The sequence below is a fragment of the Cyprinus carpio genome, chromosome A2, assembly GCF_018340385.1.
Source record: "Cyprinus carpio isolate SPL01 chromosome A2, ASM1834038v1, whole genome shotgun sequence".
Taxonomy (NCBI): Eukaryota; Metazoa; Chordata; class Actinopteri; order Cypriniformes; family Cyprinidae; genus Cyprinus; species Cyprinus carpio.
Genome location: NC_056573.1, coordinates 3,264,738 through 3,389,954, shown reverse-complemented (window position 1 = coordinate 3,389,954; position 125,217 = coordinate 3,264,738). Strand labels below are relative to the sequence as shown.

At 35.9% G+C, this 125,217-nt stretch overlaps 6 protein-coding genes across 9 annotated transcripts in view; 2 read left to right on the top strand and 4 right to left on the bottom strand.

The window, feature by feature from the left end:
- The first annotated feature begins 4,201 nt into the window (after positions 1–4,201).
- Positions 4,202–10,443, top strand: LOC109104109 (tubulin beta chain-like). Its single transcript, XM_042769457.1, has 4 exons — positions 4,202–4,367; positions 4,630–4,738; positions 5,404–5,514; positions 9,144–10,443. Exons 1-4 carry the CDS (start codon positions 4,311–4,313, stop codon positions 10,214–10,216), a joined length of 1,350 nt encoding a protein of 449 aa, XP_042625391.1. The 5' UTR covers positions 4,202–4,310; the 3' UTR covers positions 10,217–10,443.
- Positions 10,444–11,261: 818 nt separating this feature from the next.
- LOC109100001 (afadin- and alpha-actinin-binding protein-like) lies at positions 11,262–32,197 on the bottom strand. 3 transcript variants are annotated; one of them, XM_042769427.1, is made up of 14 exons: positions 32,046–32,197; positions 29,865–30,002; positions 28,501–28,667; positions 21,655–21,855; positions 21,081–21,191; positions 19,159–19,294; positions 18,971–19,046; positions 18,714–18,894; positions 17,176–17,323; positions 16,146–16,270; positions 15,029–15,202; positions 14,637–14,754; positions 14,383–14,533; positions 11,262–12,087 (listed from the first exon to the last, which is right to left on the bottom strand). In XM_042769427.1, the coding sequence occupies exons 2-14, from the start codon at positions 29,908–29,910 to the stop codon at positions 11,976–11,978; spliced, it is 1,746 nt and encodes a 581-aa protein (XP_042625361.1). In that variant the 5' UTR covers positions 29,911–30,002; positions 32,046–32,197; the 3' UTR covers positions 11,262–11,975. The 3 variants fall into 3 exon arrangements, with proteins under 3 accessions (XP_042625361.1, XP_042625380.1, XP_042625372.1); XM_042769446.1 differs by having other exon boundaries at positions 15,029–15,199; XM_042769438.1 differs by lacking the exon at positions 32,046–32,197 and having other exon boundaries at positions 29,865–30,372.
- A 6,863-nt stretch (positions 32,198–39,060) lies between these two features.
- LOC109075133 (B-cell lymphoma/leukemia 10-like) lies at positions 39,061–44,652 on the bottom strand. Of its 2 annotated transcripts, none has more exons than XM_019091100.2 (3): positions 44,371–44,652; positions 41,373–41,658; positions 39,061–40,652 (listed from the first exon to the last, which is right to left on the bottom strand). In XM_019091100.2, exons 1-3 carry the CDS (start codon positions 44,419–44,421, stop codon positions 40,252–40,254), a joined length of 738 nt encoding a protein of 245 aa, XP_018946645.2. In that variant the 5' UTR covers positions 44,422–44,652; the 3' UTR covers positions 39,061–40,251. The 2 variants fall into 2 exon arrangements, with proteins under 2 accessions (XP_018946645.2, XP_018946642.2); XM_019091097.2 differs by having other exon boundaries at positions 39,061–40,655; positions 44,371–44,650.
- Positions 44,653–49,739: 5,087 nt separating this feature from the next.
- LOC122135323 (exosome complex component RRP41-like) lies at positions 49,740–51,322 on the bottom strand. Its single transcript, XM_042714113.1, has 2 exons — positions 51,239–51,322; positions 49,740–50,322 (listed from the first exon to the last, which is right to left on the bottom strand). The coding sequence occupies exons 1-2, from the start codon at positions 51,320–51,322 to the stop codon at positions 49,969–49,971; spliced, it is 438 nt and encodes a 145-aa protein (XP_042570047.1). The 3' UTR covers positions 49,740–49,968.
- Positions 51,323–52,695: 1,373 nt separating this feature from the next.
- LOC109079875 (exosome complex component RRP41-like) lies at positions 52,696–53,164 on the bottom strand. The gene has a single exon (XM_042769398.1). It carries the CDS (start codon positions 53,054–53,056, stop codon positions 52,832–52,834), a length of 225 nt encoding a protein of 74 aa, XP_042625332.1. The 5' UTR covers positions 53,057–53,164; the 3' UTR covers positions 52,696–52,831.
- A 46,968-nt stretch (positions 53,165–100,132) lies between these two features.
- LOC109100010 (adhesion G protein-coupled receptor L2-like) overlaps positions 100,133–125,217 on the top strand; it is a 70,706-nt gene continuing 45,621 nt past the window's right edge. The window contains exons 1-3 of the mRNA XM_042714101.1: positions 100,133–100,305; positions 103,593–103,702; positions 109,992–110,792. Of these exons, the coding sequence (XP_042570035.1) occupies positions 100,190–100,305; positions 103,593–103,702; positions 109,992–110,792 (1,027 nt within the window). The 5' untranslated portion in view covers positions 100,133–100,189. The remainder of the gene's footprint in view (positions 100,306–103,592; positions 103,703–109,991; positions 110,793–125,217) is intronic.

Here is a 125,217-nt window from a genome sequence, read left to right as displayed (position 1 = left end):
GCTCCAGAGTAAATTTTGGCTGATAGCAAAGGCTCATAACTATTTTTATTTAACTTTAATGCAGTATATCAGAGCGCTGCCTTTGTACTTTTGACTGAATTGCCTAGCAACTTTTATGATGGATGTTGTTGTTGTTATTAAATATTATTCAATAAATAATATTTAATATAAATAATAGTAGTATTTAATTATAGTATTTAGTGTGTGTGCACATTATGGTGATTTTAATTACATTGTTCTGCAATTAGATGGTGATGAGAGACTGGTTTAACGAGCGAGTCCGCAGTAAAGACTTTTATACGGACATTCAAACTCATGTTTTATTGTGAATATGAGACTGAGCTGAAGAATGAATGCTGTATCAGATGCAGGTAATCACTCTCGCTCAGTCCATCTCTCTCATAATACTCAACTCAGTATAGTGAGCTTTTAATACAGTGATACAATAAGCTTACTAGCTCTAAAGTGACGTTTTCAAATTAGTAACGTAGGCTTGAGCTCAGCAGTTAAACTGAGATTTGAATCTGTGGCGGAAGGAAGTAGTTCTGCTCAAAAAAGGGTTTTTGAAGACACTCCGTTGTTGTCTCTTTATTTAACACTCATGCCTTATAAACTTGTTGCCGTGCAAAATGGCTGAATATCAGCAGGCTGTCATTACCTGCACTCAGCTGAGTGCAACTTATAACATCCAAGTGAAAGATATAACAGCAACATGTCAGGAAAAAAAAACAATTACTGATTTGTTCATCCACATTAAATTCAATCTGGCATCTAATCTGAATAAGCTCTATTCACACAATGTGATATAACTGTGAAGAAAAAAAAAACTGCACTGCACTGCACAATACACTCGCCTAAAGGATTATTAGGAACACCTGTTCAATTTCTCATTAATGCAATTATCTAATCAACCAATCACATGGCAGTTGCTTCAATGCATTTAGGGGTGTGGTCCTGGTCAAGACAATCTCCTGAACTCCAAACTGAATGTCAGAATGGGAAAGAAAGGTGATTTAAGCAATTTTGAGCGTGGCATGGTTGCTGGTGCCAGACGGGCCGGTCTGAGTATTTCCCAATCTGCTCAGTTACTGGGATTTTCACACACAACCATTTCTAGGGTTTACAAAGAATGGTGTGAAAGGGGAAAAACATCCACAACTCTGAATTAAATAACCACAAAATACCTTGTTGATGCTAGAGGTCAGAGGAGAATGGGCCGACTGATTCAAGCTGATAGAAGAGCAACTTTAAATAAAATCACTGGAACCACTCGTTACAACCGAGGTATGCAGCAAAGCATTTGTGAAGCCACAACATACAGGTACCACTCATCTCCACTACAAATAGGAAAAAGAGGCTACAATTTGCAAGCTTGTTTATATGTTTAAGTCACTGGCATTTCACACTGATCCTAGCTCACCAAAATTGGACAGTTTGAAGACTGGAAAAATGTTGCCTGGTCTGATGAGTCTCGATTTCTGTTGAGACATTCAGATGGTAGAGTCAGAATTTGACAGATTAAACAGAATGAGAACATGGATCCATCATGCCTTGTTACCACTGTGCAGGCTGCTGGTGGTCATTGTGTAATGGTGTGGGAGATGTTTTCTTGGCACACTTTAGGCCCCTTAGTGCCAATTGGGCATCGTTTAAATGCCACGGCCTACCTGAGCATTGTTTCTGACCATGTCCATCCCTTTATGACCACCATGAATGCACCATCTGATGGCTACTTCCAGCAGGATAATGCACCATGTCACAAAGCTCGAATCATTTCAAAATAAAAACCACAAAAGCACAATGAGTTCACTGTACTAAAATGGCCCCCACAGTCACCAGATCTCAACCCAATAGAGCATCTTTGGGATGTGGTTGAACGGGAGCTTCGTGCCCTGGATGTGCATCCCACAAATCTCCATCAACTGCAAGATGCTATCCTATCAATATGCGCCAACATTTCTAAAGAATGCTTTCAGCACCTTGTTGAATCAATGCCACGTAGAATTAAGGCAGTTCTGAAGCCGAAAGGGGGTCAAACACAGTATTAGTATTGTGTTCCTAATAATACTTTAGGTGAGTGTATATTTTTTTCTTACCTGCATGATATATTCTGAAATACCCGATAATAAAATAAAATAAATAAAAATAATTATAAATGATCAAACTGATCCCACAGAAAGGAAACTGTCTGGATCTGTGTGTCAGTAGTTAGTTACTGGTCAAATAATGATCTGAAAAGTTAACATCTGCCAGTCCATCTGTCCAGGTAATGCTGTTACAGATTATTTTAGATATAGTGAGGTGTAATTTTAATCTGGTCTGATTTAATTCATATCTATATATCTAGACTCCCGTTCAGCAATGCACATGGGGTTGGATGCAGGGTTTCTTCACTGCTTTTTAGTCTTTCAAAGCTTCTCTCCTCCTGACCCCCGGCTAACACTTGTTCCACAACATCGGCCCATGAGACAGAGGACTGCAAAGCACTGTTCACTACTGGCTTCACAGCCTCAGACATATTTCACAAAGAAATATGATTGATCTGACCAGAAACGTGATTGCACTCAGCTAATAGCATTGTGTGGAACGCAACCTAATCATCATCATCATAACAATAAACTATACAATAACAAAATTAAATCATTCAACGTCTTAAAATACAAGATATAATTTTGTCAAAATATGCAAAATATTTCATAATAAATGTAAATATTATTCACAAAATATTTCATAATAAATGTAAATATTATTCACATTAAATGCTAGATATGAAATTTGCCATAACAACACAAAGGACCTTTCTTTTAGATAGTTACATTTTATTTCCATGTTTAATTAAATCATTCATTCTGTTTTTGTCATTTCAAAACCTCTAAAATATGTTAGACTGAAAGAAAGACTTTTTTGTTTTAGCGTCTGTAACTCAGAGGTTGTTTGTGATAGATCTCTCAAACTTTGATAAATGGTAGCCACATTTGTCCAATACAAATAAAACTCACTTGGATGTGTACTAGACAAATAGTGAGTTAATGTCAAATACAAAGAGTTCTGCTGTTACAGTCTGCCCCACTACTGCGGTGAGTTGTGACAGGCTGGGGGCAGATGCAACAATGAGATGGAATTTTATCAAATAAGATCCTCACTATCCAATTTATGCAAGAGCTTTAATGAAAAACAAAGAATACTCAATTCTGTGAACAATATAAAGAACAATAATAATAAAAAAATAACATTGTATTTCTTTTAGGACATTAAATTTAGCATAAAAACAATTGCTGTGTGTTTGTTTGAGTGTTCGTGTGTGCTCACTGCTATGTTGCCATCCACCTATTTTTAAGCAAGTTTTGGGATATCACATAAAAAAAAAAAAAAATGCTGGACGGAGATGCCAAGATGCACATAAATTCTATAAAATAAATAAATAAATAAATAAATAAATAAATAAATAAATGAATAAATAAACTGAGGCAAATATTGTTTTTATCCAGATAAACTACAATGGACACATTTATCACATAAAATCCCTTGATTTGCAACTAAAAACTCACATGACCAAAAAAAAAACACTACAATATAACTAGACTAACTGGAATCATAAGAAAATAAGTTCTTTAAAGACATTCAGTGTTAACAGAAATATATTTATATTAGTCAACATAAAACATTTTTTGGTAATAAAATCTGCAGTGTTACTCACAGTAAGCTCAAAAATGTGATGGGAATGTATGATATTGATGACATCACAGCTCTTTTGTTGCAGCAAACTGTTAAACAATGCACACAATCTTAAATGTGAAGTTTTGGGCAGTGTAGAGTAACATAACATGACTAATCTACAGTAATCGGTTTAAGACCCTTACCAGAATACTGAGTGGCCTACTAAATTATATAAGGTAAACTGAAAGGCTACACCACTGCATGGCTAACCATGTAAATAAAAGACATGATTAATTAAATATGACGGAGATGTTTTCATGTTTATTAAATAAATAAATATTCGTTTTGAATGTGAAATAGAAACAAAACTAGGATTACAACTAACTTGTGAATCAAATTCTGCAACATTTTGTAACAGGTGTGTGTGTGTGTGTGTGTGTGTGTGTGTTTGGGAGTCAGCATTTTCAGCGCGTCACCGCGTCGGTGTGACGGAAGGACACGCGATGCTGCGGCACGTCCACTGCATCAAAACCGCGGGTCGTGATTGGCTGCCGGCGAGAGCGCACTCCGGTCAGCGACAGAAAGGCAGAGTCGCATCAGCTGCAGTGACACACGCAGTATCGTTTACTCGCAGCAGCAGCAGCAGCAGCACGATGAGGGAGATTGTTCATATTCAAGCCGGACAGTGCGGAAACCAGATTGGTGCCAAGGTGAGATTATATAGATACCACGCAGTATTTTCCACCTTTACTGTAAAAGAAAGAATGCAAAGAAATGTGTTGTTACGAATAACTTTATTTTTATTATTATTATTATTATTTTGTTCATTATGAATTGCAAGAAAATCCTTTTTAAGTGCGTGTTTTCTGAGCGGGTGTGGGAGAGGTCAGCAGTGGCTCTGGACAGGGCTGGGGACTGCTGTGTCATTGCATAACGGCCATGATGTATCCAGCATTTACTTGTGCGTTTCAGTTTTGGGAGGTGATCAGTGATGAACACGGGATCGACCCCACTGGCAGTTACCAAGGTGACAGTAAACTGCAGCTGGAGAGGATAAATGTTTATTACAATGAGGCATCTGGTAAGCAATGTGTGAATATGTATTTGCATGGAGCATTTTGATGTTTGATTAGATGTTTAGTGGGTCAAGGGGTGCAGATAATGGGTTTTGTAGACAGCAGCTGACTGTTATTGACGATTACAAAGGCGTGGTCCATCTGACCTCCTTCTTATAGTCTACATTACAGATTTTTAATTTCAGATTTGTTTACGTTTCACCCGACTTCTGCTCTTTGTTCACAGTTTTGCTTAAAATATGATAATTTGGTTTTGCATTTCTGTGGTTTTAAACTAAACGTCAATCACTTTCACTTTCACTTTTGATGCGACTGCGTTGAATACTCGCTGTGGGGTACTAGCACAATCATTCAGAATGACCAGATGTGTGTTTATGGTTGTAGAGAAACCCGTTTCTCTGTCCTTGTTGTTGTTGCTGCTGTTGTTCTCAAAATGGTGGAGCAGGGCAGGGAAGATGGATGATGACGCACTTATATAAAGAGGATCAGCAGTTGCAATACAGACATGAGAACAAAGTAGTGGGGGGATTAAATGATGCATTCATTTATAATCCATGCATAGTCATATATTACATTGTGCATTCAAATTAATTTATAGGAATTTCTCAAATTCATGAATGTGATACTGGATGGACTTGGATGTTTACACCACACCTGTTTTATTTCACAGGAAACAAATATGTCCCTCGTGCCATCCTGGTGGACCTTGAGCCTGGCACCATGGACTCGGTCCGCTCCGGCCCATTTGGACAAATCTTCAGGCCAGATAACTTTGTGTTTGGTATGTTTCTCGATCCCACATACGACAGACCGTAGACTTTAAACTATGCATCGCTTCCGTCGTCGATTATAAAACAAACATAAATAAGGTCTGAAGATGCTGAGCTCTAAGAATGATGAAAAAGCACCATGAAAGCAGCCAATACAATTTGTGTGCAGTATTCCACATGATCTAAAGCTTCATGAGAAATTTGCTTATTCATTGAAAAGTTCCTCTCTGCCATAGTCTCAATCCTAAATCATGCTCACGTTCAATGCAGATATTGCACATGCATAAGCAAAAACACCCAAAACGTCTCGTTTTGCATGTAGCACGACTATGCAGACTTGTACGCAGACAACAGCATGTGCTAGTGATTGAATGCTCAAATAGAAAGGTCCACTAGGTAGTGTGCATGCATTGAATCCATCCATCAATGCACACTATAAATGAAACATACTTTCAAAGGTTTAAGGCCAAGATAAAATACTTGAATTGAAATCTAAGAACGAATGGGTGTAACAATTTTGAATTTAATCCGGCCTAACGATGTTCATTTGGAGTTCGTTTTGTTGGTTCAAACAGTTTGTCAGTGCAAACTCCCATCAAGGTCAGAAGTAAAAACATGAGCACACCGAAGAGCTGCTCCATAGTTGATGGTGCAATTTTAATTGAATTTCTTATTCCTGAAACTGAAGAACTATTTGACAGTTTTATGCAATACTTTAGCTGCTTTGAAGCAATAAAGCACTAGAAGAATAAACATGACTTCACTTGAATCGACTGCCAAATTGGAAAACTGATGCAAACATATCCAAAGCCCTATGATCAGATGCTTTCTGGACTACACCCCTCTCATCATTCTCATTAAGTGTTTGTTGTGTATTTAAGAAAATAGCACATATTTACATATTCATAGCATAGGTGGCATCATAATGTTTGTAATCAGTATACCGCTGCATTTTGCATTTCTTTTTTTAGCCCCTGAACAAAGAATGAAACAGAACTTTCCTGTAGGTATATTGCTGTCTTTACTGGAAATAGAGCAGACTGTAAAAACAACATAGTACACCAATCCTTTAAACTTATATACTGACTAAATCCAATTCGGGTGTAATATCCAACTTGGTGCAACTTGACATTCCAAATTTGAATGGGATTGGAGAACGGGCTGGAAGAGAAAACTGTGATCTACAGGGACATCTCAAAAAATTTGAATTTCATGGAAAAGTTCTTTATTTTTGTAATTTAATTCAAAAAAGCAAACTTTCTTATATTCTAGATTCATTGCACACAAACTGAAATATTGCAGGAGTTTTTTGTTTTAATTCTGATGGTTATGACTTGCAGCTTAGGAAATTTAAAATTCAGTATCTCAAACAATTAGAATATTTTCTCAAAGATCAATCAAAAAAAGATTTACAAAACAGAAATGTTCATGATCTCCAAAGAAGGTTTAATTATGGACTCAATACTTGTTTGGGGCTCCTTTTGCAGGAATTACTGCTTCAGTGTGGCGTGGCATGGAGGTGATCAGCCTGTGGCACTGCTGAGGTGTTATTGAAGGAGTTATTATCTTCCTCTTCACAGTACCCCATAGATTCTCTGTGAGGTTCAGGTCAGGTGAGTTGGCTGGCCAGTCAAGCACAGTAATATCATGGTCAGCAAACCACTTGGAAGTGGTTGTGGCACTGTGGGCAGGTGCTAAAGTCCTGCTGCAAAATGAAATCAGCATCTCCATAAAGCTTGTCAGCAGATGGAAGCATAAAGTGCTCCAAAATCACCTGCAAGATGGCTGCACTGACTTTGGACTTGATAAAACACAAAGAACCAACACCAGCAGACGTCACGGCACCCGAATCATCTCTGACTTCAGAAACTTCACACTGGACTTTGGATTCTGTGCCTCTCCAGTCTTCCTCCAGACCTTGATTTCCAAATGAAATGCAAAATTTAATTTGCATCTGAAAAGAAGACTGTGGAGCACTGAGCAACATCCAGTTATTTTTCTCCTTACCCCAGGTGAGTTGCTTCTGACATTTTTTCTGGTTCAGGAGTGGCTTGGTTCTTGGAATGTGAAACCTGTAGCTCTTTTCCTGAAGACGTCCGAGCGTGTGACTCTTGATGCGCTGACTCTGGCTTCAGTCCACTCCTTGTGAAGCTCTCCCAAGCTCTTGAATCAGCTTTTCCTGACAATCTTTCCAAGGCTGTGGTCATCCCTGTTTCTTCTGCACCTTTTCCTACCACACTTTTTCCTTCCAGTCAACTTTCTATGACTACATTTCGATACAGCACTCTGTGAACAGTCATAACCATCAGAATTAAAACAAAACACACTTGAAATATTTCAGTTTGTGTGCAATGAATCTAGAATAAAATAAAGCCATTAATTACTCACTTAAAGGGTTAGTTCACCCAAATATTAAAATTATGCCATTAATGACTCACCCTCATGTCGTTCCAAACCCGTAAGACCTCCGTTCATCTTCAGAACACAGTTTAAGATATTTTAGATTTAGACCGAGAGCTTTCTGTCCCTCCATTGAGAATGTATGTACGGTATACTGTCCACGTCCAGAAAGGTAATAAAAACATCATCAAAGTAGTCCATGTAACATCAGAGGGTCCGTCGTACGTCAGCGGCGTCACTGAACGCGCTCACAACAGACCCGGAAGAGAAGACAATGCTGAATAAAGTCGTCATTTTTTTTTTTTTTTTTGGACCAAAATGTATTTTCGATGCTTCAATAAATTCTAACTGAACTGATGTCACATGGACTACTTTGATGATGTTTTTATTACCTTTCTGGACGTGGACAGTATACCGTACATACATTCTCAATGGAGGGACAGAAAGCTCTCGGACTAAATGTAAAATATCTTAAACTGTGTTCCGAAGATGAACAGAGGTCTTACGGGTTTGGAACGGCATGAGGGTGAGTCATTAATGACATAATTACATGTAAATAGTGACCTACATTTCCATCTATTCCTCACACAACTAGATCACATTGTCCAGGCGACTTTTATGGTGCTGTTTTTATCGTAGCTCTCATCATACATCATACTCTGTAGACCAGGGATCTCAACCCCAGCTCCTGGAGAGCTACATGCCTTGTCCAAATAACATCACTTGCGGTCTTGGCCACTTGAGAGTGCGTGCGCACGACAGGAAGTAAGTGCGCAAGACTGTCCAGATCTTAAAAACTCCAAAGCGCAGTGCCCTTAAATGCACACGATCTCAAATACCGCTCCAAACCTTTCCAATTAAAGTGTGTCCTATCAGGTAATGAAAAGTTGCACACACACACACACACTTGTGGTCTTGATCCGCCCTTGAACACTTGGGCCAAATACAGAAAATACGTCATATAAGTAGTCAAGCGATCAAGTGCAAAGACCGCAAGTGTGGGTATTTGGAAAAGGCAACAGTCCTGCAAACTTCAGTTCCATCCCTGCTCTAACACACCTGCCTGTGATTGTCAAGTAACCCTGAACACCTTGATTAGCTGGTACAGGTGTGTTTGGTTGTGGTTGGAACTGAAATCTGCAGGACAGTAATTCCAGGAGCAGGGTTGGAGCCCTGAATGAAACCAACCCAATTTAATCAAACTCTGTGTTTAAACTGGGACACATGGGCTTTCTTTCAGGTCAAAGCGGAGCTGGGAACAATTGGGCCAAAGGCCACTACACAGAGGGAGCAGAGCTAGTGGACTCAGTTATGGATGTGGTACGCAAGGAGTCCGAGAACTGTGACTGCCTGCAGGGCTTCCAGCTCACACACTCCCTGGGCGGAGGCACCGGTTCTGGTATGGGCACCCTCCTCATCAGCAAGATCCGTGAGGAGTACCCCGACCGCATCATGAACACTTTCAGCGTCATGCCTTCACCCAAAGTGTCAGACACAGTGGTGGAGCCCTACAATGCTACGCTCTCTGTGCACCAACTGGTGGAGAACACTGATGAGACCTTCTGCATCGACAACGAAGCACTCTACGACATTTGCTTCCGCACACTTAAACTCACCACACCTACTTACGGCGACCTGAACCACCTTGTTTCAGCAACCATGAGCGGAGTCACCACCTGCCTGCGCTTCCCAGGTCAACTTAATGCCGACCTCCGCAAGCTGGCAGTTAACATGGTGCCCTTCCCTCGCCTCCACTTCTTCATGCCGGGATTTGCGCCCCTGACAAGTCGTGGTAGCCAGCAGTACCGTGCTCTTTCAGTTCCAGAGCTAACGCAGCAGATGTTTGATGCCAAGAACATGATGGCAGCCTGCGACCCTCGCCACGGCCGCTACCTCACCGTGGCAGCCATCTTCCGTGGCCGTATGTCCATGAGGGAGGTGGACGAGCAGATGCTGAATATCCAGAACAAGAACAGCAGCTATTTTGTGGAATGGATCCCAAACAACGTCAAGACGGCAGTCTGCGACATCCCGCCACGTGGGCTCAAAATGTCCGCCACGTTCATCGGCAACAGCACAGCCATTCAAGAGCTGTTCCGCAGGATTTCAGAGCAGTTCACCGCCATGTTCAGACGCAAGGCTTTCCTGCACTGGTACACTGGTGAGGGAATGGACGAGATGGAGTTCACAGAGGCAGAAAGCAACATGAATGACCTGGTCTCTGAGTACCAGCAGTACCAAGACGCCACTGCTGACGAAATAGGCGAGTATGAAGAGGACGATATCGAAGACGAGGAGGACGCTCGCCATTAAGAGAGCTAATAGGCATGTCGTTTACATTGTAGTTTTCAAAATCATTGCTTTTAGCTGATCTGAGAATTCCCATAGCAATGCAAACAGTCCGCTACACCATAATTGTGAACCGTCATTCAATGAACAACGATCAGTGAATCTTGTGGAAGTTACAAGTCATGTGTTTTGTAACATTTGCTTCAAATTGCAGATGCCAAGTACAATAAAGTGGTCACTAATATAAATTAGTCTCCTGTCAAAATGGTTCAATTTATTTTTACACACACACACACACACACACACACACACACACACACACACACACACACTCATTCATTAAGCTCGAGCAGAAAAAAACTATAAGAAAAAAATATAAGAAATGCATTCATTGGTTGATTACACACTTTGATTACACTGATTGGACACTCCTGCTTTACAAATGTAGTACGCAGCTTCGTCCCCACCTTTTAAGGTGAAATATAACCAAAGTTCTGACTGACTTTTACCATATTATGAAATTTCCTAGTCAAACAACTTAAGCTTGGAATACACCACACAATGTTTGCACATATTTTTGCCCCGATTTAGAGTCTGGAGGAGTCGATGGTAGAGCCAATATGGAGATTTTGGTAAGTCGGAGTCGACAGATTTAACAGAAAATCAGTGTAAAATTGTCACTTTTTTTTTTTTAGCTTCAAACTATGATTCCATCTAGTCATATTTGATATTCTGAGACAATTTTAGAATGCATATTGTTTTCATTTGTAATTGCATCGTTTAGCAATGAGGCACGTGTTTGTGTTTGCAACAACTTCTGCAAAGTCTGGTAGTGTGCAATCCTAAGTCAGTACCATTTACAAAGTCAGCAAGGGACTTTTTGTTGGTATTTGTCCATCAATTGTTGATTGGATTTTAAAAAGTAAGCGTTATACATCTGATTGCGATTGCCTCAACTGCTAAGTGGCCTTACATATGTCAGCAAAGAGAAGTGAGTTTTATCATAGGAAGACAAGTAACATGCATCATGGAATAAAACAGCCAATTTTGATTTCATGATTTTGAAAACTTTAGAAATACAAATAGATCTTTATTTTCAAAACTTTATTGCATTGACTTTAAAGAAATCGCTCTTCAAATGTAAAAACATGGGTTCATTCTTGAATGTCACAAGACATCCTTGGTTTTTCAATATAAATATTCAACATTCAAGTGAAAAAAAAACAAGAAAAACGTCTTCCATGTCTTGCATTAAAAAAAAGTGATCAATACATAGTACTAAGCATCACTAAATTATAATAAAAGTACAAAACTAAATGTGAGACCTAGCCCACGATAAGTCTGTATTTGCAACAATATAATAACGGCAAATCAAAATATTAAATTATTTTAGTATTTAAAAGCTACATTAAACATCTCTCCCCTTAAAAAGTGCTTTATGAATTAATGTAACATTTACAGCTCACACAAACGTCACACAATCTGACTTGCCATATATTTTTAAACTAACGCAATGCACAATGGCCACTTTACATATTTATGAGATTCAGAAGTGGCAAATGCAAATGATTGTCTCCGAGATCAATTTGATCCAGCTAAACATGCTATCTATTTTCTTCAACCCTAAATCCGTAAAGGGACAACATAGCGAATCTAGATAAGAGGTACAGGAGCATGCTGTGATGGGATGCCCGGAAGACTCCTGCAAAGCTTACACTTACGATCGCTTGAACAATGGAGTGTCTCTTCTGTAGTGTTTGATCAGTGTAATACTGTTGTGTCATCAGACGGGGCTGCTCTCGTCTCGGACCAATGAGATGACACTGCAGTCTGTAGAACAATTACGCAACCGTGACTTTGTCAACATCTTACCACTCGCACATTTCCCGTGGCCTCTGGAGAGACAGAAAACACATGTCAGCTTCACGAACACAGAAGAGAATATGTGGGTTATGATATTTATTTGCTCAGACAACATATTTCTCGGACTATCTCCTCATCAGTGACTCTGGTGTAGCTAGATCTGCTCTAATAGCATGATTAAAGGCAACCGTGGGTTAACCTCAAAGCACATCTGAAATCACTTTCCTCAACTAACTTGTCATTTTATGTTGCAACCACAGATGTCAATAAAGAGCACAGAATTCCACAGTGGAATTAAAGGAACACTGCACTTTTTTTGAAAATAGGCTCATTTTCCACCTCACCTAGAGTTGAGTTTTACCGTTTTCGCATCCATTCAGCCCATCTCCGGGTCTGGCATGTACTAAGTGTACTAAGACCGACGGAAAATGAAAAGTTGAGATTTTCTAGGCCGATATGGCTAGGAACTATACTCTCATTCCGGCGTAATAATCAGGGAACTTTGCTGCCGTATCATGGGTGAAGCAAGCGCAGTGATATCACGCAGTGCCTGAAAATAGTAGAAAATCACAACTTTTCGTTTTCCGTCGGTCTTAGTACACGATGTAACTACAGAAGAGTCAAGTTTTAAAAAGGAAAAATATAGAAACTCTTTGGTCATTTTTGAGCGAGATGCTAATGGTCCAATCAGATTCAATAATCTATACTAAGCTAAGCTAAGCTAAAAGAGCTACCGGCAGACCCAGAGACAGTGTTGGGTGTAACGCGTTACTGTAATTAAATTACTTATCCACTGAAAAAGTAAAGTAAGGGATTACTGCTCATTTTTAGGTAATTTAATCACAGTTACTTATAAAGTATTTGCGTTATATACAGTAAATAATTTCAACAGTTCTTAAATCAATATTGAATTTGAAATCTAAATTTACCATCTAAAGATAAAACTGAATGCAGCGTCTTTAACCCTCTGCGTGCCAGCGCGTTCACTTTCAGTTTTTCCTGATTCACAGAGAAACCTTAAATACTCAGATACAGATAAGACTAAAATCAATACGCCTGCTTTTATTTGTGTACACTGACAATAACAACAAAACATTGTGCTTTTGCAAAAAAAAAAAAAAAAAAAAAACGGTGCAATTTCTGCCGTCTGTGTCTCCATGAGCAACTTTCTACACGTCACAAACTCAGCGAATATTTGGCACAGAGACATGAGAAATATGCATAGAAAGCTTGTGTCTACTTTTAAATGAACGAATTCAAATCGAAAACAAATATTCTCTGATTAATTATGTAATCCATATGAAACTAAAGCGATGTGCAGTCTTTTCCCGCATCTGAGCTCATTATATGCAGTCTTCTGCGCGCAAACACCCTCATCTAGATACAAAAAAAAATAGATTAAAAAAAAAATCTAAATCAAGATTCATCTAATTTTCATCGTTTCTGAAAAAGTCCTGCTTCAGTTTCCTGAACACCTTGCCAAACTGAAATGTATTGTTTAACTTTTCTTAAGCTTTTTTGTTATTCAGATGTGTTATTATTCAGAGTATTTCTATTTGTTAACCAAAGAAGGTTACATTTTTTTTTTTTATATATATAAAATATTACAGTTGAATATATTATATTTAAAAATGTTAAAAGTATAAGTTGTTTTAAAGCTAAAAGGCTAAACTATCTTGACTCAAATTGAAAGAATAAAAAGTTTAATTTCTATTAAGGTTTATAGGGATTTTAAGATGTAGTCTAATTAGCGATTTGATTAAGTTACTTGTTGAGTAAAAAAACTAAATTTCAGACAGAGTAATTAGTAAGGTAATATTAAATACAATATTGATGATGTAATTAGTAATAGTAATTAATTAATTTTTAAAAAGCAACTTACCCAACACTGCCCGGAGATAGGCTGAATGGATTCGAAAACACTAAATCTCAACTCTAGGGGAGTTGGAAAATGAGCCTATTTAAAAATAGTGGAGTGTTCCTTTAATTATTTAATTTACTTAAGTAAAGATCAAAGAGAAATAACTTTTGATTAGTACAATGCATCGCTAAGAATTTCATTCGGACAACTTTAAAGGCGATTTTCTCAATATTTTTTTTGCACCTTCAGATTCCAGATTTTTTATGTATTCAGCTTTCAGGTGATGTATAAATCTCAACATCTTTATGACTGGTTTTGTTGTCCAGGGTCACATATTCATGGAGCTTTTAGTGTGTTTGTCCTCATTTTTGGAGCTTGATGACTGTATGAAGGTTTGGAATGATTTAAGGGTAAATACATGGCCAAATTTCTAGTGTTGAGAATGATTTGTGGCAGGTGAGAGTACCTGCTCTCTGGGATGAGGTGTAGTGTGCGGTAGAGGTCAGCAGTGGAGGGCATCTTCACCGGCGCAGCTTTAGGAGTGGAGAACACAGAGTAGGACTGGGACTTGGTCACCAGCGGAGGAGTGGACTGCAGTTTGGCCTCGGGTTCTGTACCTAGAGATATGCAAATGTCAACTACAAAACAGAAATGCAGTGCATCTGAAACAGTAGATCTCCCTCACTGGTCACCAGTGAAGAGGTGTGAGACGTGACTCACTGACTGCTAATGCACCGTGAGGTTCAGACAACGCAGGTCTTTTACGGTCTACAAATGGAGTCATGTTCAAAAACTGGGTCTTCAGCCATACAGCTCGATCTTCTTCAAATGCTTTTCTCTAAAGAGGCAAGAAACAAACAGAGGTTTAAAAAAACAGCTAGATGGAGTGTAATGATGCACCAAAATCTTAAAGTACTGACACCAAATTCATTGACCCTGATTTATTTAGGGGTGTTTTTTTTCTTCTTTTTTTCTCAGATGGTGCGTTTTGATTGTGTCAGTGAATGCAACTTATTTCCATGCCACATAAAAGTTTCTCGAAACCTTTTTCTCGATTCGTGCCACCCTTTAATGTTTTAATTGTAATAAAGGTATCTGCATGTATTCAGTACCTCGTGTCCCAGACGAATAGCAGCTTCAGTGAAGTTCTTCCTCTCTCGCTCAAAGTTCCTCTTCTGTTCACTGAAGAGCCTCCACTCCTCTTTGAGCCGCTCTTTCTCCTCCAGCGTGTAGCAGTCGTTCAGCAGAGCCGCCGTCTCCTCATCGCACGGTGAGCTCAGCTGCTGCTGGAAACACACACCACAAACACTTTCAGACCAGATAAAGAAAGTTCAAGGAATAAATTAAAGGGAACAATGCATCAGTATGTCCTCTAAATGTAGATGTCTTCAGGAGAACTCAATGAATTGTATTAGCAGCACTTCAAAATTTGAAAAAAATATTTCAAACCAATCTTCATTACTTTTTTAAATCATTTTCTATAAAAATAGTCGAACTGGAATGTGGAAAAAGTGCAAAAAGTGTTGTTTTCCAGTGCAAATGTCTAAAGATTCTAAAAACAACATCCAAAATGACAAAATTGATAAAAAAAAATTATATATATATATATTTTTAAGCTAAACATCAAAATGGAGTGAGTTTATGACAAAACAACTTGGATATTTGACATTTTTTGTTCAATTTCTCAATAAACATGATTTCTCCTCTTCATTTTGCACCAGATTCATCTAAATTGAAGCATGTTTTGATATTTGTATTGAAAAACAAGACAAAAATACAGACAAAGAATTTTTTTTTTTTGCAGTGCATGCAACATTAATGCCATGACTATGAATTTAAGACTTTAAAAAAAAAAGATGTATATATATATATATATAAAAATATATATATATATATATATATATAAATAATATATATATAATATATATAAACCAAAGTAAAAAAGTCTGCTCCAGTTTAAGACCTTTTTAGGCTTTAAATACATTTAAAAAGACACACAGAAACCTGATTTTATGCAAACACACTTTATGATCTACGTTTTAGCACAGTTTATGCTTTGGACCAGAGACACCGAATTAAGATATATTCATAGATATATATTTAATAACATGAGACAACACACTGGGTCCTCTGACAAAATCTGACATTGGAGGTTCTGTCCCTGTAAGACGGAGTGGAATGCAGACGAGTTAATAATACTTTGTTCTCTGCTGTGCTCCAGACGTTCACCTGCAGAAGCTGCTGCTGCATGTGGATGAACTCTTTACACTGCTGTAACTCCAGTCTCATCCGCTGCATCTCGTCCTCGTGCTCCTTCCTGGACATCACCTCGTCTCCCTCGCGCTCCAGCGACACTGCAACACAACCACTGACATTCATTACAGAAGAACTTTTTCCACAACTAAAAAAAAAATAAAACAGAAGTCCGTTTCCGCCACGAAACAAAAAATAAAACAAGGTAATAGTGACTTTTTATCTCACAATTCGGACTTTTTTCTCAGAATTGCGAGTTATAAAGTCAGAATTGCGTGATATAAACTCGCAATTCTGAGAAAAAAGACAAAATTTTGTGAAATAAAAAGTCACTATAATCGGGCTTCCGTCACTATTGTTTGCAAGAACGAGCAACAATTAACCGAAAAGCAAAGAACAGCAAAGCGTAACTGTATATTTACTAGGGCCCTATATAAACAGTTTTATTTTTTTTTAAGGACTTCATTTTAATGATTTAATTAAATTGTAATAATCGATCAAATAAAGTCGTTTTGCTTTTGCTTTCAGCATTCGGTGTTGTGTAATCAAATGATGGCATAAAACATTAACATTAAGTGAATTAATCTTCTAATCAAATGAAAATGTAAAGTTATATAATGTCAATATCAAACTATTAAAAAAGCATGGCTGAAGTTTGTTTTTAACAAAGTACCTGAGCAACTGAATGAGAATGTTTATGTCATTTCACAATGGATTCTTTTCTCAACTCTCCTCATAATGCTGCTGGTTTTTCCTCACTATTTTGTATTGAAAACAGCAGTGCCAACAAATATTTTGTCTATAGGGGCAGTCGGTTCATTTTAATCTGACCCGGGCTCAAACATATACATATAAAAAGAGGTAATACCCTTGAAATGATATGTTTGTGACAGACACGTTTTTTGATCCTCACTCCATAAGCTCACTGCCAGAAACTAAATCTGAACGATCTGAAAATGCATTTCGTGACCCCTTTAAGAGTCAAAGCAACAGTCAGATGCTGAACCTTGGCTGTCGAGTCTCTCCATGTGGCTCTTGAGCTTCCTCCACTGCAGGCGGATGCTGTTGGTGAGCTGCTCGCGGGCCTGTTCACACGACTGCTCCAGACTCTCTCTGCTGCGGTCACCAGCCTCCTCCTCACCCTCCGAGACCGCCTGATGATAAAGGGAGAGTTCACACCGTCAGTCACTCGCCCTCGTGTCATCACAAACCCATAAGACTTTTTGATGCATCTTTAAAACAAATGAAGACACTTCTAATGCAACCCGAGAGATTTCTGGACCTCCACTGAATGTGCATTCCACCACAAACAAAACACTGCTGAAGCAATCCAAATAAATCCACATTTACTTTATTTGATGAACAGATTTAAATTTTTTATAGAAATATGAACATTGATCAATATAAGAGCACAGATATGATAAACAGAAGTTTAACAGTACGTTTGAAATCTGAGCTTTTTTTATGTGAATGAAAGCCTTAAGTAAATCTGAGTGAGTTTCTTTAGAAGACTGCTTGATTCTTTTGGATTACTTCTACAATCTCTTTTTGAACGTTTTGCTTCGGTGGAATGGATTTTCAGTGGAGAGACAGAAAATATCTTAATTTGCTTAAAATGTTGTATGGGTTTGGAACAACGTGATGTTGAGAACACTATTTCCCACCAATAGATACATAAAAAAATAAATACTCTACTGGCAAAATTTTAGAAAGACATTTTCTGCATTGTCTAATACACAAAAGTAGTCTAAAAAAAAATTCTAATTAGCCATTGGTTAGCCAAGAAGGAAAATTATTTCAGAGGTGGAGAAAGACAAAAGTTTGGAAACATTATGATTTTGAAGTCTCTTCTGCTCACAAGGGCTGCATTTGTTTGATCAGGAATACAGTAAAAAGAGTAATACTGTGTAATATTATAACAATTCGACATAAAGCCTTTCAATAAAAAAACTCAAAAGATCAAAAACTAAATAAAAACCAACAATAACATAACAATTCTATTTGGAATATAATCTCTCTTAACATCAAAAAAATTTTTTACTGTCTCTTTTGATCAATTTAATGCATAATTGCTGAATAAAAGCATTCATTTCTATTAAAAACACTCACATTTACAAACATTTGAATGGTACTTTATCATGGTTTCTGCATAAATATTAAAAGTATTTATGAAACATTCCTGCTCAGAAATGTTTCTTGAGCAGCAAATCAATGATTTCTGAAGATCATGTGACACTGAAGACTGGAGTAATGATGCTGAAAATACAGCTGCGCATCACATAGAAAACAGTTATTTTAAATTGTAATATTGTTTCACAATATTAGTGCATGTACTGTGTTTTTGAGCACATAAATGCAGCCTTGGTGAGCAAAAGAGACTTCATTAAAAACATTTAGAAATCGCAACGCTGCCAAACATTTGACAAGTACTGTACATTGACGAACTGTGAACAATTAAAAAATAAAACAGGGTGCCTTTTGGCTTCATGTTGATTTACAGCATTTTTTAATGATTCAAAAAGAGCATGCGAGCAGACTTCAGACCTGCTCGAGGCTATCGTCCGCTGGCTCTGGTTGGACGCAGACGTTCTTTGGGCTCAGAATGGCGATCATGTCCTTCTTCATGTGCTGCAGCACTTTTTTAAGCTCCGAGTTCTCCAGCACCAGAGATCTCTGCCGCGTCTCGTAATCGCTCAGCAGAGCCCTGTACATCTCGCCCTCATGTCTGACAACACAAGAGCAGCCGTGTCACTGGGAGAAATAAGAATCATGTCAAAGCACACACGAGTGCTGGAGGTTACCTGGCCTCCATCTTGCTCGTCTTCCAAAGGCCTCTCTTGCCATCTGACCTTCCCACATAGTTTGACATTTCAATAGCTGAACACATGAAAACAGAGAAGACAGGAATACTGTAACCTTGGACACACTGTTCAAATCTTTCTGGAAAACGTGAATTGGTTTACTTGGATTTTTTTGCATCAGCGCTCACAGAGTTTCTTGTCTCTCTTGTCCATGAGCAGCTGGTTGAGACGCTCCTTCAGTTTGGTGCACTCTCTCTCTTTGCGCTTGCTGTCGTGGTTGTACTGCGTGGCACGACTAGAGATGATGCTCTGCAGTTTCTGTACCTGCATCAGGTTAAATACACATAGTAGTGAGGGTGCTGTATGATTATCATGCAGGGTATACACACAGTACACTGAACTCTTAAAAACATACTTAACATTGAGGGGGAAAAAAGGTCGGATTCAAGCATCTCAAGCATCGCATGTCTTTTGATCACTTGTGATCATTTCTTTATAACACGTCCAATAATGATTACCTTTTAAAGGGATAGTTGACCCATAAAAAAAACAGAAATGTAGCTGTTAATTTACTCCCTCTCAGACCATCCAAAATGTAGATGACTTTTTTTCTTCATTAGAACAGTAAGAAAACGTAAAGCTGAAACCATGCTCGGTGATTCAGAAAAGTCAATGGCTGCCGTCACTTTGAGTGTCAAAAAAGCCTATTATACATAAAATTTAAGACTCCCTATTAAGTGAGTGGTGATTAGTGGGTGCTGTATGGTGCAATGAAGTAGTTGTTATCAATAAACACTTATTAATTCATAGCCTAATGCAACAATTACATATGTAAATTGTCAAAACTTTATAATTATGACATTATATATTTACATTTTCATGTAAAATTTAATCACAAAATTATTCATATCTGCATCCGGATAAAACCAGGTGGAACGTCGACTCTTTTTTTTCATATACAGTTATGACTATCTTTTTTTCATAGTTATCACTGAATAAGTATGCCCTGTTAAAACTAAAATAATTATTAATTTCTAAAAATATTTATCATGCAAGTGGAAATATGTCATGACAAACGTTTTGTGATCATTTGAACTCAAATGAATCCATTCAATGCGCACATTTTCATTACGCAGAACTCTTTAAGTGAGTCTTTTTTTTTAACTTCACTAAACAAATGTGCATGTGCCACGCAAACCAGCAAAAGATAAAGATGCAAACATGTATTCCAAATAGAAAAAGAATCTCAACGTTGATTATAATCCTACTCTTGAGAGAGAACTGGTTTGGTTTTTGAGAGACTGAGATGCGCAACGTGGCCAGCTGTTTGATTGATGAGCGTGCTGTCCTTATTACATTTATTCGTTTCATATATCATAGCCTAAGGTTTAAATCATTGCCTTTTAAATATATACAAATAATAGAATGTGTATGATGTATTATTATAGGTGATATTACTCTTGCCAAGCTCTGATTTCTGAGAGATGCACAGAGAGGCAACAGCAATGAGGTGTTTGATTTGCGCTCTTTTCACTCATAAAGTGTATTCATTCATTCTTGCGTGACTTTAGAGTTCTGTGTATAATATTGTGCTGATCCCCTGATCAACTGTTATCTAGCAAACACTGGACTGTGCCTCCTCAGCCGAATATTCAGGCAGAATTATTCCTCGTCCGTTATTCGTTTTTAATCCATTATCCGTGCAACAGCTACACAAAATAGGCTTTGGGCACACCCCTAATTATTACAACACCAATTATAATAATATAATAAGAAAAAATAGATAAAGTTATAAAAAGTAACAGCTACACAAAATATTGTAATCCTAAAATTCACGTTGTACTTGTACGTTGAACCCTGTGCATGCATTATGGTTAATGCACGCTCGAGTAGTCGATTGTTTCCGACAGCGAAGACTAGTGTTTGAAGTAGTCGATCACTCGAGTCTATGCAAGCCCTAAAACTTAGTGTGTCTTGAGGGAAAAAAAAAAAAAAATTGTAGTTTAGCTGAAAGAAGAAGCTGGAACAAGAGTACACTAGCAAAAATACTGCAACATGATGGAGTGCAGCGGTCATGTCTGTCGGACCATATGAACAGAGTTTCTCTTACTTCCTCTTTCTCAGACTTGAGGCAGTTCTGTAAGGTTTTGATCTTCAGCTGTAGCTGTCGCTCTCCCTCATGCAGACCTGAGTTCTCCCTCCTGGTGTGCTCCAGCTGATCCTGAGACAATTACACAATAGCAGAAGAAATTACGAGTGTCCTAGCTGCTCGCGTTTAAGGATTGTGCAGGATTTTACAAGACTAGCAACAGTTTCCACTTATTTCACTTTTTTATGGATAAATAAACTCGGTGCCACAAAATAGTTAAACGTGTTCCTTGTCAAGAAAAAAAGTAAAAAATAAAATGTATATTTTTGTAAAATTTTCTACCATTTAAAATTAAGTCACCATAAACAAAACATCAAAACTATGTTTGTGAACTCTGGTTAAAAGGCAAAAAAAATAAATTAATTAAAATAAATAAAAAAAATAAAATTTAAAATTTAATAAATCATCTCAAAGATAATATTTGAATATTTGAATTTGAATATTTGAATAATTTCCATCACTTTCCTAGTCCTGGAAATGACAAATCCCTGTTTTTTTTTGGCTTTTGTCTGAAGAAATGTAGAAAGCGGAGTACTTTGAGTCTACAGTTGCTGTGCTGCAGGTGCTCGAGGTCACTGCTGTTCTTCAGCTGCTGCGTCTCCAGCTCATGTAGGGCTCGCTGAGCTCTCCTCTGCAGCTGCAGCACTTCATACAGCAGGTTCAAAACCGGCACAGCGCTCAGACCGCCATACACAGACTCTAAACTCACTCCAGTCAAGCCCAGCGAACACACCTCCTGAGGAGAACCAAGAGAAACATCTCATTACAAACAACTTAGGCATTATGTTTTGTGTTAGATATTTATTTTTTAATAGTAAGGTAACAATATGCATGATTTAACAGTGTTTTCATCCAAGAGTTAACAGTATGTCTCGGGAGCAGTCAAGACAACAACTTTCATTTTTGTTAAAATAACATTAAATGCAAACTGGCATGCTATTAAACAGTGCTGGGTTAATGCATTAAACGTACTGAGAGTTACTTTAGATTACTTAGTAACTAATAAAGTAATGCATTACTAATATTTAGTTTTAGACTAAATGTAAGTAACTTTTCCAAATAAGCAATACCAGTTACTTTTGATTTCCCTTTTTCCCCCCATGATGAGAGAAATACTAAATGTAAAAATGCATTTACTCGCACAAAAACAGATTCAATATTTAGTTTTAGACTAAATGTAAAAATGCATTTACTCGCACAAAAACAGATTCAGTATTCCTCGAAATGAATAAAAACTGTGACATGCAACTCAGAATATGATGCAGACCTGCATTTCACTTTTGGTGTGAAAGGGCTTTCACATTTGCCAAAAATACAACTTTTTTATATTAAAAACAAGCAAGCCCAGCCCAAAAGTAACAGATAAGTAACGTAACATTACTTTCCATATAAAGTAACTAACGCAATTAGTTACTTTCTAAGTAGTAACACAATATTGTTATGCATTATTTTTAAAAGTAACTTTCCCCAACACTGCTAGTAAAAAGCCAGAGAACTTGCATTGTCCAGACTGGACCCCTATAAAGGTCATATTTTGAGTTAGATAAAGTACTTGTGTCGGCAGTGTGAAGTAGACACACCCATCTTAGCCATTTTTATATCACTCGTCTTGAGCAAAATGAATGTAAACCCCACAGATAATGTCCAAATGAACCATTAATTTACAAACATACATTTTAAAAACTAAATCTCCGTTACTGATATGCAGCAAACCACGTCATTTTAGGTCAAAGTACTGGCTGCGAGTCGATGATCTCTGATGTTTGGGAATCACAATATGGCCGGTCAAAAACCTCCAGTGGTTTTACCTCCTGCTGGCAGTTTATAATTCTATGAGCAATCCATTATGAAAAAAGATCACTGGTTTATTTTCTTTGTACTTTTTAGTAGTGCATTAATATCCATCTAAACAGGAACAAACAAGGTGGAAACATCTTGGTTATGCAGCGCTGAATTTTCAGCATCATTACTCCAGTCTTCAGTGTCACATCCTTCAGAAATCATTCTAATATGATGATTTTCTGATCAAGAAACCTTTTTTAATTATTATTATTATTATCAATATTTAAAACAGTTGAGTACATTTTTTTCAGGATTCTTTGATGAATAAAAAGATCCAAAGATCAGCATTTATGTGAAATAAAAAGCTTTTGAGGCATAATACACTATAAATTCAAAAGCTTAGAGTCAGTATATTTTTATTTTTCGGAAAATAAATTATAGAAAATAATACTTTTATTTAGAAAGGATGCTTTAAATTGATCAGAAGTGATGATAAAGACATTTATAATTTTACAAAATATTTCTATTTCAGATAAATGCTGTTCTTCTGAACGTTCTATTCATCAAAGAAATGTGAAAAAATTCTACTCAGATGTTTTCAACATCATCATTATAATAAATGTTTTTTGAGCAGCAGATAAGAACATCAATATGTTTTCACTGAAGAATGATGCTAAAAATGTGTGAATCACAAATTTGGAGTAATGATGCTAAAAATGTAGCTTTGAAATCACAATACTGTTTTGCGTGTACTTTGGATTTATAACTGCTGCAGGCTTGGTGAACAGAAGAGATTTCATAAAAAAAACTATTTCTAAAACAATTTTACTGTTCAAAAACTTTTGATTAGGCAATTTTATTTTTTCTCTAATTTCTAGCTTTTCATTGATTTAGAAATCAGATAACTGCTGGACAATAATCAATAATAATGATTTATTAATGTTTATATACTACAAAAACTTTAATCACATAATAAAAGGCAAAATAGTTTCTGTACTGTAATAAATGCTACGTCAATTAGCACTGCATTGTTGTTTATTACCTATACACCAAATTAAAAACAAAAATAAAACATAAATCTAAACATCCGAATGTTTACTGTTTCCAAACGTTTCTGTTTGTCTGATATTGCTGTTTTCATATAGCTGGATGCTTTTGTCCATTTTCCTGGTTCAGCTTTCTGCACGAGAGCGCCCTCCGGCTTCGAGTATGAATGAAACGCACCAGCTCTTGAAAACCTCTATGCCAACACTCTTGACCAAAAAAGTGAGGGGGACAAATTTACATGACATTAAAAGTGGGGGGGAGACACGTCCCCAGCTTCCCCTCCATAATCTACGCCCCTGCATTAGAGTGTCCGGCAGTTTATGAACCTGTGAAAACGTATGCACATACTGACAGAAAAATATGACACCTGTTCAAACAGATAAAACCTGAGTGAAGTCAACATCCAGATTATAAGATCCGATAAAAGTCTGCAAAGAGGCCGAACCTGCCACCACAAATATATAAAGTCGAGCCCTTCAATAAAGCCTGAGAAGCAGCAACACCTCTATTAGAGTGAGCCTGAATGCCGAGAGGTAAAGATAACCCATGCACAACATAAGCAAGTCTCATCTTTCACCCAATGCACATCCGTTGTTTCATAGTGGCAACACCCTTGTTGCATCCCCTAAAACACACAAACAACTGATCAAATTTACACCACTGGCTCATGCAGTCAACGTTAATCACCCTCACAGGACAAAACATATGCTGTCGCGCATTCTTCTGTGACTCAAAGAAAAGAGGAGAAAATGGAAAAGAAAGAAAAATCCTCCAGAAGCAATGACAGCACTGAACCAACAGGTCAGGGAGCCGGACTGTGATTGCGCTCTCTGCACATTACGCAAAAAGCCACCACTGTGTCCTAGATTGTATCTCCATAATCTCTGGGTCAAAAGATACAATTCATTACAGAGCTCCAGTCAAAGGGGGCTCTGTAAACTAAACCAGTTTCCATATTTCCTGCCAGGGATCCCACATGCTGCCCCAAGCCTGAAAGTGTAAACCCGCTCTGATTGGTATTTTCCAAGGAAGCTTCTCCAGGAGAGACACCAAATCTGAGAACATTATGGTGAAATGGCCAAAATGGTGACAGCAGCACTCTGTCCACCTGGACCCTCGTGAGAACTGCTTTCCAGTTCCTCAAACCTCTGGCAAAGCAGACCAATGCTCTAAAGATGCAAAACCCAACCCCCAGCGACAGAAGTTTTTGTCTTCACCCAAAGGTCCAAAGAGGAATGGGGTATAAATGCATTTCCCCTAGTGATTTTATGTAACAGACCACTGATGCTGTCCATCCTGATGACCACATGACATTCATCTGGACGGGAAATGTCTAAAAAACTAAAAAAAAAAAATAAATAATAAAAAATAAAAAACACCATCACCTCCAGGTAGTTTATGTGCCACATGAGATGATCACCATCCAAACTCAACAGAATCGTTGCACAAGACCCTTATCATAACTCGCCTTGCAGTGACAGACTTTGCCCAAAGGCACAAACCGCCATCCTTTTCAAGCACTAACAAATACTGGATGTAGAAACCAGATTCCCCCTTGGGAGGAAGCATTTTATCTACAGCTCCTTTCCTCTATCAGGGAGTCGGTTTTCTGCCATAAAATCTGAGCTTTCTGAGCTTTTGTGGGGAGAAATGAGGTAATGGGGTAGTGCACCTCTTTTATATGGTTAGCAGAACCCAACAAGAGACATTCAGCAGATGTTGTCATTCTGCCAAATGAACAGAGGCATCAGACATTTTATGGTTGAAACCTGAGAAAGAGGGTCACTAAGACTCATGTGAGGGCAATGCAATGGTCAGATCGAAGAAAGCCTTCTACGTCTTCAATCAGTGCATGAGATACGAGTGTACCAAAACGCTCTGTGCCTCTATCTGTAGCAAGCCTTCCCTAATGGGACCCTTAAGTGGCTGAGCAGCAGGTAAAACCCATCCCAGAATGGAAGAGCGTATGGCCTGACTCAATATAATGGGTTCATCATGCACCATAGGGGCGAAGCTTCTTAAAAGCACAACATCGTAAACTTCTGTGCTCCGTAGGCATTGACATATGGAACACAAAAACAAAAAGATTGACCTTGTTTGAGATGTGAAAAATGGCAAAACTAACAAAACAGAATCTCAAGGGACTGCGAGAAGAATGGCCATTCTCTAAAGCAGGGCTTGCCCTCTGTTGTGATCCCCGTCATTCAGCAACCCGTTTTGTATATTTTGTGTATATGAAAAGCCAAAGACTAATTTCCACATTAATGGACAATATAAAATTAATTGCATCGCCAAAAAGCCCAGACTGAGCAACAAGAGCATCCAGGACTTCTTTCTCACACATATCTGTGAGATTCAACCATAAGGAACTTTCGAACCGCCGGAACCTTTTCATAGTACCAGAACTAATTGTAGAAATACCCACTTTTGGGCGTTTTCGCACCACTGGAACTAGGTGCAATTTTAGTACCGGACTGCCTTTTTCAATAACCAAATTAGCTCCTACTCTGGAGCAGGGTCTAACCAGCACAACTGGTACTACTCGTGACGTAAGTAGACATTGATTGTCCAGACGCGTTTGAAAACGCCCTCACCCGCTATGATTTAAAATGCCGTTTAAACATACTGTAAACATTGTGTCAACTTATTTCACAAGTATGACGAACAGCGATAAATATACGGACGCTGAAGTGCAGGCACTTGAAGCAAATGTAGCACTTTCAATCGCTTTACGTATACATCGACATTCCATGCGTTCATTCAATCACTTTACGTATACATCGACATTCCATGTCCATTAATGTGAAACCCACGAGACACAACAAAAACACAGCTGCGATCACAGCATTCCTTCATCCTCCTGTTGTTAATGTTGTTCTTTTTTAATGTTGATGAACGCCACACACAAATGACATCGCTGTCGACCGGCTTACGTCACTCCCTAGTACACACTGTCGGTGCGAACACAACCCTTTAAATTGTACTGGGAAATAGTTTGCGCAAACTCGTCCCAGTACTGTACATTTAGGCCTTTTAGATGTCTCTGGGTCCCAGCAACCCTGCCACAGAAGATGTCTCTGGGTCCCAGCAACCCTGCCACAGAATGACCAATCGTGCAAGCCGTATGCCAAGTCAGTCACTCTTCTGAGCTCTTTGACTGCCTCTACGGCTCAACAAATTTTTTGACATCACATGATACTTAATCTTCTCATCGAATCTCTGACCAATCAAATGCTCTCTAGAATCCGAAGCGCCCACCTGCTGCACTATAAATATAGATGCTGAAGCTGCGGCTGAGATCGGTCATTTGTTCACCATGTAGTATTCCCTTTACAGTGAATGCCTCGTAGTGCACAGTGTAGGTGATAGGGATCGATTCAGACAGTGTAAATATGCTTTCGATTGGTGTAAATGAGGTCTGGTTTCACGATTTTTCACACGAACCGTGGCAGCTCACATCCAGACTTTGTCTCCGGTCCAGAGATGCGATGGTACGGAGCGGATCAGTCGGCAACTACACAGCCTCAGCATGATATGACCATTATTTTGTTTTACTAAGAGTTTCATATTGAATCTATGATGTAATCTATTAGACGTAAAATGTGGATTTACTGAGCTCAATGTCTCTGGCCCGAACAGACATAATTAAAACGCTATTGGCTACTTTAAAAAGGGGGCGGGGCTGCTTAATATGTCCCGCCCTCTCCTCCAGTTTCAGTTGAAATTACATCACCACACAGAATAACGCTGCTTGTTTCAAGGCATTTCAGGGGACCTTTAAGTGTGGCTTGAGAATGAAGAGAGAAAAAAAAAACTCTTAACACACTTCTCCTGTGTGTCCTTACTCATGATGAAACAAGGACAAGGAGATATACAAAGACACAGCAATCAGCCAATGAATCCACACCATTCTATACAGGCATCAGACAATCGTCACACCTGGAGGGTGCTCCCATAGGTTCACTTGAAGACAGGAACATTACTCTAAATCAGGGGTGCCCAAACTCGATCCTGAAGGGCCGGTGTCCTCCAGAGTTTAGCTGCAACTTGCTTTAACACAACCCTGCTGGGAAGTTTCTAGTATGCCTAGTAAGAGCTTGATTAGTTGGTTCAGGTGTGTCGAATTGGGGTTGGAGCTAAACTCTGCAGGACACAGGCCCTCGAGGACCAAGTTTGCGCACCCCTGCTCTAAATAATCTTAAGAGCTAAAATTACAGTGTCTTAAAGGCACAAGTACATCTGCCCTGTCCCTCAAATTAGTCCAACAGGGTTGAAGCACCACATTTGAAGTTACATGTGCATGACCACAAGAAATGGAGCCTTGCGGGGACAAAGTAAATGCTGTAATAACAGCACTCTTTGCTTTGCAGTTAATGCAAGTAGTTAAACATAAACCAAAGTCCATTTAATTCCTTACACTATCCATGTTGTTGCTTTATTTTTCTATCACCAATCCCAATCATCAGATGAAAGATAATCGGAATAAGTTTAACCATTAACATCATCATACCTAACACATGAGCAATACTTTCAAACTGCTCTTGTAATGTACCTGATTGATATATGCGATGCACTGCGATATGTTCTCCTCGGTGCAGAACGCACTTATCACGCTGTAGGAGGTTTTGGGCAGAACCATGGTGGAATGCAGCGAATGGTGAGAGTTTTGCCTGGAGGGAGACATGCTGATCCCAGAAATACTGGAAAGCTCTTTGTTGTCTGTACAGAAGACAAAAGAAAAGGCAGAGCCTGTTAATAAAGCCTGTCGAAACCAGACATGTCTAACATGATGCCGTGTAGCAGCAAAAGAGCTAACCTGGCAGAGTTTCAGTTGAGGAAAAGCATTGAAATAATAATAATAATAATAATAATAATAATAATAATAATAATAATTAAAAAACACTATGCAGTGCATTTATATATTTGACAATGAGTCAGAATGGTCAGAATTTATTAAGAGCATTTCAGGATGGTCTGATGATGGTCAGTGTGAAAATATGTGGGAAATATGAGACAATGGTCTAGAAGTTTGAAAAACAAGGTTTTAGACAAGATCGTTCAAATTGGCAGAAAATCTAGAAATTGTGAAGAAATATCAATCCTGTTTTGACTCAATGCACTCAAATTTGCATGAGTTCAGGAAAAGAAAGAAAGAAAATAATTTTGTTTCTAGGCCTCAAAAGTTACTAGCCTCGACGTGAGTGCAAATGTGACCTGTTGGTGGTGCTAGAGGGATTGAGATATCAGATTTGCTATGGTAATAGTTCAGATTGTCCTCTATCTGTGTACCACATTTCATAACTTGCTGTGATAGAGTCAAAAGTGGAGGAGGACAAGGACAAGATAGAGTCTGTACTTCGGTGAATTCGCCCCTAATTTAAATAATAGTTCACTAAAACAAAAACTGTGTCATTATTTGCTCAACCTCATGTTATTCCCCAGTACGTGTTTTATTATGTCTCCTAATTTTTTTTTCCCATTTTTGAACGATCTTTACAAAGCTTTTTTCCCCTATACAACAACAAATAATACACATATCTGTTAAGTTTTGCAGATATGGTCACTATAAACTGTCTGTTTTATGGGAAACAGCTACATGAAGATTCTTCAAAAAGGATTAATTTGTGTCCCATGGGAAAAGAGTAACAGAATACAGGGTTGGAAAGACATGGGGATGAAAAAAAGACACTTTTCTTTTTTGGGGTAAACTATTCCTTCCAATACATTACAGAACGAAAGAGAGAACATGGAGAAACATTATTTAACACTGTAAAATATTAAATCAAATCAAACACTAGCTTCAATGTAATGCAACATTTCACAGATTAAATTACAAACCATGCTTAAATTAGCTCAGTCTCTTAACAAGATCAAGCCAAGAGTCCCAGACACAATGTTCCCATGTTTGCTACTCACCGAGAGATGGATCTGGCATCATTGCAGGAGTCCACCAATCTCCCATGAAACCTTAAGCTCGGATGGGATTCTCCAGCGTCCTGTTCATCCAAATGAACGAGCCAGAGAGAGAGAGGGGCTAGCACTCGGCCATCACGCCTGAAACAGAATAGACGGCACGCTGGATTACCCAGCAGAAGGCCTGTGAAGCCGGATTACACAGCCATGGAATACGGCTGCAGGATTACCAGAACCAGCACGTCACGGAGGGGCTGGAGAGATCGTGCAAACCAGTGCAAATCCCGCCCACAACAGATTTCATTGGTTAAATCATTCACACTAGTCAAGAAAAAGTAAGACTTCAAAGATTCAGTTCAGAGTTCAGAAAAAAACATGGATGCATCAAACCACGACAAACAGTAAATGCAGGATATCATGGTTGTTTACATAACAATAATTACAATAACACATGCAATAATAATTTTAAAAAATAAAATCAGGCTTGCATTGCAAATTTACATTTTTGTCTCGTTTTCCAGTATATCTTAATATTTTCAAATCAAAATACACTTAGCTGAGAATCAAAATGGCTTAAGACATCATTCTCGTTTTCTGACGAATTTATAAAAATTAAATGAATTTATGCTTAAAACAACTAAAAAATATCTGCCAATGGAATCCGATTTAAAAAAAAAAAACTAAATTAAAAACGAAAACAAGATAATATTTCTTACCCCATTGGGAAATATTTTCATGAGAATGCTTTATATAAGCCTGTGTTTTATATTAAGCAGAGGAGTTATGACTAAGGCCCAAAACATTGTCCCTTGGAAAATTAATCTGCATGCATTAATTTTGCATACGCTTTTAATCCACACCTTCAAAGCAATTTATATGTGCATAGTACAATCTGTACATTTTTTTTTTTTTTTTTGGTTTATATAAAATACATTCAATGGACATTTTCAACTGTTGTGACACTTTTCCATTATGCATATTCAGCTAAATATATTTTATAAACAGTGTAAATATATACAAATTGTAAAATACATGTGATATATAAAAGGTAAAATTATGCATTTTTTCTCATTCGTCATAGGAAGTCATTTCAGAGGAGCGTAGTGTGTCCCAATTCACACCATTATGTGTGCCATTTTTTAGTATAAATTGAGTAGTGTGTTGACAATTAAAACTGACTCCGATGTTGGATGACAAGTGTTAAAATTCACATCCCAGACGTTAAGTGTATCAGACATCAAAACTGCCCTTCAGCGTCATCCCAGACGGTAAAATGTAGACAGACAACAAACAAAACTGCCCTTCAGTTTGTATAATTTTGTGATTTTAAACTTCTACTTTAAAACTGTGGACAAACAGCAGTTTTTGTTTTATCATGTAACTTCCATATTTTACATTTTTTTTTCACAAATGTATACATGTACTATATTGTTTCAGTTTGGTGAGAAAAACTGGGCACGATGTGGAAATGTTCCAACGACAAAATATTGCACTAAATTAAAAGTTCAAATGTTACAAATAAATTACAATATTGATATTGCAATACTGGTAGCACTAATATAACAGTTTTGGGATATATTTTTTATAAAACAATTTTGTGTTACAATAAAGTAATTTGTACACTTCTAAAACACTATTACTATGAGTGTTGTAAGGGTTTTTAAGCATAATTTTTTTAATCAGTATTACTATGAGTGTTGTAAGGGTTTTTAAGCATAATAATAACCCTAGAATGTGATCAAAACGGTTTAAAATATCCGGGCTGACTGCAGACCGACCACAAAACACAATGTTTTCAGACTTTTCCAAAAAATGTTCCAAAAAATAATACATTTTTTTCAAAGGGTTACTAATAACACAACTTTTGGATATTTTCATGTCTGGGAAAAATGTGTGATTTAACAGGTTAATAAGTCGATGCTCATTCTTCTGATTTCACGAGAGCTCTCGTTTAGGGAACATTAAGCTGTATAACATTATTCATACAGCACAGTTACACCAGTTACATCAGTACTTCACAGGTGAGACGCCACTGTAGCGCAATAGCGATGCACTGCAACCGCGACACTAAAAAAATTCAAACAAACACCTCTATGCAGCAAGCAACATAAATTAATAGAGACACAACCAGAGTCTGAACTTTAGCACAGCGGCTAATAAACACAGTTACACCGGTGAACTTACAGCAGACGGACCCGACCGCAGACAGACCAGCATATGCTCGCGGATTAGACTGATCCGTGTTTAGAGAGAGAGAGAGAGAGAGAGAGAGAGAGAGAGAGAGAGAGAGAGAGAGAGAGAGAGAGAGAGAGAGAGAGAGAGAGAGGAGATGATCAGATGATTTGAAATGCACCTCTGTTCTTCAAAATAAACAAACACGACTCTCATTGGCCAGCCTGTTGTCAAGCAACCAGCAACTCGCCGTTTGATTGGCTGGATCGTCTGTAACAACACGCAACAGGTGTTCAGCGTCTTCTTGCATAATATAAATATAGACATTTGACTGATTTCTCGATTTACTTGAATTTTGTGGCATTTGTTTATTATATTATAGATTTTTAACCGATATTCACTCACCTTTTATTAGGCTTATAAATGTTTTTGTTCGTTTCTTCTTTAAGGTCAAAACATATATATAGGGCAAATACATATATATATCTATAGTATATATATATATATATATATATATATAGATATTAGTAGTTTGCGTTATATATAATATAGATATATAGCCCTGATATCTATATATATATATATATATATATATCTATATAGTAATAAAAAAAGCAACTAACTAACTGAATAAATAAACACAAACATAATAATAAGTCAAAATAACCTCTCTTTCTCAAATCTGTATGCACACTTTTTTTTTTTTTTTTTTTTTTTTTTTTGAATCACTTTAAGTATTTAATGTTGTGTCCTTTATGTACTGTGTAACCATGGCCTATACGTTCAAATATGTTTTACAGCAAGTGACTGCTTATCTCTTGCTGACGTCATATTTTCATACGTGCACACGTTTGATAGATAATCAGGAACTCAAGACCAAAGTCTAGAGCTGACAGGGAAACTTGATAATGTTTGTTCTGTCAATATATTGACAAAATTGAAATGCTTAGTTAGCAGATTTTGTGTTTAGCAGATGAGATGTAATGAACAGAACACAATGCATTCAGTCGCAGACCTCCTTATTCTCATTCTCACTAGACTGCTGGATTGCTTTGCATGATTGTTTATATTTATTTTTGGATAGTATAATTACACCGTGTTATTCATATGTATCTTGATTTATTATACATTATCATTATTAAAATAATCAATTTATTATTGTGAATTTATTATCATTATCAATTGCTATATCACATTATATGTTTGATCTTGCCTAGGGAACCATATATACTAAATTATAGTATAATAATACATATGTAAGTTGGATGCTGCATCCAGCTTTATGGGAATTGCATGTGGCTCCTCCCAGAATCATTCTTACTTTTCAATCCATTAGTTACATGCACTGTGTGCAGGCAGCATGCTAACAAAATATGGCAAGATTTGTCTCCTCCCATTCAAAATATGCATGTTTTATTATTGTTTTTTTTTTTCATGCTGTCTACGATTCTGTAAGAAAAGACATTTTGGTCACAACCCACCAGTTAAGAGCCACTGGTTTGGAGCAATGCATGAGACCCTGAGCAATGCACAGTTTCCTCATCATGCAGCTTCAGGTGCAATTCACACAAGAAGCACAAAGGCAGCAGAAGGTGGAGGAATTTTCCTCCATCATGTACTTCCGCGAGTTTGGTGTGTCCTTGCATTCAGCTATGAAAGCCTGCAGCTCTGATAACGGCGCACCGTGATCCTGTAAATGCTGCAGTTAAAGAGAGAGCAGGGTCAAGTGTGATCATTCATGGTGCTTTCTAAGACTATTCACATCGCAATTAGCATTTGGGATTGACAGCTGTATTCTGCTGCTGTGTGAACAAGGCATATCACTATTACTCACAGTTAGGGATCTGAACTAAGTATTAAACTTCGAATCAGCACATAACTTAGCACATAGTAGATCACACCCTAGTAATAACTTAAAAACAGCTCACCACAAAACCAATGCATTTGCTGGCATTGTGCTAAGAACCACTTAGTTATCACAAACCCAAATCATTGTGAGGGTACGCTTGCACATGAAACCTAAACACAGTTTTGGTTGCTGTTGTTGAGCACTGTGTGCTATATGAGCAGCAGGCTTTAATAGACTCACCTTGATGGTTCCATAAGTGTCTGTGATGAGGGCATGTATGTGAAGAGTGGGGTACATTCTGCTGAACATCCACACCAGATCATTCGTGTCGCGGAGCTTAAGCTTGAGTAGATTTCATCCCTTTAATCATGGAGAAAAGGCAGCCAGCTACCATATTAAATATCTAAAGCTGTGGAGAAATAAGAACTTTTCTTCATGAAGAAGTGATGTGATTATTTTATTTTATTTAAACGGCTTAAACACATTTAATAAATGGGTGGGTAGCTGACATGAAATACTTTTACACCATCTAAACTATTTTAAACAGCATTTTTTTAGATATGGTTTTTATGCATGCAGCTTTCATTCAGAAACTACACTGAATATTTAATGTACTTCTAAAATTGAATTTGTAACACTGCATAGCCATTTAAAATAAGGGATTTGCATATTGTTTCAGGTCAACTGTACAGTATTTCTTTTACTGTTCAAGGTAGGAATTAATTCTGGATATGTTGTGATGGCTTTTCCTACACTGTAAGATAAATCCGTAAAAATAGAGCACACTGTATATGAAGTCATTTTCCGTATTGATGTCTTACAGGTGTTTTACCTGTATTTTCATTGTGTTTCATTTTAGGGTTAATGTAAATGTATGTATATATGTATATATAATGTCCCGCTGGACAATTAACATTACATCTTTGTTTGTTTGTTTGTTTGTTTGTTTGTTTGTTTGTTTTGTTTTGATCTTCGTTTGTTTTAAAGTGCATATGCATTTCCTCATTGGGAATTTTCATGAATAGGGATTCATTGTTTTTTTTGTTTTTTTATAAAGATGTGACTAATTTGACTTATGATATATACAAGGCTGGGATGCAGTTATATGGATTAAATATATAATAAGGATAAATTTAAGTCCCACCTTACATTTTATTTTTTCTTTTGCTCGATAGCTCGAAAGTCTTTTCTGTAACAAGCTGACTTTAATGTCTTAAGTTTATGACTGTATTCCTGTAAAATTACAACTTTGTTCTCAAACATTTCTATTTTAACCTCATGCACATAAACATGAATAGAATAGAATAGAATAGAATAGAATAGAATAGAATAGAATAGAAAAAGAGCAATGCATTTATGGACTTGCTGAGTAATTGTAGAGATACACTTGAAAATGAAATTTTACTGTTAATTTTAATATAAATAATGTTCAGTTTCTTGCACAGGTCGATCGTTTTGCTTCATAAGACCTCAATATATCATCAGGAGCCATGGGTATTAATAAAAAAAAAAAAAATAATGAAACAAAAAGTTAAATTAATTTTCATTAATTTAATTTAATTAATCACCAAGGAGCACGGTTTCAGCTAAAAATCTTCTTCAATGTTCTACTGAAGAAAAAAAGGTCTACATCTTGGATGGCCTGAGAGCTATTTTTGGGTGAACTGTCCCTTTAATGGGACGGCCATATCCAGGAGACTTACAAACTTCAAGAGAATGCCATTGTAGACTGAGCGTGTGCAGACAGGAGCAGATAACCACACCATCAAACAGAAGGATGAGCTGATAGTGAAGGTCTGCTGGAACAAACAGAGACATTTTCTCACATACCAGTAGTTAGCTGACTTTGGAGCCACTGTGTATGCGCTAATGTACTTATTGTTTTGTTATTGAAGACTACGATTTTTGTGTTCTTTGTGTGTGTGTGTGTGTGTGTGTTATTTCCCCACAACTGGTATTCACACCATTAAAATTCCCCAAAAGTAAAATAAAAACCATTAAAAGTGTCCACTTTCAACTTTTTGGTCCTGTACTACAGTGAGCCAGAAACATTCCAGTCCTTGCAGACTTTTATCTGAACATCACTGCTCAGAGATACCTTGATTTGTCCACTGTGTGCTTGCATGGTTGTCAAACTTGATCTGTAATCGAACACAGCAGATTACCCACTTTATCGAGTTAACTTCAACCTGTCCAAAGGGAAGTCTAGCTCTGAGTCTGTCTTTCTCTGGCTCACACTGAGAAATAAAGCGCTTGAGAGTTTGTGACAAAATGGCATGAAATCAAGGAACAAAACACATTTGAGATTCGAAAGAAGATAAAATAAAAATGAAAGAGAAGAGGGAAATGTCTAGTGTCCATGTGACAAACCACTATTAGCCAATCCTGGAAACTGTGTGGTTATGGCTACTAAACTGACTTTTGGAAATGTTCTTTCTGAAACCGAAAGCAGAAGCTGCTGTATTTAGATGTAAAACAAATAAAGAAATTAGATTCAGTGTTTCAAGACAGCTACACTTTCCTTTGATAGTCCACTTTAGACCTTCTACTAATCTGCACCTACATGTCAACTTACTCTAATTAGAGTATTAATAGTGTGTGTTAGCAGAATAATTTGACATGTACTTGCAATGTGACTAGAATGTGTGGAGGAGCATCAAAATAATGTGTTAGCAGATGTTAAGCAGACAGTCACTAATACTCTAAAGACTGCTAGCATGTAGATGCAAAGTTACTTTGATACTAAAGATGTGACATAGTATGATGAGTATATAAATATATATTGCAAAATTCTCAAGGCATGGAAAGTGTTTACTAGTAATTAAATGCATCGTCTACAATTTTAAATACGCTTCTATTTTGCATGTTTTCTTTTTTCAAATCACATATGATATTATCAGGCTATCAACGTAACGATTTAAGAGATCATGGAAGAAATTGCATCCATTTTGTGCAAATCCTAACTTGGAGATCCATGCATGATTTCAGAATATTCCCACGTCATGTTTGCAGTCGTTGAAGTTCAGAAAATCCTACACCGATTGCAGAAATGACCGTGAATTGGTTGGTTTATTTATGATTAGGTTTTGTGATTTATGGTTAGATAATCAAATAAGATAATAATAGTTTATTTATGATTAGGTTTTGTGATTTATGGTTAGAGAAGTACATAAGTTAAGTTTATCTTAAGTAAAAATCCTACTTCCTTGTTATAACAAATTTAGCTTTTATTTATAGTGAAATTAAGTTGTAAAAATGCAAATAAATAAATAAAGAAATAATTTTTAATATATATATATAGATATGTATATATATATGTATATATATATATATATATAATATATATATATAGATATATTATATGTATATATATATATATGTATATATGTAGTGTATATATATATATATATATATATATATATATATATATATATATATATATTGACCTACATTAAATAACATTTTTGCTTGTATCTAAAGAAAATAAATGAAGTATATAGTCTTTATAATAAATAATCTTCTTACTTTGTAATAATAATGTCAATTAAATTTTTAAAATTTTTTTTTTTTTTTTTGGAAAGAATTGTCTGTAAGGTTTTTTTTTTTTTTTTCAAAGTATGATTTCACTCAGTGAGTAATCCAAAAAATGTACCCTTCTGATTACGTAAAGGATGTGATCATGAACCTCGTGTACAAGGCATAATCCTCATTTAATTTGACCATCATCTCATTACTCATCAAGAACTGCTTGTCTTCACTGACAAACTGACAGTGAATCGAGTGTGAAATTGAGCTTATTTATCCAAAGTGAATCGAGTGTGAAATTGAGCTTATTTAAAATGCTTTGAAAACAAAAACAAAAACATCAAGAACTGCTTGTCTTGATTGACAGCGAATCAAATGTGAAATTGAGCTTATTTAAAATGCTTTGAAAACAAAAGGAAAAAGCTGTACTAACAATTTAAACAAAAATTCTTCTAACGTGGCAGACAACACTATTTTAAATAGAAAATACAAAAAACATAATCTACATATCAAAACACAACACAAAACTCACCTAAAATAATAACAATGACCATTCAAAATGCTGCAGCTTTGGAGTAAACCACATCACATACCTGACTGTTAATAATGACAATCTTGAGTACCTGCAGCATCATTGTTCATGGCTTACGACCTCTGGCTCTGTATTTCTGGCATGGACTCATGAAGAAATATTTCAGTTTTCTCCTGAAGTTTTCCACAAACCGAGGGTCCATGTGTGGTCTAGCTGTCCTGTGGCATGCCAAGTGATTATTTGGACCACTACACGAAAAAAGCTTCCATCAGTAATTTTTGTCAGCTCACTCTGACTCAGCACTTATCACAGAAAGGGATTTTTTATGTTTGAGGAACTGAAGCTGTTGCCTTGCAGTTTCAAAACTGGTAGAACCAGAGCTCATCTTCACATTGAATTATGATGCTGAAAGTTCTATCAGATAATTATTATTATTTTGTTTTTGTTTGTTTGTTTGTTTTTTTTGTGCCATATACAGTATATGCAAACATTTCTGAGCAGGTTATGCAGCAGCATTCATTTGTCTGTCACTCTTTATGGGTGTGGATGTAAAGTATAAATAACTAAGAAAATGCTGCAATAACTACATGATGTCTCATCTTTAAATAAGAGATAAATATTAGTGTTATTTGTAAACATTTTGTAATAGTGAGTGGAGTCAACAAAGCTGAGAATAGGGCTTTTCACACTTGAATTATTACATTTGAAAGATTGTTTCATAACCACAGCTAAAGGAGGAGTAAAGCCACTCTTATTAATATACAGTACCTTTCATATTTGAAATCTCCATGTTGATTTTGTGTGGAATCAAATTATCACATGAAGTGTTTACACTTATTAGGTGGAGTACTTAACATGTGAATTACTGTACTTGCATTTAACCCTAACCCTGCCAAACTCCTAAACCTAACCATACTTCAAACTCATTAGCAGTAAATATGGGAATTTTCCAGAAGAGCATGCATTTAGACAATAAATCCACAGTCGTGTATGTATTTCATGTTAGTACATAGTAGTTAAAGCCACTTAATAAAGTATGACCAATTACACTTTCATACTACAAGCCGACGAACTGTAACTAGGCCTACATATGAATATAAAAAACACCATGTATGCACATGCATCGTTATCATATGACATCATTTAATACCATTTACTCTTAACACCAATACTCCATTTCCTCTTTGTAAAAGGAATAAAAAATAAAACTACAATTATTACTTAACCTCATGATATTCTCATTTCTTTATAAAAGAAAATAAAGTATAGCGTAATATCCAGAAAGTGAAACTGATCTCTAGAATGAAACTGATTTGCACTCAGTGTGTTTTAACCCCATGTAAAATCCACCCAAAGCTATACCTAAATTTGTCAGCTATAACATAGTAAATAAGGTGAAGTCTACCTAACATTTCTCAATACGTTACACAACTATTAACTTATAAAAGTGAGTAATATGAACCCTTGATTTTTACTGAACGCTTAAAATATTTCCTGTAGTCAGCATAGCAAATGTGTGCGATGAACAGGTGAGAAGCCACCCAGCTCTGCACTGATGTCATTGAGTGGAAGGAACAACATATTATAAACTTAACCACAAGAGCTCTGCTCTCCGGCACAATGGTAACCACAAAAACACAATTTAGAAACTCTTTAAATGTCAAACACATACAGCATTAAACACCAACAGGTTTTTCCCTTCACTCAGAATAACACATTTCACTCTTCCAGCCCTTTATGCAAAACATGCAGGGAACTAAAAATCCACTGCCCAGTTTCAGTTAATGCTACAAAAATTGCTAAAACTTTACTTAAAGTATTATAAATGTATATAAATGCATTATGCACCATATAATGCATTGTATGATCTCATGAAAACTGTAACCAGTACGTATCTATGTGTTGTTACACCTTTAGAAAATCGAATGCATTACAACACATGACAAACAAACCTTCAAATATTAGAATGCAATTTTTAACTTTGATCACAATTATTTATGAAGAGATATAATGCATTACAATTGTAGATTATAAATAGCTTGATAATGCATTATACATAGACCTTCATAATGCTTCAAGTAAAGTGTTACCAACTTGTATATATTTAAGTAGACTCAAAGTAAACAAAATGTCCAGCAAGTGCTTTGACTCAATTTAATTACACAAATTTAACAAGCAGAAAAAAAAAAATTCATTTTTTTTTTTTTTTTTTTTTTTACAGTGTGACAATGCTTGTGAGAGACAATTGTTTTGGAAAATGTTCTGAATCTCTCACACTGATGCAATCTGGGCGATTGTGTTGAAGGTTTGCGCTACGATATGTGCGGAGACAAAGAACGTGAGCGCAGCGGCTGGAAGTTAGCATCCCCGCTACTTCCTGTACTTCCACAAACAGCAGCATCTAGATCCTGGACGTCTATATCCGGCTCCTCGGGAAGCGCAGGAGCTCCAGGGTCTCCAGGTTTAGGCAGGCTTGATGAGATGTTGGAGGGCACGTTCATGCTGCCAGTCCCTTCGCAGACCGACAGAGCCTCGTTCACGCGACCCGAGCCGTAACGCAGGTTAAAGGATCCCGTAGCCACAGAGGACGACTGACTTCCTTCCCCTTCGGGATGATAACATATAGTGGAGTACTTGTCGTAGTCAGAGTCCATTTTGGAGAAGTCATTGGTCGCTCCTTTTGTGATTGAATAACCTGAATTAGCTGAGGACCCTGCTGCAATACATGGAAATGTTATTAGAAACAAAAAACACTGATTACCACTTCTTCTTCACTATATGGCTAGAAAATCAAGCCATTGTTTACCAGCATCAGCTTTTAAAGGTCATTTCTAAATGCCGCAAAGCTCACACTCTCAGTGTGAATGCTGTATTAGGAATATTTGGCCTTGTTTACATCCGGATGTTAAAATATGATTTGGTTGATCCGATCTCAAATGTTAAATACAGCTGTAAATGGGCTCCAAAACGTTTTGAGATTTTCGCAAGATTATGTCTTTTGAAGAACAAGTGGATGGTTTCATTTTAACAATAATGTTAGCCATTTGTCAGCGGATGTTTACTCTCAAGTCTTAAAGGGAATTAAATAAATAAATAATCAAGTAAAATTTGAAATCAGAATCAGTTTTCATGATACGACCCCTTTAAATAATATATCACATACACATGATTTAAATCACAAATAATATATCACAGTAGTAGTCTTTTGCCCAAAAAACTCCTGATTTGCTGCTTATTAATAGTTAGTAAGGTAGTTGTTAAGTTTAGGTATGGGGTTAGTGATCTAGAATATGGTCATGCAGAATTAGACATTAATATGTGCTTTATAAGTACTAGTAAACAGCCAAAATACTAGTAACATGCATGCTAATAAACAACTTGTTAATAGCCAGAATTGTCCCCTAAACTAAAGTGTGTTACCATTCCTTTTTACCTTTTAAAGCTTCCAGTCGCTCATTTTTCACGCGCTGCACCTCATCAGTGATCTTCGCGATGATGAAGTTGAGCGTTCGGCCCCATTTGATGGACTCGATGAGCATGGAACCCCGAGGGTTTTCTGCCAGGATATCCAGCAGCTTGCTGGTGCGTCTCCCTCTCGTGGTTCTGCAGCTGATCTCTTCTGTATCCTCTCTGGTCAGGATTTTCTTCGAGCGCAAGTAATCAAAGTGCCGCTCGGCGATGATCTTATCCACCAGGTACGGCCGTAACCTGTCTATGGCCTACAGTGAAAAAGAAACACAGAAGGGAAATATTTAGATGATGATATTCATGAAGTACAATTTCTGAGGTAAACATAATTGCAAAAATAGATTGGTGCTGCCTGAGGCTTACATATTGCAGAAGTGTTGTGGTTGACAAGCGTGCAATGCATTAGTCAAAGCAAAGAGTTTCAAGTGCAAATTCTTTGCTATGCTGGTGAGCAGTGTAATACAGAATACACCTAACAATAAAAGTATAAAACTCTAAATTAAAATAGTCAGAATTTTCAGGGCTTTAACTCACAATTGCAATTGCAAACTGTCCAAAGACTACTTCGGTCCGATTGCAACCAGAGGTCACCCCGTAATAAACTGGCAATTCTGAGAAGTTGTGAGATATAAACTCACAATGGCAAGAAAAAAAGTGAGAAATGTGGGATAAAAAGTCACAGTTAGCCTCCCTTTTCTAATTCTTAATTTCGTTGCAGAAACAAAAACACAGAATTCAGAAGAGAGTCAGAATTGTGAATTATAAACTCAAAAAGGTGAGATGCAAGCTCTGAATTGCGCAGAAACAAAGTACTGACTCTCACACTACACAAACTGTTGCATGTCATCCCGGACTACATATCCCAGCATCACCAGAGGTCACCCTTCCGTTACACTGACTCTCACACTACACAAACTGTTGCATGTCATCCCGGACTACATATCCCAGCATCCATTGCACTGATTACACACACAGCTGCTGCCAATCACACATCCTACGCAAGCCATGGACTTCCCCTCTCTCACTGCCGAGTATTGTTTAGTGTGTTAGCGACAGCTACATCACGGAGCCAGTTCCCAGTTCTAGTTCTCAGTCTAGTCTTGTTATAACCTGATAGCCTGTTACCTGATCTTTTGTCTGTCGTGGATTTTCCCCTTTGTCTTGCCGTTTCGGACTATGTTTGCACCTTGCCTGGACTATTGTTTGCTTGTGGATTACCCATTTGCCTCGCCCTCTGGATTACGTTCGCCGTCGTTTGACCCACGCCTGTCTCTGGATTACTCTCTCATCTTGCCTCTGCTATATCTGCTTTCCTTGTCGACCCTTGCCTGTTTTTGACCACGTCTGTTAAATAAAGTCTTGCATATGGATCCGCACGCTTCCTCTGTTCTTTCCGTAACAACAGTATTGTGAAAAACAAAGTCTGGATTTTGAGATATAAACTCAGTATTGCGAAAAACAAAATCAGAATTGAGAAATATACATTTAGAATTGTGAAATAAACTGAGAATTGCATGAAACAATGTCAAAATTTTGAGATATAAACTCAAACTCAAACATAGTCAGATTTGTGATTCACAATTACCTTTTTTATTTTTTTATCCTGTGGTGGAAACAAGTTTCCATAGTTTTTAACACATACAGGCAAGTGACATTTCAATTTACCCCTGTTTTCCATTGTCTGAAAAATACAGATTCACAGTTTTTGCTTTACAGTGTTGTCATAAACAGTGGGGTCCAGCTTGGACAGATGAGGAGGTAACATGCTAGATCTACTGTATGCTGTATTGCACAACAGCAGAGCTTTTTTCTGGGCATGTATGAAAATTGTACTGTTTGTTTGTTTTTTCTAATTGATCCAAGATAGCATGAGATTTAAAGTCACCATGAATCAAAACTAAATATTGCAGCAGTGTTTATTATAAATGATTTACTGTAGCCATGCAAATCATTATTGTTGTTTATTTATTTATTAATTTATTATCAAGAGAATAGATAACTAAAGCACAGTTGCCAAGTCCGCTTATAATATGCGCGTCGTTGTGCTTCTTCTTTTTTTTTGTTAAGTTGCGTGAAAAAAATCCAGCTGCATTTGTTTTGTTTTTTTTCTTTAAAAAAAAAAAAAATATCTTTTCATAAAAAAAAAAAACCGACAACTAAACCAACCCAAAACAAAAAAACAAAATTTTAATTTCTAATCTAAACTAATTATAAAAGTAATCCGAAAAAAAAAACAATACTATATACAAACACACTATTTTTTTCAAATCAAACAAAATTTAGTAGGTTATGCTTTTCAAATAAAATAAGTAGAATGGTAAATTTAATACTTTTAATAAACATTTGCTGGTAATAAATATTTGATAAAAAATCAAACAAATAAAAAATAATCAATCAAATAAAACTGCGCTTGCTTATTAATCTCCCGATACTTAACAAAAGATCGCAACACAACTTGAACAAAAGATGATCACAACTTCTGTTTCATGCGGACTTTAATAAAACGAATCTAGTACACAGCGTTTATTTTAACAGACTGTAGGTTTTGTTTATTTATCAGCATATTACATAACATATCATATAAAAGTTCAGATGACATAAAGCCTTTCTAACATCTTAAAAGACCTTTCTGACAATATTATTTCTTTTTGAAGAGAAGAGGATAAATACTCTTAGAAATAACTTAACCATTAAGTTCAATTATGATGTCAATAATCTATCTAATCTCTAGGGTATATGATTTGTCGCGTAGCCCTATTTAATACACAAGTTTTTATAGATGATCCACTTTCCAGAAGCAACTCCGCTAAAAGTAGAGACACCCGAGACCCAAAAATCATATCTGCTTCCACTAGTCTTTCACCGATGGCTCACTAGAATTAATCTGGTAAAGACACCACCATGCTCACAGACTCGTGGCATCTCGGATCTGTTTAACCCACCTTCACACACGAGATACTTACTTCCTTCTTTATATCGGCCATTTCGTCCTCCGTCAGGTGAGTAACATCCATCCTGCGGTCTGTTTTTCACCTTTTTGGGTTTTCTACTAGTTCCGGTCAGAAAGAAATGACTGCCAGCTCAACATTAAAGACGGGGAACGCATGAAAAGACTAGACTTTGATGAACATGCGATGGCGAAGCCCGAACTGGTTTTTGAGCGAACTGTCTAATAGTTCTCTTAAAGTTAAGGGGAACTACCGGATCTCCAACTTCCTTGTTTAATGCAGACTGACGTCACAATGCAGCGCATCACTCATCATCATCAGTACAGTAAAGTACAGTACTTTATGGAGGGGTCAGCAGAATATCTGCGTTTCTTTGCGTTTTTTGCACATAGAGAATCACTGGAGCATTTCTTTGACACTTATGAACGGGTTGGCACACTTCTCTTTATTCCTTTTTATTTACATACTCTCTATAGCACATATATTACAACACATTATAAGAAGGTCCCCTTTACACAGTATATAAAAATACACAAAAACACAGAAAAATAAAATAAACAACCCAAAAGTATACTTACTTACTATATTTTTAGGGTTAGGTTCAGGGTTACTTGTATGTAACTATGAATAATTAATTGTTATTATAATAGTAAGTGCATGTAACGTGTAACAAGACATCTTAAAATAAAGTGTTACCTTTTATTTTAAGGCGTCTTTCTTACAGTGTAATTATTCAATTAGGTACTGAGTAATATTAACAACTTGTACTTACTATAGGGTTTGCTTTAGGGTAAGTTGTTTGTAATTATGCATATTGCATTGTTATTAGCCTACTATAGTAAGTTAATGTAACACTAAGTTGTTCGTCTTTGTTACACATGTACTACTAAGTAAAAGTAGCAGACCAAAACTTACTAAAGATTCAGTCTAATGTCTTTAATGTAATAATGTCTAAATCATGTACACACACTGTTCATTGTCTCTTTCAATATGTTCAATTCATTATTTTTACTTTGAGAAATGACAAAAATTATACATTGCTGCATTTATTTTTAACAGGATAGCATACATGTTATGGTGCTTTATTTTAATTATAATTGCACTGTATAAACTATGTTTAGAATACAGAAAAAAAAAGAAAAATTAATATTGTGATATATTATTACAATTTAAAATAACTGTTTTAAATTTATTATACTTTAAATTATTATTTATTTCTGTGATGCAAAGCTGAATTTTTAGGATCATTATCACATGATCCTTTAGAAATCATTCTAATATGATGATTCATTATCAAAGTTGGAAACAGTTCTGCTGCTTAATATTTTTTCAGAACATGTGATACTTTTTTTTAGGATACTTTGATGAAAAAAAAATAAAAAAAGAAGCTATGTTTTTAAGATATAAATATTTTGTAATAACAATATACACTACTGGTCAGTAATTTGGGGTCAGTATTCCTCATGTATTGAATTTATTTGACCATTTTGGATCTCTCTCTGGGTTTAAAATTAATTGGAGTAAGTCATGTCTACTTCCCCTCAATTCTAAATTTGATCCCACTTCCCTTTCGGTATCTATTCCATTGGTTCAAAACTTTAAGTACTTGGGGATAGATGTTTTTCCTTCCCTACAAGAAATTCTCTCAAAAAACTATAATAGTATTCTAGCCAAAATATCCTCAGATTTGGAAAATTGGTCTCATCTTCCTACTTCTCTTCAGGCTCGTATATCGGTAATTAAAATGAATGTTCTCCCACGTATCAATTTCTTTTCTTCCATGATTCCTCTCGCTCCACCAGTTGGCTACTGGAATAAACTTGATGCATGTGTTTCACGATATATATGGGATGGGAAACGTCCTCGTATTAAACTGACTACCTTACATGAAGTAGATTACATGGAGGTCTTTCTTTCCCTAATTTTAGACTGTATGCTCAAGCTTTTTCCCTCCGCCGCTTTATCAGTTTGGTTTGACCCTGATGCTTCTGTATCTTGGAGAGCAATTGAGGAATCTATTGTTTATCCATATAATTTGAAGCATCTTGTTTTTTTCTGGGGTTCCGCTTAGGCAGTGTAATCTAGGTTTGGTCCATTGTACCAATCTCCTATCCACATGGAGGGTGGAAAGACCGTTTTACAAACTAGTTACAATATGGCAGTAAGCATGCACCAATTTTCCACAACAATAATTCTTTTATCGGCCAATACTCCATGTCCATTGTACCACAATGGGATCATCATAAAGTAAACGCTCTGGGACCCCCCCCCCCCCGATACACTATGACGATAATGAGTTTACAATACCCTGTCCCCCCCCCCCCACAATCTTTTACCAACCCCCACTCCTCAATATAAATCTGCCACCCCCCCCGGCCCTTTCCTTTTTCCATCCGCCCCCTACTGATTGCTCATTTCGATCAGCACTAACGGTGCAATATGGGCGTGCCCCCCCCCCTGAAACTATCAAATCAAATGCCTATTCAACATTGGCGCAAACTAAAATTCCCTTTCATGGGGGGAATCTCCTCTTCTGCTTCAAGTAAGCTAGCTTCTTTCTCTTGAGCATTCATACAAACCTTATATATATCAAGAACTGGCACCCCCACTTGCCACGGCTAAGGATACCCTTACATGAGGACTATGTACCATGTTTTTATTTTCGTATCAGATATGGGGAATGTTTAAACTGTTATAAAAACCCTAACCACAATGATGTCATTGGAAATTGCGATGGGTTATGTTTACTTGACTCAAATTGAAACGTTGTAATGGAATCTTGTCTTCTTTCTCTCCCAGTGCGACTTACAGAAACGTACTTAACACACGGAAGAAATATCTTCGCAACAATTTTTTTTTTTTTTTTTTTTTTTTGCAATTTTTTTTGGGCACGAGTGCCCCTCTCTATCTCCTTTTGGACTTTTCTCACAGGACCGTGATTATTGGTTGTGGTACTGCGATTTGGTTGTCGCCAGCCATTTTTTCATGAATGACTGTTGGGGACCTACCTGTCCGTCAACAAGGGATGTGTACTGTAGCTGCTCTCCACTGCCAGCAAAAAAAAATTGCTAGTCAACGTTGGGAATCTCCTCACACAATGGACAGACGAACCTGGGCGGTATATCTGTTGGACATTATCTCGATGGAACTCTCAACTTCTACAGTATACATGGGTCTAATGTGAAAACTGTTAATTTATGGCATTCATCTTTTAATGTTGTGTCATCTTTTCTAAAATCTTTGTAAATATTATTTTATTGTATTTTATGTATTAATATTACTTAATTTATTTTTATTATTATTTATTTATTATTTTTCTTCTTTATCCTGAGTTTACCAGGGGTGGGATGGGTTGGGATGGGTTCTAAATTTGCACAATTGCTTTTTGCTTGATACTACTGTTCACAGAAGAAAATTCAATAAACAGTTGTTAACAAAAAAAGTAATTTGGGGTCAGTAATTTTTTCTTTCTTTCTTTTTTTAAAATAAAATCAATACTTTTATTCAGCAAGGATGTGTTAAATTGATAAAAAGTGATAGTAAAGAAAATATATTATTAGAATATATATTATTATAATTTTTTTTATTATTTTGAATAAATGCAGTTCTTTTTAACCTTTTATTCATAAGATATATTAGACAGCAGAACTGTTTCCAACACTCATAATAAATCAGAATATTAGAATGATTTCTAAATGATCATGTGATAGACTGGATGTTACATGTGACACTGAAGGCTGGAGTAATGATGCTGAAAATTCAGCTTTGCATCACAGGAATAATTTTTTTTTTTTTAAAGTATATTCAAATAGAAAACTATTATTTTAAGTTGTAATAATATTTCACAATATTACCGTTTTTTCTGTATTTTTGATCAAATAAATGCAGGCTTGATGAGCAGAAGAGACTTCTTTCAAAAACATTAAAAATAGTAATGTTTCCAAACTTTTGGTCAGTACTGTATATCTGCAGATGTTCAAGGACTTGTATCTAAGTGAGGTTTAATAGGGCAATTACAGATTAGCACCTTACTGTCATATGCATGAACTTATTGATCAGATCAAATTAAATGGGCACTGGGACGTTTTTAACTTTATGGTTAATATCATATGCTTTTCATTGATGCACTAAACAAATCGGAAAAATTAACACAGTCAAACCTAAATTACTTACTGGAAGTAAAAATCACTTATAACAACTTATTACAGACATTTCCTTACATTCAAACCCAAACAAACCAAAATAACTAATCATATCACTTAGGCCAGGGATTTGCAGAACATTTTTTGTCAGGGTCAAACCTCTTTGGCCTAAATCTACGGTTACTGGAATTAACCCCTGAGATTTTAAGTAAAATATTTCAATTTAATTTAAAGGGATCTAACTCCACCTCAAAAGTAAAATTGAGGTCATTGATATTCACTTACCCCCATTGTCGTTCCAAACCCGTAAATTGTTATTCGTCTTCGGAGTACAGTTTAATATACTCAGACACCCCACAAAATCGCCAAAAATTGCGATACAGTGATGTGGAGAGACACAGAGGAGAGGAATTGTTGATAAAGTCGTAATTTTTATATTCTTATCGTGTACAAAAACTATTTTTGGTCGCTTCATAATGTGACGGTTGAATCAACTGATGGCAGATGGGAGTATTCTGACGATGACTTTCATACTTTCCTGGGACCTTGACACACTGTTATTATTTGGCAACAGTCTATGGGACAGTCACAAAAGCCTCCACAATATTCTTAAATTGTGTTTCTGAAAATGAATGAGAGCTTTAGCAGCGTTTGGAAGGCATGGGGTAAAAGTGATTAATGACTAAAATTTTCATTTTTGGGTGGAGTATCCCTTTAATGGCTTTGCAATGTTTACCCGTACAAAAACTTTTTTTTTTTAAAAAAAAAACAGTTTTAACGTTTTTTTTTTTTTTTTTAATCATAATTATATAAAATGGCAATGAAGATTTCATATACACAATAGTCTGAACAAAAACAGATCAAAAAAAACAACAATTAATTAATTGAAGAGATCTGACTTTTGGTCGTGTTTTGTCATTGGTCTGAACAAAAACAGCAGTGATGCCGCAAAGTAAACAGACAAAAACAGGTGGCGCTGACGTAACATCAGAAAAAAAACCATCTCCAAATTCAACTCTATTAAACAAAGAAGCCCCAACATAAATGCTACTTTATTACACATTCCAACCTTTAGATTTTTAAAAAATATTTATTTAAATTGTATTATTTATAATTCAGTTAATTATTAGTTTTTCATAAACTCACAAACCCCCTAAAACTTCCTCACAAACCTTAGGATATGTTTATTCACACTGATTTTGATTTTTACTTGCACGTCAACTATTGGCAGTACAAAACAGATGAGGAATAAATGTTTATATTTTATTAGTGAGGAAACAATAATGATAGCGTACAGAGGTACACAAAAGGAAAAACTGTTGTCAACTGTTTAGAAACACACCAAAACCTGTTTTAAAAAATTGAGATCTTTATTATTACAAAACACTTTCAGCTAAATGCAGGCTTCAGTTCTACAATACGAGCGCAGTCTGTTTCAGTCAGTTAATTTTCCCATCAAAGCGCTCTCTTCTCAATCTCTGGTCAGAACGGAAACCTCTTCTAGATGCTGACGCACAACGCCGTCCAGGACTTTACTGAGACCTTTACACGCCGTCATGGCTGCCTCTATTAAAGCGTCCAAGTGGTCCTGGTGGAGCCGGGCGTCCATCTGCAGCAGGGCGATGTTTCCGCTGCGGGGCAGCAGGGCTAGCGCCAGAGCCGTTCCTCCTCCGCTCTCCTCAGCGTGGCACAGATCGGCCAGCGGCGTGTCCTCCACAAAGCCAGCAGTGCAGGCGCACACATAGTCCCGCATGGGAATACCAGCGTCCACCAGAGCCAGAGTCGCAGCATTGACACAACGCGCTGTAGTTTTCCCACCGTCTTCCTACATAATCTACACAACATATACCAGACAAAATCATCAATAGAGCAAAGTTCTGATAAGAGATTTCTTTGTAATCTTTTACAAGTTCTATTTGATTTGTCAGAAGAACAAATCTATAAAACAAACTCTGATTTGTCAGTGGCATACATCTATTAAACAAATGTATCAAAAGAACAAATCTGGAAGATAAACTCTGGGATATACATAAACCAATTTGCATTTTTGTGGGCAGTGCTACTGTAGGTGAAGTAAGGTATTATAAATCAATAAAGACTCTCTGGATAAATCGTGGAGACCACAGTGAGCCAGTTCTTGTAGGAAAAAACTTTTCTGTATTAAGCTTTGTGTGTCCTTAGGAATAATCTTGTCTTCTTATTTTTGATTCTTTTGGCTCTGTTAATAGCATAAATTTTGTCAAATGTATATTTTTTTCTCTCTAATATTTCACCCTCATTTTCTGCAAAGATCTATTTTACACTAAAAGTAAAAAAAATAGTTACCCTCAGGACATTAAGGAAAAAATGCACAAGAAATGCATCAAACTTAATGTTGTTGCTAATCACTGACATATCCAAGACTGTAATAAATCCCTAAAATTCTGCTTAGCATTAAAAAAATTATTGATGTATTGTGTTTTTCATAAAAAACAAAACAAAAGTGGCATTATGTAAACAAACTGGCATTTAAAGGGTTAAACTTCTGAAAATGAATGAATTTTCGGTAGTTATGATTAAGACTGATATTGGCAAACAATCTGTCAGTGATAGTGGAAAAAATATTAATATATAATATCCAGTTACTAAAGGTTAGTAAAGTTCACACACACAGTTAGCACTTCTAGATGGATGGATGGATGGATGGATGGATAGATAGATAGATGGAGAGATAGATAGATGTTTTCTTTGAGTGCACACACCTTAACGTAGATGTCGATTTGTGATCGTGGGTAGAGCTCAGTGAGGACGGCAGCTTCAAAGGTCTGTTTGAGGTGAAGGCTCATCTCGCTGGACTTGCGGTCCCCGTGTGGACGTCTCTTCCTCTCCGCCGTGCTGAAGCGTGGCCATGCTGAAACTGACAGTTAATGCCCGCGCGCGATCATGCAGAGATTTAACTGCGAGACCTCGAACACACATTATGATAAAAAAAACACAAAGATACAAAAAAAAAAAAAGAAAAAAAACAGAAGATTTCTTAAAGGTCTGGAGCAGAATTTTTTTTTGAGTAACTGTTGACACACAATAGAAGCAATCAAAAAGTTTTTTTTATAAATAAAAAGTAAATGGGTAGTCTAGATAGAATAGAAATAAAATAGAGAGTGCTGGTGTTAGAGGGTCATGTTTTTTTATAAATAAAAGAAAACAAGTAGAATAGAAATATAATAGAATGCTGGTTTTAGAGGGTCAACTCTTTAAATAAATAAAAAGAAAACAAGTAGATAGAATAGAAATATAATAGGTAAATATAAACTGTTAGAGGGTCAATTTTCTAATAAATGAAAAGAAAATGGATAGGTAGAATAGAAACAGAATAGAAAGTGCTGGTGTTAGAGGGTCAAGTTTTTATATAAATAAAAAGAATACAAGCAGATAGAATAGAAATATAATAGAGAGTCTTGCTGTTAGAGGGTCAATTTTCTAAGAAATAAAAAAGAAAATAGGTAGTTTAGATAGAATAGAAATATAATTGAGGGTGCTGGTGTTAGAGTTTTTTTTAATAAATAAATAAAAATAAAAAAGTAGAATAGAAATAGAATAGAGAGTTCTGGTGCTAGATGGTCAAGTTTTTATATAAATAAAAAGAAAACATGTAGAATAGAAATACAATAGAGAGTGCTGGTTTTAGAGGGTCAATTCTTTTGATAAATAAAAAGAAAACAAGAAAACAAAAAAATAAAATATAAAAAATATAAACATACTGTCAAAACAAGTAAAATATAAAATAAAAAGAAAATGGGTAGTCTAGATAGAATAGAAATAAAATAGAGAGTGCTGGTGTTAGAGGGTCTTGTTTTTTATAAATAAATAAAAATAAAACAACTAGAATAGAAATAGAATAGATAGTGCTGGTGTTAGAGGGTGTGGTGAAGTGTAGATGGAAGAGATTTGAATATAATTCACCAAAAATCACACAATGGAAAATAGTAAATAGCAACCACTACAAATACCATATTATAATATGACAAAATTATGAGTTTTCAAAACACATTAAAACAAAACAAAGATGGGAACATATGATTAATAAAAATAAAAAAAAAACTGTATTTAAAAATATAATATTGTATGCAATAATAGAACTCGGTTTATTTTGAGAACAGAATATTGTAGGCCTACGTGCTTTCTGCAAATGTAATTGTTGAACATGCCATTTTTTTTCATATCTGGTGTGTCGTCACCCGCGCGTGCTAAGATACGTGTTTGTTAATTACTGCGTTATAACGGGGAAACTCGCGGGAACGTCTACAACTGAGTTGAAAATAAATGCTGTTCTATAGTAGGCTACGCACGAAGCCCTATAAATGAACTTCACCCGATGTGAGATGGGTGTCGCTCTGTGATGCGCTCACCTCGTGCGGTCCGTACACCACGGCCAGCGCTTTAGTGTTGCCCTGCTCCAGATACGCGGATCCGTCCGCCTGCGCGAACACGCTCATGCGCGCCTGCACTTTCCGCAGCTCGGACGCTTTCCGGCCGTCGAGTCGGTATCCCTGGTCTGACAGCAGCTCGAGCCCCGCCATTGATCGCTACTCCTCGTTCTACGCTAGAAACACGTGTGCACTTCTTCTCAGATCTCCTTGCGTTGTTGATTTTCGTCTCTGAATGTAAACAGCTCCGCCTGCTGGACTCTATACAAGAGCACATGGCGAGAGATCAGGGCCAAAAGCCACGTGCTCAGAACAAAACATATTTGTATATATTAGTTTTTATTTAAATTAAACCCATGGCATTAAATAACGTGTTCTCAACACCTTTATTATTCATTGTGGTGGTGTTCTACAGTATACCTAAATCATTCTAACTGATGAGGTGTTGATAATGCACCTTTCATTAAAAGTAAATTGTAGTCCATTTCAGTTCTGTTAGATAATGTGCTCTGCCTAAGGACGGTTTGCTCTCACGATCGCTTGATCTTCATGAAGGAATCAGAATCAGAAATCAGAAAGAGTGTTATTGCCGGGAATGTTTACACATACGAGGAATTTGTTTTGGTGACAGAAGCTTCCAAAGCACTGACAACACACTGATAATACAAACAGGAAAAAAAAATACAAAAATATTACAAAAACAATACACAAAATAGATGGTATTTGTGTGTACAGGTGTGTTCTGTACAAATGCAAGGAAATGTTAAAAAAAAAAAAATATATATATATATATATAGCATCAGTATGAATATATATATATATATATAGTGTTGTGTATTACACGTTTATTGCCATGTTATCTGTTCATGAGATGGATTGTGATTGCAGTGATTGTTTGCATCAGTATGAGACAATATGTGCAATATAACTATATGAAACTCTCAGAACTGCGATCCAAGGAAAGGCAAGACTTCACAAAGAGTGAGTGAACAGGAGAGTCTGTGTGTAATGAATGAACACGTTTCAAATCTATATTACAAAAACAACAACAACTCCACCACTGGACTAATATAAATGCCTGGAACTGATAAAAAACAAATAAAAAAAAAAAAAAAACAAAAAAAAAATAAATAAAATACAACAACAAAAAAAAACAAAAAAAAAAATACCAATATATAACTAGAGAAACAAAAAAAAGAGAAACAGAAACTGACCAAACAATTATCAGTGAAAGTGAGAGTAAAAGAGAGACTGAAACTGAACAACATTCTCACACACACACACACACACACACACACACACACACACACACACACACACGCGCACACCCACACACACACACACACACACATTCACAAACACACACACACACACACACACACACACACACACACACATACACACACACATTAATACACATACACGCGCACGCACACACACACACACACACACACACACACACGACACATGCACACACATTCACAAACACACACACACACCCACACACACACACCACACACACACACACACACACAGACACGCGCGCACACACACCCACACACACCACACACACACACACACACACACACACACACACACACACACACACACATACACATCACCCGCACACAAACACACACACACACACACACACACACACACATGCACACACATCACAATAATGGGCTTATCAAAAGCTATTCAACTCAATGCCCAGTTCAAAAGATTCAGAATGTCATAAACATAAAACAAAATACAAAAAAGCTCAAAAAAACATAAAAACACAAATTTGCATAAAAATATATACATATAAAACAGAATAACTAATAATTTGAAATAATATTACACACACACACACAGACACATGCACACACACCACATGCCACACACACACACACACACACACACAACACACACAGACACATGCACACCCCACACACACACACACACACACACACATACACATACACGCGCACACACTGACATCACACACACACACACACCACACACACACACACAGACAGACACACACACACACACACACACACGTTTACACACACACACACACACACACAGACACACACACACACACACACACACAAAACACATGCACAAACACACAGACACACACACACACACACACACACACACACATTGTAAACGCTCGCTCTCTCACACACACACACACACAGACAGACAGACACACACACACACACACACACACACACACACACATGATCAGAGCTGCTGCTGATGATGGAATGACAACATGATCATTTAATATTGTGCATGATTATTAATATGATTAGAAATGATGCTAACTTTTGAGTGAAATATTGAATTCTAAATCAGAAGACACAATTACCATGCTTTGCTAAGGATTAGTCAAATAAACAATCTTTGCTAAGGATTAGTCAAATAAATGATGTAAGTTATTATAATACAAAATATATATATATATTTCTAAATCAGAAGACACAATTACCATGCTTTGCTAAGGATTAGTCAAATAAATGATGTAAGTTATTATAATACATAATATGCACTCTCTGATGTTGACAGCTGATTTTAAGTCAATAAATGATGCTTTAAAAGTAAAATAAGTTCTTTCTTGCTTTTTTTGAAGAAATAATCCTCAGTTACCTAAACATACTTTTTTCAATGTTTCTTCTTTTTTTGTAATTTTTTCAGTTATTATTTTTTGTGTGTTTTGTCTTTGTGCAAACTGCCTTCTGCTAATTACTTTACCCACACATTTTCTCTGCTGTTTGTCCCGATGCCTGTTTCTTCTGCATGTTTATATGTATATCATAAGAACATGTTTGGTTGGAAGAAGTCTGTCTGTTGCTCGCACAAGATTGTTTCTGTCAGTGTAATGATTTGTCCAGCAGTGACTTATAGAATATGCACCATTGTTATCTCTCGAACGAGCTTGACAGAAGATTTGACAGTAATCTGGGTAAATGGGAGGAAGTATTTGTGACATCCTTGCTTTGGTTTAGCATCTTGCTTACATTACACAGTTTATTTTGTTTTTGTATTGTGTTTTGTGTACTGCCCGCTACAATCACGCTATTGACAGCTGTATTTACATGAAACCTGAATGTTTTGTAGATGGAGCTCGTAAGCAATGCCGGGTTGAAATGCAGCGCAGAGATTGAGGAGTGGCTGCTGACAAATAGATTATGTCACGCGGATACTGGTGTGGCATGAGGCTGCCTGAAAATTATTCAGCACGCAGACGTGTAACGATACAGAAGGACAGGAGCAAGCTGCAGGGACGCCTCACATTCCGGGACAGTCCCCATGCAGGACGGGATCAGTGTCAAGAAGAATCTGACTCACAATTATTGTGTTTTGGTCACCATCTCCATGGCCTGCAGCTGTGCTCCACATCCCGTCACAATGAGCCATTTTATTGTGTTTATGCAAATGTTTTGAGGGACAGTTTTCAAAACTGACACTTCAGCTTTTAAAAGTGTCATTTTAGTTTGCTAATGTCCCGTTAGCGTAGAGAAACCCATCCGATCAAGTATAAGAATTCAGTTTCAGATTGTCTTGCTTCCTGAGAACTCTGGCTTAAGAATAAACATTTACATTTAACATTAAAAACAACCACATTTCTATAACTACCGTTTCGCACTGCCTTAATGATGTGAAATGAAAAAATCTCATATGCACCATAACACAACAGCAGCAGCAGGAAAAAAATAAATACAAAAAGAACAAATTTTAATATTACAATATCAAATGCACATTGGCAAGTGTAAGCACCATTAAGAATTCTTTTTATATGAATATGACAAAGGAATATCAACACAAAAATTAAATACAATTTACAATGAAATCGTTGATATTACATCTGCACACATTTTAACCTCCTTCTCTTTTATTTAAATAAAAAAAATTAAATACAATTTATAATGAAAGCAGCATAATTTGAGTAGTGATTCTCAGTATATTATAACTTAAAATCACATGTTTATATGACAAATTAAATGTTTTTAAAATACTGTCAACAATAAATGCAGGACCAAAACAAATGGAAAAAACTATTTCAGTGGAACTTTCAAAACCCTTTATTTCAATGTCAATGTCCTTGTTACAGTGTAATTATGCATCTAAGTACTGAGCAATATTAACTACATATACTTAATATATGATTAGGGTTAAGATTAGTGTTACTTGCATGTAACTATGCATTATTAATTGTTATTATAATAGTAAGTACATGTAAAGTGTAACAAGGATACCTTAAAATAAAGTGTTTCTAAAGATTATTATGCTATCCAAACCATATTTATTTGAAAAGTGTTATTTATTGTTTCATTATAAGTTTGCTCCATGTAAATCTGCAGTGTTTAGGGTGCTATAAAGTAGTCTAGCAGGATTCTGCACATAAAGCTGTGTAGTGATTACAGCTAACTATAGATTTCTGTCCCTGGAGCACATTCATTTACAATCAGGGGCTTGGGATCACGCTTGGATAAATCTAACGAAAATGTGCTTTTAAAGGGGTCATGAATTGTGAAATCTAATTTTCCCTTATCTTTTGACATATAACAGGTCATTTATGATGATTTTGATGCATTTATGGCTGCAGGTCCTGGGCTGATTTTTAGTCCCCAGTTCATCCCTGGCTAGGACTGTCAGGTCTGGCAATATGGAGATAGAATTGTTGCATAATTCCACATAAATAGATTATGATCCACAAATAAATGTAAAGAGATTCACATAAAATAGAATAGCCATCCTTACGCAACATGGTGTCAGGAGTTTGCACGAGAAGAGTGTAGAAGGACATAGAAAGCCCTTTTCGTCATGAGTGGCGCATACAATTCACACTATTTAATGTAAAACTTTGGAGAAACAGACCACAAACCCTCTGTACCTCTCCTGGGTTCTAAAAACCTAGACGAATTACCACCACGTACCCAAAGACTGCACAAGAGACTCGTGAAATTCACTTACACACGAGTGCTGAAGTGCGATGCTGATTGTCCCTCCCAGACACCTGGAGAAGAAGAAGGAGACAAAGACAGTTCAGCAAAATGAAGAAGAATTGAACTGTGAAACAAACAAGCTCGCTGCTGCTGAAAGAGACTTCAGCAAATTCAGCAACATCCGGAAAGCTGATCCAGTTTACAAAACTGGTGAAGAAATACTCTACACAGGGGCTGGTGATTTCTTGGAAAAAAAGCTGCACAGTCAAACCAGGTATAGTTTGCAGAATGGTAAACAAGCGCTAAAGAGTGGGGTTTCTCTCACACAACATCCAGTCCCAGATATCCACAAGCCAATGGGGAAGCTGAAAGGGCAGTGAGGACTGTGAAGGATTTTCACAGTTAAGAGAAGAAAAAAAAGAAAGAAAAACTGTTCTGTTCGTGTGGATGTAATGTGTATAAAGGTACAGGTAGTGGTTATGGGGGTAATATATATATGTATAAAGGTACAGGTAGTGATTATGGGGGTAATATAAAGGAGATAACAGATTTGTGGTATTGTAGAAAATCCCCCATCACTCTGGAACGAGATCGCAAACGGATCGAGGCGGGTCTCGCTCCCTACCTCAGATCGGGCCCCGAGTCAGCTTGGGATTTCGACCATATGGCCCATCTAAGTCCTTCATCCCACTATCCACAGGCACGTCGTGCAGGCTACACTTCTTGTATTTGGTTTTGGCACAACACAAGGTGTCACTGTGTCCTCAAAGCTCACAGCTGGCCTACTCTTGCTCCATTACTATTCCTGAGGTAAAACAGCCCTCCTCATTACCCTGCGGACAAAGAAATGTATAAAAAATACATTTGAAAATAAATAAATATAGAAATAAATACGTAAATAAACAGATAAATGTGGAAATAAATAAAAGTGGAAATACATTTTTTTATAAATAAATAAAAGAAAAAATAAATAAATAAAAGTAGAAAAAAATATGCATGCATGAAAGGATTATTATTATTATTATTTAAGCAATTTTTTTTTTTTCTTTATATATATATTATTTTTATATTTATTTATTTCGTTTTGGCATTTTAACATTTATTTATACATTTATTTATTTCTAGTTTTGTCCGTTTTGGCATTCCATATACACCAGCCACGACTCAGTTCCAGTCCTAGGTCTAAATATTACTTTGATTATGAGTACATTTATTTCACACATTTATTTTTATTAAAGATACGCTCTTTTTACTTTACAGTAAGTTAAACAAGTCTGGGAAACTTGTGTCAATGTTTTGCTATAATAATTCAATATGTTTATAATGGATTTTCATATTTTAAGAGTGAATTTCAGTGACAAAGGTAAAATAATAAAATCTGCATAAAAGTGGAATGTATATACTGTACATGGAAATTCAAATCACAACAGAATTGTATTTCTGTTCTAATTTTGATTTATTTGATTTTAAATGTGAATTCTAGGTTAAATTATGTAGAGTGAACGGGAACCAATGAAGGCTACTCAAAAATTATAATTGAAATTGAAATTAAGGTATTGTGTGTGTGTGTGTGTGTGTGTGTGTGTGTGTGTGTGTGCGCGCGTGTGTGTGTGTTTGAGCAAGTGAGAAAAGGGAGAGACATGATTATGTTTTCATTAAATTTTATTTAAATTTATTATTTGTCAACTCTTATTGTTATTATCAACTCTTATTATTATTACTTATTATTATCATTCTGATATGATGTAATGTGACAAAAAGTATATATAAAATTGAATTAACCAGACCTGTCTGGGAACCATCACTTTGTGACAAATTATGAAACAAATTATGTTTGTGTTACTTAACTGATTTATGTGGAAATTATTTACAGGATTAATTCATGTAAATCCAACACACCTTTTACACAAATTCGTGTCTCCAGTTCATCTGTCCTGCTTGTCTTTGGATTGTAAAATGGGAGCACCGGGATGAAATTAAAACTTAAGACTAAAACTCATCTTTGCTGCACACAACTTCATTTGCCCCCAAACCAAAACACAGTTGCTTTGGGCATTTTGTATTTAGCAAATCATGTTGGTCACATTCTAAATAAGAACAAAGAGAAACCTTTAAAGCAAGGTTTGGCTGCGGAACAATCCAGCTTTTGTTGCAGCAGTCAGGAGAGCGAGAGGTTTAAGATTCCAGCGTCCCGAGCGTTTTCAGTGGTGTACATGCTCTCCAGTCCTCGGCCTGCGTCTGGCATTTTACCCACAGCACATCCTGTAGGAGAAGAAGCCTGGTTTGAAGCAGAGGCTCCGCGGTCACATCAAACAATGGCTTTCTGTTGTAAACAAAGACAGGGCGGGCTGCCTGGGGCCCCGTCTCCCTCTCACGCTTTCTGTGTTTCTCTTTTACCCCACACACCAGTCATTCCCCCCGTGCTCTGTTTCTCTGCTTCTAGCCCTCTGGATGGCGTCCAGCCTGCTTCCCCATATGCCACAAGTCCCAACTGTCTGTCAGACAGATTCACACTGGCTTTCCCTTTTATTATTTGTATATGCATAAGCCCACAAACTTATCCAACCAAGAGAAGTGTGCAGGACTGGTGTGGGAAATCAATAAAGAACTAAAAAAATGCAAAAAACAACCAAAACTTATTTCAAAACATTCCTATCCTAATTTTACAGCATTGCTATTCTATTTAGCTGGTTTGTGCATGTGTACATCAGTAACAAAACAGGTTTGTTTGAATCAGAGACTGAGACCATTTGTCGTATTTTTTCATATTTATTAACCCTTATTGCATTTTTTTTAGCTCTTAATGCATTCATATATAATTTTGACATTCTGGGTCAATTTTATTTTATAAAACAGTGATAACTTAATATGCTTTGAAATCCATATTGTATCTTCTCATTAAGGTTTTCACTGTTACTATAGTTAAACCACGGCTTTGCTACACTAACTGTAGTTTAACCATGATATTAGTAAAAGTGTTTCTTCAAGTAGTAAAAAAATGGTTACTACAATTTTAATATAATAAAACCATGGTTAATTTTTGTAAGGTAAATGTTTCAAGGGGGACCCCAACAAACTTACAAAAATTACACTTATGAGTGTAGTTCTCATATTGATTACCAATTGTATAACCACAGTTGTACAAATACCATGGTTAAATGCTTACTGTAGCTTACTGTATAATTAATTTGTAATTACCATAAAAAATAAAATATAAAACATGGTTAATTTTCGTAAGGGAAGTTGTAAAAGTACAGAATTAACCTGGGTATTGTATAAGCATTTATTTCATGTGGAAGAGAAGCTCTCGGGAGCGTGCATAAATGCCACATCCTTTTGATTTTCCTGGCAAAAACATCCTTCACAGTCTTCACAGTCTTTACAGACTTTCACTGACAACTTAAGAAGACGGGAAAGGTCTTGTTTTTTTTTAAAGAAGTTTCATTACGAGCTGTTCACACATTGGCAATAAAAAAAGCAATTAATGCATGAAAATACTTACATATAGCCCCTTTAAGGAAAATCAATACATTTTGAAACAAATTGAAACATGGGGCAAACAAAATATTTGTGTGAGATTATAATATGCTTTCCCTTAGTGGATAAAATATAATATTATAATCATATCCTAAATTGCAGAATGACTCATATTCAGCAGGCTTACATAAATGATTTTTTAAAATGCAGTGCCTGTGCACTTTCAGCGGATCCTCATTTTCTCATTAGAGATGTAATCTGTTTAAGTCTTGACGTATGGAATACTCTCTTCAGGTCCTTTTCTCTGTTTCAAGTGAAAATTCAAGTCTCTGGGCGCACACTAGTAACGATTCAGAAATGATGAATCACTGTCTGGTTTCATTAGTGTTGCACGCAGCATCACTGCTGATGACCTGTGAGCAGCGGGTGAAGGACACAGACGACTTCAGCAGCAAAGAATGTGATTTCAGAAGTGGGTTTGAAAGCGAGTTTGTGGGTGGAGTGAATGCCATGTGCTTTGTCTCCCACTAAAAGGCACCGAAATGTGTTTCATTAAAAAAAAAGTCTTGATGGAGAGTCATCTGCACAACAGTGCATCTTTTTTACCCCATCTAACGAGTGACTCATTTACCACAGATATATTTTGCTGTAGTATTTCTCCAGTGCTCTCTTATTAGCGGTGTGACACTTTCTGAAAAGTTCTCAGTTCTTTTTGAGGTTTTCCCAGCATAGAGAACAATATGTCTGAAAGGGAAACACATGTACGAATGGAGAGAGTACAAAGAAGAGGCTGATGAGAACATTGAAGCCTGGGCATGTGAATGGAAAACAGATATTTCCCTGCTGCTGGAATTCTTCTTTATGCAAAAATACAACCAGTATCAATGAAGTATCAGTGAATTTCTTTTATTTAACCGGTTGTCAGATACAATAAACTACAAAATAATAAATATACAAGATATATAAAACTATTTTATATGAATGTGACAAGTTCTTTTAAGTGCTATTTTTTTCTTTATTAACAAATGTTTGATTTATAAGTTTATGGGAGAAAGAAAATAACCTGTTTTATTTGTTTGTTCGGTTATCACATTAAATTAAGAAAAATTAAATACTTTTACTTTACACCTTGAATACATGTGCACACATCTGAATTATTATTATTTAAAATCATTTTTAAAGATTTTTTTAGGCTTTACCGTTTGAAAACGGTGTCATGAAATGTTTAATTGTCAGATGAATGTGAACCCAAACGCAGGGATATATTTTAAATATATGCTAAATAAATGTAGAAAACAGCTCAGTGAAACATTTTTTTGTTTTTTTTTTTAAATATATTTAGCTTCAACCTTCAAATATCAAAATACATTGCAATATCACACAATCATACAAAAAGCACAAATGCACATAATAGACTAAAAAACATAAAAAATATAAAAACAATAATCAAAAAAATTTAATATATAATATGAAAAATTGTAGAGTATGTGTTCCTTGCATATATATATTGCAATTTATTTTGAAAAATTGTAGAGTATGTGTTCCTTGCTGATTTCAAATGATTTATATGTTTACATGTGCAAGACAAAAAATGTTCTCAAATGTGACATATGTGAATGTATTTTCTAGGATTGAATTATGTGAAATATGTGGAGGACAAAATATATTTTTAAATACTTTTAAAAATAGTTATCTATCTATCTTTTATATATTTTTATATTTTTAGAGATACACAAAAATGTATATATGTAAATATGGCATAAAATATATTCACATAGCAAAAATATTTTACATTTTTAAATATATCTTCTTATTTGAAATGTGTGTGTGTGTGTGTGTGTGTGTGTGTGTGTGTGTGTGTGTGTGTTCTGTTGTGTGTGTGCATGAATTTCTCATTCTGTTGCTAATTTTTTTTTTTAATGTTGCAATTGTAAACTGTTTTTTTTTCGTTACAGTTGTGTTTTGTGTTTATATGTATGTGTGTGTGTGTGTGTTTGGTGTGACAGTATATATATATATATATATACACACACAGTAATAATAATATTAAATAATAAATAGACAATTCAAAGATCAGGCAAATAAGAATATGCATTACACACATTACAAAAGAAAGCTAAGTAGAATGAATGTCAGCATCTCTTTCTGTTTGTTCGACCTACAACTTAAACTTTTTTTTTTGCTCAAATTACAATGTTTCACCTGTTTTCACTTATTCTTCTATTCTTTATTATGCCTATTAATATGCGAGAGCCCAGCTCTAATCCACTTGCTTTGCATCTTGTGAATCTGACCCAAATTCATTGCCTCCCTTGTGTGCCTCCTTTCCTTTTTTAAAATATTATTAATATTGATGCCACATTAATCCGACTCTACTGACCTGCCTATATTCATGCGATGAAAAAAAGATGGAAATTAATATTTTTTCTGCAGCAGTGCGAAACTTTATTTATGTAAGCGCAGTATTGCAAAATGAGAAATCTGTCATTCCTTCAGATATATACTGGTGGGGAAATGAAGATGGTGCGTTGAGACATCGTGCTCTCTTTGCAGTTAAGACTGGGTTTCATTTCTCAAAATTAAAACTGTTCTTGCTTTTTTCCCCCCAAGAAATTCTTGTCTGAACAGGAACCGCAATGACAAAACTGATATGTTATAACAAAAGCCAGCTATAGTTGGAGCACGTGTCATTGGTTCCCTCGTCTCTCCTGAGGTGGGCCGGGCCCCAGAGGTATTACTCAGGGGAGATACTACTGACACCACTGGGAACAAATGGCTGGACAAACATTTTTTTGTTGGGTGAAGTGTTGAGATGACTGCATGCGGCTCAAGTTACCACCGAGTCTGCTTGATTCATTCATCTCTGCACTTCCTGCTGATCCCACTCTTCTCCAAACCTCATTCCTCAGCCACAAGGATTTGTTCTGAATTTCCTCCTTAATCTGCTGCTTATTATCCTGCTTGAATCAAAGGGACAGTGGGATCAATGTGTGACAGTATAACTGGATCGGCCAAATAGTTTGCGCTTATCAACCATAATTCATCTGATATTTACGACAGAAACAATGTAAAAGCATGCATGTCACTTCATTACACTTTAAAAAGCGGTCATTTTTTCTTAAAGAGCTCATAAATACTTTGACTTTGAATTAAAACCAGTCCATTTAGATGCTAATGCTTGAGGCTTTAGGTGACAACATGGGGTTTTTGTGATGAAAAACGGTCCGCAAACTTTTAAACTAGGACTGCAGGAGTTGTATTGAAAATAAACTAAAGTAAAAAATAGTTTCAGTTACTGTGACTACAGTTAGTTTTACAATGCTAAAATAATTGTAAAGTAATGACACAATTGAAATCTGTTTGTAATAATAATGTGTCTGTAATGTTATAAATACACTATTAAGATGTTCAAAACAGGAACACTGTAATCAAAAAAAAAAAAAAAAAAAAAAAAAACATTTATTGCTTCAAGTAAAATAAACATTAACTGAAATAAACTGAAGTATAAGATAATTTTATTTTAGTAAACAGTTCTCATTTTAATTTAGTTTAACTCAATGCATTCATAACAAAAATTAAATTAAATTACACAGACAAACAAAAACAAACACTACTAAAACTGACAAAAGCACAACAAAATTACTAAAACTTTTGCTAAAATTAAATTACTGATTTTATATATATATATATATATATATATATATATATATATCTATATATTATATATATATATATATATTAACTGATTACATATAATCACATGTAATCTGGATTATGTAATCAGATTCCATAAAATGTACTTGTAATTACATTATATGACATTTTAAAATACTAATGATTAAATTACAGTTACTTTTTTTATTAGATTACATGATTTCAAACCCCTGCAGCTCATTCTCAAAATCCAGTTTGGGATTGGAATAGATTTTCTTGCGAGTTTGATCAATAATAATAAAAAAGTAATAAATAAAATGTAAAAAAGTAGTCATAATACATCACCTAATATGTGTAATCCAATAGATTACTTACAATCTACAGTTTCCATCATGTAATTTGTAATCAGTAACAGATTACACTTTGTAACCAGATCTGAGCAGCACTGTGTATAAAGTAACTATAGATGTGGCTCAGCACACAGAGCGCGTTTTGGAGGAAGTCAGATTTTATATCACTGTCCCGAGGCAAACTTTTGGCAGTGTTTGAACAGTTGTTGAGAAGAGAGGCTTCCATGAGGTTTATGGCCCCTTGAATGGGTTTGACCAGGTGCGGCTCCGCTCCGCTCCAGCGCGGGTTTTTCAGCGCGCCTCTGCAGTGAGACGCGCAGCCGGCTCGACGCGCAACCCGTCTTTCTGCTCCGGGATCGAGCGTCACTCTCCGCAGGACGAAAAGAGTGGAATTTCCTCAAGTTTTTTGAAACCGACTGAGTGTGCGGCAAGTCCCGTCCCGGTACCGCTAACGGGCGCTCAGGGGTGAACGGCTCGGGCCATCGCGACGACGAAGAGACGCGTGGCTTTGATTTAGACGCGCATTCATTGCGCTCTGCCCGAAACTGAGTGTTGCATGGAGCGGGACAACCCCCGGCTGTTGAAAACGACGAAATGCTCCTTTTAAATATGACCTGGGTGTGCGCTTGTCTCAGCTGTCCATACTCGTAGGCCTAATGTGTTTTTGTGGACTGCGCGGATCTGCGATCTACCTGAGCGCGCGATGAAAGTCTTTGTGCGCTGATTTAGAGGTGACTTAAAAACCCTCGCTTTTTATTGCGTCAGTAGATCTGCTGGGACTGTTCCTCAATCTGTGAGTATCATTCACAATATCCATTTCTATTTTACGCACTACGCGTCTGAATACCATGGGGTTTTTTTTCTTTTGCATTTCTACACATCCACAGACTCGGGTGTTAAAACACAGGTTTTTAAACAAAACATCAGGAGGGTCAAGATCTCACTTAATACTTTTTGAAGATTTAATTAAAGGGTTAAAAGCATGCAGGGTCGCCTAATTGTGCGTGCATTGTTTCAGTAATGTAAAACCGGGGCAGTTCATCTTAGAAAGACTTTTTTTTTCTCTTTGAAAACAGGATGAGGGCCAGATGTGATTTTCGTAGGAGGCAATACATCATGCTTATCTGTCGTGCAATTATCTCTGTAGGAGAAATACAGAGACCAGTGCAATGCAATGAAAATTTATGGGCCAAAAACACTATGAGAGACAGAATAGTTTCTCAAACTATAGCTAAAAGCCCACTTTCCTTCTCCATTATATATATATATATATTATATATATATATAATGTAGTATATATATGCTATATGTATATATGTATGTGTGTGTGTGTGTAATTGGCATGCTACAATATTTTATTTATATTTTGATATAAATAAAATATTGTCGTATGATATTTTGGGACCTGCACTTTTTCAGTAAAATGGCAAAATTGTTTATTTCAGTTGATTTTGTTTTTGTTTGCCTTTTGAAGGTCCATGCGCAGCAGCTAAATTAAGATCATTTTACTGCACATGCATTATTAACCATGCTATGAGCTGCTCATGTCACAGCCGCTCATGAGAAACACACTCACGGAGAGCTAGTTTGTCATTTGAATCTATGCAGAGCGACTGATGGTGCATCTTCTGCTGTGTGCCACACACAGGCAACAACACAATCAAATGAAAGATTTGTAATGGAAACATTTTCACATTTTGCCTCGTTGTATTACTTAACTTTAAAAATACTTAGGAAAGCTTCAGTTTGGGTCTTAAACAGCAACACAGTTGTCAAATCTGAATCCGGATTAAGTGTTCACATGGGACGTTCAAAAACAGTACAGCGAAATAAACCTGAATGCACGCTCTCATGTACAATATGATGCGACACATGAGAACAAACGATTAAAAAAAGAACCGAATGCTAAAGATGTATGAAATGTTCTGTATTATGAGTCATTGTTTAGTGCTCGTTCATTTGAATGCAGAGAGTGAACTCACATGAACCAATGCGCAGTTGTGGCATTTGTTGTGCATGTCTTTAGAGGAAGTGCCATCTCAGCTCACATCAAGTGCCTGTGATTTCTCGCGCTTCGTTTCCAAGCATGCATTTACATGACAAAGTGGTTGCTAAAAACTTGAACCACCACCCACTTTCAAAGTATGGCCAAACTGAGGCGCACGGTTAGTCTTAGATCTTCCTAACCTACCGTTTCGCCATTTATACTGCACTCTTAAAAAAGACAGGTGCTTTATTGGTATCTATGGTTTCATGAAGAAAATTCTTTATAGTGTAAAAAGGTTCTTTATATAAAAAAAAAAAAAGTTTTAAAAAACTGTTTAAAAATGTTTCTGAAAGATTCTTCAGGGAAGCAAAACCCTCTTTTGGAAGCTTCGGTTTTAAGTGTGCACAGTGATTCAGTTTGATTTCTTTTTCATTTAATAAGTTAATTTCTACATTTATTTATTTTTTTATTTTTATTTTTTCTGGTTGCTTAATCATTGTTTTTACCACAAAAAAAAAAAAAAAAAAAAACCCTGCTCAAAAAGTCTATAAGGTCATGTACGAAAGGTATTAATTTTTAAGTTATTTTAATTTGTCTTTAGTGGATCCTTAAACATTCACTAAGGGTCTTTGGCCGCTCTTTCATGATTTGTGGTTGAAGAATAAAATTGCTAGAGCAGTTACAGGTACAGGTTAGACTGTAACCACACTTTTCATCAGTATAGACAGGTAAGATTTATTTGTTTAGCACATTTCACAATGCACATCATTTCAAAGCAGCTTTACAGAAAATCAAGAGGCTAATGTTTATAAGATCTTCATGCTCATAGTTGCCTTTAGCAGATTTTGCAGCGATAAAGCAGTATACCACAGTTACTACAGTAAAACAGTGGTACTTTGCTATTAGACATTACTGTCATCCAAAAAGAAAACAAATGACCGATTCTTGAAGATTCCTACACTTATTAAAATAAATCCTGTATACGTTTAGATTTTGCAGTTGTTGGTGAAATCTTTGGTTACCAAGGAGACAACAGAGATCTGAGAAATGTACGGTTTTATCAGTATAGACAGTTTTAATAGCAGCAGTTGACCTAATTGCTTCCCTTTCGGCATGATTAGACTATCGATTAGGTGTTTTGATCTCGATCATGCTCTGTAACACACGATGAATGCCGTTTCTCACGCTGAAGGTGTAAAACGGCCCGCTTTTCTGAAAGAAAGCTGTTGTCAGAGTCGATAGCATTGTGGGTGTTTCTCCCACACTTTGCATTCTGAATCAAGTCTCGGCTTGTGGTCCGTTTCTTGATCCCGTCCCGCTGTACTGTCCTGTCAAAATCATGCTAAAGAAAGCCAACATGCATATGTGTGCTCTGAATATGGCCCTTAAGAAGAAAACTACATTGAAAAGAGCGTTCAGCTATATCGTATTACACCACTGCTTGCTTTAACCGCTATTTACTGACTCCATCCGCCAAAAGAGTTTGTCTGTCGAAAGCAATAATGGCTCAAAAACTTGGGGCGAAAGGCAGAAATAGGTTAGAAATAGGAAAAAAAAATGGTATGGAGCCGTCTGCATCGAGATGCATCTGGAAAAGTTCAGTGGATGCACTTCATGCATAAGGAATGTTGATAATTTTTTAATGCTTCTCATATTACATCAGAATGAACCGCTGCCATAGATCATTAGTTACAATCATTAGGATTATGAACTGATGAACGTGTGAATGAGGATTTCTTGACCTAACTTGCCACATGTCTGTGCGTCCTGTCCTCGTACACGTGTTCACAGCAACCTTTGACTGCACTGAAGTAATTAACAGTCTCCCGAATGCACTTTGAATTTGTCTCACTCCTTAAAGTCGATGAACGGAGACTGATGAAAATGAACTGGATGCTCAAGTGCTTTGTTTCAGGCAAGCTGCCACTATCATGTGTTGTCAAACAGAAAATAATTCTAAAATGTGATGGTTCACTCTCAGGAGAAAACGTACAAAAGCTGTCACTGGGGCGATGATCTTTTTAAAAGATACTAATATGTACCTTTAAGGTGCCAATATGCAACATTTAAGGTTAAATAAGGTACAAATTTGTACCATTTGAAAAGGATACCACCCCAGTGACAGCTTTTGTACCTTTTTTCCTGAGTGTAGTTGCTTATTCTAATACATAGTATGACTAACCGCACAGTTGCACTAAATAAAAGCATTACTAATGCATTATCTTAAATATTTTCTCTTTACTAAAATTACAGTTCTGGTTAACCAGTAACACATTAGGAAGTATATTAGAGAGCAAATTGCAACCATGCAAAATAAAGCTATTTAATGTTTATAATTACATTTAATTTCTGCTTTCACATATCTTACTTTGCTTGTGCAAATAGTTTTGCAAACATGTGACTTTCATAAAAAAAAACAAAAAAAAAATGTCTTTCTCTAAATGCCAAATTCCTCAAGGAGCTGAAAAACACAGAGCTTTTTGAGTGACAATGATGAGAACTATTGATCATCTAACAACTTTTATTTTGTGAACAAAGGCAATTAAAATAGAGTTTTCAAAGAGAGCTCCGTCAAAAAAAATCCTCTCGTCTTGATTATTAGACTGCTTTGTATTCCAAGAGACAGAACAAATCTCTACAGGTCAGATTTCTTACAAATATCGTACAGAAAAAGAAGAAAGAGTGCTAGTGTCTGCCGCGTTCCTGTCGCTGTATTCAGCTGGTGAAGTGTGCTAGAATGCCACAGATTCCTCTGAAAGCACGAACCATTTGCATGGCCACCGTCACTCATCCATTCACTAACGAAGGCTAAAATGTTGGAGAGGAAGAGGTGCATGTTCCTGTAGAAGTGTTTCTTAGCAGATAGTGTGTGTGAAAACAGATGGCAGAAATGAAGATGACCGTCAGACGATGAGTGTGCAGCAGTGTTTTTGTTCAGTGTTTTAAGAGTCGAAGTGATTTTGGTGAAGCTGGAATTGTAAGTAATACGCTTGTTTGGATTTTTTTTGGAAAGACTCTGAATGGAAATGTGAGACTTTGAATGGCATTTCATTTCTAAATGAAATTTGGATGGGACTTTTAATGAAAGTCATTTGTGCTCTAGATGGATGGACGCAGGGAATAAAATGAACACCTGCCAAGCGCCAAATGTGAGTAAAAATCAGCGTGGGTGAGTAAATGAAACAGTGCTACTCGCCAGTTGGCCGGTAACTTTTAAAAAATGAATTCTAACAATTCCTGAAATGATATGGTTTAGTGTGATTATATATATGTGATCTGATGCGCTGCACTGTGATCATGAAAAGTTTTTTTTTCAGTGTCTCGTTTGCAGTAAATACAGTTCCACATAAACTCCATCTTGCTTATAATATAAAAAAAATTCAGCTTATTAATATTAAATGTAAATAATAATAATTTTATTTATATATATATATATATATATATATATATATATATATTATATATATATATATATATATATATATATATATATACTGTATATAATATATAATATTAATAATTAATAAATAATTTATTATTTAATATTAGTATAAAAATTATCAATATTTTATGGTTCAATAGTATTATAATGATATTTCTTTGACTTAACTTTTATAATTTGATTAAATAATAATAATAAAAATAAAGTATAAATTAAAATTATTTGTCATTAAATATTTTACAGTTCAATAGTGTTATAGTGATATTTATTAATTTATTTAAAAAAAATTATCAGTAATAACAATGATAATTATTGCAAAAAAGATCTGACTTTTTTTTTTTTTGTAATAATGCACATTTTCATGGCTGTAAAAAAAAAAAAAAAAAAAAAAAAAAAAAAAGTTATGTCCTGAAAGTACACAATAAAACTTAGATTGTCTCATTAGTCATCTTTAATCTCATTTATTTCAGTACAGTAAAATAAACCTATATGGATTTGTACATATTTGTATGTTTCTGAAGCTGTACATGCATAAAACTCTGTTACATGCCGTGACGATGTAAACGTTGTGCACTTCAGTGGTGCTAAAGCGACGGTTCATACAAATATCTGTGAATCCTAATAAACCGTGTTAGTGAAATGAGCTTGGTGGATTACAGAGAAATGTAAGCGTAAAACCAACATTGCAACCTCACCCTTGTTCTCCATCATAATCCTGACATTTAAAGTCATGCACAAAGACACTGTGAGTGTTACGTGAAGTTAGCAGCTGTGTTGCACACCTAATGTAAGTGTTGGTGAGCGGGACACATTAGCAGCGTTTGAGAGAAGAGTGTTTTAAACCCACCCTGCTGGAGCTGCCAGGTTTGAGTGATGGATGGCAGCGAGAGGCTTTCTGTTCTGTATGAAGTGCTCTGTGTTGGAGCGGTGATGAATGGTTAAAGGTCTTGTAGCTCCATCTATCAGGGATTAGCATTGCCCTGTGAGACTCTCCGGCGGCCCCGGGCTCCTGCACAAGAACAAACGTCTGCATTAACATAGATAGAGACCGCAGCCTCTTCAGAGGCTAACAAGATAATATATTTGTGCTCCTCTGTGGGAATTTCTAATTAATTTGATTGTTTTAGCTGAGAGGAAGTGCACGCAGATATCGGCAGGGAATGTTGCATATATTGTGTGTGTGTGTGTGTGTCGGTCAAGATAGTTACAAGTAGGGCTGGGCTTTATGGCTAAAAATATCATCATGATTTTTTTTTCCCATATCATACTATATTGATACTTATCAGGATATTCATTTACCTTTAAAGGGAGAGTTCACCCAAGAATTACAATTTTGTCATCATTTACTGACCCTAGTTGTTCCAAACAACTGTGTGTGAGTTTCTTTCCTCTGATGAACACAAAAGAAGATATTTTGAAGAATGAGAATAAGAAAAAGAAGATATTTTGAAGAATGTTGTAAACCAAACAGTTGACGGTAGCCATTGACTTCCAGTGTATTTTTTTTCATACTATGGAAGTCAACGGCTACCATCTATATACACCCCTTAGGGGTTAAAAGGTACAAAAGTGTACCCTCCCAGTGACAGCTTTTGTAAAAAAAAATTCTGAGTGTAGAAAAAATTAGCTGCATTTAGAGTTTTCTTTGCAGTTTTTTTCCCCCCAGTTATTTATTTGGCACTTACGCTTTTCTATTTCCCTAAAGTGGCCTCTATTTCTTTATGTATATGAACATGAACCGATGCAGAAAGCCACATGGCTGTGGTGTTTAATTCTTTTCCTCCCTCTTGATTGGCGCTGATTCGTTCCATTGTAAACAGGCGTGTGAATAAAGAGGCATGACCGTCCTGCTATAGATGCGATGCTAAAGCGAGTGTGCTGATCATCCAGGCGAGCAGGAGCATGACTGCTGATTGTGCAGGGTTTTAATTATGGAAATCAGGAGCTCTTAAGAGTGCTCAAAGCTTTGAGCTATTTGCTAATGGTGAAAGTCATAAAAATAGTACATTGAGTTTTGTTGCACTACAGCCAGAGATGCGTTTAACACTTGTGGTTGTATACAGTGACATTTAACATACTTGGAACTGAAAAACAATTTCTGCATTATAAGTACAGACAGCACATTATATTGACATTATAAAGTCAAATTAATACATAACAAAAACAGGTAGTCCTTAAAAAGTAAAATAAATTAAAAAAAAATCTCTCATCCTTTTTTTTTTTTTTTTTTTTTTTTAATAAATGTGGGCTTGTTAGGGTCACTTCCCTGATGTATGTTGCAGTCAAGGAGTATTTCTTGTTTTGTGTGTTGTGATGTTTTAAAGAGCTTTGTTAACTACCAAGATGTTCACAACCCCCCATTTTTTGTAAGACTGCTTTAAAAATCTCCCATAAATATCTTCAAAAATATTATTCTTCCTATATATTAAACAATTCTTTTAATCTCAATTACACATTGCAAAGGCCGATATATCGGTAGTTATCGGCAAAAATATTATGCTTCCGTTTTATTCAGTTTTTCCTCAAATCCCAATTTTTTTCTAAAAATATAATAAAACTACAAAATAAAAAAATAATAAAAAATTTTTATCTATTACATTTTACATTTTGTATTCATTTTTTAATTTGTATAATTTTGTAAATATATTATGTAAAATAAATATACATTTTTTTTTCAGCAGTTGATATGCATGTGTTTTTACTATTTGTAAATTAAATAGTATCATTCAATTAAATAGTATCATATGTATCGGCCACAGATATCAGCTTTTAGCATTGTTGCATGCCATATTAATACATTTTTTATGCTATTTTAAACACTCCCGAAGCAAGATCAATTAAAAGTTCTCCTAGGTTTTTTCAGTTTAGCTGTTCCATGTTTTTTTTTTCTTCTTTCTCTCCAGAAAACACATCCTCATCTAGCATAAAAAAATCATAAAAAACCATACAAATAGTTACATACAGATATTGATTAACATACACATGCTTGGGTTGCTTTCACCGTGCCACACTTCAGTTGAAAAAACTTTTAATTACTTTGCAAGTTAATTTAATCAGTCTTGGTCACACTCATGGGTTTCTTCGGAAAGAATGAACTATACTAAATGTTAGGGTTTTCAGCTCGGCATCACCTTTTCTGTAATGTAGAGAAAGTGCATGGTTGCCAGGTTGGGAAGATTAAAAAATGTATCCGTTTAAGAGAAAAGCTCAAATAAAAAAATTCAAAATCCTGACATCACCCAACCAAAACAATGAAAACTCCAAAATAAAATTACACAATCAAAAAAAATAAAAAAACCAAACAGAAATGAAAAGTTTTCAATATAAATAACCAGCAAGCAAATATCACAGACAATTATTATGCTTAATAAATCGAGAGAAGCAGAAATCGTGATCACGATTAAAATGCGATTCATTGTGCAGCCCAACAAAACAAATGGATCTGCTCTTTTCCTAAGCTCTCACAGGCTATGCTAACAACCATATAGTTCTTTTGGAAAATACTGCTAATGAGTGTGAAATACTGAATTATTTGTTTTTGCCTGGGACCCGCTGCATTGCCTTGATCTCTCTGCGGTAACTAAGAGAAGCTGCGCAGACACAAGAAGGAATTGTGTTCTGGGGGACAGAAGAGGGAAAAGCAGGAATGAAGGATTGGGAGCAGAAAATGAATTCAAGTTTTGCCATCCAGCAGAGGCTTTTCTTTTGTCCATTTGTCATGAAAGTTATTTTCTTTCTTTTGGAATTTCAGTTCAATAGATATAAATCGAATGAAGCTGTGGTGACTGCACTTTTGTGCTTTGGCATTTATGAACAGAACATTTGTAAAAGGAAAAAAGAGCAAATTAACTTAATAACAAATATAAATGTCAATAAAATTTATATTTAACTTTGCTAAGAGGTTTTATTTGTCAACATTAGTTATCATAAACGAACGAAAGCTTCTAAAGCATTTATCAATCTTAGTTTGTTAAAGGGATGGTTCACCCAAAAATGGAAATTTGAAGCATAACGATCACTCTGTGTAAAAAAACTGAGCATTATTTACAACATTAATACCTTCAGAGCCTCAGGCAAACGTCAAAAGTGACGAATCATGAACGAATCATTCTTTTGAACTGGTTCTTCGGACTGAACAGTCTGAAACAGTTCATGGCCCGAGCTGCACAGATCTACGAGTTACTCTATTAAAAGTCTCTTTTGGATGCCTGACAGTCACTCTTCACAGTCACAGTCCCTCTGTTTCTGCAGTTCTAGAAATAGTTTAGACTCGAGCTGAAGAACTGATGAGCTGCTGATAAAAACACGTGTGAACCTAGAGCTTGACTGAAGGGGCCAAACTAAAGTTTTTATGGTAAAAAGGTGGGTTGATTAAAATTAATTTATTTACTTTTGACATGTAAAACATCCGTGTTTCACATCATTATTGGGTGCTTTAATAATATTGCGTATGCATGATGTTGTTGCGTGATTGCGTAAATAAACTGGTGAATCTGTTATTTGAACCAGTTCATTGACTGTCCGAAAGAACCAGTTCACCAAAAAGAATCATTTCCCCATTTGCCTGAGGCTCGGATTACGGGTAATAATGTTGTAAATAATGTTCAGTTTCTTGCACATACTGATCGTTTCGCTTCATAAGACCTCAATATAGCGTCAAGAGCGACACATACTGTATAGATTCCATAGCTGCACACAGATGTGAATGACATGGCTTAGTGCAATTGGAAACATTACAATGCCAAAGTGGAGCTGGGGATTTATAATGTATGAGTGAGTAGGAGTAAATTTAAAGGGCCACTGTAACAAGTGTCTAAAGCGGATTGGAACACATCAGATCAAGGTTGAATAATGTGGCCAATCTGTTGGATGTATTACAGAAGAAATAATACAGTTAGAATCCAAACCAGTGTGAAAGCACTTGAATTTGTGCTGAATAAGACAGGTGAGCTCATAAATTTGGATTAAGTCGGCTTTGTGTTCTGTTTCACAGTTTCCCACGAACCGAGCAATATTTCATGAGTTATTCCACTGGACTGCGCATGCAATCTCTCATTTCTCAAAACCAGCTGGGTTTTTTTTGGAGGGGATTTATTTATGTTTATTTTCTTCCTTTCATTCACTTTTGAACCCAGTATTAGCATTGTTTAGTGTGGTAAAGTAGAAAAACGCTATGGAATCGGTACCTTTTTACTTGCTGACACAGCAAAGCATGATCAGATAATGTCAGACAAAAACTGAGCAAAGATCTGTGAGCTTTTCAGAGCTTGAGAGTTCGGCCGTAAATGCACAACTGATGGTGCAACTAATGCTGAATTTTAGTACTGATTATTTTAAATGAAAATCATATTGTTCATATTATAATATAATGATGTCAGGCTGGTATTTAATCTATTCATGTGCTATCGTGTCCTAAAACTGCAAACACAGCAGTGATCCAACATTTAGTACTTTTAGTTTAACACTTTAAAAAGTACTTTTAAATAAACTTAAAACAAGTACTTCTAGGTTTATACATGAGTAATATTTCATCAGGGTGTCTGTGCTGTAACTAAAGTGCTTCGTCCCTTACTTGGTTAATTAAACAAGCTTTTCTGACAAAACCAGATTTCCATTGTTCTCTGTGCAGCTCAAGGATGTTAAAATACATAAAGGAGACATTTTATTCTGAGGAAAATAAAGATGCACATTTTGGTAAATTCTTCTAACAAGTAAACCAAGTATAAAATGGTTAACCTACAAACAATAAATCAGGATAAATGTATAGACCTTTCTTTATAAAAAAAGAAAGCAAATGGCATTTGTCAAACAAATGAAAAAAAAAAAACATTATAAATAAATAAATGCATAAAAGTTGTATAATTGTTAGCTGTCTACATAAACCACAGCCAAGTGACTGAATGTGTTGGACATGCTGATCAAAACCACACTGATCTTTTGGATTAGTTGTGATAATTTTAGAAATCCATGATTGATAGAGAAAGAGATTTCAAAAATATTTCTCGCATCTTGAACAGAATCTGTGTTCTCTCAAATTAAGTTATCTTGTGAATCTTATGACAGTTGGGTTACTTTTTGACACTTTTATAATCCTCGTTCGACAACAACAAAAAATACAGCTCCATGTCTTTAATTAGCTGCGTTTGAGCTCAATTTTGGATCTCATTTGTGCCTGTTTCACTTGCTATGCATGCATGTATGCATTCTTTATTTTCTCCCATCTTGGTCCTGGCAATTGAAAATAAATTAACATTCCAGCTCTTTTATGTTCTGCTTCTTTAAGCCTGTCAAGAATACTTGGAGACAAACCCTGAGAGGTCAAGCGACACTCACTAGTTGTCAATCATCCTGGTTGACCCGCCCATCCTTTTCTTTTGCTTTTCCATTCTTTTCTTCCCCGTTCATTCAGTTCCTCCTTGTCTTAGAAACTCTCAGGAAGCTCTGGGATGAATGTCACACTCACAAACAGAGCCATATTTGCCAAAAACAAAAGGAGTTGTTTAATTTTTGATTACATATTAAGAGTAAATAATTTTTTCCTCTGCCTTTGTTTGATAACCACCATTTTTGAGCAATTTTTATTTGTATTAAATAGTAAATCCAGAAAAGTTCAAGCACACAACACAGAATTTAAGAAAAAAATTAAATATTTCATAGGGACGTATTATCATAAAAAAGTAATAAACTATTAAGTTATTAATGTTTTAAAGCTTCAATTGATTAGACAAACTTAAAATTTAATTAAACCATTAAAATTAAAATGGAAGACACAGAATTTGAGGAAAAGATAAAATGTATTTCACAGTGCCCTAAGCACTTAATGCAAAAAAAAAAAAAAAAAAAAAACTTTTAATAAATTGCTGATAAATTGCATAAGTGCTTTTTGATTACTAAAATTTAATTAAACCATTAAAATTAAAACAGAAAAAAAACAAACAAACAAGCAAACAAAATCCAGAAATATTAAAATGAAAAATTTTGGAAAAAATAAAAACTGATTTCATAGGGCCCTAATTTTAAGAGTATTTCTTTTATAATAGTTTATATTAATTTAATATGAAAAATTGACCGAAGAATCAATAATGTAAAGCCGCGCAGATTCAGCCTGCACAGAATTTCCTTTTGAATGGCCTCCTCCCTGTTTCATATTGGGGTAGTGGGGGGGAGAGGGGGCGGTTTAAAACAAACAAATAGTTTTGTACTTAAAAAACCTATGGCGGCTTGGATGTTATTTTTTTTTTAAAAGCTTGGTCGGTGGCAAAAAACAATTGGTTAGCTTATGGGGGGGGTACCGCCCCCCCATGGGCGGGGGGTTAAAAGCCCCACCTGGTAAAAAGATCCCCCCGCTTTTTTTTTTAGTTGAACAAAGTAAATACAAAAAATGTTTTTGGGGCCCAAGTTTTTTTGATGTTTTTTTTTTGTTTGTTAACACAGATGGGGGGGTTCCCCCTTAAAGAAAAAATTTTTTTAAACCTCCAAAGTTCCCCTACAAAATGGTGTTAAAAATCGACTTGGGAGGAAAAAACATTTTTAAAAACGGGCCATCCCAAATTCTCCCCCTAGCCCCCCCCCCTTGTGTTTTTGTAAAAAGCACATTGAATCTCTTTTCCATTAGGGGGGTTTTGTCCCCCCCCAAATTTGTTTTTCCACAAGGGTAAAAAAAAAAAAAAAAAAAATGTGTCCCCCCCCCCCCCCCCCCGGATCCTTTCAAAACTTTTTCTTTTTCTATTTTTTTTTGGGAAAGGGGATAAAAAAACAAAAAAAAAAAAAATTGGCCCCTTTTTTTTTTCCTTTTTTTTTGCTGGGGGTTTTTTTTTCCAATGGGAAAGAAAATCCCCACAAAGGAGTTTTTTTTTTTTTTTGGGGCCCTTTTTTTTTTTTTTTTTGGGGGATTAAAAAAAAAAAAAAAAAAAAGCAAAAAAAATGGGGGGGGTAACAAAAACAAAAAAAAATTTATTGTTTTTTGGGTTTGGAGGAGAAAATATTTTTTTGGTGAGAACAAACTTAAATTCCCCTTTTTTTAAAAAGAAAAAAAACCCCAAGGTATTTAGACCCCCCCCAACAAAGGGCCCCCCCCCCCCCCCCCCCCCGCCCACCCCGGATTTATTTTAAAAAATAAGCCAACGACAAATGACCCACATGAACAAGCCATAACAAAAATTTTTTGTGGGGGAATAAAGGTGGTGTTACCAAAATTGGGGTAAAAAATGCCCTCAAAAAAACACTGGGGGGCAGAAAATTTCCCCCAAACCGGGGCCCCATGGATGGGGTTTTGGCTCCCAATGTTATCCAAAAAGTTTTTTTTTCCCCATTTTTCACCAACCCCCAGAAAAGGCGTACAAAACCCCTTTAAAAAGCCAACATGGCGGGCCAAATGTTATGTTTATCTCAAAGGCAATTAAACGGGGGGGGGGGCCCGGCCCCCCCCAAAAACTGGGGGGGGGCCCCCCCCCCCCCCTTTTGCCCGCCCCGGGGAAATTTCCCCCCCCAGTGGGGCACCCACCCCCCACCCCCCCGGCCCCCCCCACCCCCCCCCTTTTTTTTAGTTTTGTCCCCCCGCCCCCCCCAAACCTTGGGGATTCAACGCTCTATTCCCCGTGAAAATCCCAAAAGATCTTTGGGGCCAAAATTATCCAATCCCTGGGATTTTAAAAATCAAGCTGGTGTGGGGGGGCCCAAATAAAACCATGGCAAACCCCCCCCCCCCCCCCCCCCCCTTGGGGGGAAAGTTTTTTGGGGAAAGGGTTTTTTTTTTTAAAAAAGGGTTTTAAAATTTTTTTGTTTTAATTTTGGGGTTTTTTTTAAAAAAAAAAACCCCCCCAAAGGAAAAAAACCCGCCCCCCCCAAAAAAACCCCCCCCCCAAACACACACACACACCCCAACATTTTTTTGGACTTTTTTGGGGAAAAAAAACCCCAATTTTCAATACAAACCTATCTTTTTTTTTTTAATTTTTTGGTTGATGTTTTTTTTTGGGACCCCAAAAAAAAATTTTTTTTTTTTTTGTTTCAGATGGAGCATGAGCGGGAAAGGTGGGAGAAACAGCAGATTGTTTTTTCAAAATCCGCACTGTCTAGATTCCCTTTAAAAAACTATTCCCGCCTCTGGGACGCCTTTGAATGGGCCAGAATGGCTACCACCGTGGGGAAAAGTCCCCTTTCATGGCCCTTTTGTTGCTGTGATTTTTATAAAAAACTTCAGAAGGGTAAGACTTAGACTCTCTAAGAGATATTGTCAGCTGTATTCGTGAATGGTTAAGGGGGGCTGTGGGGGACCTTTGCTGTAAAAAACAGTCTTATTTTGCTCATGTTAGTTCAGATCAATGACCATGGCAGGCGTTTTGTTTGAAATATTTGGGTGTTTGGTTCAGTTTTTCAAAGAATTTGTTCTGCTTTGATTCTGTGGGTTATTTCAAAGTCTCCTTAAATCAGTCCTGAAATTTTAGACATGTCTGTTTAGTGCTGAACCCCAGTTGGCAAAAAGAGGTGGGGTAAAAAATTCCTCAATCCCCGGGAAAGGCCCGAGATTATAACAACGGGTTTTTAACATGATGTAAATAATTACTTTAAATGTAGGTCAGGTAAAATTTCACGAACATCAAAAGGCCAAAAATAAAAGTAAAAAAAGAAAATTATTGTGCCCGGTAAACTTGTTTATTTTGAAAACGTTTTCGGGGTAATGAAAAAGAACTTCCCAAATGCATTTTTTTAAAAAATACAAACAGGTGTGTTTTTTCCACGGAATTTTAAAAAAATAAAAACAAAAAACAATCCAAAACTCTCTTTGAAAAAGTAATTACGACTGTTTTAAAAATTGTTCCAAGTTTTAAAAAATGTAACCAGCTGGTTAACATTTTTCATGTTGGGCATTTCAGTGGGTCTACCTTTCCAGTTTTCTGTCCCTTTACCCAAACCTTCCCAGGCCTCTGGGATGTAAAGTGTTCTTTGGTTTTGGGGGGGAACCATCATAGACACGAGGAGAACAAGTCCCCCAATATTTTACTAATGGCCAGACTTCTGTATCTGAAAGTCTTTCACGGGAATTTTTGGTACAAAAAGGTTTAAAAGGTTTTTAGGCTGGGCACAGCACAGGGGGGACTTTTAAACCAAAACATCAGTTTTTAATTTTTAAAAAGAGCCCGGGATGGAAGTTTAAAACATTTAATACTAGTCAACTGTTTTATGAAAAAAATGTTAAAAAGGCTGACAGCTAATTTCCCGTGATGCAAATACCGTTTTTTTTTTTGAAAAAAATAACCCTTTTGGGAGAGAGAGAGGGGAGGGGAGAGAGAGAGGGGATGAAAGTTGTGTGAGTTTCCTGCATCAGCTGGCCCCCCTCTTCAAATGAGTTTAGTTATTTTGTGATCCTTTTCCCCCCTTTTTAAGCGGAGAAATATAGTGTAGGATTTGTTCCGGGGTATTTTTTAATAAAATAATTGGGAGCACTGACAAGAAGTTTCTGTGCTCCCGGATGGTTTTTGTGTGCGCGCTTGGGGCCCATTCCCCCCTTTGTGTGGTGTGGGTGTGTGTGTGTGGATGCGCCAAACGCCCCAAAGGGTTAGTTCACTCCAGAAAAAAAAAAATTTCCTTTTATTTTCTGATGAGTAGCTTTGTGTTGTTATATTTAATGTGAAACTTGAGCTTAAGTCAGCTATATGAACACAAGGCGATGAGTAGCTTTGTGTTGTTGGTGATGATAAAACAACACATTTACATATCGTCGCAATTGGGTGGAAACCGTAGTAAACCACTACCACTTTCAGGAAATATAAAAACATTTCTTTTTTCTTTCTTGGTATTGTGGCTTTATATGTGATCATCAGACACTTGTATGTGCCATTATAATATTAACATCTTATGAAAATCAAGCTCAGATGGAGTTATGAGGTTTTTGATCAGCGAATGCCTGAGATCTGTGTTTTGTCCGTCATTAATGACTGCATCTGAGGCAGCGAGTGCATCGCATTACGTTTTCATCAGCTTACAGGTTATAAAGTTTATTGTAGCTATATGGGTGTGCAGTTTTTTTTGTTATTGAATACATTTGGCCAAAATCTCATGATATAAAAGATGAAGTGCTATGCACAGGACAGTATATTAGCTACACCTAGACGGCAAATGCTAAGACTTCTCCGCTCTTCAAACACACACTTAGCCTTTATAGCACACACACACACACACACACACACACAAACAAACAAACACACACACACACACACACACATTAGCCTTTATAGACTGTTTCTGGAGGAAATAAAACGCCGTACTTATTCAATTACAAACCTATCTACTCAGTGTTTCGAGATTTTACATCTTGATGTTCAGTGTGATGTGATTTCTGTTTTGGTGATCCCAATTCACAATGCTAATTATTTTGTCTTTAATGTGCTTTCAGATGGAGCATGAGCGGTGAAAGGTGGAGAGCAGCAGATTGCTGATGTCTGCGTGGCCTGCGTACTGTCTAGATCCTCTTTACAATCTGAACTATTGTCCAGCATCTGGAGACGCTCTCGAATGACCAGAATGGCTACTTCACTGTGGAAACGTCCCCTGGTGCATGGCCTTGTGTTAGCTGTGATTTTTATACAAACTTCAGAAGGTAAGACTCTAGACTCTCTAAGAGATATTGTACAGCTGTATTCAGTGAATGTGTTAATGGAGGCTGTGGAGACTCTGCTGTAAAACAGCTCATTATTTAGCTCATGTTAGTTCAGATCAATGACGATGGCAGGCGTTCTGTTTGAAATATTGGTGTGTTTGGATTCAGTTTGCAAATTGAATTTGTTCTGCTTTGATTCTGTGTGTTATTTCATAGTCCTGCGTAGTCAGTCCTGAAATTGTAGACATGTCTGTTGAGTGCATGAACTCAGTTGGCAATCAGAGTTAAGTTAGTCAGAATTCACTCAATACTCAGAACGCCAGAGATTATAGCAACGAGGTTTGAACATGATGTAAATAATTCACTTTGGAGTGTAGGTCAGGTCAAGTTTCACTGCAACATCAAAAGGCAAAGTAAATGTAACAAAAATGTTAAAGTTATTAGTGCCTCGGTAGCTTGTTTTACTTTGAAAACAGTTTTTAGTGTAATGAAAAGAACTTCTCAAGTGCATTTTTAAAGAATACATCAGGTGTGTTTTTGCTCTACGGAATTTAATAAATAACAAAACAAAAAACAATCGCATACTCTCTTTTGAACAAGTAATTACGACTGTTAAAAGGTATGTTCCATGTTGAATGAATGTAATCCAGCTGGCTGTACTACATTCTTCATGTTGTCATTGCAGTGATCTACCTGCGTCAGTTTGCTGTCCTTCACCAATCCTCTCCTATGGCCTCATGGGATAGTAAAGTGTTCTTTGTATTAGGGTTGTAACCATCATAGACACTGAGGAGAACAAGTCCCCCCCAATATCTACTAATGGCCAGACTATCTGATATCTGAAAGTCTTACACGTTGTGATTTTTAGAATGACAAAAAGGTTTAAAAGTGTTATTTTTAGGCTGGTCACAGCATCAGAGCGTGACTTTCAGCGCAAAGCATCAGTTTAATTTTGAAAGAGAGCGAGGTGAGATGGAAGTTGCGAATCATTTAATACTAGTCAACTGTTTTATGAAAGAAATGTTAAATGGCTGACAGCTATATCCAGTGATGCAAACTACTCGTTTTTTTCTGAAATATAACCATTCTGAGAGAGAGAGAGAGAGAGAGAGAGAGAGAGAGATGAAAGTTGTGTGTGAGTTACCTGCATCAGCGTGTCTGTCTCTACAAACTGAGTTTAGTTACTTTAGTTGATCTTACCCCCTTGTTGCTGAGAAATATAGTGTAGTGATTCAGTATCGAAGCTATTTTATTAATAAAAGTCACTTGGCAGCACTGACAAGAAGTTTCTGTGCTCCTGGATGTTTCTGTGTGCGCGCTGCGCGATCTCCGATCTGTGTGTGTGTGTGTGTGTGTGTGTGTGTGTGTATGCGCTCACACGTCAAAGGATTAGTTCACTCCAGAATAAAAATTTCCTGATAATTTACTCAACCCCACGTCATCCAAGATGTCCATGTCTTCCGTTCTTCGGTCGAAAAGAAATTAAGTTTTCAAAGAAAAACATCCCAGGATTTTTCTCCATATAATGGACTTCATTGGGGATCATGGGGTTGAAGGTCCAAACTGCAGCTTCAGAGGGCTCTACACGATCCCAGCCGAGGAATAAGGCTCTTATCTAGTGAAACAATCGGTCATTTTACAAAAAAAAAAAAAAGATATACTTTTAAACCACAAATGCATCCATGACTTCACGCACAGTTCAGTATCTTGCCCACTGTTTTATGAATGCTGTGCATTTGCACACAGTAGAACTCTTTTCATGCCTACTATGAGGTAGGAAAGTATGCATACTCAGATGCAACCAATGTGTTGTTTTTCTTTTGATTTTGAGGTGAAATCGGCCAAAAAATTTGGCTCTTGGCATTTTAACGATCCAGTTGTCCCCCTTTCTCCCCAACATTTCCTCCTCTTACTCTATTTTGCTGTACTATATTATGAATACAACTGGCAAAGCCAAAAATTAAAAGCTACAGAATCCAGTGTGAATCTTGATGTTTGCATTGCAATTGAGATAATTCACTGGAGTATGCAAAAAAACCCCAAAAATAAAGTGTCAGCTGTATATTGTCCAGTGGAATAACACTCCTGATGAATCTGATTTGGTGAGGCTGATTGTGTGTGAAACGTTTTTTAGTATTGTTTTAGTGTTTGGTAGCTCATGTCTGAAGCTTGAATATGTGACATGGCTATTATGAATTATCAGTGCATTGCTATGGGAAAAATATCCTCAAGCACAGCAGAGATATGATTTATCCACCTGACACACAGCTTTGCCTCAGTTTCAGTCAGCCGTGGAACAAGAAAAGCCATATCTCCAGCCACTAAAGCTGGCCAGAAAGAATATTTCTCAGAACAACACATATTTGCTTTTATGATCCGGATTTTAATGTGTCCTAGTAAATTCATTTGTTGATTCTCCAGAAATGTATTGCATGTCGCAGGTCTTTTAGCGAAGCCTCTACTGACTGCTAACTACTACTTTTGGCATTTTGAGGATTTTTATTTTTTTTCAGAAGAGTTCAGAAGAGGTTTTCTTTCCCTTAAATGCGCCACTTTGATCAGCTGACACATAAACAATTTTTATGTTTTGGTTGTGGTTTATCTTTTATAACTTTGGGAATTGGGAGGTTTGGATCTGCACTCAGATCTTTGTACATCACTGTTTGTTTTCATCTGGCATTCATCTTTGAGCAGCGAGGCGCGTATTTCTGTGAGTTTCTTGTGTTCTGAATGACTTCTGGAAAGATGAGATGCTTAAAAACAGCAATCTTTTACTAAATGTTCCACACCATTAACCTCAGCTGAGTGTGTGTTTGATTTATCTGTTCAGTGCGCAAGTAGACAAAATGGTGCAATTAAGACCACAGTGTTTTACTACAGTAAAGAATAGTCATAAAGGCTCATGACATGAGAAACCAAGTTTTCCTTGATCTTTTATATCACTCGTAGAATGCTGTTGTCACTCCCCTGAATTAATACATTTATCTGCAGTGTGTATGTTGTCATATATTTACTTTTTAAATGTCCGTAATTAGTGTTTAGCTGATTAATCCATCAAAATTCTTTCTGTTGGTTAACAGTTTAGCAGTTAACCCTCATTATGCATTCATATTCTGTATATTCTTCTGTATGCAGACATGTGTTCTGAGTCTGTTTAGACACCAAGATTTATTGTATAAAACAGTCCTAACTTAATAATGTTTTTTTTTTTTGACTAAAACCATATTGTATCTGTTGCAGTGAATTGAGTGAATTTCAAGTCGCACATGAACTACCAAATACTATGATGTAGGGTACATAGGGTACATACACAATATTTTTGTGTGTATGTATATATATATATATATATATATATATATATATATATATATATATATATATATATATATATATATATATATATTATATATATATATATATATTATATTACACACAGTATAGACCAAAAGTTTGGAAACATTACTATTTTGAATGTTTTTGAAAGAAGTTTCTTCTGCTCATCAAGCCTGCATTTATTTGATCAAAAATACAGAAAAAAATGTAATATTGTGATATATTATTACAATTAAAAATAATTGTTTTTAAATTTATTATACTTTAAATTATCATTTTTTTTCTGTGATGCAAAGCTGAATTTTTAGGATCATTATCACATGATCCTTTAGTAATCATTCTAATATGATGATTCATTATCAAAGTTGGAAACAGTTCTGCTGCTTAATATTTATTCAGAACATGTGATACTTTTTTAGGATACTATAAAAAAAAAAAAGTAAAAAAAAAAAAAAAAGAAGCTATGTTTTTAAAATATAAATATTTTGTAATAACAATATACACTACTGGTCAGTAATTTGGGGTCAGTAATTTTTTTTTTGTTTTTTTTTAAATAAAATCAATACTTTTATTCAGCAAGGATGTGTTAAACTGATAAAAAGTGATAGTAAAGAAAATATATTATTAGGATATATATTATTATAATTTTTTTTTTTTTTTGAATAAATGCAGTTCTTTTTAACCTTTTATTCATCAAATATATTAGACAGCAGAACTGTTTCCAACACTCATAATAAATCAGAATATTAGAATGATTTCTAAATGATCATGTGATAGACTGGATGTTACATGTGACACTGAAGGCTGGAGTAATGATGCTTAAAAATTCAGCTTTGCATCACAGGAATAAATTATTTTTTAAAAGTATATTCAAATAGAAAACTATTATTTTAAGTTGTAATAATATTTCACAATATTACTGTTTTTTTTTCTGTATTTTTGATCAAATAAATGCAGGCTTGATGAGCAGAAGAGACTTCTTTCAAAAACATTAAAAATAGTAATGTTTCCAAACTTTTGGTCTGTACTGTATATATACTTACCCTATATATATAAATATTGGAATGAATTAAATTCCTTTAAATTTAAAACTCATGATTGCTCTAAATTTATTAAACCTGAATATTTATTAATAGCAAAGCAACATCAAAATAACATCAATATTACTCAAATAAATTCATTTTACTTGCATAAACTTTCACTTCCAGATGAATAAACTGATTTGTTTTTCATGTTGCAGTGGCTCGTCAATAGATGTACATATTCATGTTGATCAACAAAATTCAGTCCCGTGTGTGTGAGATTTTTGAGGGTCTTGAGTTTATTTTGAGTTTTGTTTCTTTACTAAAACCTTTGCATTTATTAGAAATCTCTCCAGGGGTTGCAACAAACCCAAATGCATTATAAAGGGTTAATTATATGCATCCCTAGTATGTTTTTATCTATTTATTTAATACAGCTCTGCAGAATGGGAATGTGAGTTCATTTGATTTTAAAACCAGTTAAATTAAAATGAGTAGAGCTGGGAAAATATGTGTTTAATGTGTTTGTCAGCAGCAGGGAGAGAGCGCTAGTGAACAGATTGTGTTTCGAGTGGAAAGACACGAGGTTACTGCCAGTGAGGGCTAAACCTGTCTCTCTTAAATAGACTTTCTACGAAGTCAGACAGCGCTCCATATCAGTTTGAATGATTAGGGGACCTTTTTTTAAGTTTGCACGAAGTTTGGGCTACTTGTCGAACTGACTCAGTTTAACTACAGTAAGCCTGAACAATTAGTTTTTAAGCCATCTCATTTCCTGGAACACGTCCAGTAATTGTAAATTCTTCCTCTGTGTTATGATGAGCCTTATTATAGATCACTGCTGTAATCCTTTGAGGGTTATGAATATATGCTTGATTATGATTCAGCTCTCTTGCTGGAAAAACCCTCTTTACCTGCCATTGCCTGTGATGCAGCTGGCGAAAGGTCGTTTAGTCTATTAATATAATATATTAATCAGGATTATTTGTGATTAATCACACCTAACAATACAGTTTGTGATCATAAAGATTGAATGCACATATGTATTACTAATATTAATGCCACTACTAAATTGATTTTTCTTTTTTCAGTTTCCGAGGATCAAATGAGTAATTATAGCCAACCAGCATTATATTTTGAAAAACATCATTTTAACATTTAATTATTGTAAATTTCAGTGTTTTTGTTTATCGTTTATTAACTTTTACAGAACATTATCACATTTATAACAGCTTTTAATTTAAATAAACTTCTCAAATGTCACACAAACCCACCAAAATGTCACATTTAGCTTTTATGTTTGCCTTTATTTAGAGAAAATAACTCTAGATTGCGTCTCTGTGCTTGAATGAATTTTAATGCTAAATAAGTAAAGATCTCTAGTTAAAAACTTTTAATTTGAGCATTGATCGACTCAATACAATGTCATCATTTCAGTGCAGTACACTGAAAAAAATAACTGTGTGCAGAAACAATTTTCACTCAGAAATTGCTAGTTAATTTCACTAATTGCAAAGAAACATCAAGTAGCACATTGAATTAAACTTTTTGAATTTGAATGTTGAACTTCACTTCGGTAATCTTTATATACAACTTTGAAGATGTATTTTTAGAGTTGTCCATGGAAGCAGAGATGTGTTTCAGAGGATTGTGTGGCTAAATGAGCCTTCATCTGAGATTGTGAGGCCAGTGTTAGTCTGTTTTTATCAGTGTACATGACAGACGGAGAGAGAGATTACGAGCTGAGTTTCTGCAAACTGAGTTTGGACCTCAAACCGTACACGAGCTCCTCCGTGGACGGTGTATTATATCACTGTAAGCTTCAGCAAAATCCTTTCCTGATTTCTCACAGCATGCAGTCCTTCTCTGGCAGTCTTGAAAAGAGGCCTGCCATATTTTTATATTCCAGTATGACAGGCCAAACAAAAAATGACTAAGGAGACATTGGCTTCTGAAAAGACACACTTAAAAAAAAAAAGAGCAAATAGCTTGAAGAAGTGCTTTAGATCATTGAGTGCCTAGCTTTCTTTACAGTTATAAGTCTTAAATTCCAAGTTCTTCCATTGTTTTCTTGTTATAAATATAATTTAAGACAATTTTAAATCATCTTTTCATTGCTAAATTGTTATTTTAAAGTTTAAAACCAAAGCTGAAGAACGTCACATGAGGTCAGTGCTGGAAGAAGTACCTGAAAGCCACACTTAAGTAAAAGTACAGATATCTTACCAGAAAATAACTTTGGTAGGAGTTGAAGTCACCGTTTGGAATACTACTTGAGTAAAAGTTGGAAAGTATGTGCTATTTATTGTGCTTAAGTATGAAAAGTGTTTTTTTTTTTTTTGTTATTTTCTTTTCAATATTAAATTTGAGTATTGAAAGTAAAAGTACAAGTAAATTCAAAATAGAAAGAGAGCAAATTAAATATTAAACATTGTTCTATACACAGTTTGAGCAGCAAGATGTGTTCAGTTTTAACTCTTTGTTCCATTATGTATGTTTTACAAACATAAGAGTCACTTCATCAGGTACGAAGACACTTTCATTTCAACATAAGAAAAACGTTTTTGCAAATATGAAAATCTGCATCTGAAGTGACATTTAGATTTGTTTACCCTGACGGTTTAATGCAGCTCAGAGGGGACATGGATGCATTTAACCAGCAGTTAGTACAAATGCATAAATAATGTTTTGTTTTAAACATAAAATGTTGAATATTGATATTCAGAAATATTTAAAACATAGAAAGATACTTTATTAAAGCCCCCATTAGGTGGCAGCAAGTCAGTAATAATGAGCGAGTCATTGAGATTAAACCGATTCATTTAAAAGGTTGATGAAATATTTGACTGTTTTAATGAGTCACTGAATCATTTGTTCAAAAAACTGATTCATTTAATAAGGAAACACCATCCTGTGTGTCTCTCAGCAGCACAGAACAGTGCTATTTGGAACTATTTTCATTAGCGAAATACAGCATCTAAAATATAACTAACATGTATCACGTGTGCAAAGTTTATTTTTTTTTTAGGAGTCTTAAATTGCAAGCACCAGAACACTGATTCGTAAAACCTACTTTATTGCAGTCTGTGTTCTTCTGAATTTATTTAGTAGTAAGTAACAAAAATGCTTCGGGGAATTGTATCGGAGTAAAAGCACACATTTTAATTAGGAAATATAGTGGAGTTAAAGTAATTAAAATAAGTAAAAGTACAGATTCTCCCCAAAAATACATCAGTGTTATTATAACTTTGTAACATTACACCCCTGCGTGAGGTACATGCATAAAGAGTTGTTGTTGGAAGGAGAGTGTGTTCACGTCGTTTAGATTCTGAGAGTTTCTTCACATTCTTCATTTCCATCTAATCACTGCACTGCATTATGCATGAGGTTAGATAACAGTGCAAAATTCAAGTCTCGTGAAATGAGTTTCAGCACTGTTCATTCACCTCTGTGTTGTCCTTCCCATCTCAAAACCTAATTCATATTTGCAAAAAAACTATTTGCAAATGCACAACCAATGCTGGGCTAAAAACAACTTAATTTGGGTCATTTTGGTGGATGAACTCTGATTCAAACCCAATACTGCACAACGGGTGTCGCTGACCGAGAATGCATTTTACACCTGCACACTAGGTGGCGCAACTCGCCACTCAGCTGATCATCCGATCGTCTTTGTCCAATGAGAAAGACACAAGACACACAGACTGTTAAGAAGCCAGGCCCAATTCTATGCAGGTGTAAGCCTCAAAACGAAAGCTCTAAAAATAGGATATTGGAGAAACAGATCTGGCAAAGCGTGTTTTTGTGTTTGCGCTCGGTGGAGCATCAATGGTTTCTATTTACAACATGTCTGTGCAGCATTAAGCAATGTACCCAATCACAGTTTCCAAAACAGCTTTCTGTGCCATAGCGCCACCAATCACGCCTTTTTGTGCAACCGCAACGCATAATTGATCTAAAGCCAAATTTGACCAATTATTCCTTCCAACCGATTAAAATGGTTTCAGAACCACCAAACCATCAGGCTGATGTATGTACAATTATAACACTATACTTTGTATTATATTACCTTTGCATCAAATTGCATTAAAGTGGTTAACGCTGATGCGAGGGTGTTTCTTGTACAGCGTCTGTGGGAGTGACGGTCAATTCGACATCGTTCTCTCTACTGACTGCCGTTATCGGTCTCTCTCTATTTTTTCCTTTTGCTATATTTGAGCAAATGAGAATGCAAAAATATATATATTTGTGTTAGTCTCCCATTCAGTGCTATAGAAGTTTACCCAAGTATGACGACTTCTGCTGTTTCTGCTCGACTCACCTCTTGAGGGGTTTTGGTGTGAGAGACAAAACCCTCTGGATTTAAAAATAAAAAAAATAAAAACGTTTTCTTGCCAGAGACACTTTGTAAGTGATGCATTTTTTGGTATTTGCAAAGTTAAATAATCCCAGATTGTTATTTATGATTATGAATACATACAGAAAATATATTAAAACAATAACAATATCTTAATGCAAACTGACCATAAATATTACAGATGCGCTCAGAAACAACTTTACATATCCAAAAAAAAAGAATCCTTATGACTGATCGTTCTCATCCTCAGAGTATTATAATATGCATTTGTTGATATTTGTAAGTATTAAGACATTTTTTCATGACAGTTGTTAGTAATGATAAAGGAGCTTGTCGTCAAACGTGTCCCTGAGTGTTTTTCCACACTCACATGTTTCTTCATCTCTATAGTCAGGTCTGTTGTGGATTAGTCACAGTCTGGAACCTGGTTTTGTCTGTCATTATCATTCATTTCCCCTAAATACCCCAAAACAACTGCACTTATTTACTCCACTTATTTATTCTGCTGGCCCAGTGGTTTAAATTTAATTTGTTTTTACTTGCCTTGGAAAAATTTTTCACTGGCCTTGCCTCGATTGATCGATCAATTGATCAGACTTACAGTTTTAATTGTTGACTGTAACCTTATATTGAAATAAATAATAACCATTTAGCACAAATAGATACAATAAAACAAAGATAAAAATGAAATGAACCATGCTTTAAGCTGGAAATGCATTCCAGTTAAGGATGCACTGATCAGGATTTTTTATGACCGATTCCACTTGCCAAATTTTTCACAATTAAATGGCCTGATTTCCATATGGTTGCTGATTTGTTTATTTATTTGTATTATTATTATTTTAATTTATTAATTGTTCATTTGCTCTTCTACTGGCCAAACTGACCTTAAACAAACAAAAAATATCTGCAACGTAATGCAACTGTATTTTCTCTGCTTGCGTGACTTTTCTCTCTTCTTCGTGTCCGTCTTCAGTGCATCTCGTCTCTGGCCTCTGTTATCATCCTGTTTACAGACTTGGTAATATTTCCACATTTGGGAAATGATTGCATTGCATTTCTGTATGTGTGCATAAAAAAACAAGCATAAAAAAACAAAACAGTGTGCGAGAACTGAATTGAGTTCTTTCGCCTCTTCTTTCGCTTGAATGATTTAAAATCGCTCCCAGCTCACCCGAGATCAACAGGTCAGATCATTTCTGCCTCACTAGCATCATATATCCAAGTGTTGGTGAAATTGCAAGAATAATGAATAATTATGCCAGTTTTCAACCCTTAAATCAGACAGTCCCGTCCCAAACTCAGACGGTTGACGTGAGTCACTGTCACTGTGTTGGGCTTTTTTATACACCCACAAACAAACAAATCACTTACTGATGCCACAAAAAAATCATTTGTATTTATTATTAAACAAACTTTTTTGCCTTGTGGTGCATTTTGGCACAAGTACTTTTTTCTGTTGGAAAGAATTCCTCGAGCAACAGCAAAATTTAGAAGCCGAAGTGCTGAGAAGAAAGAAACCTTAAAAAGACGAACACTGCATTTTAAAAGAAGTCGAATACATCTAAATCCTTTTGGAAAATGCAGTACAACATCATAAGCCCCGCATTGCTCTGTATATTGGATTATAGGCACTCGAGAGCAGTTTGCACATTTTCCTTTTCTTCTGAAGCTACTTGGCGTCTAGTAATAAGGGAAGAAAATCACAAAAAAGACAAGGAGGCTCAAGAAGTCCCTGCTGGGTCTACTGTGGGACTTCTCATACTTTTCTAAAGATGACACCATCCTTTTCTGCTCTCCACCCATTTTTCTGTCTGAGAAATCCCCCGTGGAGTCCGGGACACAATGGGGGCCGGTCGAGGGGGGAGTGTGTTGGATTTGCATGCAGCTGTTTGCTGTTCCTAAAGCCACAAAGGCCAATCAAATTTGCATTAATGGAGGGTGAGTGACAGGCAGGAATCCTGCTGGAACGGCCCTCACACTCGCACACTTGATAGACGCACTGCTGCTCTGCCTAAATGATGACTATTCAGGGATTTTTCCATGAGGAAAGTTAGAAATTATTGAAAATTTTAACCAAAATGCAAGCCAAGATATTTGGAAATCATACATATATATATATATATATATCCTGAAACCAGCTGAGACCTCTTTCAAAGTCTTTATTCATAGTCTTTAGATTTTAAACCTAATTATGGTACTGAAGACATAAATATATTACTGTTGTAACTTACAGTTGTACTGTTAAACACAAATGAATATTTCATTATTATAAAGATTATATAACTCGACAACTTACCAATATTTCTGCCTTAAATTCTTCACTTTTAAATGTTCAAACCCTCGAGCGTTTAACATTTCAAATCCTCAAGCTTTTATTTTCGGGAAATTCTGTAAACTTCTGTCTACAGAAACGTTTGAGATTACGCAGATGTGTAAATAAAGTGGACCAAAATGGGTTCCAAAAAGGCATAAACTCAGTGCACGCAGTTGGAGAGAAACATTAAAGCTGAGCTGCTTTAAGACCCTGAAACACTGAAAAGGAAAAAATAATAATAAAATAAATAAAGTTCTGTCGAGCAGCAGAAAATGGGGTATATTGTGCAACGAGATTGGCTATGCTGGCTTGAGCCCACAGCAAACACCAGGAAGATGCATAAGAACAGCTACTTTTCCAGCCGCTGACCAGAATTCCTGATAAAATTCCAAGTCAGGTCCAAGGGAACAGGATCACAGCCAATTACAATCCAGCTAGAACTGTTGCCATGGCAATGCATGGAACTTTGCATGTGATGTATTATGTATGGCCCAGGATTCGCCCCCTTAACATGAGTTGAGTTAAAAGAAAGCGTGAGATAAAGCGCCACACGCTTTGGCAGGCTCGTTCAGGGCGACTGTTACTGCTTTCCCAGCTCTGATGTAAATCTCGACTGCTGCTGGCAGAAGGTGAGTTTGAAAGACTGTGCCGGTGTGTGGAAATAAATGGTGACTGTAGAGAGCCAAGGCATACGACAACATGTTTCAGACCGCAGAGCAGACAGCATAAAGCAGACGAGTCCTACAGAAAGCTCAACTGAAACCCTTTCATCTCTGCATGTCTTTCCAAAGAACAACAAAAGCTCATTATCAGAATAAAGTCAGCTTCTCTGCCAGTCAAATGACACATCCATGCGGGCCGACGTCCAAATTACAAAGTCTTGCCCGCATCGCTTTCCAGTAAGTATGTCGCTTCACTCAGAAACGCATCACTTTAGTCAGGGATATTGAACAATCGGCTGGTCGTTTTGCGAAACAAACCCCGAGGCTTCAGTCTGAGCTCAATGTCTCGAGACCACCACAAAATGCACACTTTTAAGTCAGCCAGCTTATTAAAGCCTTACTTATGACTATCTCTGCATGTGATACTGGATACAAAAAAAATGTATATAGCCTTAAATGCATGAATCTTACACAAACACCAATGCATTCTCTTGATACTGCCAGTTGAAATACCTCATGTGTGCTTTTCTTCAAGTTTAAGTGTTTATAATATTTACTGTTGGGCAAGTATTAGTTTATCCTAAAAGTATTGGGTTTGCGGCATAAGTGAACATATATATTGTACAGTTGAATGTACTTCTTCAATAATGACAATAATAATATAAATTGATTAAAATATAATTTTTAAAGGAATATTACAAAGTATCACTAAATTTCTTCCATGTTTGTTTAAACCGTAAACCTCTGTTGTGCAGCACTTTGTTTGTTAGCCAAAAAAATTAAACTTGTATAAATTTACATTTAATTTTTTTTATGCATTCTTTTAATTACTGCCGTTTAAATTTGTATTATATCATAAAAAAAAAAAAAACAGAATCCAGAATAATTTAAACTAATACCACAGAATTTAATATCTCATAGGGCACTGTTATCGTTAAAATGCATTAATTGTATTAAAATGCTGAAGGTTTATAAATTCAGTTATTTTTTACACATCTTTTTTATTATTAAAATGTAATGTAATGTTAACCTTTACAAACAAAATCTAGTTAGAAAAAGAAAAGTAAGAAAACAGAATTTGGGAGGAAAAAAATTAAACAAAATGTTAACACTTTCCAATAAGATTACATTTGTTAAAATTAGTTAACTGCATTTTTAAAAAAAATATTTATAAAACCTTTATTAATCTGAGTTAATGTTAATTCTAACATTTACTAATACATTATTAAAATCAAAATCTTTTAATATTATTTAATGGTCCTCAGCTAACATGAACTAATAAGGATCACTAATGTTAACGAAGATTAATAAATACTGTAACAAATATATTAGTCTAATATTTTACTTAATAGTATTTAACACATCAACTAATGTTAACTATTGAAACTTTATTGTAAAGTGTTACCAACAAAATTCTTAGGACCCCGAGACTCTTTATTATTAAGTAGTCTTACCAATAACATTTTCTGTAAAAATGTAACATTATTATAATAATGCTTAAATAAGTAGAATAAAAGCTGTTTTCAGCTGCATACAGGGCCTGAGCTGCTGAGTGAGTCTGCTAGTGCGTGACATTATCAGAGAGCGGAGCAGTCTGAGAGAGGCTGAAAACAAGTCTTCCAGCCGGAGATCTTGACATGAAATACTGCTGTGATCATTGAGTCTGCTCTTGCTGTAGCATTTCTCTCGATTTTGTCAAAAGTCAGAGAAATGCTGTTTTTTTTTTTTTTTCAGACATAAACATGGACAACAGGATGTTCTGAGGATACACACTAGGCACTACAATACAAATCTATCTATCTATCTATCTATCTATCTATCTATCTATCTATCTATCTATCTATCTATATATCTATCCCGACCTATCTCCCTGCCGATTATACCGCCGATAGACAGAAACAGACAGACAGACAGACAGACAGACAGACCAAAAGTTTGGAAACATTACTATTTTTAATGTTTTTGAAAGAAGTTTCTTCTGCTCATCAAGCCTGCATTTATTTGATCAAAAACACAGAAAAAACAGTAATATTGGGAAATATTATTACAATTTAAAATAATTGTTTTTAAATGTATTATACTTTAAATTATCATTATTTCTGTGATGCAAAGCTGAATTTTAAGGATCATTATCACATGATCCTTTAGAAATCATTCTAATATGATGATTCATTATCAAAGTTGGAAACAGTTCTGCTGCTTAATATTTTTTTCAGAACATGTGATACTTTTTAGGATACTTTGATGAATAAAAAGTAAAAAAAAAAAAAAAAAAAATTAAAAAAAGAAGCTATGTTTTTAAAATAAAAATATTTTGTAACAACAATATACACTACTGGTCAGTAATTTGGGGGTCAGTAATTTTTTTTCTTTTTCTTTTTTTTTTAAATAAAATCAATACTTTTATTCAGCAAGGATGTGTTAAACTGATAAAAAAGTGATAGTAAAGAAAATATATTATTAGAATATATATTATTAGAATTTTTTATTTTTATTTTGAATAAATGCAGTTCTTTTTAACCTTTTATTCATCAAATATATTAGACAGCAGAACTGTTTCCAACACTCATAATAAATCAGAATATTAGAATGATTTCTAAATGATCATGTGATAGACTGGATGTTACATGTGACACTGAAGGCTGGAGTAATGATGCTGAAAAATTCAGCTTTGCATCACAGGAATAAATTATTTTTTTTTAAGTATATTCAAATAGAAAACTATTATTTTTAAGTTGTAATAATATTTCACAATATTACGTTTTTTTCTCTGTATTTGTGATCAAATAAATGCAGGCTTGATGAGCAGAAGAAACTTCTTTCAAAAACATTAAAAATAGTAATGTTTCCAAACTTTTGGTCTGTACTGTATATATATATAAAAAATATGATGTGGTGTGTGTGTGTGTGGGTGTGTGTATATATATATCTTTTTTAGGGCACATGCCAACCAAGCCATTAAAAAACAGTCCTTTACCTAAATAAGGACTCCAGCAGACAATCAAATTTCAGCAGCTAATAATTATTGACCCGTCACCCGATTAGAATTATTTGTCTATATGAAGTATGTTGTGGATTTTACCAATCAGATGTATTTTCAGCACAGATTTTACAAAGGTCTTAATTAAGACTTTAATTTCCTTTTTCACAAATCAAGGCCTTAAACGACCTTAAATCATTGCAGAAATTCTTAAAATCATAGAGTCACGGCATTAAATTACCTTTACAATTACAATTTTTGTAATATTTTTCTCCCACTTCAATCAAGATACTTTTGCCTGAGAAGCAAAATAACGATATGAAGCCTCGTTTTTTTTTGAGAAGGGGAACAGAATTTGGATTATGAATTAAACTGAATTTTACAGTACATTTCTGCCTTATGTACATTAATTTGACGCAGTCACCACTGATAAGCTACTGCTAAATATATTGTAGAAACTTAATTTTCTGTAAAGCTGCTTTGCAACGTCTTGTATCGTGAAAAGCACTATACAAATAAACTTGAATTGAATTATGCTTAAAACAAGAATGAGTATTTGTCAGTGGAGTTTGAAAAAGATCAGCACTTTTTTTTCCTTTTTTTTCGGTGTCATCAAAAGATGCAGTAAAAGTTATTTCAGTATTTTATGTAACTTAAATACTTTTAAATGTAAAGTAATGGAGATCGGTTGAAAGTTGTGTTTTCAAACTTCAAGTCATTTACATTTAGAGACCATATTGTTTTATTGTGTTTCTTTTAACTTTTTCCCTAAATTATGTCCTTGGTTTAAACGAGGTCTTAAAAACTCTTAAATTCACCTTCATAAAACCTACAGAAACCCTGAATTAGAGACGCACAATTCATTAAAACATGAAAAAAAAAAAAAAACCCTACTTGTTTTCTATTTGCCATGTTTTTAGACTCTTTGTGCAGTGTTGATCTCTGTGGCTTCACTAACTCTACTGAATGTGGATGGGATGTGAGAGAGAGATGGAAATCCTGGAGTGGATCCGGAGCAGCACTTCCAGTCCTCAGAGTCTCAGTCTGTGAGGGCAAAGAGCTACACATCCTCCCTCCGGTCTGAATCTCTCTATAAAATAGATAACAATACACCTCACACTGCCAGGATTCGTGTTCTCTCTCCATCTCCACTCACAAATACTTGAGTGCATCGAAAGCTTTGAGGAGGTTTGTTGAAATGAATGCTGTGTGTTTCTGGTGGGTGTTCAAGGTTTGCTTTACATTTGAAGTTTAAGAGCGGAGCGTGTGATGGGATGAACGCTGTGTGTCATGGCACACTGACAAACATTTGACACTTTGCGTTCTCACTTAATTAATCCACATCAATCAATGCATTAATAACAACAAACAAATAATTCATCGATCATTAAAAAAAAAAAAATCACACAAAAAACAAAAATCGCATATGACCAGCACCGTTCTTCATTCTTTTGAGCAGACGTATTCATTAGCGTAAACTAAATCTAGATTAATCCTTATTAAAGCTGCTACCGTGATTCACTCGAGAGCAGTGAGTGATTTTCTCTTTTTTTCTTTTGATGAAGGACACAGACAGGAGCAGGTTTAGGCTGCTGTCACTTTAAGAGCAACTGCGCAGATATAATATAATGATACACATCTGATAACTCTTCAAAGTTGTTTCAAGTTTAGAGTTGAAACTTTGTGCTCTGACAAAACCATATCCGTTTTGTGATGGTGTCTATGGTGCAAATGAAGAAACATGTTTATAACACCTAAATAATTACGTCAACGTTTGGCATATGCCTTTCTCGGTTTTGATTCATTGAACTTTTATGGGCGTCCCAGTAGTGGCCTGGTCTTATAATTGTTGCATGCACTGAAGATGTGTAGGCATGAACAGTGTTTGTTCAATTTTTTCTCTCAAAGCGAGAGTCTGTGACAGCTCATTGAATCATATGGTAACATGTTATAACAAATTTAGCCTCTAACACCACCAACGTTTAATATTGCACTTATATTTCTGCATGCATATTTTAAACCATGTGCTCTAAAGACCTTATTGTGCAGCATCACATTAATATCTCAAATATGGCATGGCAACAGAAAACGCCTCTCTTTATATTTTAGTCATTAATATCACATACTTTGTCCTCCCACACTTCACAATGTTCCCTGCAAGTGCAACCATATGGTCATAACCATAACTACTGCATGGCAGTTTTTAATAATCACATCTTATAGTATGATGGCTTATTACGATGACTCAAAACAAATAAACAAAAAAAATTCAAAATGTATAAATTACACACATCAACTACACACATCTTGTCTTGTTTATTCATCTGGTGTCATGCATTAATCACAGATATCAGGAAATATTTCTCTATTTTTGACGTTATACGGCCAACTGCGAATTTGTGACTAAAAGAAAAATGCTGACCCATCTACCTCATACAGGACTCGGGAAATCATGCTGATGCGATTTAAGAATAATATTATGACATTACTGGGGTAGCTGTAGACATAATGCATGCTAAAAGTGTAGTTTAAGAAATTACATCAAACCAAGTTATCTAAGCTAAGGCAGAGCAGATATGAAAAAATATCTGGAGTTAGTTCAAATGGAAGACATCTGTTATTACAACTGATAAATATCTAGCAGCAACCTAGTAATATCTAGTACTAAACATAATGCTTTTGTGGTTAAATAAGTGGAAAAATGCATTGCATTATTAAAAATATCTTCAATTTAGTACATTAGATTTTTTTTATATAAGCTGCCTTCTCAAAATTATTTTAGTAAAAAACCCCTTCTCAAAAAAACCTAAATAACTAAAAATAAATTGCAAGCCGAGATATCTGCAAATAAAGTAACAGATATCTGACAATTCAAATACATTTCTAATTTCAAATGAGATTTTAACGGGATATAAACTGAACGAAGCAGTAAGCATGATTTGCTAAATCAAATATCCCAGAGACATTTTTCAGAATGTTTGCACTCAAGGAAGGAAGCACTGCTGTAGGTTTTCTGTGTTCTGTGAGTGAACTAATCTCTGATCTTCTATTCTTTCCTCCACACCCCACACTCGCACAGCTCCCCCTCTCTCTGGTGCGCAGAGAGACCTTCCTGTGTGAGGGGTACCCTATCGATCTGCGCTGCCCGGGGAGTGATGTCATCATGATCGAAACCGCCAACTACGGCCGCACAGACAACAAGATATGCGACGCCGACCCGTTCCAGATGGAGAACATTAATTGCTACCTCCCGGATGCATATAAAATCGTATCTCAAAGGTAAAAGACCGTCTGCCAAGCATCGCCTGTAGCCCAAATGTGGATGCTATTTCCTCATTTCCTTTTCAGTTGTAGATACTGGATTTTGCTCTGCATGTATTTTTTAAGTGTGCTGTGTCTGGGCGACTGTGGAAAAGCTCGACTGTTTAAACATGCAAACTCGAGTTCAGATTCTTCCAGAGAAAACAAGAAGAGTTCTTTTATAAATAAACGCCACCTGGTTTAGTCCACTTGTATTGTCCAAACATCATTAGGGTTTGACAAGTTCCATTCTGTCTGTTAGTTTGGAATTTGAGGAAATACTCAAGACCTTCTCCAAAATGAACCATATGCTTTTACTTTCAGGACGGCCTAAATTTGACGTTTAATTTCTTCTTTTGCACAAGGAGGTCATGTACTTGAAATGGCAGAGCCTGGCTGAGTAAATATCCTCTCTTTTTATTAGCGGCTCTCTGAAGACGTTCTTGTTTGACTGAAAGTGTGAACTCACACACAGACTAAAGAATATAAAAAACATAAAAAATACCAAAAATCATACCAAATAAATTTACATTCAACATACAATTTCAAATTCATTTTTGTAACATTTATTTTTCAAAATGCATTTTTCAAAATCCACATCATTTCTACATTACAGTTAAATACATATATGGGGTTGACATTATAATTCTCAGATTATACGTTCTTATAAAAATTTCATGCAATTATATTTTTAAAATTTGAATAAATGCACACACACACACACACATACATAAACACAAAAAAAAACACACACACACACACACACATACATATATATATATATTGCATTTTAGTTTTCTTTTTGTGGTTTGCGCATCGCTTGAAGTTTCAAATAATTTCTGATTTTTTTAATTTAATAAAAAAGGTTAAATGCAGTTATAATATGGTAATAATCAAAATTGTTGCTGTTACACTTTAACACTGTATTGTTGCACACTTTACTGCTTCACTAACCTGGGTTGCCAGATCTAAGTAAAAAAAAAAAAACTAGTCAAATGACCCTAAAATATAAAAATCTAAATTACATTTATTTTTGCAATTATTGTTATGCAGTACACACAATTTTAACTTGAAAATCACTGTACAGACTAGTTGTAATAAAAAAAAAAAAAAAAACCAACAACAAAAACGGTCTTTTATCCCTCACAAAACTCATGATCCAGCACAGTTTTAGCACTGGTAGATTGTAAAATTAAATACATGCATTTCAGTCAAATAGAGTTTATGCATTTTGTCAAACTTTTAACCTACAGGGGGGAAAAGAAACAGCCAGCAGCAACAGTTTAAAAGGAGCCCAATTCAACGGGAAAACCACAGACCTGAAAAACATACCTCGCAACCCTGCTCCTAACCCATCACTGTATAAATAAACAATAACAAAAAGACAATAACCCAAGGTTAAACTGTGCGAAAAGCCCAAAAACTGAAAGTCGACTATCCATTATTCAGCTGTCAGGGGTTTAACTGGCTGCTCATTCAGTCATCAGAGTTAAACAGCAGAAAACAACATGACATTACTTCATCCAAAAAATGAAAATGCAGTCATCATTTTTCATTACCTATAAACAGCACCACAGAGGAAATTGTCAGGTTGTATTTATATTCAGTGTTGGGGGATTTGAACGTCCTTTAGGGTTTTCTGCACTTTTTTTCTTTTCTGTTTTATATTCCTCATCAGAATAACTTGCAGTTGGCCTTGAGTTAGAATTAATGATTTTTTTCTTAATTAATTAATTTCCCCCCCAAGTTAGCCTAAAGCCAAACGGTGTTGTGGTTAACGTGAGGATGTGTAAGCATGCATTAACACAGCCGCACTCGGTGCATGTAAAACATGATGCAAGGACGGTGCAATTAACAAAAATGACAGAAGACTTCTTCATGCAGAAGCAAATATTCAGAAGCTGGACACATAATAATCTAGATGTGGTCATGTAAGGTCTTAATGTGAAGACAAAACTTCAAAGCCCAAGAAAGATGTTGTGTTGAACACTCCTATGCACTGTAAAAAATGCTGCTGCAGGTAGTTATAACAACGTAAAATTTGTTAAAGACTAAAAAAATCCACCTTAACTAAATATAACTAAACCTATAATTTCAAAAGTCAAGCACAAACATTTTTGTTGTTGTTGTTGTTAAAAGAATTTTAAGTTGTGATAATCAGAGCAATAATTTTTCACAGTGTGGCAATTTGTGACTATTTAATGTTTTCATTTGTAGGTAATTCATTATACTGTTCACTGTTCTGTTCACGCCCCACTGATGGTTAGTTTCAGGAGAGAACAGCATTATTTGATTATTTAATTACTGTGTTTGTTAGAGAAGCATGAAATGTTGGTGACTTTAGTATTGGCCTCTTTATATTTAATATTGGCCAAAAATAGTAGAACAGATGGTAGCAAGTAATATCAGATCTTATTTAATGCTTTTATTCCTAATTTAATTTAGCTTTGAGAACAACTTTCAGCACCAGCATTCCCGAGTATTAAACTTCATCCATCATTTGTGCTGTATATTTCTGTGCATGATTTTACCGGAATAATGTAAAATTGTAGATCTAAAATCTTATATAAACAAACACATTGGTAGCTATAAAAGGTAAATTTACATTAAAATCTATAAAATATAAATTCACCTAAAAACTGTATTATCCATTTAATACATATCAACATGATAATGCATCTAATACCTACACATACCTGCAAAAATAAATATAAAAACAACAAAACACAAAAAAAAATACACGAACCTAAAAACCGTCTTATATAAAGTGTCACTATTGTTACCATCAGTTTGATATTTTTTTTTTCCTTTTATGCAAAATTGGGTCCGCCAAAATAGATTAAAGAAACTATGGTCTTTGGTGGTTCATAAAATGCAAGCCAATGGCTATCTTAAAGGTGACTTTTGTCTTTAATAGAAGAGTAAAGAAGATTTTTAGCTGAAACTATGGTCTTTGGTGGTTCATAAAATGCAAGCCAATGGCTATTTTAGGAGTAAAAAAAAAAAAAAAATACCTGTCACAGTTAATATCCATGGCTCCCGATGATATATCGAGGTCTTATGAAGTGAAACAATCAGTCTGTGCAAGAAACTGAGCATTATTTACAACATCATTACCTGTAATCCAGAGGGTGAGTAAATTTACAGCTATCCCTTTAAGTAACTTGACTTGGGGAGCATTTTATTGCGCTGATAGTGTACTGTACTCTAGTAAAAAGCCTCTCTGAGAATTTATGTCCATTTAATTTTGTTCAATTTTGTTTCAGGTGTAACAATCGGACGCAGTGTGTTGTCATCACTGGCTCGGATGTCTTTCCAGATCCATGTCCTGGGACGTACAAGTATCTTGAGGTCCAGTATGAATGTGTGCCATACAGTAAGTGATCTTACAAATATTCTGAATTACTGCACATGATACCAAACAATAATAATGATAACAATTTTACTTTTAATTTACTGGAAATTGTTTGCAACATAATAGTAGAACAGCAAAATGCTGAAATGTAATATTATGGAATTTGTTTTGGTATATAATGTTGTTATGGTATATAAAGTTGTGTGTGTGTTTTTTAAATAATAATAATAATAATAATAAAAACTAAAATCTCAGTTGTATGTGGGTCATAAAAAATAATAATAATAATAATCAAAATATTTCTAAAATCTCAGTTGTATGTGGGTCAAAGATGAGGCGTACAAAAATGATTTTTTCATAAATATAATTAAACAAAAATGAATTTATTTATATATAATTCAAGTGTCTGCTTAATTTTTCTAATCAAAATAAGATGGGAAAATATGGTGAAATAATGTGTAACAGATGTATAACAGATGTTTTTATTTAAAAGTGAAACAACATACTTATTCAGACCCGTGCTTATTAAAAAATATAAAAGAAGAAGTGATCGTGCTAAATTTTGAAATGTTTTAAATTATTAAAAACTTCTTGCTGACAAATGGGTAAAACCTAGCGGTTTGAAGGATATCGGCAAAGACTGAAAAATATGTTAAATCATGATGAATTAGTTCTTTGGACTGCGGTGTGATTCTTAAAGGGATAGCTCACCCAAAAATAAAAAAATCTGTCATTATTTACCCAGAAGGTATTCCAAACCTGTAGGAATTTCTTTCTGCTGTTCAACACAAAAGAAGATACTTGGAAGAATGTTTGCTAACAAAACAGTTGACGGTAGCCATTGACTCCCATAGTATAGAAAAAAAAAAATAATATTGTTGAAGTCATGTTGGTTACCAGCATTCTTGAAATTCATATGAGTTTGGAACAACCTGAAGGTGAGTAAATGATGACAGATTGTTATCTATCCCTTTAAATAGAGTCTTTTAATGTCATATGATTCTACATGTACATGACAAGATTTTTATGTTATAAGAAATTTTGTTACACTGAATGACATTTTAGTGGGTGTCTTCTGTAAATCATGGTAAAAAAATGTATTTGAATTCCCCGCCAGCATTTTTGAAAAAAGTATATATTGCAGTATATTTTGCCGTATGAATATTTGAATGCCAGAGCCACACACCAGCATTTGATGATTTTTGCACAAAAATTTGGTGGCCGGCAGTATATTTTGGCCGTATGAATATTTGAATATGCAATACACTAAAATAAAAGATCAAAGCCTCTACTTTTAAACAAACAAAAAAAAAAAAACAGTTTTATTCTAGCTTAAAGCATTCTTTTCTTTATCAACACTTGAATATAGGTAGGTTTCATAAAAATGTATAATTTTGAGCAAAAAGGTGAGAAAATCACATTTTTATCTAAAACTGCATCTGGATAATATTCAGTACAATTATCAAAGCATAAATCCAGTAAAACACCTCCAAAGCTTGCACAGCCATATACCACTTCCTGGATCATCATTATACTCCGTAACATTATGCAGTTTTCATTTATATGCTGTCTATTTATCATATGCATCTGTTTACATAAGAGATAGCTTGTTTCTCCGTCCTGTTCACGTGTTTTTGTTCGGGAGGTTTTGTACTCGTTCAGAAGATGTGTAATAGCGCCCCCGAGTGTATAACAGTGAAAACACGAAAAGCTGTAAAAACTTGTCAATGGCGGGGAAGCGTTGTCTTCTAAATTACGAGATAACTCATCAATGGCGGGGAAAGAGTTAAACAGGACCCATTCTAATATATGGAAAAAAGCACCCCACACATAATATACCACTTTAAGTAAATGTACATATTGCGCTTACTAACAGACTGAGTGCAAAATCTGTTTTAACCTACACTATTGCTCTGTTCCAAAACATATTGAGCTACTCTCCTAAGGAAGCATCCTAAATGAAAAAACCTCTTAAGTGATTTGAAACTCTTTTCATGCATATGTTTGTATACATGATATATTATAATGTAAAATATAAATATGTGCAGAATATATACATTTAAAATGAATATAAATAAGCAGTGCAGTGCATTCTGGGATTGCCTTATGCATGAAAGAAACATGCAATGCTGCCATAGATTTAAGACAGACATTTGACATGTTAGGAGTGCAATAATGAAGCCTTAAATTACTCTCTCTATACAGTAAGCAGCTCATTAGGATTTGGAACAGAGCCATTGTCTGTTTCAGCGTTTAGCTTCGTGCTGTTGTTTCTCCATCTGTGATTAAATGTAAATGTGTTTAATATCTTCAGCACAGCGTTTGGATTTCTGATTCTTTGTCTAGTTTTGCAGCTGACGTCCGTTGAATCCTTGAGGAATAAAACTTACCGTCTTCTCAGTCATCTCTTCTACAGATGCTTTGTTTTTTGTGTTTGTCTCTCTGTTGAAAGCCTCTAGTTTTCAGATGGAGGACTGTATCCACGTCCTGTTTGTGGAGATCAAAATGTTTTTCAAAGACTTTGATATGACTTCTTAAAGTCATATATTTCTTTCTGTTTGTATTTTTGTTGGTAATTACATTAACCTTTTTGGTAACACTTAATTGGACCAATTTTCACTATTAACTAGTTCCTTAGTAGAATGCTTATTACTAGCATATTGGCTGTTTATTAGTACTTATAAAGCACATATTAATGCCTTATTCTGCCTGGCCATATTTTAGATCCCTTAATCTCTAAACTTAGCTACATGAGTAACTGTTAATAAGCAGCAAATTAGGAGTTTACTGAGGCAAAATTGATAGTTAATAGTTAGTTAATAATGAGAATTGGTCTCCACACTGAAGTCTGGCCACTTTTTCAGCTTACCCACTTTGTGGCGGAAAATGCTTTCATTCAACAAGGATGCATTAAATTGATCAAAAGTGACAGTAAATGCATTAAGAATGTTAAAGTGCCCCTCTTATGCCATTTTAAATATTGCCTTTAATGCAGTTTGTAAAGTAGCTGTATATGAATGTAAATGATCTGCAAAGTTGTAAAGCCGAAAGTGCATGATAAAGTTATGGTCTCCCAAAAGAAAGAATCGACTCTGAACACCCTAAAGGAGTCACAGCTGCACGTAACACATTTGCACAATGCCTGCCTATGATCTGATCTGTGTTGGCTGGCCACGAACAACTTGACCCTCCCTCAAACACTGTACCTTGTTCATGCAGTTAACATCATGTCAAGAAGACGCTGTGAAAGTATTATTTTTTTTTTATTTTCACTTCAAAAAGATGAGTCTGCAAAGAATCAGTGGTAAAATACACTTTTGCCCACTGTACCACAGCAGTACAACCCCAATCTTTCTTTGTGTTCCAGTCATTTTACTGACAACTGCTTTCTAATCTCTCGGGATTCACAAACGCTTGCTCTTGAAAGATGACTCAGTACCCAGTTTATTTGGACCAGCTGGATCCACTGAATCATAACTTGTACGGATGATAAATAATAGATGTTTATATTTTCTATCAAGCATTTAAAACACAGAACTATGGCAATGAGCATATTGTTTCCGACATGCGCCGAACGCGGTAGACCAATCACAACAGACTGGGCCATCTGACCAATCAGAGCAGAGTAAGCTCACAACAAGAAGGGGTTTAGAGAGACTGAATCATTTGAGAATCATTGGAAAATTAGTTGATATTCTTTTTTTTATATATATTTAATATTTAATATTTTGAGAAAACAAAAGCATTTTGACCTTGTAAACCTAATGTAGGAGACTCCCAAAACAATGTTAGGAATCTTAAAAATTACATAATAGGGGCACTCTAAATGCTGTTCTTTTGGACTTTCTATTCATAAAAGTATCCTATGATAAAAATGTTTCAGAGTTTCCACAAAAATAATGAGCAGCACAGCTGTTTTCAACATTGATAATAATCAGAAATGTTTCTTGAGCAGCAAATCATCATATTAGAATGATTTCTGAAGATCATGTGACACTGAAGACTGGAGTAATGATGCTGAAAATACAGTTGCGCATCACAGAAATAGATTACATTTTTACAATGTATTCACATAGAATTTAAAAAAAACAAAATGTAATAGTACTGTTTTTACTGTATTTTTGATCAAACACATGCAGCCTTGGTGATTTTTCTTTGAAAAACATAAAATCTTACAGACCCCAAGCTTTATTTCGCTTTACCTGGCTTTTCGTTTTAATGATAACTTTCAAAACCGAGCAGAAGCCTGCTGGCAAGTCAGATAGTTTCTTAGGCAGCGGACTGAATAGATGGCCATTGCAGCACTAATCTCTATCCCTTACTGGAGAATTTGTGTGCAAATATTGTCACTCGATTAATATTCATGATCCAAGATTGTTCCTACGCTGCTTTCTTAGCATTTTTATTCACTTTTTTGTAATTCACAATTTCGCATAAATTGTCATGAGGCCATGAAAATGTAAATTAACACATTAACTGTTTTGCCTATACATGTATAATTTGTTTTTTGTGACAGTATATTGTTCATGATAATGTTGTTCATCTGCAATCTCATCTAATCTTGGAGAATATTAGAAAATTAGACAATTAATGGTTGAAAGAAAAGATTGTATGCTTGTGTCATTTTTAAACACCTCTTTATCTTGTAGTTTTCTTTCCTCTGCACTCTAACCACTAACTTCTCTCTTTGTTGCTAGGTGTCCACTGATAGCAACCTGATTAATTAAACCTTATTCTCAGTAACACAGGTGTTGTCCCCAAGCGTTTTTCTTTGATCGTTTTTTTCTTCTTCTGCATATTCTGTACATTTTTCTCATTGGATGGTCTCTTCTTTGACGTAAACGTATTGGCCTGTATATGTAAATGTAAGTTTTTTTGGGGGGGCTCTTCTAATCTTTTCTCTCCCTTGACGCTCTTTCCATTCTCTTGTTTTTCCACGGCTCAAAATAGAAGTGGAGCAAAAAGGTAAATGACTGCTCTGGCTCTCAGTCCTCAGCTCCTTGTTTTGTGTTGTATGGTTTCAAACCCTTCCCTATGCCCCCCCCCCCCCTCGCCACCCCATCGCCTGCCCTACATGATATCAAGATGGACAAGATCCATCAAACCCAAGCCCAGAAAATGTTGGGTTAGAGGTTAGAATGTCAAAAATCAACCTATTTTTATATACTTTATATATTGATATTGAACGTAGATATCTTCTGTGGTCTATATTTTATATTATCGTCCATTTTCCAAGGTTAAATTTATAATTTTTTTCGATAAAATGCTTTTTAATCCCATTTTTATCTGCGGAGCCAATTAAAAGTAAGCTGTCTTTCATTGGATTCCGTGCAAAGTGTAAACACTGATGGGTTATTGACACATTACTCTCTGTATTTAAGTGTCTAGTCCAACCCAACTTTGACTCAACCAATTGTGAGACAAAGGTAGGACCATTTTGTTTTGAAAACTGGATTTGAAAACCTGTTTGGAAACATTTTTTATGCCATTCTATTCAATGCCTCAAGTAGCGCAACAATTGCACACTTCACGCTGAAGTACGATAAGCTCCTTGGCACTGTTGTTTCATGTACAGTGAACTTTGGCTTATTTTTATTTGGCTTTTCCTTCAATGATACTGATGGGAGAGAGAGGCCATCTGCATGTGATATGCTGTTCACCACAGACTTTGCATTTCCAACTGTTTCAACAACCAAAGACGGGTGTGTTTGGCAAAGGCCTCGCTCTCGCATTCGTTCCTCGGTGACATGAACGAAGACTCTTTCCTTTGGCTTCCATCCTATCTGTCCTGAACAGCATTGTCATCCTGTTCCCTCGACTGTCGTGTCCTTTCCTCTTGCCTCTCATGTGTCGTCAGTTCTTTCCTCAGACATAATCCATGTATGTGTGTTTACTTTCGAAGGTATGGCTTTTGCGAACAATCCGACAAACCCTCCCCATACTGTTGACGTTAAAGAGTCGTGAACATAGATATTCCAAAATGAATGTTATCTGTCCATTAGCATTGTTTCTCTCTTTTTTCATTTACAGGACTTTTTTCCCTCTTGTCTGTTCCTCTCAGTTAAACTTGTTTGAGAACAGGGAGCAAGGCCACCTCAAAACAGTCTCTCACTTAACCTCTCGTTTTCTTTCGACTATGCACGCGACACCAGTTATGACTGCCAAAATTATACTGTGGTACATTAGCTTCGGAAATCCATGTTTTACTTACCCATACCCAAAGAATTGGACCCCAAGAGTGCATAGAAGGTCATTAAAGAGTGCATTGCTGATTCATTTTCTAACTCTAGTTCTCGACCTTTCTTTCCAGTTTTTATTTGCCCTGGGACTCTGAAAGCGGTAGGAGATCCAGCCTTTGTCTTTGAGGCTGAACAGCAATCTGGAGCTTGGTGTAAAGACCCCCTGCAGGCGGGGGACAAGATCTACTTCATGCCATGGACACCATACCGCACCGACACACTCATAGAGTACGCCTCGCTCGATGACTTGCGAAGCGGTCGACAGACGACTACCTACAAGCTTCCGCATCGAGTTGACGGAACTGGATTTGTGGCCTACGATGGGGCCATCTTCTTCAACAAGGAACGCACACGAAATATCGTCAAGTTTGACTTGCGGACCCGGATAAAGAGCGGGGAGGCCATAGTCGCCAATGCCAACTACCATGACACCTCGCCCTACCGCTGGGGCGGGAAAACGGACATTGACTTGGCGGTTGACGAACGGGGACTGTGGGTCATCTATGCTACAGAACAGAATAACGGACGTATCGTTCTCAGCCAACTCAATCCTTATACCCTGCGCTTTGATGCCACATGGGAGACAGTCTATGACAAACGCTCCGCCTCCAATGCCTTCATGGTGTGCGGTATTCTTCACGTGGTCCGTTCCACCTATGAGGAGAATGAAAGCGAGGCCAGTAAGAGCCAAATTGACTATGTGTATAACACCAAACTGGGGCAGGGGGAGAATGTCAATATACTCTTCCCTAACCAGTATCAGTACATTGCAGCTGTGGATTACAACCCAAGGGATAACCAGCTATATGTGTGGAATAATTTTTACATTCTGCGATACAATCTGGAGTTTGGGCCACCCGATCCGGACGAAGGTAAGACTCATTATGGTCTTTTTGGAGGCTGATTTGTCTGTAGAGCGTAGGCTGATTTAGTTTTAATTTTGAGTATTGTAGAGGACAGATAATTGGAGAGAGTCCTCTAAATCAAAATAGCTCAAGTGCATGGGATTATTGTTTTGTTTGATTGTCGCAGTCAAGGCTTATTTTAGCAGTGAGCTAAGCTAGGCTCTCAATTGCTCGGCTCAAGTGTATGATGAGTCTTTGCAGTCCTCTTCCCCTCTATTACGGCTGTAACCCTGTGAATCTCACCCATAAGCTCAGACCAGGAACTGCAGGGGGATCTTCACAATTGCCATGTTTCACAAAAGCATCTGAGAAGCCTAGAGGAAAATTGTCTCAACTTGTTCGCACTGGTTTCTGATTAATTTCCTTGAGAATTGAGTTTTCAATATATTTCGACACTACAAATATCATTTGGTGTGTGATAGAGGAAAATGTACAGCATGTGCATGAATTTATCTTTGGCTGCAACAAGGCTCAATCTATTATTGCCATAACCATGTTAACCTTACTGACGGTAACCTTACTGAGGAAATGTGCTGCAGTTTCACAAATGTACACAGTAGCTGTGACCTTACTTAGGAAAGTCTGTAGTCTCAGCTAGTTGCCATTGCTACATGATTAGTTTCTCTAGAAATGCGTTGTTCGCATGGCGGTCAAAAATGACAGATTTTTTTTTTCAATAAAAATACTATATTTTAGATTGATAATGTTTTTATTATCGAATTTAGGGGATTTTATGGTACTAAATTGTATTTATCACCTGGTAACCACTTTCTGAACATAAACCTGAAAATGAAATTTAACTTAAACTGCCATAAATCATGAATGCTTTGGGGCACAGACTTAAGTTTGTTCTCTTTTTAAAAAAGACACTTGGTATATTATTGCTGAAGTGAGAAAAGTTTAAAAGGTGAAATTAAAAAGTTATAGAAGTTTAGGTTTATTCTTATAAAAAAAAAAACTATTTCAAAATTTATATGAAATATATATTTCCAAAATATTACTCTAAAACTGCAAGTAAATCAAAGCCATAAATAAAAAAATAAAAAAAAATATTGAGCTTTCAGTAAGATTTCGTTTGGCCGCAGTACCAAACGCTTCCACTAGATGAAATATGCTTCCCATTAATTTTCAATCAGGTCATTTTGATCTCCAACAGTACAAGGACCATTTTCAGGATCATTTATCCCTTCCGAATCATGCTCTTTTTTTGTGTATGTGTGTGTTCACATAGCAAGTACCGAAATCTTTATCAAGTTTTGTACCATTACGGTTAATTAAAAAATAAAAACAAATTAAATACAAATACAAACAACACCAGGTGGTTAAATCAATAGTTATTGCATGGCCAAATGCATGTATGATTGCCTTACAACAAGGCTTAAGGAATGACTTGCCAGAGAAGAAAAGATCAGTCATCAAGAGCCATTAAATGTGATTGTGAGCCATTAGACCACATTCTTCTATTAGCAAGAATAATTACACAGAAACACAATGTTATCATTACTGTGCCAATGTCATGAGTATATTTTATGTGCAGAAAGGCACAAATGTAAAGAATTATTGTTTTGTAAAACCATGTATCTTTTTGCAAAGAAGGGCAATGTGACAATTTTTTTTTTTTTTTTTGTTATAATATACCTAGTCATAAATATTTTCCTCCTCATCCCTCATTGGCTTAAAATCTGGCACAATGCTGTGCGCCGTTGAACTTGTGAGCAGTGAGAGCTCTGATCACACCGAGTATGAATGAGGAGACAAAGCCAGTGAGATCTTGCACATGTAATGGACTCACAGAGATGTCAGAATTGTATCCAAATGGGGGCATCAGCACATAACCAGATAAGCTTTTCAGTGCCAAATGATTTTTGTTTGCTCAATACTGAGTTCACATTTGTTTGTTTGTTCAATACTTTTTTCTGCGCTTAAAATATCCCCTTGTGTGTGCAGAGTTGTAGCATAAAAATAACTCCATAAAAACTATGGTAAGTGGCACTGGTGCCTTCTGTGCTTTAGCAGCACTTCTCCATTTCACTAGGCCAGATTGTTTCCATTTCTGTTGCCGTCCTCAGCCGTGTGCATGCAAAGGTCGAGCCTTGAAATTCCTAGATCCTCCTTTCCCCCTTCATGCCACAATTTTGTCGACACCCCAAATGTTAACCGGCTCACCATGCATAACGGGAATGCATGCGTTGAGTCTGTTTTCACTCTGGCATTCACATATAAATGTAATTAGCCACTGAATTATCATAATTACCATTATTGGGTGATCAGGGCAGAGCAGCAAAATTGGGCTGGTTGTGAGTTGCCAATGAGAAGAAGAGAGTTTTTTGGTTGTTTTTGCCTTACTCCGATTTACTAAGTTAAATGTACAGTATTGATTTAAATTTTGAACTATTGGGTCAAATTTAACAGGAAATTCCAGGCTTGCTTCATTCGTTCTTGCATGTTTACGTCATGTCTTTAAACACTTGTCCAGCTGCTATATCCTGTTTGTGATTGTGGAGTGATTGTACCTTGTTGTTACATTAATAGCATTGTTGTGTAGAATTTGAACTAGTTAGTGAGCTGGCATTTAACATGGTTATAACAGCAACCTGCGTTGACCTTGGGGAAATCACCCATTGTCAAAACAAAGAGACCTTGAGAGTCTAAAAATAAAAAACACCACAACAAAAAAAAATAACAACAAAATAAAAAGAAAATTACACTTGCAGTTGCTGCCAAAAAAAATTATTACCAACCATTATCACACCACCAACAATCCACAAACAATCCACACAATTCGAAAACTTTAGAAAGTTGATCAAATAATAAAGGTGCCATGTGTAAAAATTGAGGTATGTACCAAATGTTAAATCTTTTAGTTTTAGAAATATGAATTACTAATGAATAAAAAAAATAATAATATGAATAAATAAATCAGGCGAGTGTAGGGCTACACACTTAATTGAATGCGATTGTCATACGCATCTTGTCAGTAAAGCCGGTTCTGTAATCAGTAGTAAATATCCATCACATGCTTTCAGATGGAGCAGCATTTACTACACAGAGCCGTAGTTTACTGACAAGCTACGCAAAATCGCGTTCTTAATCGCAGACAATATAATAACGCAATAATTACACAGTGAAGTTCATTTCCGTCAAAAATATATATAAAAAAAAACATCCTCTGTTAAAAAAAAAATAAAAATACACACCCCTTCACACCCAGAGCTTAAAATTGAGCCCCTTCACACTGCGATTTCCGGAAAATACACGGGTAATGTGTCCCGGCAATTGTTCCCGGGTCGCTAGATTTTGCCCCTTTCACACTGCCAGTGATTACCCCGGAATATGTGCGTGCGTTCAAACACTACCTGTAAAGGTCCCGTGAAGACACAGTGATATCAGGGTGTGACGTGTAATGTACGAGTCGAAAACGCTACACATTAACTTTCAGTTTAAGCTGGCGAACGATTAGTGAGGAACTAACTGATCTCTGGTGTGTTAAGTTTGCAATATTTGTTTCGTCGCGAACGTTGATCTGCCTTCAACAATTTTTAAGTAACTGCTTTAAAGATGAGTCACGCGATAACGTGCGTCATCATCTTCGACACACCCTTTATCGGCATTAGTTCTGTTTTGTCAACCACACAGCGCTCGTTCAATGGGACTGACATTCCCGGCAATGTTCTAGGTTCCCATGTAGTTATCAATCCCTGAATCAATCCCGGGAAATCGTTTGCGTTCACACAGAATGCAATGTATAATGTTCCGGCAATTTTCCAGGTCCAACGTTCAGTGTGATAGGGGCTTTTAGCTGTGTTAATGAAAGTATAATTAGACATTCCTGTTCACAGTAACATAGCTTTACATCACTGAGCTTGTGCTGAACATACAAAAGCACTTGTTTGTTGCCATTAAACATCAGGTAATTTAATGTTAGATATATAATATTTCTCCGCTGACTGCTCAATATTAATATAAATATATTTAATTTCTCAATATTGATTGCAATACAATCTTCTTCTTAGAAAGAGAGAGTCTCTTTAGCTGGAATGGAGTCTTTAAGCCTCACCTTTGAGTGCAGCGATAAAATAAGTTGCTTGCATTAATATTCACAGGGAACGCGGTGAAGTCCCACAGCAATACCTGCCCGCAAAGCATCCGTAGGATTTGCACCATCCAAAACTGATGACGCGAGATGCGTCTATGGGAGCCATTAAATCTCATTACCAGACTTTATGAGCTGCACATTAAGCCTCAACTGTGAGTTGTACTTTGGGTAATTACATGCAAGCACAATTTCCAGCTTTTAAAAGAATACCAGGGACACTGTTGTGCTCTTTAACCACTTTAACAACACCCTGAAATGCTACTGCAAGTCGAGGAACAGAGAGTGTTAGGCCTAAATCCTTCTTAATAATCCTCCTTTGCAATTCATATAATTCCATGAGGGCACAGACCGATATGAAACACGTCTGCTATATAAGGGGATCCTTGTGAAATGAAAAGCATGCTCTGAAAAGGGGCTCGAACCAGAATAGAGGATTAAGCTTTCCTAATGAGTCAAGCTTGTCTGTGTAGACCCTAGAAAAACATGATTTCTGTTTATATTATATTTCAGGTAAAAATCATCTCCTGCCATTACACACAAATTTGTATGATAATGAAATCTGTATGATTATGTTGTTAGCGAGCACTCCTTTCGTTTTTTTGAAAGTTGAGGCTTCTTAATAACAAATGTGAAATAAAAAAGCATCTGAAAGGTCTGTTCACATCAAGATTAGCACAAATATATTGGGCTACATGAAGAACAAATGGACTTTGGTGTAACTAATTTGATGTTATAACTCATTCAATCTCCTGTTTGTCTTTTATAAATTTGATATTCATTTGTATTTTTTATTTAATTTAAGGAATATGGTGGAGACGAGTGAAGAGCACTGTTGCAAATATCTATGCCAAGCCTGTGTCTTTTTGCATTTTATTATAACATCCAAACAAATTGTTGCAGCCAGTTGCACTTTTTAATGCCAGAATATTAATTAATACAGGGTACAATAATATAAATACATTAAACTTGAGATGCATGGATATTTGGACATATGCATACTGATAGGGACGCAACAATTCACTCAATTAATGATGCAATATGATTGAGGATATGATTTTCTTACCATTTTTATTTTTATTTTTATTTTATTTAACAAAATCAGATTTAAGACAGATTATAAATAAAAAAGTGTCTTTCCATTATTTCTCAGATAAAATGCTGCACATGTATGCTTTAAAATTAGGATAATCATAGCATAATCCCATAGCATAATCATTTATAGTTTGTCCATATAAACACCTGCGTTTAGCTTCAAGTGGCGTCTTTGATGACAGTATTCTATAAAAATGATTTGCAATCTGACATCCAAAAGCATGGATTTTCCATGGATTTTACCCATTTCCCTCCACTTGTTCCCAGTGTTTTCCTGCCGCCACAAGTGACGTAACTGTGACGTCTACTCCAAATTGGTCTGTACAGAGACAAGATGAAAAGAAAATACTATCAATTTTTTTCTGAAGACCGTCAGTTCTCCTCAGAGATGCATTTATATAAACCCCTGCCCTCAACTGTATCGCGATTCATTTAACATCTCAATCGACTTGAATCGTCACATATTTTCATCGATTTTCAACTGGTTTTGGGTGCATCATTACATCCCTACAATGCAAAGTTGCTTTGTACACAGAGCATGTCAGTTTTTTGCTTTCTGCCAGTGTGAGGCCATCAAATGATTTTCGGTCACACATTGTAGTATTTGGTGGCTCTAACATACTGGAAACCGTATTGATGACTTGTACTCCACCTTAGATTTGGGATGGGTGCATTACATTATTCAGCTTCCCGTCCAACTTTGACATTTTATCCCGCTCCCACCCGCAAAATCCAGCAGGTAGAAGTCAACATGGATTTTCCCCTCTCATAAGATTATGTCCCGCTTTTGTGTCATTGGCTAAAGGTTCGTATTGCAACCTCTATTGTGCAAGCAGGAATTTTGTGTTTCCTCCGACCTGATGCGTATTCGTTTCGCTTTGGTGTGAAAAGACCATTCATCTGCCATTTAACTTATTTTTCACTTTGCGTTTGGTGTGACAGGCCTTAAAGGGATACTCCACCCAAAAATGTATATGACTCCACCCAGATGTGTGTGACTTTCTTTCTTCTGTGGAACACAAACTGAGATTCTCTATGAGTCCATATGATGTCACTGTATGAGTCCCTGAAAGTTAAAGTTTCAAAAACTACATAAAATGAAATGACTGTAACCCATATGACCCCATTAGCTGGTTTTAGCTGGTCTCGTAACCTGGCCAAGCTGGTTTTAGCTGGTTGGTCAGCTGGTCTCCCAAACAGAAGTGGCTATAATCAGGCTGAAAGACCAGCTAAATCCAGCCAACAAGGTTAGCTGGGCACTTGATGAATTATTGTCTTCTGAAGCAAAACAATAGGTGTGCTTGAGAAAAATGTGAATATGCTAAAGTTTTCGAACTATAAATGCTCGCTTCCAAGTTTAACAGGTCACAAGTTTAATTCATTTAATTCGTTTTTTTTTTTTTTCACATCAGTTTCGCACCAGAAGATATTGATTCATCAACTGAGCTCGTATGGATTGCCATAATTTCTGTTGCATTATTTTTCTAGAAATCTCCATTTGTGCTCCACTGAAGAAAGAAAGCTCATACACATCTGGAATGGCATGAGGATGAGTAAATGATGAGAGATTGTTCATTTTTGGGTGGAACATCCCTTTAAGGGACCCTTTTCACATTTACGGGATTTTCAAGAGTGGTCATAGTTGCATTAAATTCTAAAATGGTGAACAGGAGATTTTTTGCATGCCGTTTGCTCCAACAGAAGAATTCCATGATCACATTGTCCATGAAGGAGGAAAAAAAGATCAATTCCGAGATACCAAGGTAGTATAACGCTAAGTATAGTGTTAGAAATATACATTATTATTGTATTTTAAATTTAATTAAATTTATGCATTTAGCAGACGCTTTTATCCAAAGCGACTTACAGTGCATTCAGGCTATCAATTTTTACCTAAATCAGAAAATGTAAACTAAACGTTTTGCTAGATGTAACTGTGGAAATGCATCAACACATTTGTCCCATCCTGTATTTTGTTCTCGTTGAATATTATTTTATGCATCAAGCTATAGATGTCAAATGAGTTTAGCATCACTTCACATTAACTGTAAGCAAAGACCAAAAGACAGTCTCATGACTCATCATTGAATTATTATATTCAGAAAAGAGAGCAAGTCAAAAGGAACCAAATGCATTTTTTTAACTCTCATTGATGGCTCTTTCTTCAAAGCGCAGCTACTAAGAGCCAGTAAAGCATACTTGAATCCTGACATTTTAACTTCTTATTTTGACACTTTAAAGCCATTGTCAGTGATGCAAAAGGACCATTTTGTCTTTAAAAAGGTAAAAATACAGAATCAGATGAGGCAGTAAATTGCAAGGAATTTTCAGAGGAAAAGAGGGAGAAATTTAATGTTCCTTGGAACTTAAATTGAACTGAGTGCAAAAGATTTTAATTTAATAGTTCCTATAGGCACAAAGAGCCCTTAGCTACCATTGAAATGCCAGTTGTTTTGTTCATTTTGTTTTAATACATAATCATATGGCTTACTTAAAGCCAGTTTTAGTGCATATCACTCTGGCTTTGGAGCTTAATAAGAGACTAAAGTGTGTTTTTGAAAGCCGCTGTCCTCTGGGAATATCCCACAAGGGTGCCTCTGTGTGTTTTGAGTTTCGGTATAACACATTTTGAGTTGAATTGAAGCATTCGCAGCAAACAGAACCGAGAACAGCAAGCAAGGAAAAAGAGAGTATTGTTCTGTTTTTTTTTTCTCCTCCCCCTCTTCACTGTTTGCCTGTTTTTCATTCTCCTGCTTCATATTCGCAGTGTATTCCTAGAGGCAGTGTCAGTCCCGAAGTTAATAAGCCACATTTCCACTCTCTTTGGTCTTTAGCACACATACATCAGCGTTTCTAAATGGAGTCTCTGACTTGGGCACCAATCCGTCTGATTTTTATGTGCCTGTGGCTATTCACAGGGACTCACCAGTCAACCTGCTAATTCTGTCGTTTAGCAATGGAGCGTTTGACACCTGTTAGTCTGTGGTGATAAGTGGAAATGTAATGCCCATGTGTGGTCTAAGACTGTAAATCTTTAAAGAGATTCTAAGATTATTCAAACTGAACCGTCTGAAATGGTTTGAGGCTTGAGCAGCACAGATCAGAACAGCAAATTTTCATCACCCCTAAGCAAGAGTTAATTAACAATCAAGCCATAGTACTTCAAAAGACGTTGTGCATAGTACATAATATCTTTTGTTTCCTATTGAGCAAGCCAAAGGTAACTGTGGCAAAGAACAAAAAACTCCATTTGATGTTGGATAATGGAGAATAAAAACCAGGCAACACCAGAAGGCCAGAAGACACTCCCTAAAAAAAAAGTAACTAATTACGCTACTTAGTTACTTTTTATGGAAAGTAATGCATCATGTTACTTTTTCTTATCTGGGCTGGGCTTTCTTGTTTGTTTTTAATAAAAAAAGTTATATTTTTGGCAAATGTAAAAGCCCTTTCACAGCAAAAGGAAAGGAAATGCGCAGCTCAGACAAACCTTTCAGCTTTGCTGTATTCTGGGTTGCAGGTAGAATAGGATGTAAGAGAATAAAGTTCAGCATTCTTCATAAATAAATAAAATATGAAACACAATTGTTGTTTATTTTAAGTCATTTTTGTTATTAGTATGCTTGAATTGGATCATCGAATTTCAGCAGCAAAGACATTAGTTAATAAAATGGAATCAAATACATAAAGGATTTTTGTGTTATTTAGCATATTTCATTATTGCAGATTTGAATCATATTTTGAGTTTGCATTTCACTGTTTTTATACATTTTGAGGAATACTGAATCTGTTTTTGTTAGGAGTGAGATGAGTTGACATTTAGTCTAGAACTACAGTAACATCATGTTCACACAACAGCTCTGCATTCACTCCTGATTTCTCTCATCATGAGGACAGGAGAGCTGTCAGTCAATACATGGGAAAAAATAGCAACTGGAGTTACCTATTTGAAAAAGTAACTCAGATATTTTCTTGTCAATTAAAAAGTAATGCATTACTTTACTAGTTAACTTGCGTTGCTTGTAATGCATTACTCCCAAAACACTTTTTCACAACACACCAAAAATAAAATCACAACATAAAAGAAAAAATCACTACATCATTAATAATTTAGTAGTTTTTTATGACCTACATTTAGGATTGAATGGTAAAGTGCAGGTAGATCCGGAAACAGCAGCGGTTTATCTCTTTGTGGTCTATTATTAACGGCTAAAGAGATGCAGATGTTAATCTACTTAATGTTTCTCATTGGTCGCTTGGCACAGGTTGCAATTTGTAGACGTTGGACAGCAACATCAAGCTGGGCCTGGATCTGGCAGGCTCTGGATCCCTCGCTATAAGTATCTCAAGAGTAGGAAGTAATGCAGAGATTAGTACTTCAGATAATGTTTTGCTATTGGTTTGTTTTTCCTAATTCAGTTCGAAAGAAGATTAATGAAGTTTAATTGTTGGAATTTAAGCATCACTATTGCTGTTACTCTTAGGGATTTGAAGCAAGTTGTTGTAGGACTTTCATTATAAACTGCATATTTAATGGAGCTGGCCCCGACTAAAGCTTTTTCTAGTTGACTAATAGTTGTTAATTTAAACCATTAGTCGACTAACCTCATGTTTATATTAATTTAATTGGGGGGCCTTTAATATATAGCCTATTCCACGATTGAGCACATGCATAAAGCTTGCCGCAAAGCACCTGTTAAAGTAATGGCTGTGAATGTGTTAGAAAAAAATAGCACAGAGATATTTTAATTATTTATTAATAAACTAGTGTTTTCTGAGTCATTGTCAGCTGCAAAGATGAAGTTAGCGATGCTTACTCGCTATCTCCGCAGTACAGTGGACACTTTTAATACAGATTGCATAAGATAGAGTTTTTGTTTTTTGATTTTGTTGATGTCTGTGAGGCAAGTAGCCCAAACGGTTACTGTTTCAGTTCATGTTTTGTGATACGCTCCAGTTCACAGAGACCGAACGGCAGAAAGCGCGTCCTGTTTATTTTCTTTATTTTACAAAAGCACTTATTTTGGATATTGTTGATGTATAGAAATAAAAGCAGACACTTTACCATTTTGAATTATTCTGTTTCAATTTCAAATGATAAGCCATATTGAAGGTTGATGAATGATAGGTAACTGTTTGGATTTCCTGCCTGCTGTACTGTATTTATCACAAGGACCAGCCGTTAATGATCTGTCTGTCAAAGACACGGACCATTGTTTCTGTGACTAACCAGCTAATAAAGTTTTTGCCGACTAAGCCTTTTCTCATTGACTAATGTTTAGTCGAGCCCTACATATTTCATAAAACTTTGGAAAAGATTGGACAAAGGCTTATGAATTATTATTTTTTTATCATCTATGATCGTTAATGGTTATAAAAGGAAGTTTGGAGATGGACTAAAGCCCCATACTGTGTGACCTGTTAGAGTCCTCATCCGTCTCAATCACACAGTACTGCTGGAGACGGCAGGGAAGTTGACTCTCGGTCAAGAGTGGAAACCGATATACAGTCATTTAATCAATAGTGGAGCTGAAACCCTACAGATAAATTTTCCCTCGATGGTTCTTAGGAACTTCAGAACGGACCATCTATGAGAAATTTGAAGAAACTATTGATTGTAAGTGTAAATGTGTCTGAAATGAGGTGAAAAAGTCATATTTATAAACCATGTTTTTCATATTGGCCCAAAGCTGTGGTGATTTACACCAACATGCACAATTACCAGTGGTAAAATCACTTCTGCATGGTTATATTTTTTAACTAGTTGTTGGTCCTGATGCAATGCTATTTTTTAGGCCTCAAGATCTTGGGAACACCAAAGAATTGTCACTTTGGTGCATCCAGACAGCACAAACACATGCTGATCCTAAATTGTTGTTTTGACACCACCAGCATGTAATAAACCCACCTCCAAATGGCATCCAGCAGAAAACTCCAGCTGGGGAAACTTTGGACAAAGACTACATTTGCATTCGGCAACTCCTGCTTTTAGCCTGAAAGAAGGGAAGTGACACCGGTTAGCCAGTCTTATTTCTTCAAGTTTTAGTCATTGAAGTCTCCAGAGCAGCAATAAGCACAAGCCAACGTCAATTATGGGACAGATTTGTTTAGCAATCTCACCACTTTTCCTCTTGAAATCCCAATTTCTCAGCAGACCATTCAGGATTGCTCTTCAGTCTGGACTCATGTTATTCTTAATCGTTGTGAGCTGTTGAGTGCTTTCGTCTTTGATAGGCTATACATCCTTGCGTTCTTATTTCAGTGACACTGACTGAAATGACAGCTAATTGAGGCTACTTTTCCTGAAAGCTCTGATGGACAATACTCTGCGACTCCTCCTCCTGCCAGGTGGTGAAATTGCCTGGCATAATAAAAAGAAAATTGTAGAGGTATGAGTCAAGAGATGTCAAAATAAAGCAACGAGGCGCAGGCTCGGCCATTGACAAGCAGTTTACCTCTATTTATTTTCTCTCACTCGTTCTCTTTGCTTTCCACTTCGCCTAAGAAGAACATTTAAGTGGACACAAGGTGAATGCAGTTCCTACAAGGCTGCTGAGAGATTAAGAATTGAACAGTGTTTCACAAGTTTTCATCTAGAAAGCATCCTTTCAATGCCATTTTCTTTCATCTTTCCTCGGTATGATGCTTAGTAGTGTGTATAAGCGCTGTATTTCTGCTTTTCCATAAGCGCCACCTACTGTCAGAGAGTGAATTCGCATTTTCATTCAGCCCATCTGCTGTTTTTAGTTATAAATATGTAACTAAACATTTATTAAATTGAAATGTAAGGTGCTTTTTGATTTCTTCAAAACTTGTATTGAGTGTTCTGTAAAGTTATTAAAATCAAAGTTTTTACTTTTGTTTTACAGTTTAGGATGCTACTATGGACATAAGTGGTTGACCAATATATTACCAAGGCCAATATATCAGCCGATATTTGGCTTTTTTTTTTAATTAATTTTTTTATTATCAGCATCAGCCAATAGTTTTTTTCTGTTTGGCTGATATATCAGAAATGGGACTTGTATTTTAATGGAATTGAGAACGCTAGCATTAAAACCGTTGCAAAATCTGTATGGGAACATATTCCACCCGTTTAAAATAAGATTCTTATTGAAAAGGATGGAATTCACAGAACAGCATAAAACTGTTTTTGAGATGTTAACAGATTTGTACAGATTAAAAAGAATTACTGCACTCATGTTTATTATTAAGGCGAAAGTAGTTCCATTACGCTTTTTTTTTTTTAGTTTACAAAAAATGTGGTGCCTGTGTAAAGTAAACCTTGAATTGTGGCTGTCTGGTGAGTATGTGTAGTTATATTCTAAGCATTTCATTATTCATGTGAGTGCCCTGTTTTAGGCATGAGATTGCATTACAGCAGAGAATTCAGACATCACGAAAGGCTGTTTCAGCTCTTCATTCACCTCTGATGTTTCTGCGTCGTTGTCTATCAGAGGTGTGGGTTGTAAGTTTGAGTTTCTCCAGTGTAGGAACACAAAAGTGTTATTTATTCCCCTGCGGTGTGGTCACAGCTGGAGTATAATGACTGATTAGTGAGAATGTGAATGGTTAAGAAATGAACAAACATGTGAATAGAATAGTGACCATGCCTGGCTGAGATTTGGACTTCTATTGCTGCTAACCCCATTACCATATTTACTCCAAATTTAGTACACCTACTACGTACAAAAACTCAGAGTACTGCAGCATTGTGGCTATAATAAAATATCGTTCTTTGAGTATGAACAAAACCAGGACTGGGTTAGGAATGCTACAACGTCCCCCACAAAAAAAATTAGGAAGCCACTGCAAACTGAACAGCTTCCATACCGCAAGGGTTTATACGCAATGTTGGCTGAAAAATCAGGCACAGATGCATACTTTGAAAATCCACCAGAAATAGTATCCTCTCTGAGTACCGTTGACGTAGTTTTCACTTTATAAGATAGATATTATGCACATTGCAATTCAGTCTGTTTGTGTTCAGAGTGTTGACTTTTTAGTCAATTGAAAAATGTCTGATTGTGAGTGAATGATCAGCAAACGAACAAACGCATTAATTGACGATGAACCGGTTTAATTGTGCCATGTCTGCTACTTCAAAGATAGCAAATATTGTCTCATGCTGCCACAAGCAGAATGTATTTTCCTTTTGTTGTAGCAGCTGTGAGAGTCCACTTCGTGTTTTGTGTAGTTTTGCACACTGGGCTGTTCAGGGAGGTCTGGATCAAAATCAAACCAGAATTGTTCCAGATTGGCTAGCCCTGTGTGTGTGTGTGTGTGTGTGTGTGTGTGTGTGTGTGTGTGTGTGTGTGTGTGTGTGTGTGTGTGTAACCACTGGCAGGTAGTGTTGTCTCAATACCAAAATATCAGTAGTCAGTACCAATTAGGGTTTCAAAAAGGTGGAACATTTCCAGTAAATTTCGGAAATATTCCAGAAATTTTGGAAACCTTCCAGGATTTTTTTGAATATTCCAGGGATTTCTGGGAAGTTTCCGGAAATGTACAAGGCATTTGCCACCCCTTTGCAGCCCTAGTACCAATACCATTGAAATGTATCAATGCTCAATACCGATTTTGATCTCAAAAGTAAATACTTTACGGAGGGAACGTAATGTTTTGTGCATTTTACTGTATTTAAAATGTAGGGAAAGCATGTACAGAGTAAAATAAAATTCTTCTCTTCACAACATTATTATATTATTCTATTATTTAATAAAATAACGTTGCCAGTTAAACGTTTCAAGCTATTTATTTTGTTCTGCAGATGAAAAAAATCAAATTGCATTGTTTGAATTCTGAATAGGCAGGGATTTCTATCATTTCAAAAATAATAAATTATATTTGATTATATCATGTTTAATAGTAATATTTTATTTAGATCGGCAGTCTAGTAAAAGTTCTAAAGTAATACAAAAATAAAATTGCAGCCTATGTGTAACTGCTATTGTTTCTGAATATTTAGCACTGTTAGAGTTTAAAGTGTTGCAGCTCTGTTTAATGCCTATTGAGTGCATTTTAATAGACTAATAATATAAAAAAAAAAAAATACACAAACAACATTTTTAAAATACTTCTGTTTCTGAATAAAGTAGTTTTATTTCATTGTAACTAACCTAAATATAGCTTGCAGTTTGTGTTTAGAACAAACAAATCTGTTGTTAATTCCTGATTTTTGGCATATGTGATGAATAAAACAAT

What these genes read in the sequence shown, in the direction of transcription:
- LOC122135323 (XM_042714113.1), bottom strand. Translation starts at nt 51,322, where the DNA reads ATGAGCCTTCACCTCAAACAGACCTTTGAAGCTGCCGTCCTCACTGAG. An exon ending in AAATCGACATCTACGTTAAG is followed by an intron (nt 50,323 to 51,238) that starts GTGTGTGCACTC and finishes TAGATTATGTAG; the next exon opens with GAAGACGGTGGGAAAACTAC.
- LOC109075133 (XM_019091097.2), bottom strand. Translation starts at nt 44,421, where the DNA reads ATGGATGTTACTCACCTGACGGAGGACGAAATGGCCGATATAAAGAAG. An exon ending in TGGCCGATATAAAGAAGGAA is followed by an intron (nt 41,659 to 44,370) that starts GTAAGTATCTCG and finishes TTTTCACTGTAG; the next exon opens with GCCATAGACAGGTTACGGCC. An exon ending in GCGACTGGAAGCTTTAAAAG is followed by an intron (nt 40,656 to 41,372) that starts GTAAAAAGGAAT and finishes CATGTATTGCAG; the next exon opens with CAGGGTCCTCAGCTAATTCA.
- LOC109104109 (XM_042769457.1), top strand. Translation starts at nt 4,311, where the DNA reads ATGAGGGAGATTGTTCATATTCAAGCCGGACAGTGCGGAAACCAGATT. An exon ending in GAAACCAGATTGGTGCCAAG is followed by an intron (nt 4,368 to 4,629) that starts GTGAGATTATAT and finishes TGTGCGTTTCAG; the next exon opens with TTTTGGGAGGTGATCAGTGA. An exon ending in GCCAGATAACTTTGTGTTTG is followed by an intron (nt 5,515 to 9,143) that starts GTATGTTTCTCG and finishes GCTTTCTTTCAG; the next exon opens with GTCAAAGCGGAGCTGGGAAC.
- LOC109100001 (XM_042769427.1), bottom strand. Translation starts at nt 29,910, where the DNA reads ATGGGAGATTGGTGGACTCCTGCAATGATGCCAGATCCATCTCTCG. An exon ending in ACGAGCAAGATGGAGGCCAG is followed by an intron (nt 18,895 to 18,970) that starts GTAACCTCCAGC and finishes TTGTGTTGTCAG; the next exon opens with ACATGAGGGCGAGATGTACA. An exon ending in TCACGGTGCATTAGCAGTCA is followed by an intron (nt 14,534 to 14,636) that starts GTGAGTCACGTC and finishes GCATATCTCTAG; the next exon opens with GTACAGAACCCGAGGCCAAA.
- LOC109079875 (XM_042769398.1), bottom strand. Translation starts at nt 53,056, where the DNA reads ATGGCGGGGCTCGAGCTGCTGTCAGACCAGGGATACCGACTCGACGGC.